At 40.4% G+C, this 144,179-nt stretch overlaps 3 protein-coding genes across 14 annotated transcripts; 2 read left to right on the top strand and 1 right to left on the bottom strand.

The window, feature by feature from the left end:
• The first annotated feature begins 25,674 nt into the window (after nt 1–25,674).
• Nucleotides 25,675–51,399, top strand: LOC118578263 (zinc finger protein 420). Of its 4 annotated transcripts, XM_036179319.1 has the most exons (4): nt 25,675–25,732; nt 27,439–27,636; nt 48,088–49,772; nt 51,063–51,399. In XM_036179319.1, the coding sequence occupies exons 3-4, from the start codon at nt 48,272–48,274 to the stop codon at nt 51,068–51,070; spliced, it is 1,509 nt and encodes a 502-aa protein (XP_036035212.1). In that variant the 5' UTR covers nt 25,675–25,732; nt 27,439–27,636; nt 48,088–48,271; the 3' UTR covers nt 51,071–51,399. The 4 variants fall into 4 exon arrangements, with proteins under 4 accessions (XP_036035212.1, XP_036034973.1, XP_036035054.1 ...); XM_036179080.1 differs by lacking the exon at nt 51,063–51,399 and having other exon boundaries at nt 48,088–51,056; XM_036179249.1 differs by lacking the exon at nt 51,063–51,399 and having other exon boundaries at nt 25,686–25,732; nt 27,439–27,447; nt 48,088–51,056.
• Nucleotides 32,875–101,984, bottom strand: LOC118594884 (zinc finger protein 585A-like). Of its 8 annotated transcripts, XM_036166723.1 has the most exons (5): nt 97,436–97,677; nt 89,562–89,688; nt 88,855–88,941; nt 85,872–87,791; nt 32,875–33,259 (listed from the first exon to the last, which is right to left on the bottom strand). In XM_036166723.1, the coding sequence occupies exons 1-5, from the start codon at nt 97,646–97,648 to the stop codon at nt 33,147–33,149; spliced, it is 2,460 nt and encodes an 819-aa protein (XP_036022616.1). In that variant the 5' UTR covers nt 97,649–97,677; the 3' UTR covers nt 32,875–33,146. The 8 variants fall into 8 exon arrangements, with proteins under 8 accessions (XP_036022616.1, XP_036064279.1, XP_036061352.1 ...); XM_036208386.1 differs by lacking the exons at nt 32,875–33,259; nt 97,436–97,677 and adding an exon at nt 101,907–101,984 and having other exon boundaries at nt 85,097–87,791; XM_036205459.1 differs by lacking the exon at nt 32,875–33,259 and having other exon boundaries at nt 85,097–87,791; nt 97,436–97,675.
• A 403-nt stretch (nt 101,985–102,387) lies between these two features.
• On the top strand, nt 102,388–128,566 carry LOC118580135 (zinc finger protein 383). 2 transcript variants are annotated; one of them, XM_036181933.1, is made up of 5 exons: nt 102,388–102,558; nt 103,798–103,862; nt 120,852–120,978; nt 121,272–121,367; nt 126,371–128,566. In XM_036181933.1, exons 2-5 carry the CDS (start codon nt 103,836–103,838, stop codon nt 127,486–127,488), a joined length of 1,368 nt encoding a protein of 455 aa, XP_036037826.1. In that variant the 5' UTR covers nt 102,388–102,558; nt 103,798–103,835; the 3' UTR covers nt 127,489–128,566. The 2 variants fall into 2 exon arrangements, with proteins under 2 accessions (XP_036037826.1, XP_036037818.1); XM_036181925.1 differs by having other exon boundaries at nt 121,269–121,367.
• Nucleotides 128,567–144,179: the final 15,613 nt, after the last annotated feature.

The following is a 144,179-nucleotide window of genomic DNA, read 5'->3' as shown; positions in this document are numbered from 1 at the left end:
AATGTTCAGGACCTTTCTGGTCATGTCCCACAGAGATGGCTCCTTACCCAAGTCCTGGGATTAAATGCATCCCTGCTCCAAGCTCTTAATCTCCATGTTCTCGCCAACTCCTCAGCCTGAAAGAGCTCTCTGTACGATTAATTTTTTTAAGTTTTTCGAGATACGTTTTCTCTGCGTAACCCTGGCTGTCCTGGAACTCACTCTGTATGCATTTATTTATTTATTTACTCTGTTTTTCATTACTTGTTTGTTTGTTTGTTTTTGTTTTTCAAGACAGACAGGGTTTCTCTGTGTAGTTTTGGTGCCTGTCCTGGATCTCGCTCTAAGAAAGATTTTCTAGACTTGAATGAAAATGAGCCAGACTGGAGAGACGGTTCAGCGGTTAAGAGCACTGGCTGCTCATCCATAGGTCCTGAGTTCAAGTCCCAGCAACACATGGTGGCTCACAACCATCTGTAATGAGATCTGGTGCCCTCTCCTGGCATGCAGGTATACATGAATGCAGAACATTGTATGTGTAATAAATAAATCTTAAAAAAAAGAAAAAAAGAAAAGAAAAGAAAATGAGCCAGTAAGCAGTAGTGGTGCATGCCTATAATCCCAGCACTTGGGAGGCAGAGTTAGGTGGATCTCTGTGAGTTCAAGACCAGGCTTATCTACAGAGCAATTTCCAGGACAGCCAGGGCTACCCAGAGAAACCCTGTCTTGAAAAAATAAATTAAAAAATAAATAAAGAAAGAAAGAAAGAAAGAAAGAAAGAAAAGAAAAGAAAGAAAGAAAATAAATGCACATCATCTCCAAACCTTCGGAACATAATGAAGGCAGGTAAAAGGCAAGTTCCCAGCACTAAGTGCCTGCATTTAAAAAAAGAAAAAAAAAAGAAAAAAAGAAGAGATCTCATACTAGCAACCTAGCAGCACACCTGAAAGTCCTAGAACAAAAAGGTATCACACTCAAAAGGAATAAACTGGAAGAAATAATAAAACTCAGGACAGAAATCAATATAATAGGGGAAAATACAAAGAATTAATGAAACAAAAAAGTTGGTTCTTTGAGAAAATCAATTTGACAAACCCATATAAAAAATAACTAAAAGGCACATAGAGAATATCCAAATGAACAAAATTAGAAATGAAAAGAGGAGTCGGGTGGTGGTAGTCCATGCCCTGAATCCCGGCACTCAGGAGGCAGAGATAGGTGAATCTCTGTGAATTCCAGGACAGCCGGAGATATTCCACAAAGAAACCTTGTCTCAATAAACCAAAACAAAGACAAAGGAAAAGAAAAAGAAAGAAAGAAATTAAAAGAGGGACATAACAACACACACTGAGGAAATCCAGAGAATTAGTGACATACTTAAAACACCTGTACTCTGTCAAATTGGAGAATCTAATGAAATGGATAATCTTCTTGATGCATACCACTTACCAAAGTTAAATTAAGATCAGACAATTAATTTAAACAGACCTACAATTCTCAGTGAAATGGAAGCAGTTATTAAAAGTCTCCCAACAGAAAAAGAATACAGGGTCAGATGGTTTTAGTGCAGAATTCTATTAGACTTTCAAAGAAGAATTAAAGCCAATACTCCTCAAATTATTCCACAAAATAGAAACAGAAGGAACACTGCCCAGATCATTTCACAAGGCCACACTTATCCTGGTACCCAAACCACATAAGACCCACAAAGAAAGAGAATTACATATCAATTTCCCTTATGAACACAAATGCAAAAATTCTCAATAAAATATTTGCAAACCAAATCCAGTAACATATCAAAAAGATCATCCACCATGATCAAACAGGTTTCATCTCAGAGATGCAGTAGTGGTTCAACATATGAAAATCTGCCAATGTAATCTATCATATAAACAAACAGAAAGACAAAAACCACAAGATCATCTCATTAGATACAGAAAAGGCCTTTGACAAAATCCAACATCCCTTCATGATAAAAGTCCTGGAGAGATTAAAGATACAAGGAACATACACCTCAACGTAATGAAGGCAGTTTACAGCAAGCCCATAGCCAACATCAACTTAAATGGAGAGAAACTCAAAGCAATTTCACTAAAATCAAGAACAAGACAAAGTTGTCCATTCTCTCCATACCTATTTAATATAGTACCTGAAGTCTTAGCTAGAGCAAGGAGGAAACTGAAGATTAAGCAGCTACAAACAGGAAAGGAAGAAGTCAAAGTATCTTTATTTGCAGATGATTTGATAGTATACATAAGTTATGTGAAAGGTTGCACCAGGGAACTCCTGCAGCTGATAAACCTTTTCAGCGTAGTGGCTGGATACAAAATTAATCCCCCTCAAAAAAAATCAGTAATCCTCCTATATACAAATGACAAATGGACTGAGAACGAAATCAGGGAAATAATACCTTTCACAATAGCTTCAAATAATATAAAATATCTTGGGGTAACTCTAACCAAGCAAGTAGAAGACTTGGATGATAAAAACTTGAAGTCACTGAAGAAAGAAATTGAAGATGTTAGAAGATAGAAAGATCTCCCATGCTCATGGATTGGTAGGATTAACATAGTAAAAATAGTCATCCTACCAAAAGCAATCTACAGATTCAATGCAATCCCCATCAAAATTCCAATGCAATTCTTCACAGATCTTAAAAGGAAAATTTTCAGCTTCATATGGAAACACAAAAAACTCAGGATAGCTAAAACAATCCTTAATAATAAAAGAACTGCAGGAGGTATCACTATCCCTAATTTCAAGGTGTACTACAGAACTACAGTAATAATAATAATAATAATAATAATAATAATAATAATAAATAATGGCATTGATGAAGGGACTTGAATTGAAGACACGAACATAAATTCACACATCTGTGGACAGCTGATTTTTGATGAAGAAGCCAGAAATACACACTGGGAAAAAGGCAGCATCTTCAACAAAAGGTGATAGTCAAATGCAAACAAATGGCTGCATGTAAACAAATCCAAATACATCAATACTTATTATCCTGCACAAAACTCAACTCCAAATGGATCAAAGACCTAACATGAAACCAGATACACTGAACCTCATACAAAGAGAAAGTGGGGAATAGCCTTGAACACACTGGCACAGAAAAAACCTTTCTGAACAGACACCATTAATGCAGGCACAAAGATTGACAGTTAATAAATGGGGCCTTGTGAAACTGAGAAGCTTCTGCACAGCAAGGGACACTGTCGTTCAAACAAAGTGGCAGCCTACAGAATGGGAAAAGATTTTACTAACTACACTTCCAATAGAGTGCTAATATCCAAAATATATAAAGAACTCAAAAAACTAGATATCAAGAAAACAAACAGCCCAGTTAAAAAATGGAATAAGGATCTAAACAGAGAATTCTCTGCAGGCTTCTCTTGGGCCACCAACCAGCTCCCAAATCATGATATGGAGACTTATTACTAGTTATGAATGCCCAGCCTTGATCTTATGCGTGTCCCACTAGCTCTTGTAACTTAATTTACCCTATTTCTCTTCATCTACATTTTGCCTTGGGCTTTTTACCTTTCTGTCATTCTGTCTGTCCTACTCTGTGTCTGGCTGACTGTCAGTTGCCTGGCTGACAGGCCCTGGGCATCTCCCTCTCTTTCTCCCTTGTTGTTTCTTGCTCCCTAGTTTCTTCCTCCTATTTATTCTCTCTGCCTGCCAGCCCTGCCTATCCCTCTTATGCCTCACTATTGGCCATTCAGCTTTTTATTAGACCAATCAGCTGCCTTAGGCAGGCAAAGCAACACATCTCTACATCATTAAACAAATGCAGCATAAACAAAAGTAACGTATCTTTACATAGTTAAACTAATATTCCACAACAATTCTCAATAGAGGAAACTCAAATGACTGAGAAATACTTCAAGAAATGTTCAACATCCTTGAACATAAAAACCAAAACCAGCTGGGTAGTGGTGGCACATGCCTTTAATCCCAGCACTTGGGAAGCAGAGGCAGGCAGATTTCTGTGAGTTCGAGGCCAGCCAGGTCTACAGAGTGAGTTCTATGACAGCCAAGGCTACACAGAGAAACTATGTCTTGAAAAACCAAAAAAAAAAAAAAAATCAGAACTACTTGAGATTCATCTTACAAATGTCAGAATGGCTAAGATCAATGAAACAAGTGATAACTCATGTGGGAGAAGATGTGGAGTAAGGGGAATACCCATCTATTGCCGGTGGGAGTGCAAACTTATACAGCCAGTATGGAAATCAGTGTGGTGGTTCCTCAGGAAGATGGGCATCAATCTACCCCAAGATCCGATCCAGCTATACCACTCTTGGGCACATACATACACACAAAGGATGCTTCGTCCTATGACAGAGACACTTGGTCAACCATGTTCATTGCTGCTCTATTCATAATAGCCAGAGGACTAGAGGGTCGAAAAGATCTCATTAGGGAAAAGAAATAGAATAAATAGTTAAGGATGATTGGGGAGATTTCTGGCACAGGAGGGAGTAGGGAGAGGGAGGGAAGAGTGCAAGACAGGAAAAATTCAGGCCCATTTGATGGGTAGTTTGGAAACCTTCTGCAGTAAAAACCTCCTAAAACATATACATATATGAAGGCAATCTAAGTGAAATCACCTAATAATAGGGGACACAGTGTCCCAAATGGCCATCTCTGGTCACCAAATGAAGCTGCCAGAATTGGAACTGAATTACATTTAATTGTTGTTGGCCAAAGGGGTACCATGGGAACTCCCAAACAACCCAGGCCATTGCCGAGACTATAGGTTGTTCTCCACAAACTGACAGCAAGACCTCATTGCTACTCAATTCACTGAACATGGAGGGGTCAAGCTGGTGCCTACATAGAGCCTTCACCCCTAGGTTCTAGTATCTTTAGTACAGAAAGGTACTCTGTATGCTACCAAAAGATAAACATGAACACTAATCCGGCCACAAACCCTTTGATCTATAGTGGTGACCTGCTTGCCAGAAATGCTATGACAATGGTGGCACATAGCTTGAGGGAGTAAGTAATCAATCAATATCTGATTTGACTTAACACCAACTCCACAATATGGAACCAATACTCTACACGACTCGGGCAACCAAAAACCAGAGATTAGATAACCCAGGAACCTAGGGTAAAACCAAATACTACTGTTCTTAAATGTCTCCAGCTAACTGTTTATCTTATTGAAGACCTCCTGCAGCTGCTGAGACAGATGCCAGGATGTGGTTTCTACCTTCAAAAACCCTGTGCTCTGGACACTCAGTGCTACACTTAGGTCTGAAATACCTGAGTATAGTCCTAGCTAGCTGGAATAAAGTCTTCAAATTGGCAAAAATAAAATGAAATAAAATTAATTGTCATAATTTCTTAGAGATACACTCAACTTAATACTTGATACTAAATACCCTCCAATCAGCACATGTTCCATTAACAAGTCACATTTCACCATCCCCGAAATATCTTTTCTTGGCAAAAGACCTAGGACAGAGATATGACATGTAGAGCAGAGCAAAGCCTTATGTGGATAAGCTTCCTTTACACCCCAGATGTCAGTCTTTATGTACTCTTTGTTTGTTGTGCCTGTTAGAGAGGTAAATGCGACATCCTGGTTTTTGTGAGCTGAATAGTCCATAAATTCTACCACAGGCATCACAGAGTGAAACACCCTATTCTATGAATCAAATAAAAACTTCCTTATGCTGTATTCCCCTTTAACCACACAATTCCACCTTGTGAAGCTACGGTTTGGAAATGAAAATCTCTAGCACTCCTTTATAGAAATGAACGTCTCCTCTGATGCTTTGTCAGAAGACTAGAACACAAATCCATTGACTGCCATGTCTGATAGCTATGGAACTCTTGGTTGGAGAAAAGGGAGGCATTTAGACAAAGCACTAGACTGCTACACAACTATCGCTTACCAGCATGAAAAGATTCAGGTAAGCACTTTAAGAACAAGTTATAACAGATATTCATATTCTATCATATAAATGATTATATTTTGGAAGACCATTCCAACTTACTTGGGCCATGGCTTAAAATTTCAAGAGTTGACCAGTTCTCTTCTGGATTCTTCTGTCAACAAAGTAGAATCTTGAGAAAGAAGGGCTAGAGGGACAGAATCGTGAGAGGTTAGGTTTTCTCTGAAGCATGGCTTAGTTACTGTTGTACTGTTGTGAATAGACACCATGATCAAGACAGACCAAGGCAACTCTTAAAAGGAAACATATAATCGGGGCCTTGCTACAGTTGTAGAGGGTTAGTCCACGATCATCATGGCAGGAAACAAAGGTACTGGGGCAGCATCCTAATCTGAAGGCAGCAGGCAGAGAGAGAGACAGAGAAACAGTGGCAGACAGACACTGGGCTTGGCATGGGCTTTTGAAATCTCAAAGCTTACCCCACCCCCACCCCTGCGGCCATGACACGCCCCTTCCAATAAGGCCACAGCTTCTAATCCACGTGCAAACGTGAATGTGGGGGCCATTCTCATTCCAACACCACAGAGCTTTCAAGTGGAAAAATGGGAAGGCCTGTGTCCTTCCTTGGAGGAAGGACATGGGGACTCTGAGGAAATTGTACCCCTTTGCAAAACCAGTTACTCAACTAAAGACAGACGATTTGAATTCAATTAGTTATACTCAAACCATGACAAAGGCCAGACTATAGAATAGGACCACTCTGTCTTTCCCTAAATGTCCCCTATAACTACTGATATGAATTCACAACACACCCCCACGGTTGGGCATGGTTGTGCATGCCTGGCAGACCTAGTCACTGCTGCCAGGTCATTTCTGGGTCAAAATGTCTAGCATGACCAGGACCCCGTGGCTTTGTGTGGTTGCGTAAAGCACGCAGCACAACCATGTGATCTACACGCATGTGTGGAGTAGCCACATGGGCCCGTGTGCACAGGCACAGCCCAGCCTTTATAAGCCTGTGCCATGTTTCCAACTCCATCTTTACTCACATGTCCTTTCCACAGGCCTGTGCACATCTGTCTTTCTCCCTTATCTTAATAAAACTCCTGTTAGTGGATTCTGTTGTGTTTCGTGACATTTCCTTGCAGCGTAAGAACGCTGCAAATAACCAACAACTACCCCATTCCTGAAATAGATACCTAACGGTCACCTCAAGGCTAGTGGAAAGCACTCACATGGAAGCCCATTCCATCTGTGCCGGACTCTCCTGCATACGTCTACAACCAATGCCTCTATCCTCTCCATGTCTATGATATCTGAGTCATTTTCATTCAGACGATATGACAAAAGCCACACCACAAAACTAAAGACAAGTTTGAAGCCTAAATAAAGCCTGAAGAGACTCATCAGACATCCTTGAGATGACTGAGGTGATAAATAAGAATGGCCCCCCCCAGACTCATGTATTTGAATGCTTGGTCCCTGGTTGCTGAACTGTTTGAGGAAGGATTAGGAGGCGTGGCCTTATTGGAGGAATATACTAGAGGTGTGCTCCTCTCCAGCCCGTCTCTCCCTGAAACTAAGCAAGCCTCCAGGTAAATACTTTCTTCTATAGGTTGCACTGGTCTTGGTGTCTCTTCACAAGCAGTAGGAAAGCAACTAGGACAACAGACATACGTCATGTGTAGTTTCCACGAGAGGACAAAGAGAACTGTGCACACACACAGTCATTTCCAGTAGTATCCAAGCACCATCATTCTCTCTCTCCCCTTCCTTGTATCATCATCCCTGTACTGTGTTCACTCAGTGTAAATTCTTAGAGAAAGCAAGAATACAGTTCTGACTGTCCATTCCCACTACAGGATGAAAGCAATAAAAATACTAAGCAAAATTATGTTTGTGTACTTGGTGTAGATGCATACGTGTGTCTTCTACTGAAAAAATATGGACAGATTTGAGACTATCTAAAAGTAGACACAATAGCATTACAATTCTGTGTTCTTTTCCCTAAGAATCATCAATGATGTTTTTATCTGTATTAATCCATATCTGTAACTTTCTGTGAAAGGCAGTAATTATCCTAATTTAAAAGACCAGAAAAGGTCACTGCTTGTCTTAGTTACTTTTCTTTTTTCTATTTTTTTTTTTTTTTTTTTTTTTTGAGCTGAGGATCAAACCCAGGGCCTTGCGCTTGCCTAGGCAAGCGCTCTACCACTGAGCTAAATCCCCAACCCCTTAGTTACTTTTCTAATGACTACTTCTTAAAACAAAATGCTGGAACAATCTATGAAAACTTCGTTTACGTGGCAATTGAAAATGCTCATGTAAAATCCAACCCTGAATCTTTAAACAATAGATGGAAACTGAAATTTAATAAAGCAAACCATGGGGCTGGAAAGGTGACTTAGGGCTAAGAGCACTGGCTGCTCTTCCAGAGGACCCAGGTTCTATTCCCTGCACCAACATGTTTCTACTGCCAGTTCTGGGAAAGCCAATGCCTATGACTTTATTGGACCCTGAATGCATATGGTATACATACATAAGTGCAGGCAAAATACCCATACACATAAAATAATCAAATGAAAATAAGTTTTAAAAAATGAAAATGAAACCTCAATGTGAAGTAGTGAAAGTTTTGAAAGGCTGTATCTATAAAGAATTGAATTCATATGTAAACTATGTAAATGAAAAAGAGAGGGCCTTTTGGACATGCTAAAAGAAAAAAAAAAAGCAAAACAAGGCACTGATAGAAACAGAATTAGAATTACAACTAAAAATTCTCATTAACGCCTAACATGGTGGTGCACGCCTTTGTTCCCAGCACTCAGGAGGCAGGGGCAGGTGGATCTCTGTGAGCTCAAGGCCAGCCTGGGCTACAAAGAGTTCCAGGACAGGTAGGGATACACAGAGAAACCCTGCCTCAAAAAAACAAAACAAAACAAAATCTAAACTAAGGAGCTACCAGTAGCAACACATCCAGCACCCGGATATACACTAAGTGGGTCCCTCCTCTTCCCCATTCTTAAGGTCACACATTCCTTCCTAGAAAGGTGAAACCCTCCCGCTTCCACTTCCAACCCCCTGCCTGCAGCCTTTGGGATCAAGACAGACTAAGGTGTGTACTATGACCTGCTATGAACCATCTGCCCAAAACCTCCTCTCTCTTCAGAGGCCCCGCCATGCTATTTTCCTGGCGTTGGGATCTCGTATCTACCTGGAAATGAGATTTAGAGGCTTCGAATTTCCCACAGCCTCTGCCACCCAAGTGATCCACATCCAGGGGATGATACACATCATCACCACTTGCGTAGATCAAAACACACGCTACAGTGTTACCCTCCTGCTTCATTAAGCTACCCAGAACCTAGGTGTCTCCCCGCCATTCCATCCATCTAACCCGCACAAAGTTTCTCTGAATCCACGTGCCTTCCAGACCGCCAGTCTCACCACAGTATCGATCACTCACAGGTACAGGCTGGGCCGGCGGCTTCCTCTCACCAGACTCCCCAGGCTGGTCTCACATTTGTTTTCGCTCTTGGGTTAGGAAGTGCGGTCCTAAAGTGGTCTGCCTCCACAGCTCCCTGCGCCCGCAGCAAAACAAAACAAACCCAAACACATAAACACACACACACACACACACACACACACACACACACACACACACACACACACACACACACACACACACACACACAACAAACAAAACAAACAAAAACCAGCAGCCAGCTTCAGAGCGGCTTCTCAGGGTCTGCTCGGTAATCCTAGCCTAGCCTCCACCTCCTGACCTGATGAAACAGTTCCCTCGTACCTGAACTACAGTTCCCAGGAGGACGTGCGACCCCGTACGTCACCAGCTGAGTGGCAGTAGCCAAGGAGCCATGAAGGCACCTAGACTGGGTTGTGTGAAGGAAAACTTGTCAGTAGGCAGTAGCCCCCACAAAACGTTCAGATTCAATGCACTCTCTATCAAATGTTCAATGGTCTTTGGAGAAATAAAGCCAACATTCACATGTGTAGGTAACTGCAGTGGGTTCCACAGAGCCAAAACAAAACCAAAGCAGGAGGGCTCATACCTTTCAACTTTAAACTTCTTTAACCTTTTGTTTTGTTTTGTTTTGTTTTGTTTGTTTGTTTTCGAGACAGGGTTTCTCTGTGTAGCCCTGGCTGTCCTGGAACTTGGTCTGTAGACCAGGCTGGCCTCGAACTCACAGAGATCTGCTTGTCTCTGCCTCCAGAGTGCTGGGGTTAAAGGCGTGTGTTGCTACTGCCTGGCCCAGTATTAAAATCTTACGATACTGGCATAATGATAAATATATGGACCAGTGGAATAAGAAAAGCAAGAATCTAAAAACAAACCCTAAAATCTATGGGTGATTGATGTTCTTTCTTTCTGGTGTCAAAATTAGATTTTTCTGTCTTTTGTCATCTAAAATTAACCTCCTGGACGACTTTATTATAAAATGCCATAAATGGGGCAGGAGAGATGGCTCAGCAGTTAAGAGCGGTGATTGCTACTCCAGAGGACCTGGGTTCAATTCCCAGCACCCACATGGAAGCTCAAAACTGTAACTCCAGTTCCAAGGGATCTGGCACCTTCTCACAGACATACATACAGGCAAAACACTAATGCACACAAAATAAAAATAAAGAAATCTTTCTTCTCTGTTGTTCATTGCTTGTTCATTCAACATTTTGACCTTTCATCTTGAGCACACAGCAGCTGGGTTGCTCTTTTTCCTACTTCCTTCAGTTCAAGTGCAACTTTTATTATTTGGCCTGACTTTTCCTACAAGTATCTGTTTAACTACAAAGCAATCCTGAGAATAGGTATGATTAGTTTTACTCATATTTGTATATGACCCTAGATTCATCCTATGAAATATTAAGGTGAGGTTAGTACGTTTACTACCTTCTCAAGCCTACTGGTGATTTTTAAAAATCCATCAAACCACTGTTTAGAACAACTGACACAATCTGTCTTTCTAAACATCTCCCTGTACCTCCAATGCAGTCCTTCCTTCTCTTTTTCTTCAACTGCCTACTCATATTTGAGCACTGAATAAGTTATCACTGTTTATGAAAATTAGTATGAGTTAAGCTTGTCATGTCTATTATAAAAAATAAGTTCCATTTTCCTGGAACCCCAAATTGTGAGTGCTTGCCTTTATATTTTCTTTCAGGTTGAATCAGGGTTGAGACCAAGAAATTATTTCTGAGAAAGGATATTTATGGACTAGAGTCATCCTGATGAGAGATCATAAAAAGGTTTACAGAACACAGCATTAAGAGTTCAAGTTTCAGAGGTGACTAGGAATGTAAAAGCCAGTTTGAGAGAAAATAGGGATCTTAGGTAGGATTTTTCAGTTGAATGATGTTTACTCCTGAAGACATGCTCATGTTTAGATCCCATAACCAACTACTTCACACCAAGAAACTCCTTGAATGTGGAATGTGGAAAGGATTTTAGTTTTGTACCAGAGAAACTATACGACTGTAGAAAAGTGTGGCAAGGCCTTTGGGGATGGTTCAAACTGCAGCAGGCTTTCTGTGGGCCACCAACCAGCTCCCAAACCATGACACAGAGACTTAATATTAGTTATGTAGGCTCAGCCTTATCTTATGCCTGTCCCACTAGCTCTTATATCTTAATTTAACCTGTTCCTCTTCATCTGTGTTTTGCCTCGGGGCTTTTTCCCTTCCTTGCATTCTGTGTGTCCTACTCTATGTCTTGCCGGCTTGAAGCTGCCTGCTTGGCTAGATCCAATCATTTCCATCTTTTTCTGTCGAGTTCTCTTCTCCCTCTCAAGCCCAGATTCCTCCTCCTACGTATTCTCTCTACCCACCAGCCTGCCTATCTATCCCTCTTCTGACTAGCTATTGACTATTCAGTTTTTAATTAGACCAATCAGGTGCCTTAGGCAGGCAAAGCAGCACATCTTTTTACATCATTAAACAAATGCAGCATGAACAAATGTACAACATCTTTACCTAGTTAAAGTAATATTCCACAACAACAAACCTTGTGTACTACCAAAGTATTCACACTGGTGAGAAAAGTTATGAATGAAAGGAATGTAAGAAAGTCTTCTATAGTGGCTCAAACTGTACTCACCATCAAAGAATTCATAGTGGTGAGAAACCATATGAATGTAAAGACTGTTGGGAAGCTATTAGTTTTAGATGAGGACTTATTGGCACCAGATAATTCACAGTGGTGAAAAGCCTTATGAGTGTAAAGATGTGAAAAGTCTTTTGGTTTTGAGTCAGCTTTTGTTCAGCATCACAGAATTCACACAGGTGAAAACTTTATGAAGACACAGATTGTGGGAAAGCCTTTGACAGTAATTCAAACCTTACTCAACATCAAAGAATGCACACTGGTGAGAAACCTTCTGAGCATAAAGCATGTGGTATTGTGGGTATTTGTACACTGTGTGAAGATATATTGCTGTGATTGGTTTAATAAAGAGCTGAATGGCTGGCTACAAGCTAGGCAGGAGGTATTGGCAGGACTTCCAGGCAGAGAGAGGAAGTAGGAGGAGATAATCAAGGTGTAGAAGAGATGCCAATGAGACCTGGAGGGAGTCAGACATACAGAATAAAATAAAGGTAAAAAGCCACATGGTAAAACATAAGTTAATAAAAGCAGGCTCATTTACATTATAAGAGCTAGTGGGACAAGCCTAAGCTAGGGCCAAGCTTTCATAATTAATAATACACCTCTGTGTCATTATCTGTGAGCTGGTGGCCCAAAGGAAAGTCTGACTACAATGTGGAATGGCGTTTAATAGTGGTTCAGTCCTTACTCGGCACCAGAGAATTCATACAAATGAAAACACACACACACACACACACACACACACACTGAATATGCAAAGGCATTTAGTTTTGGATCTGCCCTTACTTGATATCAGATCTCCACACTGGTCAGAAACCTTATATATGTAAGGAATTCAAGAAGCCTTTTAGTGGTAGCTCAGATATCACTCAACATCTGAGATTCATGCAGATGAGAAAACAAATGAGTGTAAAGAATTCAAGAAAGCCTTTAGAAGTGGTTCAAAACTTATTCAACATGAAAGAATGCTCACTAGGGAGAAGCTCTGTGAATGTATGGCCTGTGAAAGGCTTGTATTAGTGGTACAGAAATTATTCAATATCAGCAAATTCATAATGGGGAGATATCATATGAATGTAAAGAGTGTTAGAAGTCCTTTGGGAAAAAGTTAAATATATTTTAGAGATTTATTTATTTATTGTGTATACAGTGTTCTGTCTGCATGTATGACTGCAGGCCAGAAAGGGCACCAAATCTCATTACAGATGTTTGTGAGCCACCATGTAGTTGCTGGGAATTGAACTCAGGACCTTTGGAAGAGCAACCAGCGCTCTTAACCTCTGAACCATCTCTCCAGCCGCAAAGGTTAAAACTTAATCAACACCAGCTAATTCATACAGGTAAAAGGGCCTTTGAGTGTAAGTAATTTAGAAAATACATTAGTAGGAACTCAATTCTTCATTGGCACAGGACAATACACACTCACTGGAAACATAAAAAAAATGTAAGGAACATGGAACATCTTTGAAGAAGGTGTAGGGCCAAAGAAACCCACCCTGGCCCTGAAACCAGAGCCAGTGAAAGAAACACACTTTGGCCCTGAAACCAGAGCCAAATCTGCCACTGACCAACTGAACATAAAACCAACCAATCCCTGAACAGGAAAACCAATCAGTCTCTGAGCATGAAATCTAGCTCAAGGTGATCAAAATCTAACCAATTTCTACCCTGAAATCTTCTCCCTGGAAAACATCTGCCCCTAAGAAGACCTATATAAGCCCCTCTGTCTATTCTGTAGGCCGCTGTCCTCCACCCTGGCAGAGGCAGCCACCCTCCTGGATTCCTCCTTCCCAAATAAATCTCTTGAAAGAGTTTTGGGTGAAGATCTTCTTTTACCCTGGCAGAGCAGGATCTCTGCTGGGAAGCTCCCTTACAGGAGCAGAGCAGAAGAATCAGTTGACACCTCTGCTGGGAAGCTCCCTTAGGGAGTGGTGGAGCAGAGCTCAGCTATAAGGACTCTCTCTCAGAGAGGAGCAGGACTGCCACATTGTGCAGGGAGACCAACCCCCTCACCAGACCTCAGCTTCAGGTATAGCCTGACTTCCTGACAAATTGGATACCTTTCCCTCCAGAGCTGTAGGTATCCAGGACACCTTCCCTTCACAGTTTCAGCTATAGCCTGACTTCTCAACCTTTCCCTCCAGAGCTGTAACACTTGCAGACAGATTCAGAGTTTCAGCAACCTGAGAGAAAGCATAATAAAAATTACATGAATTAGAAATTCTGTGTATTGAAATCAAGTGATAAATAAAAGACTGTGAACACTTGACATAAGAATGTTCAAACTAGTGAAAATCTCGACAAATGTAATTAAGGAACAGATGCCTTCACTGGTTTGTCAGCCTAAGGAAAATTCATATGGGGGGTGGGAGTGGGGGTGGGATGATATAGATATAATATGATGAAAGGGTAGATTAATGAACTTACTTCTAAAGAGCAACAACTTGTTTAAAATGTTTTACATTGGTATAGATTTTAGTCTATTGATACAAACTTAAAGTTAATTTTGTTATACTGTGTGTATATTTCTACTCTTGTTTAAGGTATTATATTTATGCAACTCATTTAAAATTGTAATGGATAATTAAAAATAGATTAATAATTTAGTCATCTATGATAATCATACTCGTAGCCATGTTAGTTAAGTCTTTTAGGTATACATAGATACATTTCAGATAGATAGGTAATCTTCAAATACTTCAAAGACCTACAGAATATGGCATTTAAAATATTTTTTAAAAATTTAGACTTTCTGGACAGTGAGACATGTCTGCTCCTGGCAGCACCAATTTACTTCAAACAGGAAGATGGGCATTGAAGACACTTCATATGGAGTTTATCTTCACCTTGGCAAAAACAGCCATTTGGGCAAGAAACTGTTCTTGCCTGGACTGCTTCATCAACTGGACATGCAGGACCCATAGAAAGGTGACCACTAAACTTTGCTTGACAAAATGGTCCTTCAGGTTCCTGCTTTGCAGAGGAAACTGCCAGACATTCTACAGGACACTGAAAAAATTGACCGAGAGACTCTAGCCCTGTGGGCTGAAGACAAATGCCCCAACTTTACAAAGGAACATTAGGTGACTGTCCAGGCTGCCAGCTGTCTCTGTCTACCCTACAAGACTCCCAAAAGTTGCTTGCATCCTTCTCCCGGTTCTCAGGTAATATTATATCCTTCTGAGGTCTTTGATGTGGTTGAAGACTAGATAGTTATAATTTCCTCAGTTATGATAAAAGATAAGTTAGATATAAAAGCTTAGACTCACAAATATAAGATAGATAGGATATCTTCTTTAATATTGTAACTATAATTCTTGCTTGATAATTGTTTTGTTATCTGTAATTTTACTATGTGAAAGTTAACCTTCCTTTTTTAACAAAAAAGAAAAAGGGAAGTGCTGTGGATATCACTCTGTATAAATAAAATGCTGATTGGCCAGTAGCCAGGCAGGAAGTATAGGCGGGACAAACAGAGAAGAGAATTGTGGGAAGCAGAAGGCTGGAGTGAGACGCTGCCAGCCGCCACCATGAGAAGCAACATGTAAAGACACGGGTAAGCCACAAGCCACGTGGCAAAGTATAGATTAATAGAAATGGGTTAATTTAAGATAAAAGAAGTAGATAACAAGAAGCCTGCCACAGCCATACAGTTTATAAGCAATATAAGTTTCTGTGTGTTTACTTGGTTGGTTCTGAGCATCTATGGGCCTGGAGGGTGAGAGAGATTTGTCCTGACTGTGGGCCAGGCAGGAAAACTCTAACTAAAAGTGGGAGTCAACAAATAAAACAAATATTTAAAGATTTTTATCTACATTCATTATTTATTACTTTTATAAAGAAGTTTTAATATTCAAATGAGTGAATATTAAAGTTCTAATACTACCTTTTGCCTTTGTTTGAGACAATGAAAATTTCATTCTTGGGTTAATTCTATACTTTTATTTTTTAAATGGTCACTCTCTGTTTACTATATTGTCCAGGCTAGTCTTATGTCACTTGGACACAAGCTAGAGTCATCAGGAAGGAAGGACCTCAATTAAGAGAATACTTCCATGATATATGGTTGTGGGCAAGCCTGTAAGGTATTTTTCTTAATTTGTGATTGATGTAGGAGGGCCCAGTCCATGGAGGGTGGGGCCGCCCCTGTACTGGTGGTCCTAGGTTCTTTAAGAAAGCAGGCCAAGCAAGCCTCAGGGAGTAAGCCTACCCTGCTTTGAGCTCCTGCCTTGACTTCTTTGATATGACCTGGGATGTATAAACATTAGTTGAATAATACCTTTCCTCCCCAAGTTGCTTTGGTCATGATGTTTCATCACAGCACTATTAACCCTAGTAAGACGTATACATATTTACAGACTATCTCAAAATTATCTTGTTTATTGAAAGTCTAAATGCATCCTTTCCTCTCTCTCCTGATCTTCAATACTATTTATTTAATAACTCTATCCTCAAATTGTTCTTGACTATTGTACAGTAAGTTATATTTAATTCATATAAAACTTAGATACTAGCATTGGAGCGATAGCTCAGCAGTTAAGAGCACTGATTGCTCTTCTAGAGGACTTGGAGACAATTCCTAGCACCCACATGGCAGCTTACAACTGCCTGTAACTCTTGAGATCTGACACCCTTACACAGACATACATGCAGGCAAAACATCAATACACGTAAAATATAAATAAATAAATAAATAAATGAATGAATAAATAAATAAATAAATAAAAACTTGGATACTAGGTCAGCATTTACGTACACACATATTTATGTCTCTCACCTCTTTATGTTAGATAACTAAATATCACTTAATGTCTAACCAATTTGTACCTTTGGTTTTAGAAGACAATTTTAATTTTTGTTTTATAAAGTTTATTATCATTATTTTGCAAAACAACTTTCCCTTCATACAATGCAATTAATAGGTTGTGATATCTATTCTTGGTCATCAACTTGACTACATCTGGGATTAACTAAAATTGTAGCTGGAAGTTTTCCTGTGTCCTGCCAGTCCCACAGCCACTCAGTCCCAAGTAAATACACAGAGATTTATATTAATTACAATACATATGGCCTATGACTCAGGCTTCTTACTAACTAGCTCTTTTATCTTAAAATTAACCCATTTCTATTAATCTATATGTTGCCACGTGGCTGTGGCATTATTAGTCTGCTGGCATCTTGTTGCTCCTTGGATGGCAGGCTGGTATCTCTCCCATCCCAACTTTCTCTTTCATGTATCTCTGCTTGGATTCCCCACCTACCTCTAAGCTGCCTTGTCATAGGCCAAAGAAGCTTATTTATTAACCAATGGGAACAACATATATATACAGTGTACAAAAAGACATCCCACAGCACTAAAATCCAAAAGCAGAGGACATGTCTTTGAGGGATTTCTGCTTAATTTGAAGTGGGAAGATCTACTTCTAATCTGGATCTTTGAGGCAGGAAGATACCATGTGATATTTTGTTTGCATTCTGATAAATAAAATTTGCTTGGAGTCAGAGGGCGGAGCTAGCCACTAGTTAACCATAGAGGTCTGGAGGTCTGTACAGAGAGGAAACAGGAAGTGATAAGGCAGGGCAGAGACAGGATCTTGGCCCTTTTGGACTGGGGAACAGAAGAGATAAGAAGTCACTGGTGGCTGCTCCCCTGCTTCTCTAATCTTTCAGGTTAACCCCAATATCTGACTCCTGGCTTTTATTGATAAGACTAATTAGGTTTATGCATCATCTGGCACCCAACATGGGCTCAAGCCTACAACCCTGAGATTAAAAGTCTCTATTACTGAGATAGTCAGGAGTCACCAGCCAGATGCAAAGGAGCAGGAGATGAATGTGCCTTGTTAATAAAGGTACCACCATGTGGCAAAGCATAAATAAGGAATATGGGTTAACTTAAAATGTAAGAGCTAGTTAGTAATAAGCCTGAGCTATTGGTTGAGCATTTATAATTCATATATTCCTCTGTGTGTTTATTTGGGACTGGGCATTCAGATCAGGAAATTTCTGACTACAGGAAGACACACCTTCAATCCATATCTATAATCTAGATGTAATCTGGGCCATGCTTTCTGCTGGAAGCCTGTATAAGGATGTGGAAGAAAGAAACTTTTGCTCTTTGACTGCTTGCTCTTACTTTCAATAGCAAATCTACTTACATTAAAGCCTACTTCTTCAGGATTCCAGTGTATACTGAAGACTAGCTGAGACATTCATCCTTGTGGACTGAGAAACTTCTGGTTTCTTGAACTTTCCATTCACAACCAGCCAATGTTGGACTAGCTGAACCACACACAGCCTGTAAGTCATTCTAACAACCTCCCTGTATATACATATATAGATAGATTCATTCTAAAGTTCTGTTACTCTAGAGAACCCTGTGTAATACAGATTTTGGTACTAGAATTGGTTCCAAAGCAATAAAAGTGTAAGGGTGAATTTTAGGCTTTCCAATTTGCCAACACCTAGTTACCAAAGCTTCTTCTGTTACTGAAGCCATTCCTGGGAGTCTGGAGAGATGGAGGTTATGCATAGGCTCAACAACATGGACTTCCACTCACACCAAGGTTGATCTGGATACAGCCACTGCTGAGGGTCAGATCTGCCAAAAGTAGAGACCAGTAGTGAGCCCCAGATATGGCACTTATTGTTCTGGAATATTCCTTTACACTGTGTGAAGATATGTCACTGTGAATGGTTTAATAAAAAGCTAAATGGCCAATAGCTAGGCAGGATTTTGGGGGCAGAGAGAATGCTGGGATAAAGAAGTTGGATCTGCCAGCCATACACAGAGAAGAAGCATGACATGTAGGAGATGAGGTAACAAGCCATGAGCCACATGGCAGAACATAAATTAATAGAAATGGGTTATTTTAAGTTATAAGAGGAAACAGGAAATACAGAATGGTTAGTTATAATTGGTTGTGTAGTGGATAGGCATCCCAGCATTGGCCTGGAAGTTCCAACCCCCACTGAGGCTTCGGTAATGGTCACACCCACAAGGCGGGGCAGAGGAGGAAGCAGAAGACGAAGGGCGTCCCGGAACCAAGAGAGTGAGTTCTTCCCGATCCTTCGTCTTCTGCTTCCTCCTCTGCCCCGCCTTGTGGGTGTGACCATTACCGAAGCCTCAGTGGGGGTTGGAACTTCCAGGCCAATGCTGGGATGCCTATCCACTACATGGTTGTTTTTCCTCTTTACTCTTTGGTGGTCCCCCACAGAGCTCCCAAATAAATACACCAAGTCTTATTCTTTCTTATGAATGCCTGGCCTTAGTTTGGCTTATTTCTTGCCAGCTTTTCTTAACTTAAATTACCCCATCTACCCTTTGCCTCTGGGCTTGTACTTTTCTATTTCTGTAAATCTTTTCTTTCCTTCTTATTATGTGTCTAGCTGTGTGGCTGTGTGGCTGGCCCTTTCTTTTCTCGCTCCTTCATCCTTTTTTCCCCAATTTTTTCTTCCTATTTATTCTCTCTGCCTGCCTGCTACCTATCCTTTCTCCTGCCTCACTATTGCCCACCCATTCAGCTCTTTATTAAACCAATCACGTGTTTTAGAGAAGCAAAGTAGCAACAGCTTCACAGAGTTAAACAAATGAAACATAAAAGAATGCAACACATTAAAGAAATGTTCCACAGCATAAACAAATGTAAAACATCTTCAACTCATATTCCACACCAGGTAGTAGAGGAAGGTAGTTATATATATACCAACTAAAGTCACATGACCAGTTGCAAAAAAAAGATTCTAATTGATGTGTTTCTGTTGTATTTTGTTAAAAATGTGTTTGTATGGATATTTGTGTTTTCTTTCCTCAATGTTTTTATCACATAATGTAATGTCAATTAAGAGAATATCAATGGTTATCATATTTAAGTTTGAGATACTAAAAGAATGTCCCTCAAGGAAAATTGCTACCTATTTTAAATTTATAATGCATTTGCAGTTGTATAAGGAATAGTTATATCATGTTAGATATAATTATGAGCTGGTTAAATATGTATGTGGGATAGTTATATCATGTTATGAACTGGTTTTCATTTTCACTTGGAAATTAAGCATGACATAAGGAAATGTGATTATGTGTCAAGTTGACAAGGGTGGACTTGTGATGGCTCTTCTTGGCTGTCAACTTGAGTGTATCTGGAATTAACTAAAATCCAAGCAGCTGGGTGCACCTGTAAAGGGTTTTTTTTAATTAAATAATTTGAAGTGTGAATACCTACTTCAAATCCAGATCTTTTGAAGTGGAAGATCCACCTTTAATCTGGACCACACTTTCTGCTGGCAGCCTATATAAAGATATGGGAGATGGAAGCCTCTCTGTTTGCATGCTTGCTCTTGCCCTTGCTATCAAGGCCATTTCTTCATTGGCATTGAGCCTGCTTCATCCAGATTTTTACATATACTGAAGATGAGCTGAGATATCCAGCCTTGTGGACTGAACAACTACTTGATTTTGAGAGTTTCCATTGCTAGGCAACCATTGTTGGACTAGCTGGACCACAGCATGTAAGCTACTCTAATCCAGTCCTTTTCTATACGTCTAGAGATTAATTCTATCAGTTCTGCTACTTTGAGATCCCTGACTAATAGAGAAGGGAGGAAAGATGGCTCAGTGATTAAGAACATTTGCTGATCTTGCAGAGGACCTGGGTTCACTTCCAAGTACCTTCATGACAGCTCACAACAATCTGCAACTCCAGTTCTGGAGGACCTAATGCCTTGTTCCAGCCTCAGTGGGTATCAGGCACACACAAATTGCATATATGGGGGGGGGTGGCACTTTCTGTAGGTGTCAAGGCAGGCCATGATCCTCAAAGGGGTGAGAATGAAAACTCAGTTCAGATTGACTTCATCTACCCAGATTAAACTTGAGGTTATCTGATACCAAGTATTTTATTGTCAGCATATTTAAACATGACATAATTTGGGGAAAGTTTCCTGGTGTAAACACAATTTCTGCTGCAAAAGGAGACAATAATTACATCATTTCTTCCATTAAGATGGGTTCCAGAGATAGGGTACCTGTACTAACTTAAGAACCCAAGAAAGGATCTGGCCTAGTCTTAGTCATATAGATAGTGTAGAGGTCATTTGGGCTATTCACCACCTCTGGCCCTGGTTGTGGGAGCTTGGGGGAGCCCCTGGCTGTGCTGGTAATTAAGTGTCATTTAGATTACTAGCCACCTCCAATCTTGGTTGTAGGAGCTTGATATGGCCTGGCTGAACAGATAACACAGATAAACAGACTATTAATCACTTCCAATTTTCAGCCTTCTGGGAAAACAGCTATATGTCTTTCCCTTTGAAAGGAAAATAAATCCCTGGTTTCCCTAGAGATCTGTGAGTACAAGGACCTTTGTGCTCCAAACACATATTACATGCCAGACAAACACTCATACACATAAAATAAAAACAAATCTTTCTTAAAAAAAACAAAAAAACAAAAAACCAAGAAGGCTAAGTAAAGGCACATACCTTTACTCACAGCATTTGGAAGGCAGAGGCAGATGGATCTCTGTGGGTTTGAGCCCAGCATGATCTACATAGTAAGCTCAAAGACAGCCAGAGCTACAAAGTGAGACCCTGTGTAAAAAAAAATACTTTAAAAAAGTATATAATTATCTGTAATATCACTAATCATAGTTGCTGGCAAAACTTGGAGAATTCTTTTTAGGATTATATGTGTGCCAGGGCTATTCAGAGAAACTCTGTCTTGAAAAGTGAAAAAGAAAACAAGGAGGAAGGGCAAATTATAAGTCTTTAAAGGCTTTTTTGGCTTTTGTTTTCTTGAACAATGTGCTTACATATTGTTACTGTTTTATTAGTTTTGTAAGTATCTGTGGAAGCTACTTTAGTTGTCAGTCAACTTGACTATATCTGGAATTAAATAAAACCCCAAAATGGCTAGGCACACCTGTGAGGGATTTTGCTTAATTAAATCATTTGAAACGGGATGATCCATTTCTAATCTGGTTCTTTGAGGTGGGAAGACACACCTTTAATCCAGATCTTCTGAGGTGAGAAGATCCACGTCTAATCTGGACCACACTTTCTGCTGGCAGCCTATACAAAAGGCACGGAAGAAGGAAGTCTCTCTCCTTGCCTGCTTGCTCTTGACCTCATAGCAAATCCGTTCTTTCACTGGCACCCCCCTTTAATCCCAGCACTTGGGAGGCAAAGGCAGGCAGATCTCTGTGAGTTCGAGGCCAACCTGGTCTACAGAGTGAGATCCAGGACAGTCAAGACTGTTACACAGCAAAACCCTCTCGAAAAAACAAAAAACAACAACAAAACAAAACAAAAAGTTACCTTATTGCCCCCTCTCTTGAATGTGTCTGTGAGAGAGCAAGTTAAACTCCATTTTAAAGAAAACTCCATTTCAAACAGCACTTTGCCAGAAGCTGAACTTAGTTCCAGTAAAAACCTCAAACAGTTCCCAGAAAAACCACAAACAGCCAGGCTCCGATCATGGCGACCCACCAGGGTGGGCTGGCCAGGGAGGAATTTTGGTAAACATCATCTGCAGACTCCAAATGTCCTTGTGGCCTTCTGATAACCATTGTTGTTGTTGTTGTTGAAAATCCCTCTGGATCCCAACCAGTGAATCCAAAGGTTACACACCCTCACCCAATCCTGTGACCCCAAAGCTTGCACCACCCTGCTTGCAGTTTTTCCCTTAAAAACCCCTCATTCTGAGAGCTCAGGGCCGTCCTCCTCCACCTGCTTCCTCAGAGTGCTGGATTATGGACCAAGCCCAGGCTTGTAATCAATAATCCCCTGTGTGTTTGCATCAGATATCAGCTCTGTGGTGGTCCTGCTCGGGAGGGTCTCTCAATGTGGGCACATCATCTGCATTATTTATTTTTCATTTCCAAGACAATGTGTGGATCTCTTATGCTTGTAAAGGGCTCACATTATAGATAAAGCTGTGCTTTTCTTTGGCCATAATCCCTGGTATCAGTTCCTTCCCAGTGGGAGGCAAGGTATTTGTTTTAGTTACTTTCCTATTGAAGAGACACCTTGACCAAGGCAACTTATAGGGGGAAATTACTTTATTTATTGATTTATTTTTGAGACAGGGTCTCTCTGTATAGCCCTGGTTGGCCTGGAACTCATGCTATAGAACTGGCTGGCCTCAAACTCAGAGATCTGTCTGCCTCTGCTTCCTGTAGGGGAAAAAAAAACACCTTTAATTGGGGGCCAGCTTACAGTTTCAGAGGGTGAATCCATGAACTTCATGGTGGAGAGTACGGCATCCAGTAGGCAAGCATGTCTCTAGAGCAGTAGCTGAGAGCTCACATCTGACCCATAAATTCGAGAGCCTGGCTTGAGCTTTTCAAACCTCAAAGACCACCATAGTGACACACCTCCTAACCTTTCCTAAACAGTTTACCAAGTGGGAACCAACATCCAAATATATGGGCTTGTGGGGGCCATTCTCTTTCGGACCAACGTATTATTCTTCCAAGTTTTTTAAAAGAATGTGTGTATATATGTGTATATATTTATGGCAAACACATGGTTATATGGGAATGATTTAAAATGTTTGTAATGTGTATTTTAAAACTGTGCCTAATAAATGGTTGGTTAACATTAGACATCATAATTATTACCTTCCCAAGTTTTGTTCTTATCTTTTTTTTTTTTTTCTTTTTTTCTTTTTTTTCCGAGACAGGGTTTCTTTGTGTAGCTTTGTGCCTTTCCTAGAACTCAGAGATCTGCCTGCCTCTGCTTCCGGAGTGCTGGGATTAAAGGAGTGTGCCACCACCGCCCAGCCTGTTCTTACCTTGTAAAAGGTTCAAAATAATTTTTCAGAACAAATAAAGACTATACATTTTTCATTTTTCCCATAGTCTAACTATAATAGAAAATATCATATCTAAATTACTTTCCAGATAAAGCTTACGTTTTCCCGATCACCCAATTAGCATTCAAGAAAGAAATAACTTGACCATCTTTTTTTTCCACAGTCAACACGCTCACATAGCTAATGGAACCCCTGCAGTCACTATGAAATACAAGCAGAAGAACAAATCATCGCGGCCAACTAGTCAACTATATCAGATGTAGACCCTTCACAAGCGAATCGCTATGTCTGAAGTCTCTGTCGAGCAACCCCACAGAGGTATAAAATACGTCACAGGTATTTAAAGAGAGAGAATTAGGGGTGGGGAAGCATACTTTGCTGAGACCTTCCTGACGCTGGACTACATTTCCCAGAGTTCCCGGTGAGGAACACCGCTTTTGCTCCGTTTCCTCGCGAGAGTTACTTGGCTTCGCGAGAGGGCTGTGTCTGTGGGCCGTTCGTTAGGCAGGGCAACCGAGAAGCAGGTTTTCCAGAAGTCAGGCGTCAGCCGGGCGCTGGAGGCTGCCCCGGAGGTGCGCTCCCGTGGAGGTGGGAGTGGCACTAGGTGGCCGTGTCTCCTCTGTGTGTGCTGCAAGCCTGCCTGCTTTTGGAGCCCTTTGCGACCCTGGTTTGTGGTTGGTGTGATGTGTGGATCTGAGTTGTGACTCCGAGGGTGTGTGATGGCGTGCTTACCTGGCTGGAGAGGTTTCTGTGACTGCGGAGTGTGGGCACCAGTGTATAGCGGAGGGAGGGTTCCGTTGTCCATGGTTTTGGATGTGTGTATCACTCTGAGGTTGTTATCTGGTATCCCGCACACCTCTGGCTTGGCTGGTTGACAGTGTCGCTGAGATTGTGATTGCTTGTTTCCGTGGCCTGTCTGTGACTTGTGGTTTTTCCATCTAGGTGAGTGGGGGGGGGGGGGGCACACTGACAGACTGACTGAGGGATTGTATGTGCTCTTTACATGAACGTAAATGAAGTAGAAGTGCACCCTTATGAAAGAATAACGCTGGCAGTACTTATCCCGACAGGATGTTTGTTTCTTGTGCGTGCTTGGATCCTGTTTGAGTGAGTGCTCAAACAATGTAGCTCTAACCATGAAATTGTGACTCCAGCTGTGGAAATTTTACTGCATGTGGCTTTGTGTGGCCGTTAGTATATTTTGCACCTGTGATCTTATCCTACTTTGGTAGGGTACAACAGTAAAATTTTGTTCAGAATTCATTATGTGGCTGAATCTATCAAAGGGTCATGAATTTCTTGTGACTTTGCGTCTCTCCCCAAATTCTCCCAGAATTTAAGGACTTAACCTCTGTTTTGACCACAGTGGCTACTCATCCATTCATACATGGTCAGGATCAGTTCAGTTTTGCCCACCCCTCCTCTTTTCACTTCGGAAGTAGAGCTTTGTTGCTGGTTCCCAATGTCCCCTGATCTCATAGCCAAGGAAATCGGCAAGAAGGAAGCCAGATAGTTAAGACGCTGAGTGAAGCTATAACCTAGAATTTAGATGACACTTTGAGATTCCATAGCACCTTTACAACAGGACGCTAGGAAATATAATGGATTTCAGGAATGGGAAATACAGAAGTACTATGGAGGCTAGAACCCATGACAGTGCCCTCTAGTGGGCAGCTTTAAGTCCACAAATAAATTCAAGCCTAAAACTGCTTGACTTTGTTTCCAATACTAGTCTCTGGACTTTGCTTTATAGTAGATGAGGGATGGATTGTGGGGATGGAGGAAGAAAGAGTGTGTAATTTAGAGTATATGACAATAACGGCATGGCATCTCGGTTCACTCTTTTTCCCAGGGTACAACACAGAAGAGAAAAAAATGGCCATTTTACATTCAGAAGGGAAGTTTGAGGTAAGTAGATATTTGTTTCTTCAACTGCCTTTATTGTGTCAAGACATAATCTTTGTTTTTCTTCATTGCTGTTTTTGTAAATATCTCCAACCTAAGTCTTCTCTTATAATGGAGGAACAAGGCAATTTATTTATTCTTATTAATTATTTTTGAGGCAGGGGCTCACTGCCTGGTTTGAACCTCTTTGTGTAGACCAGGCTGGCCTTGAAATCATAGAGACCCATCTTCCTCTTCCTCCCAAGTTCTGAGATTAAAGACATGCACTAACCCAGTGGCAATTGATTTTTATAGTTTGAGAGTTACAAAAATGTATAATAGTGATAGTTGTTTTTCTAATAGTGGTTACATTTATAAAGAATGGGTTTGATGCTATGGAATTAAAAGTAAGAGCATTCTTGAATTGTTTATTTTATTTATTTATTTATTTATTTATTTATTTATTTATTTTTTGTTTTTCGAGACAGGGTTTCTCTGTGTAGCTTTGTGCCTTTCCTGGAACTTACTTGGTAGCCTAGGCTGGCCTGGAACTCACAGAGATCCGCCTGGCTCTGCCTCCCAAATTTATACTTTTATCAACACAATCTTGTATAGTTCAGACTAGGTCAAACTTTTGCCTCAACCTTCATGAATGTGCTGCATATCTTTATTTTCTGTTTTGTTTGCTTTCTGTCTATTTATCTAGTAAATAAAGTTTTGTATTTATGTACTTGAATGAATATTTCCATGTGTATGCAAGTGCCCAGGGAATCCAAGAATAGGGTGCTAGAGCTGTAGTTACAGGCAGGCTCGAGCTTCCTGATATGGGTGCTTGGAACAAAACTGGGATCCTCTGTAAGAGCAGTTTTTGTTTTTTATTTTTATGTGGGGTCTTGTGTAGCCCAGGTGAGAATCACCTTGGACCCTTGGTCCTCTTGACTCTACCTCCTAAGAGCTGAGAGAGTACAGGCCTGTGCCACTACCCCTAGCTTCATTTTTTAGCTTTTGATTGGAATTTTAAAATGAGAAAATGTGTAATAAACCATTATATGGACAGCTCAAAAGTTATTACACACTGATCATTTTTTTCTGCCTTCAGTTTATAATCCTTTCCAACTTGCCTTTTTCTTTAACCCATGAGGTAATATTCTTTTGTATTTCAAGTATTTCAACAGATCCAATATATCTTATTTCTTTGTGTGACTTGGATCCTTTTATTTTTTTCATCTTATTTTATTTTATTTATTTTATTTTATTATTTTATTTTTTGGAGCTGAGGATCGAACCCCAGGCCTTACACTTGCTAGGCAAGCACTCTACCACTGAGCTAAATCCCCAACCCTGGATCCTTTTAAATTTACTAAAATTTGTTTTTTGTTTTTTTGTTTTTTAAGATTTATTTATTTATTATGTATACAGAAGAGGGCACCAGATCTCATTACAGATGGTTGTGAGCCACCATGTGGGTGCTGGGAATTGAACTTAGGACCTCTGGAAGAGCAGTCAGTGCTCTTAACCTCTGAGCCATCTCTCTAGCCCAAGATTTGTTTTCTGACCTACAATTTGGTGCATCTTAGTAAATGTTCCCTGTGCAATTGAAAAGACTGTGTTCTGCTGGTATTGAGTAGAATAAATGTCTCTGGATTAGGTAGATTGATTGTGTTGTTTAAATCTTCTAGTCCTTTACTGATTTTCTTTTATTTATTTTATTTGTCTCTTTTTCTTCAAAGGTGATCCTGGTAAGCCACTTAGGGGAAAGCTGTCCTCACCATCCCAGATTTAGTACACATGGAATGCTTTGCAGTCTTCAAAGGGAGTTGAAGCCCTCCGCACAATCATGTCTCATGCACATCTGCATTTCTAGCCCAGGCACCACTCTTAGGAGGGCTCTTTATTAGACATTTCTGCCATGACGTCCTTATTAAAGGGTAAAAGCTTGAAGATCTTTTATCCCTCCTCTAAAGCAGTTCTCTTGCCTTCTCCATCTTCCTCTCCTTTGTGCTCAGTTCATAAAATGGCAGGAAACTCATCCAGTGTTCTCTTGGCATTGATATGATTTCCCCCAGCAGTATTGATTTTCTTTCCCAGTGCTGTTCCATGGAGGAAATTGAACAGTGGGGGAGTTGGCACTTTATCTGAATTAGCTCTTTGCTGACACTGAATGGTTAATAAATGGTTAAATGTTTAACTGTGACTACCATGTTGGCTTATTGCCTTAAACCTGGTAGCTCTGTCCCCTCAGGTCCACCCAGCTCTTGCCAATTGGGTGTAGATACTCTGTGTGTGTATCCGTTATGTCAAACACTTGATGTAATATTATATAAATCCTCTATGTTGGTACTAATTTTTTTTTTTGTCAACTGATGCTTTTAGTTACTGATGAAAGATGTTACAGTTCCCTTTTAAAAAGTATCTGTGTGGGTGTGATGGGTGGGGTAGATGCGTGTGTGTGTGTGTGTGTGTGTGTGTGTGTGTGTGTGTCATGGAGTGCATGTGCAAGTCAGAGGACAGCTTTCAGGACTTCATTCTTGCTTTCCTCTGTGTGGGTTCTGAGGATCCAAATCAAGTTGTTGGACTTTGAAGTACCTTTAGCTGATGGGCCATCTTGCTGGCTCACAATTTCTAACTGTAGATATGTCTCTTCCTTTAGTTCTGATTTTTATTTCATATATTTGAAACACATTTAGGGTTGCTGTATAATAAGTTGATTCTAGTTTTGTTATTTATTTATTGGTGACCTATGAGTTTCATTGGGGTTACTTACAGGAACAGGACCATAGCAGTGGCTATGCCACTGAAGAAATTGTCTTTCCTTCCCACAGCAACCATTAACTGCTTGTAGATCCTCAGGGGAGGTTGGGGAATTAATCTTCTTCATTTCTAGCATCGTTCTTATTTTTGTTTTATAATTAGTTTATTTCCTCTAAAGAACATATAGTTGGAACTTGCTTTTTAATTTTATCATTCCCCTTTTGTTGGAACGTTTAGACTATTGCTAGTATAATTTATTTTAAGCACTTCAGGTATAGGAGCATTGGTGCGTGTGTGTGCATTTGTGCATACATTTGTGTGCATGCTTGTGTGTGTAGTGAGACAAAACCTTTCCTGGGGAGATGCATCACATATGTGTACTCGCCTCAGGTAGGGAGCCCACGACAAAAGTATGGATACTACCAAAAACCAACTTGATGAATCAATGAGTTTTATTGGGGTCACTTACAGGAACAGGAATGACTCAAAGACAGCTGTATCACCAAAATCGACCCAGCATGGAGGACACCTCCCAAAAAGCTGGGAACTGGGAGTATTTGCACAGCCTGCAAGCAGTTAAACAGGGTGGAGAGTGGCTTTTCCTAGTGACTCTGTTCTTAAACCTCTTCCAGACATCTTGGCTGGTTTCTGCTTCAAGGCAGCTGCTCTGGTCTCAGAGTCTTCTTTTCAGCTCAGTTTGTCTGTTAGCTTCTTGGCTTGTCTCTCCAGTGGCTTTCCAAATCTGCAAAACACTCAGAGGCTAGCATTACATCATCTATATAACAAAACCTCCTCCAGAGAATGGGCAGAGCAAAGCAGCATCCCGAACCACCATCCTATAACAAAGATAACCTTGGTGATGCATGCTGAAAGTCTTTGGTCATCTGTTCTCAGCAGTGTCAGGTAATCCCACAAGTTCACAACTAAGAAGATATTAAGGTCAAACATAAGCAAGGTCTAGTACAGCATGAAAGGTTTCATTCACTTGTATCAGTTGTTTCCTCTACAGATCAAGGATGGATACAAAGCATGGATAGGAGATGTTAACTTAATTAGCTCTCTGTAATCTTTAGTCATTCTCTCTAAGCCATTATGTTTCCATATCTGGGAGCCTCCCTACATTTCTCCACACCTGATAAACTCAGTGAGCCTGACTTAATATGTTCAGACCTACTCAAGGCCAAAGGTGAATGTGGCCCTGCACTCCCCTGCTGTATCTGCTGGCTCCCTAGGTCAAGAGTGATCCTGGGTTGGCATGATGCCTGTTGCCTCCTCAATCACCATACCTGCTATTGGGGGAGTTTAGGGCTAGGCAAATAATCTCCACCCCTAGCATAACTTCTTGCTGGAAATGAACCCTCCTTAGTGTGGGGGGATAATTACCCACCTCTAGGACAGGCTTAATCATCTTCACCTGTACTGTTCTATCACAGATAGAACTTCTGTGAACTGCTCCTCTGGTTAGAGCCTTTCAGAAGTTCTTCAACACACAGTTTGGCTTCTATCAATGTTTTCTTAGGAACTCCAGCTCAAGATAAATTATGCTACACTTGTCTTTGAGGAACCCAGACAGAACTCTTTCTTGGCTTTACCTTTTTACTATCTCTCTTCTACGTTGCTCTCCCACTTTATGGACACTCTTTACATGCTGGTCTACTTAAAAAAGATCTGCCAAAGCTTTTCCTAGTTAATAAAGATCTTGCCCAACCAAGAGGTCCAGCAACACTGCTAAAAGCTCCACACCAGCCTTGGGTCCCTGATGGATCAACCTTTTGTTTAACTCCTCTAGGAATATAGTTCTGTGTGGCCCAGTGAACAGGGAGGGGTTCAAACACAGAATCTCTTACTTTTAATTCCTTCAATAGCACCGGTACATCTATGGTCCTGCTATTTGTGGGGACCTCAACACAACAACAATGAAGATAACCAAGTGTTCCTAATAGCTCTGATAAGCCAGTTCATCAGGGACTGACTTCCCTCACACTGTCTCAGTTTATGCACCCTTTGTTATGGAGGTATGGAGTGTTGCATTACTCAGTATTCCTGACTCCACAGCTGCCAGACTATCGAGGACTATGGGGCCCAGCCCCTGGATAGTCCCCTCCCAGGGTTTGGGAAGAATCTACAACCACCTGATAATTAATCTTTGATGAAAAATGAATCTATGTACATGAAACTCCTTAGTTCATACACTTTATTATTCTGTGTCAGTTCTCTCTCTACACAGCTTCTGTTCTGCTCTCATGTCTAGCTCCTTTCTTGCCTGATTTCTCTCTATATTTATCTACTGTCCCCTCTAGGTTCTATCTTAATTCCTTCATCTAGTTCTGTCCATTGTAGGTTCTCATCTATCTAGTTCTTTCCCCTATCAGTTCCTCTCCCATCTCCTTCTCTCTCATCTGGCTCTTCCTCATCTTGTTCTTCCCCATCTGGCTCTTCCTCATCTCCCATCTCATTCCTCTAGTACTCTCTTCTAGCCCTTCAGTCTAGTTCTTGCCCATCTCAGTCTGTTCCTCTCAAGTTCTTACCCATCTAGTTCTTCCATTCTCTTTTCTCTCCTCTGTCTACAGAAAACACCTGCCTTTTCTTTCCTTGGGCACTTGGTTCCCTGCCTCCTCAGGAATGTTGTTTTATCTCTCACCTTGATATGTAAAAGCCTTTTTTTTTCTCAGTCAAGGTGCTCTGGAGAACCACTAGGCCTCCTTAAGCCCAGGGGATGGTCTGAGCTTCATTAGCACAGGAAACAATGCTAGGTGTCTTCAGTCAGCTTGTCTCCTAAGCTCAGCAGGGCAGTTAGTAACTTAGGTTCAGCAGGTCAGGGTAGCTGAACTGTTCACCAATTGATGTGGGCATGCAAGGATTTCATAGCAGAAGACAGCTGAAATAGTAAAGGCTGGGTAACACCAAATATTCATAATAAATGGCTTGCCTTTTGACAGACCCTTGGCCTGTCAAAGTTCAGCTTTAATATACAGCTGAATCTCTATGATAGATTCTTGCGGCCCACAAGACCAGACTGATGCCATCTGCTCCCATGTCCTACAGCTTCACAAACTTGGCTGTGACCGGCTGTTTCATTCCTTAAGTCTTCCCCAGTTTCAGCAGTTCAAGTGCTGAATATTTCCTGATCATCCTAGTTTCTTGTATGGGATCATTGTCAAGGCCCCCATCTGCAGGCTGGGTTGTAGATTTCCCCTCTTTTTCTATTAAAGGTTGGACCTGAGGGGTATCTTCAACTGCTTTTACCACCAATCTCTGTCATCCTCTCATTTATCTAATTGCCAAGTCAGGCTAACATGGGGGATGCTGGCTGCATCTCCCTTTCTTGTTGCAATTGCTCCTTTATATAAACAAGTTCCTACTTGGCTGCCAGCTCAGCTTGAAATGCATTTTTACTATGGAGAACAGTGGCCAGAAAGCCTCTGCTGCTTCTTACCAACAATCTTGACCATTGTGTGCTAATTTCAAAGACTGTAAAACTCCCTCTAAACCTTGAACTATTTTCAGGTCATCTCCATATTCCTGTGGTGGGCTCCACTCACCAAACAGGCATGCCACCCGTACCACCTAGATGAAGACTGCCATCTTGAGATTCCTCCCATAGATACTCCTAAGCCTGCAACAACTGTTGAAGGGACCTGCACATAGTTGGAGGGGATGCTCCCTCCCAACACCTGGATTAGTCACAGAGCACACTGAAACACCTGTTTTCACAGAGAGATTCTTTATTAAGTGGATAAGAAAAGCAAAGTGGCTGATTTCTGACTCAGGGAGAAAACAGCAGCAAATTACTTGTAGGTGTAATTTTTTTAAGAGGAAAAAGAGGGATGTCTGTTAGACTGGGCTATGGTGCTGTGGTATCTTTTGATTGGGCATGTTAATTGGAATAGTCAAAAGGGGGCTTTTGATTATAGGACTTCAATACTTAATAGCTGGACCTTGGTGACAGCCTTAGGAATGAGTTCTGGCATGAGAAAGTGTCCAAATAAGGGAATAGACCTTGGTGGCTAGCTTTGGGGATGTAATCTATCAGTTTACAAGGGAAGGGGAAAGGGCAAGGCCTGCCAGCATCATGTTTGCCATGCTTGGACCTGCTAGAGCCCTTCAGCTGTCATAACACAAAAGGTACATCAATACGCCCCATACAAGGAAGGAAAACTTTATCTGATTTCCTCTGTGGATGCTTCCCCCTCAAGCTGCTCAACCTCAGTTACATACCTTGCTACCCATAGATAGGACCATGCATTCATTCCTTCCCAACTCATTTGTTTCTGTCATGTTGCTGTTTGGGTGCCAATTAGGTTATGTGACAAAATTCCCAGGAAGACTACACACACATACACACACACACACACACACACACACACACACACACACACACACAGAGGCATGTTCACACACATGCATGTAGGCATGGGCACACTCACATTCATTCACCCCAGATATGGAGCCCAGGACAGACCAAAGTTTGTATACCAGTAAAGTTCAATTTTGTGAACCAATGTGTTTTATAGGCTTATTACAGGAATGTGGATGAGGGGTTACAGGAGCAGAAATGACTCAAAGACAATTGAATCAGCAAAGCCCACCCTAGCACAAGTGACACCTCACCAAGCTGGGAACCTGAAGCACACTGCACAGCCTGCAGGCAGCTGAACAAGTTGGAGAGTATTCCTTCACTCTGGTCTTAGCCTCTTCCAGGTATCTTGTCTAGTTTCTGCTTCTCCCAGGCAGCTGGTCTGACACCAGAGTCTTTATAGGTTGGCTCATCTGAGAATCTTCTTTGTAGCTTCCTCCTATCTGAGGGGGAACCAACGAGTTTTATTGGGGTTAATTGGTTAGTTTGTGGGATTTTTTATGCATTTTTCGTTACTTCATTCATTAGGCAGGTTTGTTAACAGTGCTTATTCCTGGAACCTCCTTCCTAACTGAGCCCTCTCAAGAATATGCTGCCCATTTTGTCTCATTCTTATAATGGTAATTGTATCTTTCTAATCTAGCCTATATTTAAGTGTTTATTCAACAATACATTTGGCAACTTTTAAAAAATTAAGGATTTTAATTTTAGGTGTATGAATGTTTTGCCTGCATGTATGTAAGTGTACTATATGAGTGCAGATTCTCACAGAGGCCAGAAGAGGGCATCAGATACTCTGTAACTGAAGTTACATGGATGTCATTATGTAGTTGCTAAGAAACAAACCCAGGTCCTCTGAAAGAGTAGCAAGTTCTTGAATTTTTTTAAATATTTATTTTTTATGTATGAGTATTTTGCCTGCATGTATGTTTGTATGCAGAAAATACTGGAAATCTGGAAGTAGAGTTGGGATGGTTGTGAGCCACCATGTAGGTGCTGGGAACTGAACTCTAGTTCTCTTCAAGAACAGCAAGTGCTCTTAACCACTGAGTCATATCTTTAGCCCCCCACACAGCACAATATCTTTGGCTAAGAATACTGATCTAACAAAAGATTTTTATAAGATAGAGATTCCTCTGATTTTATAAGGTAAGGATGTTATATGACAAAAAGAAATCTTTGAATTTCTCAGTATGTGGCTTTGTTTGTTTGAGAAAGGATCTTTCTGTGGAGCCCATGCTGGTCTTGAACTTACTTATTTAGCCTACATTGGCTCCCAGACTCACTATGTATCCCAGGCTGGCCTCAAACTCATAGTCATCCTTCATCAGCCTCTCATGCTGGGGTTACAGAAAGAGCTCATGCTTTATAAACCTTAAGATTAGAAAATGTCTAGGGACTAGATACAGAGAGATCAGGAATGTGGACCTGATCAGTACTGATAATTGGATCATTTTGAAACTCAGTATTAAGTTGTGAGGTTGAATGTGTATACTTGGGATAGATATATTTCCATTTTTCTATAGTTTAGATGGGAAAAGGAGATATTAAGATTAAATTACTGGTGACATAGAAAGTGCTCATGATGTAATCCTCTGTGTGATAGCTATTCTTGGTTGTCAGTGTGACTATATCCTGGAATTAACTAAAACAAAAAAAATACAAGACACTGTTCGTTAAAGTGGCACCACCTGTGGTGGCCATGCCAATGGAAGAGTGTGCTGGTTGGTAGAAGAATCACTAGCCATGGTTAACTTTCTAGAGCTTTATTGGGAGAGAGGGAGAGAGAGAGAGAGAGAGAGAGAGAGAGAGAGAGAGAGAGAGACTGCACGGAGGGAAGAGAGCAGAAAGAGAAAAGGAACGCACAGAGGGCCCACCCGCTTTTTCACCTGGGCTGTCCCAGGCTAATGATGTAATTAAGGAAAGAACCCTTACATCCCAGACTTTCACTTATTATAAAAAAGCAGGTAGATGGGAATAGGGGCGTCATTCCTTTCAAAAACTGCTTCCAGCTGATTTTTGGACATCGGTTGGCTCTCGGGAATGGAGAAGGGGAGTCTTCCAAGGTAGACAGGCATTGTGGAATGCTGTCTGTCATCCGTTTGTTCTGGAGATATGTATCCCTCTTGGCTGTAGCTGGGAACCTTCTGTCTGACAAGATGCTGGCAACATAGAAAAAAATTGATGATCTTTGGACTCAGGCTCTGTGGTGGTCCTGTATCATTGTCTGAACAGTGACATAGAGCAGGGAACTGGGAAGAGAAAAGCTTGTGGTGCATGAGAATTTATTTTTTTGGAATTAGGCACAAGGCAAAGCTCATGGCCCTGTCTGTATGCACATGAGAAACACAGGCGGTAACTTTAAAGTGAGACAATGAGCTCTTATCTTTGTTGGAAATCTTTTCTCATTAAGTAACTCTGAAAGTACAATTAAATCTGCTGAGGTAAGTAACACTGACCTCTGTACCCAACAATAGAAAGGAGAAGTGACATCCTAAAACTCCCAGGACTGAGTCAGTGGCTCTGGTGTCCAGAAGGAAAGAAACGGATTGCTTCCCTGCTGAGTTCTGGGTTCCCTTCCCTGTCTGTAGCCAAACCTAGGTCTGCTGGAGGTCTTAGCTTGGTGTACCCATGCGTCTTGGCACCTGGGGGGCAGTCAGCTGACTGGTTGTCTTTCTAGGCGGCACCTTTAACAAGGCTGTTGATGGCCTGGCAGGGCATTCCCTAGCCCATGGCCTTTTTTCACTTAAAACAGGAACCCAACAGCTTTCATGAGTCAGCGAGTGCCAGCACTTGGCAATTTTGTTTTTGGGCTTTTATCTCTTCCCTGGCACACCTTCAATAACACAGATGACTCTTTTGCCCATGAGGTCAGGAGCCTTGCTCTCCAGATGCTTAAGTTTTAGTAGGGGAGGTCTGGGCAACAAGAGACGGATTTTACTCTGTGTCCTGGAATTTTTTTTTTTTTTTAAATGATTTGGTGGCTTAAGGACAGCTTTTGGAAGATCTGCCAGTAGGCAGACTATAAACCAATCCTTTTGGAAGACTTGTCTGAGGCTATAAGCTGATTTTTTTGGCTTAGGAGCCATCCTGACTACTGTAAACTTAATTGTATGGATCTTAGCCGCTTTCAGACCTGTCTCTGTGTGTGGTTGTTGTTGTTGTTGTTGTTGTTTGTTTGTTTTTGATTTTTCAAGACAGGGTTTCCCTGTGTAGCTTTGTGCCTCTCCTGGAACTTACTTAGTAGCCCAGGCTGGCCTCGAACTCACAGCGATCCGCCTGGCTCTGCCTCCCAAGTGCTGGGATTAAAGGCGTGTGCCACCACCTGTCTGTGTTTCTTAAGGCAATTGAAAATGAGTAGGTGCAGTTAAGGTGAGTTAGGGTGAGAGTCTTAGAAGCCGCCCAAGCCCACCCACTGCTGTCAGAAGTCAGACAGAAAAGGTTGCACGTGGCAGATGCAGAAGTGGGTGGGGGGAAGGGCTTAGAGCTTTAGCAGAAAGCTTGGGGATAAAGTAACTTTTTATTTCCCCTTTCACTGGCAGAAGTTCCCGCGACTCTGTTATGCGGCCAGATTTACCGGTACCCGCCCCTTTGTTCTATGGCTTTTGCCCATTTTCTGGCAGAAGTTCCCACGATGCTGTTAAGTGGCCAGATTTATCAGTACCCGCCCCAACCACCAATGTAAGTGGGTGGTATTTGCCCCTTTGTCTCATGGCTACAGCCGAGAGAAAAATAAAAAATTAAAATAACAAACTGGGATCAAACTTCAATCTTGGGCCTCCCCAAGAGTGGAGAGAGATTTAAGAATCAGTTCACCATCCTCTTTGTCAAGGGATGTGAAGGGCTGCGGTTGCACTGCAATTGGTCTACCTGGTAGACCCGAGACAACATTTTTCTCCTAGTCAGGAGCGAAAATGTGCCTGTTGTTGCCAGCACAGCCCTAGGACAACCCCCAGGGTGTCAGTCACAAAGAATATAGCTCAGACTACAGCCACGTGAACGCAGACTCATTGTGAAGAATCATGGTGGTAGCAGAGTAGTTGTATATAGGGGTACAGTGGAGGCAAGGGACACGTGCATGCTCACAGTCTTGCTGTGGGGGGAGGCGGCAAGCGGCAGGAGTCAACAGGTCCTCGGTGTATCAGAGTCTGAACGGCACCAAATGTTAGTTAAATCGGCGCTGCTGGAGTCACGAGCCATATGTTGGTTAAGGCTGCGGCACTGGTGGCTGGCCAGCGGTCATGGCTGGCCACTGGCAGAGAGTGCTAGACAGAAGAGTCAGTGCAACATGACTTTCTAAAACAACCTTTTAGAGCTTTATTGGGAGAGAAAGGGAGAGAGAGAGAAAGACAGAGAGACCGTGCAGAGGAAAGAGAGCAGAAAGAGAAAAGGAACACACAGAGGGCCTGCCTGATTTTTAGGCTGGGCCGTCCCAGGCTGATGATGTAATTAAGGACAGAACCCTTACAGGCACACCTATGAGGAATTTCTGCTTAATCTGAAGTAGGAAGACATACTTCCTATCTGGATCTTGAGGTAGGAAGACACTTTAAATCCAGATCTTTAATCTAGATCTTATCTAGGCGATACTTGTTGGAGGCTTGTATAAGGACCTGGGAGAAGGAAGTTTTTGTTCTTTGCCTGCTTGTTCTTGCCTTGCTAGCAAGTCCATTCCTTCACTAGCATTAGGGCTTACTTCTTTGGGATTCCAGCATATACTGAAGACCATCTTAGACATCCAGCCTCAGAGTGGACAACTACTGGATTCTTGGACTTTCTGTTTATAGCCAGCCATTGTTGTTTTACCTGGACCATAGCCTGGAAGTCATTCTAATAAATCTCCATATATATATATATATATATATATATATATATATATATATATTCATTCTATAAGTTCTGCTACTCTAGAGAACACAGACTAATATAATCCAATATAATAATGTCTCGAATATTATTAATGGACCAGCCTTAATAATATTCTTCCCAGAGGCCCAGAAGAGATGCTACCAATAGCAGAGGAATGAATCTAGATACAGGAAGCTCTTTGTCCATTTACTTTATTCCTCTATGACAAAATTCTATCTATACAGCTTCAGCTCTGTCCTCACATTCAGTTCCTCTGTATGCTTATTTTTCCTGTCCTCATAGGTTTAGTAAGCTCCTGTGCTTTTGACTTCATCTTCATCTTCTGTTCTTCATCTTTCATCTCTCCTTCCTAGCTCCTTATTCCTGGCTCTCAGAAAATTCTACAAGAGATCTGCCTTACCCTCTACAGAATCTCTGTCTTCCTCTCTTCTCTCTGGCCATGCTGGCTGTTCTGTCTCAGGAATCCTGTTCCACCTTTCACTTCACCTGGATATGCAAAAACTTCTTTTGTTCTCAGTCAATTGCTATGGAATGCCACTAGATCTGAAGGCAAGGGATGGTCTCTGCTATTTTGTTTCCTGCTATTCCTTCAATGCTTTGTTTGGGGCTGGCCCTAGCTAAAGGGGAAATTTGCAAAAGGCAGATACTCAATTCAAATGCTAAAAAGGGAGCAGGGTGCTGGGCAGTGGTGGTGCAGGCCTTTAATGCCAGCACTCAGGAGGCAGGGCCAGGCAGATCTCTGTGAGTTCAAGGCCAGCCTGGACTACAGAGTGAGATCCAGGACAGGCACCAAAACTACACAGAGAACCCTGTCTCCAAAAAAAGGGAGCGAGTGGGTGGAGCAGGGACCTCAGAGGCAGAAGGCCCTGCCTTCATGACCTTTTCCAAGTACTGGCTTGAGCAGAATGATCACACATACACGTTCTATGGGAATTATGAGCACAAGAAATTCGTAACAAGGAACAGCTGAATATTAAAGCTGAATAACACCAAATATTCTGTGATAAATGGCTTCCCACTTGAAGGACCTTTGGTTGGTCCAGTTATACCATATTATATACACCTGGACTCCCTATATCATATTCTTGTGGATTGCCACAATGATGACTATGAGGATTCAAAATTCTTTAGTATTGTACAAACCTGACTGTCCTGGAACTTGCTTTGTAGACCAGGTTAGCCTTGAACTTCCAGAGATTCACCTGCCTCTGCCTCTCAAGTGCTGGGATTAAAGGTCTGCGCCACCACCAACCAGCTGTATTGTACAAATCTTATTTTTTAAGATTGAACCAGCTATGTATTTCCACAGTTTGAAAATCTCAGGTCATGAAACAAGATTCTGAATCTGGAATGTGAATTTCCAGCAAGGGAGCCTAGGGACCCAAAGAACATGCAAGATGTTCTGAGAACCCAGAGTGCCTCTTGCCCTGAACTTTTATTAGAAGTCACTTCTTGAAAAGATACAATATAATCATTAAACCACGTAGATAAGGAATAGTGCTTTGCTTAATGGATCACCAGGGATAACAAAGACAGTGAAATATGGAGAGAAACCATATATGTGAACATAACAAGCCTGTATGTCTTAAGAAATAGCCTATTTCAGCTTCTTTGAGGGGAACATCTCTTGTACAGATTATTTCCAATGTCCTTATTGTGCCATGGGTCAGAGTGCTTTAGATATAGACTATGTTTCTTTCTCAGTTGAGGCTGTTGGAACCTGGGTATGATAGCACATGCCTGTGATCCCAACACTATGGAAAGGGAGGCACAAGGATGAGGAGTTCAAGCCAAGGTCATCCTTGGCTATATAATAAGGTTGAGGCCAACCTGGCACCTATGAGAAACTGTTGAAGTCAAGAAATAACAGCAAAAAGATTTTACAGGGGGAAAAATCCAATTTTTCTTACTCCTAAACAGGGAAGAGAAACAGCATTTGTTGAATGTGTGATGTTCAACTTAAATATTTTTAAAGGGTATTTGTATATGCTGTTTCATGAAAGAAACTGTGACATTGTATGGACTATATTAACTCAAATATAATGAGGTGCTTTATATGTAGAAGATACCTACAGGAGAAAATTGAGACATGCGCACACCTCATCACTTTAATTTTTGTTATCTCTCTGTGTCAGAAGTCTCATTCTGTTTACTTGGCAGTGTCCTTTATAGAATACTCCTTTTCATCTCCCCCTCTGTTAAGGAATTGTATCCTTTATTTCTACAGCTGGTAATTGTTTGTTTTTTCAGAAATCAGTGATGTTTAGTCATGTTACTTTGACTTCTCTCAGGAAGAATGGAAATGCTTGGATCCTATTCAAAGGGATTTGCACAGAGAAGTGATATTGGGAAAACTATAGTAACTTGGAGTCAGTAGGTTTCTATCCCTTGTATCTCATGACCTAATTAAAAAATATTTATTTATGTGTATGAGTGTTTTACATACACACATGTGTGTGTACATTAATGTAGTGCCTGTGGAGGCCAGAAGAGGGTGTCAGCACCCCTGGAACTGGAGTTACATATGGTTGTGAATCATCAGGTTGGTGTTGAGAATTGAACCTAGGTCCTCTGGAAGAGCAGCCAGTGCTCTTAACCTCTTAGCCATCTCTTTAAATCTCTGAATTTTAAGTTATTTAATAGTGTTAGGTGGCCTAAGTGTCTGTCTTATTCCTGTTATTTCAGTACTCAGAAGTTGAGATGGAAAGACTGTAAACTTCAGGCCAGCCTGGACTATATAATATGATGAGAAAAGGAAAACAGAGGGACAGCCTGGCTCATGTTTTAGACCCCTGCACTGACCAATCTCTTGTTCCTACACCATAGCACTCAGAATCCCAACCCAAACACCCAGCAATATGAAAGAGTTGAAAACACTGCTTTATTTTTTCACTTTTCATATGGCTTTTTCAGAATCTTAAGACTTGTGTAGAACAGAAGACTTTTTTTGCTCTCTGAGTTGTCAGTTGTAGGTTTTTGTGTTTGTTTTTAGCTTTTAGCCTACCAATTCTTTCAGTGTTCTTGCCTTCATTTTTTATATTTTTATATTTTACACAACTTATGCTAAATTAACATAATTGAATTCTTAATATTTTTATTTTTTATTTTGGGATAGGGTCTTACTATATAGCTCTGACAGACCTGGAACTTTTAAGGTTGATCAGTTTTACCTCAGACTCAGGAATCCATCTGCCTCTGACTTGAGTGCTGGGATCAAAGGGATATGCCACTATGCACCACCATGTCTGGCTAAGATTCTCTCTTTTTTTTTTTAATTAAGGTTTTTAAAATTTTCCTCTTGCTGGGTGTGGTGCCACATGCCTTTAATCCCAGCGTTCTGAAGGCAGAGGCAGACAAATCTCTGTGAGTTCAAGGCTAGCCTGGTCTACAAAGCAAGTTCCAGGACTGCTTAGGCTGTTACATGGAGAACCTGGTGTAAAAACAAAAAACCAAAAAAGTTACAAGTGTATGAGTGTTTTGTCTACATGTATGTCTTTGGACCAAATGCATTCATTGTCTATAGAGGCTAGAAGAGGGCATCAGATCCCCTGGAACTGTAATAACATACAATTGTTAGCTCCTATGCAGGTGCTGGGAATTGAATCTAGGCCCTGTGGAAGAGCAGTATTGAGTGTCTCTCTACCCCTCTATCCTAAGTAGGACTCTTACTGTTTAGGAACACTATTACTGTTTAGGAACAATAATTAAGTTGATACCTGAATATAAGAGCTAGTTAATATAGAATTTTCTGCAGAGAGGTCTAATGAGATGGAATAGGCTATATAGTTAATTATAAACTGGGAAAGGCCTTATGAAACATTAATCTAATTAATCTTTATTAATAAAAATTCAGGAGCCAAATATTGGGTTAAGAACCTGAAAGATCAGAGAACAGGGAGCAGCTGCCAGTTGCTTGATACCTCTTCAGTTCCTCAGTCCAAAGAAGATGAGATCCTCACCCAGCCCTGCCTTATTACTTCCTCTGTGATATTTGTCCTCAGTCCTCTAGACCTCTTTGGTCAGCTAGTGGCTAGTTACACCCTCTGACTCCAAGAAAGCTTTATTTGTCAGAAAACAATCAAAATATCACACAACATTTGCGCCTTTTTGTCTAAATAAAAAGCAAAGGTTTTAGCTAACATAGTAAAACTATATACAACAAGTATAATAACTGCATACAAATATATACAGGGAAAAAGATGCAATAACAATGTCCAGTCCATTTGTATTTGACAAATTCAGAGAAAATACTCCATCATCTATCCTATCTTGGTGAGTTCAAAGTGTTGTAACTAATTCATTTTCTATCCTAACTTGTATTACCACTCCAAAATTATCTTTTTATGTCTCTCAACCTTATACACTTTACACCTCTTTTTTGACTTTCATTTCTGAATTTGGTAACAAGGAAAACGATAAATATCTAGTCTTCAGTTCTATCAGAGATCTAAGAAGGATATAATATCATCTGAGTAAACAGGAAGTATAGAGCAAACAACTTACAAAATTAAGAAATGACAGAAATAGCTGGCTGCCTGAACAGTCTCCCATGGTTCCTCTGTAATGTTGGGGCATACATCTTTGGCCTACAGGCCTAGAATATCTGACAGACTTATCCATGAAGTAGGATTTTTGAAGGACTTCCCCGCCTTGTCTTGGCAAAGTTTGGTAGTCACTTTATTTTGTGTTCTGCTTGCCCAATTTGGACAGCATACTGCCAGCAGTTGAGGTAAGGGCAGTTTCTTGCCCAGTGACTAACTTGTCACAAAGAAATCAAACTCCATACAGAGTTTCTTTCATGCCCACCATCTTTTCTGAAGTAGATTGGTGCTGCCAGGAGCAGACATGTCTCATTGTCATTTAAAAAAAAAAAAGAACTTTATGTTATTTAGACATCTTAAATGCCATGTTCTGTAGATTTAAAGACCACCTCTCTGCCTAAAATATATGTATTTGACCTTGAAAACATACCTGATTACAAGTTTGATTGTAATAGGTGACTAACTATTGACCTGCATTTCTTTATTATCCTAAATAGTTTGAAATAATGATTTTCACGGACTATAAATTTACATTGTTAAATGAGCTGTATAGGTATAATACTTTGAACAAGAGTAGAAACGCATTTTTGTATTCTAACAAAAATAACCTCAAATTTGTATCAATATTAAAAAATCTAAACCAATTGTAACATATATAAAACTAGTAGTTGATTTTTGGTTTAAAAGTAGATTCAATAATCTACCCTTTGATCCTATCACCTCTATATCCCCTCTTTTTCTTTCCAGAACAAGGTCCCTGAAATCTAATCTCTTTTATTCAGCTTTTTCCCTGACCATTGCCAATAATAACTTGTAATCAACCCCACAAATGATGACAAATATCCATAATCTACTGAACAACCAAAAACCACCCACCCCACCTCTTGGGAATGTGGGCATCGAGTTCTTAAAATTATTTCCTGTTGTCTGGAGATGACAGCATCTTTAGGGACCCTGAAAAATTTGGGTTAATTGTCAATTCTTGGGACAGATAGCTGTATCATTTGTTGTCCAGTCTCTGTGTAATGGGAAAATGCAAATCTTGCCTCAAGTAGTCTGTGAGGTTGGGCCATCTCAGCTAGCCCCCTTCAAAATGTTCTGAGCAGTTTGTAGTCCAAAGCTGATCTCTGTCATCTTAGTGGCATTACCACAATCCAGGTGGAATCATTGTTGTGGAGCCCCATCCTCCTTTCGGAGACTTCAAAGGTCACTGTTAGGCATAGTCATGGTTCACTGCAGAAAACTTAAACATTTTAAATGTCATATGCAACAGATCTTGAAGAGGTTAAGGATCAATATTTGTTATATATATCCACAGTACAAAAACTTAATTCCTAGTTGCCTGATAAAGACTCAGACCCAAAATAATGTACAGAAATCTAGAATTTAGTACTCTATATGATCATTAATATCATGACAAAAAGTTTAAAATATATATGTATATTTATTAACCTTATACATTTTGAGATAATATTTATACCTTAAGAAAAGTTTTAAAGAATCAAGATAAAACCAAAGAATTATGAGATTAGTGGCAATAGAATAGTCCCTTAATTTTGGTTTTTCTTCTGTCCCATATCAGGTGGCTCTTCTGACATGAGACAGATTTTGGATTTTCCTTTAACAAGCATGCTTGGGCTTAGAGAAGGAAAGAGCCACACTCCAACTCCAAAGGCAGCTTTAATTTCTAATTCAACTGGGACTACAAAAAGATCATTTGCATTATATGTCTGTAGAGAACAACAGAAACATTTGAGAAGATTTATGAAATTTTATCCTGTTGGAAATGTGATACACCAATAGGCCAATTTACTCTTTTTCTTGAGACATTATCTCTGGATGACTCATTTTTTGTCTTCAGATGTCTTATTTGTCCAGTGGTCTTCAGATTTTTTAGCTGGATGCCTTCATTCTCCTGAAAAGACAAAAACAAAACCCTGCCCCAACCCTAACTTTGTGGAGTTTCCCTTTTGGCAAGTTATATCTGATGAAATGAAAAGCATTTGTTAGTCTTATAAGTTAGTTTAGATCGGATGGTCACATTGTTTCATATAAGAGAACTATTGTCTCTTCTAATCAAGAGGTCTCTCTTATTCTAATCTAATCTTTATAATTTTTGCTTTATGGTTTCTCCTGAAATTTTTGTTTAATCTTCTAAAGGTGGTCTATCATCCAGAACAGTATGGTTTTTTTATAATAGGTATTAGATCCTTTAATTGCTCTGGGGAAGAGTTTCCCCCATGGTGACAGGGAATGATTGAACCAAATTTGACAGGAGGACCTGCTAGAGACCCCCCACAAGGCATTTCCTGATGGCAAAGGTTACCTTGTCTGTCCCTTGTTGATTTATTGGTCCAATGTCAGCCTTTGCTGCACCTTTTGCATACTCTAGAAGGCAGGGGCCTTCTGTTTGGATTATTCCTAGAAAAGACATTGTTTCTAGGAATGCCCTGCCTACAATTCCTTTTTAGGTGGTTTTTATTTTTTTATTTTTTTTAAATTTTTGCCACAATTAAAACAACTAACATTTTGATTTTTCTTCAAGACTCTCTCTCTCCTATCCAAGCATCATCGTGGTTATGACATTCAATATTGACTGTATCTCAGATCCATTCCTCTACATATGCTTATTTTGCCTTTAAAGACCTAATTACCCCTTTGCATTGTGAATTGGCATTTTCAAAAGCCAAAGATTCAATTATTATTTGTCTAGCTTCTGGGTTTGGTATTTTTTTTTAATATAGCTGAAGTTAGTTGTGAAAAATCAGTGAAGGTTTATTTTGGATCCTGTGTAACTTTAGAAAATGACTCAGTTCTCTTTTTGACTTCTTTAACTCTGTCTCAAGCATTCAAAGCTGCTGCATGGCATACAGCCAACATGTGTCCATCATATATAGACTGTCTTTGTACATCAGCATAATCACCCTCTCCAAGAAGTTGGTCTTGGGAAATTTCCATACTTCGTTGTTCAATGATCTTAGCATTATCTTTCCACCAAGTCCTCCACTGTAATTGAGGACTAGATTCCAATACTGCTGTAACCAGTCTTTCCAGTCTTGTGGGACAATTTTGTTACTAGTTGAACATAAATGTAACATCTGCCTGACAAAAGGTGAATGCATACCATAGGAGACTATCACTTCCTTAAATCTCCTCAAATCTAACATTTCCACAGGAATCCAGTCAGCTCTTACATAGCCTTCGGGATACCTGTCATTTGGCAGTTGTTCTCATAAGGTGACTGGATAAATTCAGGTTGGTTTTTCAATATCCTTAGGCTGTTCTTTTCTAATTTTATAATGGTGAGGTTGGTTCTCCTTTAAATTCCTCTGTCTTTGTCTGAATATCTCCATTATCTGTTATAGTAAGTTTTTCTAAGGCTTGTAACTTATCAATGAAAATTGCATTATTTTCTTTAGTAAACTTTTCTAAGGTCTATATCTTTCGACTCATATCAACCAACTTTTTTAGGGATAAAACAAGAATTACCAAACAAATGATGTTTATAATTGACATTATGTAAATCCCAAATTTAATTATCCCCTCATTTAATTGTTCCATTTTTAAACCATCCAATGTAGAATCATACAGAGACCTAATAGTGTAATGGTGCTTCCCATTTTTTAATGTGGGAGAAAATTCTCTGTCTCTTTTTTAAAACTAATTTTCCCCTTTAAGAATTTCAAGTTTTATCACCAAATCTGCTGATGTTGCAGTAAAGTGTACCCAGCTTGGCTGAGGACAGCTGCCATTGACCACATATCAGCAGTGAGGAGGGGGTCCAGGGAAATCCCACAACCCATGGGGGAAAGGAGCCAAATAGCCGCCTGTCTTAACAGTGCACACGGGGTGGGGTGGGGGAATACATGAAAGAAGCATGAGTGACCAACAGAAAGTGAAAGCACAGAGCTGCCTGAAGGCAGAGCTGGCTGGTTATAAGGGGCAAACTCCAGCAGCATTTGGAGCTCAGGTACCTATGGAGTTTTGGGCTTGTGGAGATACTTATAGAGAACTGCAACAGGAAAATGCCAGACTTGGTCATAGGACTTGTAGGGGAGGGGAAAGGAAAAGCCAGCTATATGGTGACTGACAGGTGCAGCTGTGGTGGGTGCCAGTGGCTGCAAAGCAGCTGTTTTGTGAATTTGTGCCCCAAAAGTTGGATGGCAGATGAAGCATTAATCTAATTAACCTTTATCAATAAAATTTTGGGGGAAAAAAAGCTGCTATGGGGTTGGGGATTTAGCTCAGTGGTAGAGTGCTTGCCTAGCAAGCACAAGGCCCTGGGTTCAGCCCTCAGCTCTGGAGATAAATAAATAAATAAATAGATAAATAAATAAATAAATAAATAAAATTTTGGGAGTCAAATATTGGGGTAAGAACCTGAAAGATCAGAGAACAGGGAGCAGCTGCCAGTTGCTTGATACCTCTTCAGTTCCTCAGTCCAAAGAAGTCAAGCTCTTCTCTCAGTCCCACCTTACTACTTCCTGTATGCTATCTGTCCTCAGTCCTAAAAACCTCTATGGTCAGCAAATGGCTAGCTCCACCCTCTGACTCCAGGCCAGCTTTATTTGTCAGAATACAATCAAAATATCACACAACAGCCTTGGACTGTGGAGAACTTTGTCAATATGATAGAACTATGAGTTTGGACTTTACTCTAATTTAAAAGACACCAAAAATTTAAGGGAAAGCAAATCATGATCTAAATCTGAATCAGTTAACTAGAAACTATTGAAACTGTGGTCTCCATTATGTTGTTTTTTTTTTTTTAATTTACTAGATTCAGATTCAGTTAATCTAGTGTATATTTGGACATCTTAACACCTATTTAATATGATTTTTATCCCCATCAAAGTTTGACAACTATTGATTTAAAAAACTCAGAGTTAGAATTTATTAGGAACAGATTTAAGCATGGGAATTAACAGAGATGCTCAGAAAGTGGACCATTCACATCCAAGGGTTGGCATGCATTTCTCAGGAGAACATCAAGAATCATTAATTTTAAAAAGTTTTTTTCTTTTGGTTTTATGAGATAGGGTTTCTCTGTGTAGTCTTAGCTGTCTTAGAACTAACTCTGAAAACCAGGCTGGCCTCAAACTCACAGAGATCTACCTGCCTTTCCTCCCTAATGCTGGGATTAAAGTTATGCGCCACCACTGCCTGGTTTAAAACTTTTCTTAATGTCATCCTTTTTCACTCCCAGGTGAGTTTTCATTATTCTCTGATCTCAGGTACCCATTATATATCTTAATATAAGAAGTCATTCTAAGATAATGTGTGTATATACATACATACATATTATATTTTTGTTATTATTATTATTATTATTATTATTATTATTATTATTATTATTACGACTACTACGACTACTACTACTACTACTACTACAGCAAATATCACCATGTCGGGTACCTAAACTTATTTTTTGGTTTCTTGAGATAAGGTTTCTCTGTGTAGGCCTGGCTATCCTGGAACTCGCTCTGTATACCAGCCTGGTCTCGAACTCACAGATCTACCTGCCTCTGCCTCCCAAGTGCTGGGATTAAAGGCATGTTCCACCACAGCCCAGCAAAGCTAATTTTTTATTCTGGATAATAGCATTAAAATCACTAGTTATTTTTTTGTTACTATTGAGGTGTTATATAGAATAACATAGGATGAAAAACAGTATTACTTCAATGAAACTATATATGTTGAAAATTTTGCTGAGAAAGGTAGGTATTAATGTGAGTGGGATGTAGTAAGCAATATTTGGAAAATACTAATATATACTTCTTACTTCTTATAGTTATTATTTTCCTGTTGTGTTTTCTGGTATATTAGTTCTATTTCTCTGAAATTATTCTCTTATCTTTCAGACTTGCCTTCTAGGTGTTTGAATAAGGACTTATCTTCAAAATAGCACACTAAGAAATCAGAATTACCTCAGTGGGAAATGAGTGACAGGTTCAAATACTGTGCACCTAAGACTAATTCTTAGAAGATATTTGGAATTTGAAGTTAGGTTAGAGAAGGAACAAGAAGGAATATTACAGGAAAGAGATGATAACATATGACAAAATGTCTATTTTCAGCCCACATACTTATTTATCTCAGCATCCAAGAAGTTATTCTACAGAGAAACCTTATAAATGTGAGGAATGTGGAAAAGCCTTCAGAAGAGCCTCACACCTAACTCAGCATCAGAGTATTCATACTGGTGAGAAACCCTATGAATGTAAGCAGTGTGGGAAAGCCTTTAGTCGTGATTCTCAGCTAAGTCTACATCAAAGACTTCATACAGGTGAGAAACCCTATGCCTGCAAGGAATGTGGAAAGGCTTTTACTCAAAGCTCACAACTTATTTTACACCATAGGATTCATACTGGTGAAAAACCATATAGGTGTGAAGAATGTGGGAAAGCCTTTATTCGAAGCTCACAACTCAGCCGACATCAAAAAGTCCATACTGGTGAGAAACCTTTTGAATGTAAAGAATGTGGTAAGGCTTTCACTCAGAATTCGCAGCTTACTCTGCACCAGAGACTCCATACTGGTGAGAAGCTTTATGACTGTAAAGAATGTAGAAAGGTCTTTACTCAGCTTTCACAGCTTATTCTCCATAGAAGAATTCACACTGGTGAGAAACCTTATGAATGTAAAGAATGTGGAAAGGCTTTTATTTGTGGTTCACAGCTTTCACAACATCAGAAAATTCATAATGGAGAAAAGCCATATGAGTGTAAGGAATGTGGAAAGGCTTTTATTCGAGGCTCACTACTTATGCAACATCAAAGAATCCATACTGGTGAAAAACCCTATAAATGTGATGAATGTGGAAAGGCTTTTATCCGTGGTTCCCAACTGACTCAACATCAAAGGATTCATACTAATGAAAAGCCTTATGAATGTAAAGAATGTGGAAAGACCTTTAGTCATGGCTCACAACTTACTCAACATCAGAGAATTCATACTGGTGAGAAACCCTATCAATGTAAGGAGTGTGGGAAAGCCTTTAATCGTGGATCACTCCTTACTCGACATCAGAGGATTCACACTGGTGAAAAACCCTATGACTGTAAAGAGTGTGGAAAAAATTTTAGTCGGGGCTCAGAACTTACTCAGCATGAGAGAATCCACACTGGTGAAAAGCCCTATGAGTGTAAGGAATGTGGAAAATCTTTTATCCGTGGCTCACAGCTTACTCAACATCAAAGAATCCATACTGGTGAAAAACCTTATGAATGTAAAGAATGCAGAATGGCCTTTACTCAGAGTTCACACCTTTCTCAACATCAGAGACTTCATACTGGTGAGAAACCCTATGTCTGCAGTGAATGTGGCAAAGCCTTTGCTCGTGGATTACTACTTATACAACATCAGAGAATTCATACTGGTGAAAAGCCATATCAGTGTACTGATTGTGGGAAGGCCTTTATTCGTGGTTCACAGCTTACTCAACATCAGCGAACTCACACTGGAGAAAAACCTTATGAATGCAAGGAATGTGGGAAGGCTTTTGGTCATGGCTCTCAACTTACTCTACATCAGAGAATCCATACAGGTGAGAAGCCCTATGAATGTAAAGAATGTAGAAAAGCCTTTACTCAGAGCTCACATCTTTCTCGGCACCAACGAATTCATACCGGTGAGAAACCATATCAATGTAAAGAATGTGAGAAGGCCTTTACTCATGGGTCACAATTAATGCAACATCAGAGAATTCATAGCAATGACAAATCTTTTGACTGTAAAGAATGTGGAATAGACTTTAGTCATCATTCACAAATTTTTATTTGAGTTAACTTATTCTCTTCAATTATCATAGCTTTCCCTGGTCATTCATTATCAGTAAAGAATTCTAAATGTGACTATAAGATTCATAAAGTTCAGCATTTGAAAATTTATATGGGGGAATAGAAATGCTCATATAATCCACATATGAAAGCCCTTTGTTTATAACTGTATTACATTTTAGCAAATTAAAATAGAAAGTGATTCTGTTACTGTGGTATAGAAAGATCTTTAGCATAGAAAATATCTGTGTCAACCTTATTATGGTCCTATCAGTTCATTTCCTTTGTGGCATTTGTTATAAATAACCTTGCTTTGGTTTAATCATTTGTAAGGTAAATCTAAGACCAATTTTTTCATATCATGTTTTAACATGTAAAAGCACTTAGAACAGTGCCTTGAACATTGCATATCATAAACATTAGGAGCTATTTTCATTATTGTGATTTTAGAGGATTTGCATGAAAGGAATTTATCAGTGTAGATAACATTAAGAAATATTTCATTATTATTTATCCTAGACAAATTATTACACACTGTCATCAATGTGAGAAAGCATTCATGCAAATCTCATATATTTATTGTAAAAGGAAATTTATAGTATAAGAAACCCTGTGATATTAATGGATTATTGAGCACCACTGTTACAGAATTTAGGAGAGGTATGATTGATTTGTCAAAAAGTCCCAAAACTTAAATGTTTCACAATATTTGATGTCAACTCAATATTATTTATAAATGATTAATTAAATACTCAAGATAAATCTAGGAAATAAGAAAAACTTGAATATGTAGTTTGTTAACTGAAAGTATAAAGTTATATCCATAGACTACATTTCACTTACAATGAAAAAAATACTGATGTGTTTGTATCAAAGACTGCTATTCTACTCAATTTTCATTTTCCTTTCCATCACAACCCTAGGCAAAAAAACAAAAAAACCTATCTCAGTCTCATTGCAGGTCAACAAGGTGAAAATGGCATTTGTATGAGTAGAATATTTAAGAACTCCTTCCTCTCTGTTTTTTTTTTTTTTCTTTCCCCTTCTTAACACTATAGGCATCTGAGGTGGAGCCCAGATAGCCTCATGAGGATTTTGGAAGTGTATCTGGGTGTTATGGATGGTGGAGTCTACAACCCTGCTGATTTTGTGAACAGTCATTCCAACTCTACTCTGCCTATGTAGTTCTATATTTAAAATTAAAGTAACCCTCATACTTGTTGATGCCCTTCTAGTTCTTCTAGTTCTCCGAACAATAAAACCTCTCTCTCTCTCTCTCTCTCTCTCTCTCTCTCTCTCTCTCTCTCTTGAGATGGTTTCTCTTTATAGTCCTGGATGTCCCGTTACTCTGTAAACCAGGCTGACCTCAAACTCACAGAGACCCACCTGCTTCTGCCTCCTGAGTACTGGGGTTAAAGTGTGTGTGCTACCATGCCTGGCAACAAAATTTCTCTTAAGGGCATAAAAAAATATTTCACTTGGAAATAGTCTGCTGTGAATAAATGAAATATCAATATTAATATAAGGCCATAGAGATTGAGGGCATACTCAGAGTGAGCTACAAAACAGAATATTCCACCCCCCCCCCAGGACATTTGATCAGCCTGCATCCTACTGTCTTGTAAGGGAGACCAGGTACCATTCTAGGCTGCAATGTTAGAAGAAATGACAGAAATGATACAGAACATGCATGTTCAGTCTTTTTTGCTGTTTAAAAATGTCTTCTAAGGAGACATCAGTTCAGAGTAGATGTAGCCAGGCCAGTAAGGATATTATATTGCTTTTACTAGGAGGCACAATCAGAAATGGTAGCACATGCCTTTAACCCCAGTACTCAGGAGGCAGAAGCAGGTGAATCTCTGTGAGTTTGAGGTCTACACAGTGAATTCCAGGACAGCCAGGGCTACATAGTGAGATCCTATCTCAGAGACAGAGATGCTATTTCTGACTACAAATGTTCAGTCTTCTTAACTAAAACCTATGGACTGACTTAAAGAAAGAACTTGGACAAAATCTGAGACAAGAGTTCATGCCTACAAAGGTAAGTAGGTATGCAAAAACCTTGAATTTTTATATCCTTTCCTCACCCAAGATTTTTCTAAATGTAGTCTCATTCGAGTGCTTGTTAGAGTCCAACCATTATTCTTGTTGTTGGGGTATATCTATAAGCAATCTTAGCAGGAGATGGCAAAATAAATATAGACTATGTTAAATATAATTGTATTAGGCATTGCTGCATACCAGTAATCCCAGCTCTTGCTGGTGAAGCTACAGAGCTGAGACAGGATGATTTAAGATTCTAGGTCATATAGGACTAAATAGTAAATTCTGGACAACACTAGACTATATAAAGAGACCCTGACTCCAAAAAAAAAAAAAAAATGGTAATAGAGTGAAAAGATCATTAAAAAAGAGATGGAGTCCATTAAGAAGAATCTGGGTCAAGATTAAAAAGTCTAAAGTTAATGAAAAGAACACTCCAGGAAGGTTTTCCTTTGTGGATTATATTAACATTTCTATTTTCTCATCTAAATTCTCAAATGCTGAATTTTATCAAATATGTCACATATTCACATAACAGGACATTGGTATATGAGAAACACCAGAGGGTCTTAGAACTCTATGCAAGGGGATGATAGGATAGAAGGTCAGAGAGGTAACTGAGGGCTGTGTCTTACAATACCTTGTAAGCATTTTTTAACTTTATTCTGAATGAAATGGACAGCCATTGGAGGGTTTTGAGCAAAAGGTGTGATATGATGTGTAGCTGCCTTTTATAAAATATGCCAGTGGCCTAAAGCAATAGTTCTCAATCTTCCTAATGCTGTGACTCTTTAATATAGTTCCTGCTTTTATAGTGACCCCTAACCATCAAATTATTTCATTGCTACTTCATAACTATACTATTGCGAATCATAATGTAAATATTTGATATGCAGGATATCTGATATGTGACCCCTGTGTGGGTCACAATCTACAGGTTGAGAACCACTGGCCTAGACTGTTATTGTTACTATTGGTATAGTAAGAAGTTGTTTTCTCCTTGTTAGGTAAATACAAAGCAAGTTTTGTTTAATGGTCAGGGGTTAGGTGTGAGAAAGAAAAGTCCTAGGTGAATTTAACTCAAGTTTTGGTTATCATCAATTAGAAAGGTAGTATCCCTTCAAATATGATAGAGGAAGCCAGCCAGGTGGTGGTGCATACCTTTAATACCCACACTCAGGAAGCAGAGAGAGGAGTTTGAGGAGAACCTGGTCTACAAAATGAGTTCCAGTACAGCCAGAACTGTTATACAGAGAAACCCTGTCTTGAAAAACAAAACAAAACAAATGAAAAGATAGGGTAACCTGTAGTTCTAACATAGAGTTCTAACATGTTAATTATTTAAATTGTTAAAAAAATATATTATTCATATGCCTATGTCTTTGTATCTTCCATGTGTGGAAGTATTCCTGAAGAAGCAAGAAAGGATGTTAGATCCACTGGAGCTGTACTGGTGGTTGTGAGCCATCTGATGTATGTACTGGGAACTGAACTTGGATACTTAGCCTCATCATTCTCTGCAGCTCCAAGAGGATGTTAATATTGAGATGGCTTTTAGACACCAAATGAAAATACTGACTATGCAGTTGGAAGTATAGTAGCTTGGATTACCCTAGACTGAATATTAATTTTATAGTTATTAGTTATGAATATTTCAAACACTGAAGTAGAATTGGATCATTAGAGACTTGATGTGTTAGGGACCAAGATTTCAGGAACCAAACATGAACCATGGAAAGTACTAGCTAAGCCAGAGAACAAGTCATAAACCCACTTCCCTCCCTTAGAGCAGTAACAACTGTTTGCTAACTGGAGGCTCCCAAAGATAAGAACATTCCACAGCCAGGTGCCATGGCAACCAAATGTAAAGAGCATTCCATGGTCAGGTAGCCTAGCAACAGAACAAATGGCCCCTGACCAGTCACCTTAGCAGACTTCCTGCAGTTGCACGGCATGCACGTCTCCCACATACTGCACGCCTTCCATGTCCCTTCCCCTTCCTTCCTTCCTGCCCCTTCCCCTCTTATGCTATATAAGCCATTTGGAGGAAAATAAAGTTTGGCGGCTTGATCAGAATACTGTCTTGCTGTCCATCTTTTCGTGTCGCCCTTCCCTTTCATTTGCTCCCACAGGTGGGTCGCCCTGTTGAAACCCCGCTGGCCGGGGCATTGATGTAAAGAACAAGGAATTATGTATTATCCGACACTGAGATCAAGAAAGGACAGCAAAGGAGCTAAAATGGGGGATCAAAGAAATAAGGAAACCAAAAGATTAGAAGTCCAGAAGTGAAATTGAGGTGATAGGACAATCAATGATAACAGACTACTGGCAGGTTAAATAACGAGACTTGAAAACTGGTGCTTGGACTCAGCAAAATTGACATTGTTACATAACTTAGAGAAAACTAGAGATTTGTTTTTTATTGTTTTGAGGTGATCATAAAAGGCTGAAAACAGGCCAGGTGGTGGCGGCACATGCCTTTAATCCCAGCACTCATGAGACAGAGGCAGGCAGATTTCTGTGAGTTTGAGGCCAGCCTGGGCTACAGAGTGAGATCCAGGACAGGCTCCAAAGCTACACAGAGAAACCCTGTCTCGAATTTATAAAAAAAAAAAAAAAATACTGAAGACAGAATATAATCTGATACAATGAATACATATACATCACTTTGGGAACAACCAGCATAAAGTATGGAAGTATGATTCAGGGTAGTATTTGGCTGTGCAAAGACTGATAGTGATACTAAAGCATGCTCCCACAATCCTGGAATTCACCAACCAAGCCTTAAGGAAACTGAAAGCTGTATTTGGGACCACAGGGGAGCTATTTAAAAGCCAAGCCAAGTTCTTTAAATGTTACAAAGACCAAAGGACAGAGATTGCAAAGTATTCAGGCAATGATGGTATACATAGTTAAAGGCTGGAGATAAGGCAGGAAATCACTTCCACCTGCCAGGTGGGTCCTGAATATGAGTGTGAAACTGGTAAGTTGGCTGAAAGGGTTACTACTTGTTTATTTAAAGGGTTTATTTGTGCATGGGGCAACATATGGGTGCACCTAAAGATTCATGCCAAGAACAGTGGGTACTCTATTACTCTTTAGCTGTTCATTTGAAGCACTCTCTAATATGCATGATGCTCACTGGACTACTTATGCCTTCTCTTCTACCTACTTGGCTCTTCTCAACTTCTCTGAACCCAAGACCATCCACCCAGATCAATTATCCCATCCCTGCATTGTTCATAAGGGGCTATTGGTTCTGCAAAGGCTCATAAAATACCCCTAAGCAACCACGATGGTCAATTTGATACAGATTCCAGGCATGTGCAATTCTGACAGTTATGCTGTAAACCAGCACCAGCTAGGAGAGTAACTGGCAAAGATTAGATAATAAGCTCTCAGGATTTTCCTTAACATCTAAACAACTCTATCTGGGTCATTTCTGCCAACTTAATAGTATGGGGTGGGCACAGTGGGGTTTTGTGGACCTCACCCTGGTTTCAGAAGGAGAAAGGGATCACATTATAGCCAGATGAATTAGGTAAGGTAGGAATGATGCTTCTGAGGGATATGAAGATGCCTGGTGGTGTTAACTGGAAACTCATCCAATGCCTCCTTTCAGGCTTGGCCTAAAACAGACACTGAGCTGAGACTCAAACCTCAGAGGGCCACAGGTGTTAAAAACTTTCAAGTAAATGTTAATATTACTATCATCAGAATACAGGGTACAGAACTGAGCCACCCTACAGGCCATAAGTCCCAAGGTGTATCCCATGCCTCTTCCCCTCCCATCTCAGCCCCAGCAAGGCCACTGGGTGCTGCTCCCAACTCTTGTGGAACTGCATTGCTCTAGTTCAGACCCCAGCAGCTGTCCAGCAGGTAAAAGAAACAGTTCAAGACTAGAAAGTTGAAATAGAGGCAATAAAGAAAACACAAACCAAGGGAATTCTGGAAATGGAATATCTGGGTATGTGAACAGGAACTAGAGATATAAGCATCTCTAGCAGAATACAAGAAATGGAAGAGAGACTCAGGCATTGAAGATACAATAGATCCATCGGTCAAAGAAAATGTTAAATCCAAAAAAATAAAAATCTTAACACAAAACATACAAGAAAGAAATCTGGGACATGAAAAGACCAAACCTAATAATAATAAAGATAGAAGAAGGAGGAGAATTCCAGCTCAAAGGCACAGAAAATATATTCAACAAAATCATAGAAGAAAACTTTCCCAACCTAAAGAAGGACATGCCTATGAAAAAAGAAGCTTACAGAACACCAAATAGACTGGACCATAAAAAAAGGTTCCCTCACCACATAAAAATCAAACACTAAACATGCAGAATAAAAAGAATATTAAGAGCTGCAAAGGAAAAGGGCCAGTAACATAAAGGCAGACCTATCAGAGTTACACCCAATTTCTCAATGGAGACTTCAAAAGCCAGAAGGTCCTTGACAGACATTTTGCAGACACTAAGAGACCACAGATGTCAGCCAGACTACTATACCCAGAAAAACTTTCAGTCATCATAGATGGATAAAATAAGATATTCCATGACAAAACTAGATTAAACAATACCTATCCACAAATCCAGCCCTACAGAAAGTACTAGAAGGAAAACTCCAACCCAAGCAAGTTTGCTGCACCAACAAAAACACAGGCAATAAATCTCACACCAGCAAAGCCCAAAGAAGAGAAACACAACACTAAAAAAAAATTTAAAAAAAAAACCAGGAATTAACAATCATTGGCTTAATAACCTTTAGTATCAATGGACTCAATTCACCTATAAAACGGCACAGGCTAACTGAATGGATATAAAAACAGGAGCACGCACACCTTTAATCCCAGCACTCAGGAGGCAGAGGCAGGCAAATCTCTGTGAGTTTGAGGCCTTCTGGGCTACCAAAGTGAGTTCCAGAAAAGGCACAAAGCTACACAGAGAAACCCCATCTCGAAAAAACAAACAAAAACAAAACAAAACACTCCTCAACTTCAAAACAGGCATTACCTCAGAAATAAAGGGTTGGGAAAAGATTTTCCAATCAAATGGACCTGAGAAACAAGCTGGTGTAATAATATCCAACAAAACAGACTTCTAACTCAATCAAAAGAGGGATATTTCATATTCATTGAAGAAAAAATCCAAAAGATGAAGTGTCAATTCTGAACATTTATGCTCCAAATACAAGGGCAACCACATTTGTAAAAGAAACATTACTAAAGCTTAAATCACTCATCAAACCACACACACTAATAGTGGGAGACTTTAACACCCCACTCTCACCAATGGACAGGTCTGCCAGACAGAAACTTAACAGAGAAATAAGGGAACTAACAGACGTTATAACTCAAATGGACATAACAGACATCTACAGAACATCTCACTCAAACACAAAAGAATATACCTTCTCAGCACCTCATGGGACCTTCTCTAAAATTGACCATATACTTGGTCACAAAGCAAATCTCAAAAGATACAAAAAATTGGAATAAGCCCCTGTATCTTATCAGATCACCATGGGTTAAAGTTAGAATTCAACAACACAAACTACAGAAAGCGTACAAACTCATGGAAACTGAACAATTCTCAACTGAATTACCATTGGGTCAAGGAAGAAATGAAGAAAGAAATATTTCTTAGATTTCAATGAAAATGAGTGCACAACATACCCAAACTTATGGGACACGATGAAAGCAATGGTAAGAGGAAAGTTCATAGCACTAAATGCCTACATAAAGAATTTGGAGAAATCTCACACTGGTGACTTAATGCTATACCTGAAAACTCTAGAACAAAAACAGCAAACTCACCCAGGAGTAGTAAATGACAGGAAATAGTAGAATTGAGGTCTGAAATCAATAAAAATAGTAACAAAAAGAACAATGCAAAGAATCAATGAAACAAAGAGTTGGTTCTTTGCAAAAATCAACAAGATAGAGAAACCCATATCCAAACTAACCAAAAGGCAGAGAGAGTACCCAAATTAACAAAATTAGAAATGAAAAGACAACAACAGACACTGAGGAAATACAAAGAATCATTAGTAATGTACTCCACAAAATTGGAAAATCTAAAAGAAATGGACAATCTTCTGGATGGGTACCACATACCAAAATTAAATTAAGACCAGATAAACAATTTAAATAGACCTATAACCCCTAAGGAAATAGAAGCAGTCACCAAAAGTCTCCCATCCAAAAAAAGCCCAAGTCCAGATGGTTTCAACACAGAATTCTACCAGAATTTCAAAGAAGAGCTAATACCAATGCTCCTGAAATTGTTCTGAACAATACAAACAGAAGGAACATTGCCAAACTCTTTTTATGATGCTACAGTTACCCTGATATGCAAACCACATAAAGACACAACTAGGAAAGAGAATTACAGACCAGTCTCTCTCATGAACATTGATGCAAAAATTCTCAATAAAATACTAGCAAACTGAATCCAAGAACACATCAAAAAATCATCCACCATGATCAAGTAGGCTTCATCCCAGAGATTCAGGGATGATTCAACATACAAAAATCTGTCAATGTAATCTACCATATAAACAAACTGAAAGAAAAAAACCACATGATCATCTCATTAGATGCTGAAAAAGCCTTCGACAAAATCCAAATTCCTTCATGATAAAGATCTTAGAGAGATCAGGGATACAAGGAACATACCTAAACATAATAGAGGCAATGTATAGCAAGCCAATAGCCAACATCAAACTAAATGGGGAGAAACTCAAAGCAATAATACTAAAATCAGAAACAAGATAACAGTCTCCTATCTCCATACCTATTCAACATGGTACTTGAAGTTCTAGCTAGAGCAATAAGACAACAAAAGGAGATTGAGGTGATACAAATTGGAAAGAAAGAAGTCAAACATTCACTATTTTCAGATGATAAAATGGTATACATAAGTGACCCCAAAAATTCTACTAAGGAACTTCTACAGCTGTTAAACACCTTCAATAATGTGGCAGGATACAAGATTAACTCAAAAAGATCAGTAGCCCTCCTATATTCAAATGATAAATGGACTGAGAAAGAAATCAGAGAAACATCACCCTTTACAATACCCTCAATAACATAAAATATCTTGGGGTAACTCTAACCAAATAAGTGAAAGATCTGTATGACAAGAACTTTAAACCTTTGAAGAAAGAAATTGAAGAAGATAGCGGAAAATGGAAATATCTCTCATATTCTTGGATAGGTAGGATCAACATAGTAAAAATGGCAATCTTACCAAAAGCAATCTACAGATTCAATGTAATCCCCATCAAAATACCAATCCAATTCTTCACAGACATTGAAAGAACAATGCTCAAATTCATATAGAAAAACAAAAAACCCAGGATAGCCAAAGCAATCCATACAATAAAGGAACTTCCAGAGGCATCACCATCCCTGTCTTCACGCTCTACTATAGAGCTATAATAATAAAAACAGCTTGGTATTGGCATAAAAACACACATCTTGAACAATGGAATCAAGTCAAAGACCCTGACATTAGTCAACACACATACGAATACCTGATTTTTTACAAAGAAGCCAAAATTATACAGTGGAAAAAAGAAAGCATCTTCAACAAATGGTGCTGGCATAACTGGATATCTACATGTAGAAGAATTCAAATACATCCATATCTATCACCATGCACAAAACTCAAGTCCAAGTGGATCAAAGACCTAAACATAAATCCAGTTACTCTGAACCTGATAGAAGTGAAAGTAGGAAGTAGCCTTGAATGCATTGGCACAGGAGATCACTTCCTAAATATAACACCAGTAGCACAGACCCAGACACTGAGAGCAACAAATAATAAATGGGACCTCCTGAAACAGAAGTTTTCACTATCAATAAGAGAAAAAGGCAGCCTATTGTGGTGATATTTTACTTGTGCTGATATGTGATTTTATTTGTATGTTAATAAAGTTGCCTGGGGATCAGAGATAAGAGTAAGCCATTTAGCAGAAGTCCAGCAATGGTGGCACATGCCCTTAATCTGATCACATGGCAGGCAGAATCTCTGTGTGTTCAAGGATACAGCCAAGTGGTGACCCAAACCTTTAATCTCAGTACGAACCATAGAGACCTGGAGGTCTGTATAGACAGGCAATGATGAGGAAGTCATGTTGTTGGGTTTAGAACCAAATGACAAGGCAGAACAGACAGGACACAGGAGGAAGGTCTCTCAGGGGAAAGACAGCAGCGAGTGGTAAGATAAGGTGGTCTTAGCTCTTGGCTACTGCTCTGTTCTCTGGGCTTTTAACTCTTTATTTGGCTCTCTGTTTCTTATTTAATAAGACCGTCTAGAATTACATCTACATTTGGCGCCCATGTGGCAAGAATTCATTAAAAAACAATTGGTGATTATGCCCTGGCTGGGCCTCAGCTCGGCCCAGGTTCAGCCCTGGCTCAGCCAGAGCTACTGGTCCAGCTGCTTGCAGTCAGAACTGTACTCGACCACAGCTGCAGCAGCTAGCTGCTTGTGGCTGAATCGCCAACTCACATGATTGGAGTTTAAGGAAGGTGGAGCTCAGGCCAAATTGACTCAAGTGGGAGCAAGTGGCTGGATTTCAGCTTTTAGCCAGAATGCATGACTATGCTTTCTCTCTCTCTCTGTCTCTCTCTGTCTCTCTGTCTCTCTGTCTCTGTCTCTGTCTCTCTCTGTCTCTCTCTCTCTCTCTCTCTGTGTGTGTGTGTGTGTGTGCAACCAGAGCTGTTTTGAAATTCTCTCAGATTTCTACTGTTCTACACAGACTTGGTAAGTCAATTAAGATATTATATATTTTAAAGGGAAAAATTACTTAAAAGAAAATTTTTTCCACATAAAAATGGGTATTATTTGTACAATAGACGTAAATTGGTCTTTGATAAAACTTTAGGCAGTCTAAAAATGGAACAATTGTATGAGAAGATTAATGTTGATGGGATGTACATTACACCAATTATGCATATTATTACTTTACTTATTCTTATTTTACAATTTAAAAAGATAGTCAATTTAAGTGCCAGCATAAAAGCTTTAGAAAACCCAGTTAAAATGAATTAAAAGAAATTCAGTCTCAGAAGAATTTAAAGGTGAAATCATTTCAGGATTGGATTATAAGGTTACAGAAAGAAAGCCTGTTTTCAAACAATCAAACTTAATTTATCTGGTAACTGTATAGCAGCTACCAGGTCAAGTGAATGTACAAAATAATTGGATTCCAATTGAAATGTTAGATTTAAGGTTTAAGGGGGCAATAGTATTTTATGGCATTGTAAAGCAAATGTTAAACTCCTGGTCAACTTATAATAGGATTATTCCTCAGGACTGGAAAGAGCTGGTAAATGCTGTCCTGGAACCTGGAGCACAGCTACAGTGGCATGTGTATTACTGTGATGAGGCTAAAATCATAGAAAGTCAGTGGAGGGCTAGAGGTGTGGAAATCTCCCAGGATCAGCTTCTTGGAGAAGGCCAATATGCTCAAATGCAAAGACAATGTTTATATGATAACCAAACCCTAATTCTATGTCAAATGGGAGCCATAAATGCATGGGACAGAACTGAGGAAGCAGGAAAGAAAACTGAGTCATTCACAAAAGTTATATAGGGCCCAAAAGAATCCTTCACTGATTTCTTACAAAGGCTGTCTTCAGCAGTAAATAGAATGGTCCCAAATTCAGAAGCTAGCCAGATAATAATCCAATCTTTGGCTTTTGAGAACGTGAATGCAGCATGCAAGAGAATAATCAGGCTGTTAAAAGCAAGATATGCACCCTTGGAGAATTGGATTAAAGACACAATAAATGTTGAGTCTCATGGCCATGATGATATGTGGATAATAGAAACAATTTCAAGAGGTTTGAGGAATGTCAGATGTTTTGGATGTGGAAAGCAAGGACATTTGAAAAGGGACTGTAAACAAGGCATTCTTAGAAACAATGTTTCTTCAAGGAACAACATCAACAGAATGCCCTTTCCTTCTGGAGTATGCAGAAGGTGTGGTAAGGGAAAACACTGGACCAACAAATGTAGATCAACAAGGGACAGACAAGGTAATCCTTTGCCTCAGTTGGGAAACTCCCAGAGGGGCCTTAGGCAGGCCCCCACAGCAAATCCAGTTCAGATATTTCCTGCCATCGTAGAAGCAACCCCTACTCAGGGAAATTAAATAACCAAATCCTATTGGAATAAACCAGGCTTCTTGGGGTGATGGAACAGCTGAGACAGAACAGAAATTCAGGAGAAACCATAAAGAAAAATTTTTGGCAAACTTGTATAAATTAACAAAGACCAAAATTAACAATAAGAATAAATGATGTTTTGTTGTCTGATCTGATAGACAAGGGTGCTGATGTGACCCTAATTGCATCAGAATTTTGGCATCCAACTTGGCCTCTTCAGGAAGTAAATGTTCAGCTTTTAGGGATTGGAACATTATCTCAAGTGAAACAGAGTGCAAGATGGCTCAAATGTATAGGTCCAGAAGAACAGATAGGAAAATTAAAGCCATATGTGGCTAACATAGCTATGAACTTATGGGATCAAGATCTGTTACAGCAATGGAATACTCAGATTAACATCCCTCCAACCTCAGAAACAAATCATAAACTAGCACATGTTTCTGAGAGAAATATTAGAAAGTATTTTTCTAATGAGTGATCACCAGCCATTCAGATTGTACAAGAACAGGACACAACTGATGATCTTCCAAAGACACCAACAGCTCTACCTTTAAAATGGTTAACAGACAAGCCTGTATGGGTTCATCAATGGCCTTTAACAACAGAGAAACTCCAGGCTTTAGAAGAGCTGGTAGAAGAGCAGTTAATTGCTCAGCATATTGAAGATGCAACCAGCCCTTGGAATTCTCCTGTATTTGTTTAATTAAAAACACCATGTCAATATTAAAGGTTTAAAAAAAATTTCCATAACCTGGCAACAAGTCAAAGAAATTGTAAGGAAATGTCCTACTTGTTCCTTTTACAATCAGACGCCATAACCAGCAGGAAGTAACCCAAAGGGTACTCAAAGGAATGAAATCTGGCAGATAGATGTGTTTCACTTTGCGGAATTTAGAAAATTGAAATATGTACACCATACCATTGATACTTACTCAGGATTTCAATGGGCAACTGATTTAAGTACTGAAAAAGCTGATTCTGTAATCACTCATTTGCTAGAAGTTATGGCCATCATGGGTATACCTGCAAAAATTAAAACTGACAATGCTCCAGCATATGTCTTTGTTAAAATGAAACAGTTTTTTGCTTATTACAATATAAAGCATATTCCAGGGATACCACATAATCGTACAGGCCAGGCAGGTATAGAAAGACAAACAGAACTCTAAAGGATATGCTAAATAAGCAGAAAGGGGTAATAAAACCCCCAGAAATAGACTGCATAATACTCTATTAACTTTGAATTTTTTCAGTGCTAATGAGAAAGGAACAACAGCTGCAGAGAGACATTGGCTAATAGAAAAAACTACAGAATTAAATCAGCCTTTAAGATTTAAATCACATACTTTAAGGATGTGCTGACCTCATAATGGAAACCAGGATATGTGTTACATTGGGGACAAGGTTTTGCTTTTGTTTCTACAGGAGAAGATAAGCTGTGGATAACATCAAAATTGATAAAGTTTCGGTTTGAACAAGACAGACCTCTTAATTAGAAGAGGTGATAGTTCATCAACCAGCATGACCATCCAATTTAAACTAACTTATACCATTAACACGTGCCTTTTCAATTAACTTGCCAAAAGGACACCTCCCCAAAGTTAGTCTTGAAGAAAGGTTTTTGTTTTTGTCTTTTAGGAGAATGAAAGCTAAGGAATCTGAAGAATACTGGACAAATGAGACATATGAAGAAAAGGAACAAATCATCTAGAAGAAAATGTCCCAAAAAAAAGAGTAAATGGCCTATTGGTATATCATCTATAAAATTTCATAAGTCTTCCTAAATGTTTGTTTCTGCTCTTCTCTAAAGACATTTAACACTATTGGTATTCTTGTAGTCCCAGTTCAATTAAATTATAAAGCTGGCTTTGGCATTGGAGAATGGCTCTCTCCTTCTTTAAACCCAAGTATGTTGTTAAAAGGAAAATGCAAACTCCCTGTATCATGCCAGAAGAAAGAGCCATGTTCTGATATGGAACAGAAAAAAATTTTTAAGGGACTATTCTATTACTACTAATCTCAATACTTTGATTCTATTCTACTCTATTCTATTCTATTCCTTTAAATTTTTCTTAAAGTATGAATTTTATATCAAAATTTACAAGATTAATATATATGTGTATGACTCCTGGGCATATATCTAAAAGATGCTCAACTACACCACAAGGACATTTGTCCAACTATGTTCATAGCATTATTTGTAATACCAGAACCTAGAAACAACCTAGATGCCCTTCAACCAAAGAATGGATAAAGAAAATGTGGTACATTTACACAATGGAGTATTACACAGCAGTAAAAAAACATTGTCATCATGAAATTTGTAGGCAAATGGAAGAAATAGAAAAAAAATTATCCTCAGTGAGGAAACCCAGACCCAGAAAGACAAACATGGTATATACTCATGCATAAGTGGATATTAGATGCAAAGCAAAGGATAATTAGGATACAATCCACAACCTCAGAGAAGGTAGGTAAAGAGGATGACACCAAGAAGGACACACATGGAATCCCCCAGGAAGGGGAACAGGTTAAGATCTCCTGGATAAACTGGGAGTGGGGAATAGAGGGGAGAGGATGGGAGGTGGAAACATGGGGGCTCAAGATGGCTGAGTTGGGGGAGAGACAAGGTGGGAGAGCAGTGAAAAAGATATCCTGACAGAAAGTACTATTAAGGGGATGGGGAGAAATCTGCAGCTAGGGAAAATCCCAGGAACCCACAAGATTGTCTATAGACAAATTTCTAGGTAGTCTTATTAAATAAAGAACATGGAGCCAAATATAGGGGTGAAAGCTTTAGATATCAGGGAAATAATAAGAGCCACCAACCATTTTACCTTACCAGCTCTTTAGCTTCCAAAAAATGAACTACTTCCTGTCTACCTGCGCCTTTATTGTCTTGCTGTTCTGCCCTCTCATTGGCTCTTAGCCCAGCTAGCTCACTTCTCTGTCACTGCCTGTCTGTACAGACCTCCAGGTCTCTATGGTTGTTACTGGGATTAAAAGCATGTGTCACCATGCTTGGCTCTGTTCCCTAGTATGACCTTGAATACACAGAGACCCTGCCTGCCAAGTAATCAGATTAAGGGCATGTGCTACCCCTGCCTTACTTTTGTGTTAATGGCTTGCTATTTCCTCTGATCTCCAAGCAAACTTTATTAACATACAAATAAAATATCACCACATTTTCCCTTTTTGGTCTAATAAATTTTTTTAAAAAGTTATAACAAATATAAGAAAAACTATACCCCAAGTTCTGGCCATTAGGCAGGCCCCAGCGAGAAGGTTCCTCTTCTCCAAGACTCCCAGCAGACCCTGCAATCTACATGCCCTGCCCCCACACCCACCCACCAGAGACCCCTCCACTTCCTGAGACTTAGAGACCAGCCCCCAGCTCCCATCCAGCCCAAAACTCCCATCTGGACCAGAGGTGAGTGCCTGGGGTCATACCTAGGGAGGCCTGCCCCTAGGTCCCATCCCTGGGCACCAGCCATTCCTAGAGAAGACCCGCCCAACTTGGCCCCAGTTTCTGGCCCATGGGAAGGCTCCCCTTCTCCAAGACCCTCTGGCAGACCCTCAATATAAACACCCTGCCCCCACATCCATCTGCCCGAGACCCCCCCCCACTTCCTGAGAATTGGAGACCAGCCCCCAACTCCCATCCAGCCCAGAACTCCCATCCAGACCAGAGGTGAGTGTCTGGGGTCATACCCAGGGAGGCCTGCCCCTAGATCCCATCCCAGGGCACCAGCCATTCCTGGGGAATGGCTAACTTGGCCCCATTTTCTGACCATTAGGCAGGAGCCCTGCAGAAAGGTTCTGTTGGTTAAGACAGTGGAGCTGGTGGCTGGCTTGCACTAATGGCTGGCTGCTGGCCGAGGAGAGTTCTGGATGGAAGAGTCAGTGCACCATAGTTACCTTTTAGAGCTTTACTGGAAGAGAGGGAGATGAGGAGAGAGGGAGAGAGCAAGAAAAAGGACCACTCCGAGGGAGAGATTGTAGAAAAGGGAAAGGGGGCACACAGGGGCCCGCCCACTTTTTAGGCTGTGCCGCCATTGCATGTTGATGAGGTAATTAAGGACAGAATCCTTACAGGTTCCCATTCTCCAAGACCCCCACCCCACTGCAGACCCTGCAATCCAAGAGCCCTGCCCCCACACCCATCTGCCTGAGACACCCTCCCTCCCCCACTTCCTGAGACTTAGTGACCAACTCCCAGCTGCCATCTGGCCCAGAGCTCCCATTTGGCCCAGAGAGCTCTCATCTAGCCCAGAGAGCTCCCACCCGACCCAGAGAAAGAGAGCTCTCATTGGACAAAGAGCCGTCATTGGACCAAGAGTAAACTCAGGAGACAGGGAATCTCCCAGCCCTGAGTAGACCATGAATGGCTTTCTGAGAAAGAGAATCTGCCACCTCTCATTGGACCAAGAGAGGCTTCCTGAAATGTCGAATCTGTCAGCTCTGACTGGACCAAGAGCTCTGATAAGACCAAAAACAAAACCACGAGGAGATAGGCAGATGTGAAGGCAGAGTACATATAACAAAATAAAGAGCAATACAGCATCACCAGAACCTAGCCCTCCTCCAACAGCAAGACCTGAACATCACAAATTGGAAGAAGCAGATGAAAGCAACCTTAAGAATAACATCATGAAGATGCTAGAGACTTTTAAAGAAGAAATAAAAAAATGAAATTAAGGAAAAGACAAAAAAAAAAAAAAAAAAAAAGGAAGAACACTATTTAAAAAAAAAAAAAACTACAGGAAAAGACAAAGCAGAAGAAAACAATAAGTCCCTGAAAGAAAACCATGAAAAAGCAATGAAACAGATGAGGGAAACAGTCTAAGACCTGAAAGGGAAATAGAAAAAATGAAGAAAACACAAACAGAGGGAATGCTGGAAATAGAAAATCAGAGTAAATGAACAGGAACTACAGATGCAAGTATAATCAACAGAATGCAAGAGATGGAAGAGCAGATCTCTGGCGTTGAAGATATGGTAAAAGAAATAGATTCATCAGTCAAAGAACACACTAAAGTCAACAAAGTCATGACCCAAAATGTCCAGGGAAATTTGGGACACCATGAAAAGACCAAACCTATGAATAATAGGGATAGAGGAAGGAGAAGAATCCCAACTCAAAGGCACAGAAAATATATTCAACAAGATCATAGAAGAAAACTTTCCCAACTTAAAGAAGGAAATGCCTATGAAAATACAAGAAGCCTATAGAACACCAAACAGACTAGACCCCCCAAAAAAGTCCCCTTTTCACATAATAAATAACAACTAAATGTACAGAATAAAGAAAGAATATTAAGAGCAACAAAGGAAAAGGCCAAGTAACTTATAAAGGCAAACCCATCAGAATAACACCTGATTTCTCAATGGATTGACTTTGAAAGCCAGAGGACCTGGACAGATGTAATGCAAACACTAAGAGACCATGGATGCCAGCCTAGACTAATATACCCAGCAAAACTTTCAATCATCAAGACATAGATGGAGTGAACAAGACATTCCAAGACAAAGCCAGATTTAAACAATACTTATCCACAAACCTAGCCCTACAGAAAGCACTAGAAGGAAAATTCCAACCTAAGGAAGTCAGATACACCCTCAAAAAAACAGGCAACAGATAACACCACAGCAGTAAACCCCAAAGAAGAGAAGTACACATACACTACCACCAAAAAAACCAAAAAACAAAAAAACAGGAATGAACAATCACTGGCCATTAATATCCCTTAATATAATGGACTTAATTCACCTATGAAGAGATACAAACTAACAGAATGGATACAAAAGCAGGACCCATCCTACTGCTGCAGAAACACACCTCAAATTCAAAGATAGACACCTCCTAAGAATAAAAGGCTGGGAAAAGACTTTCCAATCAAATGTTCTTAAGAAGCAAGCTGGTGTAGCCATCCTAATATCCAGCAAAATAGACTTCAAACTAAAATTAATCAAAAGATATCAAGAAGGGCATTACATACTCATCACAGAAAAGATCCACCAAGATGAAGTTTCAATTTTGAACATTTATGCCCCAAACACAAGGGCACCCACGTATGTAAAAGAAACATTACTAAAGCATAAATCACATATAATACCCCACACATTAATAGTTAGAGACTTCAACACCCCACTCTTACCACTGGATAGATCTGCCAGATTGAAACTTAACAGAGAAATAAGAGACCTAACAATGCTATGACTCAAATAGACTTAATCGATACCTACAGAACATTCCACCCTAACACAAAATAATATACCTTCTTCTCAGCACCCCATGGAACCGTTTCTAAAATCGACCACATACTTGGCCACAAAGCAAATCTCAACAGATACAAAACAATTGGAATAACCTCCTGTGTTCTATCGGACCACCAGGGTTTAAAGTTAGATTTCAACAACAACATAAAACTACAAAAAACCTACAATCTCATGGAAACTGAATAATGCTCAACTGAATCACCAATGTGTTAAGGAAGAAAATAAAGAAATTAAAGACTTCCTAGAGATCAATGAAAATGAATACACCACATACCCAAACTTATGGGACACTATGAAAGCAGTGCTAAGGGTGAAATTCATAGCACTGAATGCCCACATAAAGAAGTTGGAGAAATCTCACGCTAGTGACTTGACAGCACACCTGAAAGCCCTTGAACAGGAAGAAGCAAACTTACCCAGAAGGAACAGATGCCAGGAAATTATCAAATTGAGAGCTGAAATCAACAAAATAGAAACAGAGAACAATACAAAAAAATTAATGAAACAAAGAGTTGGTTCTTTGTGAAAATCAACAAGATAGACAAGCCCTTATCCAAACTAACCAAAAGACAGAAAGCATCCAAATAAACAAAATCAGAAATGAAAAGGGGGACATAACAACAGACAATGAGGAAATCCAGAGAATCATCAGATCATACTTTAAAACCTCTACTCTACAAAACTGGAAAATCTTAAAGAAATGGATAATTTTATGGATAGGTACCACATACCTAAGTTAAATCAACACCAGATAAACTATTTAAATAGTCCAATAACCACTAAGGAAATAGAAACAGTCATTAAAAGTCTCCTAACAAAAAAAGCCCAGGACCAGATGGTTTCAGCAGAGAATTCTGCCAGATCTTCAAAGAAGAGTTAATACCAATACTCTTTAAATTGTTCCACACAATAGAAGCAGAAGGAATATTACCAAACTCCTATGAGGCTACAATTACCCTGATTCCTAAACCAAACAAAGATGCAACAAAGAAAGAGAACTACTGACTGACCTCCCTCATGAACACTGAGGCAAAAATACTCAATAAAATACTGGTAAACAGACTCCAAGAACACATCAAAACAATTATCCACCATGATCAAGTAGGTTTCATCCCAGGGATGCAAGGGTGGTTCAGCTTATGAAAGTCCATCAATGTAATACACCATATAAACAAACTCAAAGGAAAAAAAAAAAAACACATGATCATCTCACTAGTTGCTGAAAAGGCCTTTGACAAAATCCAACCCCCCCTTCATGATAAAAGTCTTGGAGAGATCAGGAATACAGGGAACATACCTAAACATAATAAAGGCAATCTACAGCAAGCCAACAGCCAACATCAAATTAAATGGAGAGAAACACAAAGCAATTCCACTAAAATCAGGGACAAGGCAAGGCTGTCTGCTCTCCCCATATTTATTCAATATAGTACTTGAAGTTCTAGCCAGAGCAATAAGACAACATAAGGAGATTAAGGGGATACAAATTGGAAAGGAAGAAGTCAAGCTTTCACTATTTGCAGATGACATGATAGTATACAAGAGTGACCCCAAAAATTTGACCGAAGAACTGATATAGTTTATAAACACCTTTAGCAACATAGCAAGATACAAGATCAACTCAAAAAAATCAGTAGCCCTCCTATGTACAATTGACAAACAGGCTGAGGAGGAAATCAGAGATACATCACCCTTTACAATAGCCACAAATGATATAAAATACTTTGGGGTAAATCTAACTAAGCATGTGAAGGACCTATATGACAAGAACTTTAAGTCCCTGAAAAAAGAATTTGAAGAAGATGTCAGAAAATGGAAAGATCTCCCATGCTCATGGATAGGCAGGATTAACATAGTAAAAATGGCCATCTTACCAAAAGCAATCTACAGATTCAATGCAATCCCCATCAAATTACCAACACAATTCTTTACAGACCTGGAAAGAACAATGCTCAAATTCATATGTGTTAGTATATAAGTGGCGCTAGGAACACGTCCCGAACACAACAAGACCACAGAAGAGTTTTATTAAAGAGGATAGAGGTGACAGGCCTGTGTGAAACACACGTGGGTGAGGAGATAAGGGGGCACCGGCTTTTTAAAGGTTGGGCCGTGCATGCGTCCAGGAACTACTGTGGGTACTCCACGCATGTGCGTAGATTACATGGTTGCACGAGCTTTATGCAACCACACAAAGCCACAGAGTTCCGGTCCCAGAAGATGTCTGACCCCGAGATGGCTATTCTGAACCAGAAATAGTTAGGCGGTCCGCCAGGCAAGCCCAACCTTGTGGACATGTAATTCCCCATCAATATGGAAAAACAAAAATCCCAGGATAGCCAAAAGAATCCTGTACAATAAAACAACCTCTGGAGGCATCACAATCCCTGACCTCAAGCTCAACTATAGAGCTACCATAATAAAAACAGCTTGGTACTGGCATAAAAACCGACATGTGGACCAATGGAATTGAATTGAAGATGCTGACATTAACCCACACACCTATGAACATATAATTTTTCACAAAGAAGCCAAAACTGTACAATGAAAAAGAGAAAGCATCTTCAACAAATGGTGTTGGCATAACTGGATGTCAATGTGTAGAAGGCTATCAGGGACTAGGGGGATCCAGCCTAGTCTACAACCAGCTGATAATTAATCTTTGATAAAAAGAAATGAATCTTTGTACATGAAATTCTTTAGTCCATATACTTTATTATTCTGTGTCAGTTACAAGCTTATTCTCTGCTCTCATGTCTAGCTCCTGTCTTGCCTGATTTCTCTCTATATTTATCTACTGTCCCCTCCAGGTTCTATCTTAATTCCTTCATCTAGTTCATCCCCTTCTAGGTTCTCATCCATCTAGTTCTTTCCCCTATCAGCTCCTCTCCCATCTCCTTCTCTCTCTCTTGTTCTTCCTCATCTTGTTCTTCCCCATCTGGCTCTTCCTCATCTTCCATCTCATTCTTCTAGTACTCTCTTCTAGCCCTTCACTCTAGTTCTTCCCCATCTCAGTTTGTTCCTCTCAAGTTCTTACCCATCTAGTTCTTCCACTCTCTTTCCTCTTCTCCATGCTGTTCTCTTCCTGTCTACCAAAAATACCTGCCTTTTCTTTCCTTGGGCACTTGGTTCCCTGCCTCCTCAGAAATGTTGTTTTATCTCCCTCCTGATATGTAAAAACCTCCTTTGTTCTCAGTTAAAGTGCTCTGGAGAACCACTAGGCCTCCCCAAGGCGAGGGAATGGTCTGAGCTTCATTAGCACAGGAAACAAAGAGTGACCTCCCACCAGCTTATCTCCTAAGCTCAGCAGGGCAGCTAGTAACTTAGTAGGTTCAGCAGGTCAGGGTAGCTGAGCTGTTTACCAATTGGTCTGGGCATGCAAAGATTTCATAGCAGAAGACAGCTGAAATATTAAAGGCTGGGTAACACCAAATATTCATAATAAATGGCTTGCCTTTTGACAGACCCTTGGCCAGTCAAAATTCAGCTTTAATACATAGCTGAATCTCTATGATATATTCTTGCAAGAGAAGGCTGCAAATAGATCCATATCTGTCATCATGCACAAAACTTAAGTCCAAGTGGATCAAAGACCTCAAAATAAATCCAGTTACTCTGAACCTGATAGTAGAGAAAGTAGGAAGTAGTCTTTATCACATTGGCATAGGAGATCACTTCCTAAATATAACACCAATAGCGCAGACACTGAGAGAAACAATCAATCGATGGGACTTCTTGAAACTGAGAAGCTTTTGTAGAGCAAAGGACATAGTCAACAAGACAAAGCGACAGCCTACAGAATTGGAAAAGATCTTCACCAACCCCACATCTGACAGAGGGCTGATACCCAGAATATATAAAGAACTCAAGAAATTAGACATCAAAATGCCCAACAGTCTAATTAAGAAATGGGCTACAGAGCTAAACAGAGAATTCTCAACAGAGGAAGCACAAATGGCTGGAAGACATTAAAGGAATTGCTCAATATCCCTAATCATCAGGGAAATACAAATCAAAACAACTCTGAGATACTACCTTGCACCCATCAGAATGGCTAAGATCAAAAACACTGAAGACAGCTTATATTGGAGAGGATGTGGAGCAAGGGGAGCTCTCCTCCACTGTTGGTGGAAATGCAAGCTTGTACAGCCACTTTGGAAATCAATATGGTGCTTTCTTAGAAAATTGGAATCAATCTCCCCTAAGACCTAGCTATACCACTCTTGGGCATATACCCAAGGAATGCTCAATCATACCACAAGGGCACATGCTCACTATGTTCATAGCAGCATTGTTTGTAATAGCCAGAACCTGGAAACAGCCTAGATGCCCTTCAACTGAAGAATGGATAAAGAAAATATGGGACATATACACAATGGAGTACTACTCAGCAAAGAAAAACAATGACATCATGAGGTTTGCAGGCAAATGGATGGATCTAGAAAAAATCATTCTGAGTGAGGTAACCCAGACTCAGAAAGACAAACATGGTATGTACTCACTCATAGGAGGATACTAGATGTAAAACAAAGGATGACTAGACTGCTACTCACAACTCCATGGAGGCTACCTAGAAAACAGGACCCTAAGAAAGACACAGGGATCCCCTAACAACAGAGAAATGGATCAGACCTTCATGAACAAACTGGACATGAAGCGGGGTAATGAAGGGCAAGGTTCAAAGGAAAGAGAGCTTAGGGGAGCGGGAGATACCAGCTGGATCAAGAACAGAGAGGGAGAACAAGGAAAAAGAGACCATGATAAATGAAGACCCCCATGGGAATAGGAAGAAGCAACGTGCTAGAGAGGTTTTAGAAATCCACAAAGATACCTCCCCAATAGACTACTGAATGGTCGAGAGGAAGCCCAAACTTACCTACTCTGGTGATCTGGATAGCCAAACTCCATAACTGTTGTGCTAGAACTCTCATTCAATGACTGATGGAAGCAGATGCAGAGATCCATGGCCAGGTCCCAGGTGGAGCTCTGGGAGTCCAATTGGTGAGAAAGAGGAGGGATTGTATGAGTGAGAATTGTTGAGACCAAGATTGGAAAAAGCACAGGGACAAATAGCCAAACAAGTGGAAACACATGAACCAATAGCTGAGGAGCCCCCAACTGGATCAGGCCCTCTGGATAAGTGAGACAGTTTATTAGCTTGAACTATTTGGGAGGCACCCAGGCAGTGGGACCAGGACCTGTCTTTAGTGCATGAGCTGTCTGTTTGGAACCTGGGGCCTATGCAGGGACACTTTGCCTGAGAGGAGGGGACTAGACCTGCCTCAACTGAATCTACCAGGTTGAACTGAATCCCCAGGGGATTCCTTGCCCTGGAGGAGGTGGGAATGGGGGGGTGGGCTGAAGAGAGGGTAGGGGGGTGGGAGGAGGGAGGACAGGGGAATCTGTGGCTTATATGTAAAATTAAATTAAATTATAAAATTTTAAAAAACTACATACAATATATAAAAGCAATAAATACATCAACAATGTCTAGTCCATTTGCATTTGACAAATTCAGAGAAAATATTCTATTGTCTATTCTATTTTGATAAATCCAAAATGTACCTAATTCACTTTCTATCCTAATTTGTATTACCAACAGAAAACTATCTTATGATGTCTTTCAAACTCATACATTTTATACCTCCTTAGTGAGTTTCTTTTTTGAGTTTCTTAACAAGGAAAACTATATCTAATCTTCAATTCCCTCAGAAATCTGAGAAAGAAATAATATTACCTAGCAAAACAGGAAGTGGAAGGAAGCAACTTAAAAAAAAATGTGAGTTGACAGAAACAGCCAGCTGCCTGGACAGTCACCCAAGGTTTCTCTGCACATTTGGGGCATCATCTTCTGCCTACAGGCTTAGTATATCTTCAGACTCATTTGTGAAGTAGGATGTACACAAGGCCTACAGCTCAGCCTCACATTTGGTTCGAGTATTCCATGTACCAGATAAACCTGAATTCCACCAGTGTCCTGTAATGACTCAAGATTTTAAATTCTGGAAATTGCTGGTGTTTATGGAATTTGGCTGCCTATTCTTCTCAGCTTGTGGATGGCTTCATCTCAGTGTCCCATTCTTCTCCAAGGACTAAAATGTTTCTTTCACTGGCTTGGGTCTCTGGGCCAAGGTGGGTTTCTTTCATGAGCTCTGGTTTCAGAGCCAGGGTGGGTTTCTTTAACAGACCCCTTTCCCCTACAGTCCAAGTTCTTTTTTTTTTTTTTTTAAGATTTATTTATTATGTATACAGCATATATGACTGCAGGCCAGAAGAGGGCACCAGATCTCATTACAGATGGTGGTCAGCCACCACGTGGTTGCTGGGAATTGAACCCAAGACTTTTGAAAGAGCAATCAGTGCTCTTCGCTTCTGAGACATCTCTCAAGCCCAGTTCAAGTTGTTTAATTTTTAAATAAGCAAGCCTGCCTGTACCTTAGACTACCACCCCATACCCACCTATCCATGTCCAACAAAGGCCCATTTTCTCAATGAAAACTGTGAAAGCCATTCTGGGTATATGGTGGATGCCTTTAATGCCAGCATTAGAGACACAGAGGATCTCTGAGTTTGAGACCAGTCTGGTCAGTATAGCAAATTCTAGGCCAGCTAAAGTTATACAGTGAGACTTTAGCTCAAAAACAAAAACAAAAACAAAAAACAACTAACAACAACAAAACAAAGCAACAAGCAATAAAATGTGGAAGCCACTAACCTAAACTCTGTAAGGCAGTCATAAACAGCAAAGTGGGAACTAAATGGCAAGAGTAAAAAAGAATGTTCAGATGAAATTAAAAATGATGTTTGTTCCTATGTAAAGGCTGTTCAAGGGTGTATAAATACTCCATGTGAACCATCCAGCCCTATAACCAACCGATTGATCACTGAAACTGGAGCTACTTGTATAAACGTAGAATGGAAGCTCAAGTCTACGACCCTTTCTTCATTAAGAAATATTAAGAATCCTCGGAATGGTGAAACACCTTATGTTTGTAAGAGCGACACAGAAGGGAAGTTCTATAAAGGACTTGAGAGGCAAAGGGAGACGGGAGACACAGTAAAGGCTAGAGGTACTTGGGAGAACTCACTCCCTGCTGTTAGGTGGACACAATCTAGTGGGAAAATGGGTCAACTGGCTTGTTTTTAATCATAACAGCGTGTTCAAGTCATATTTTTCTTCTTCATCACTGCATTCTGGTTAGATGTTACCATTAGAAGAACTGGGGAACAATGTTATAAATACCTTCTTCAGCTAGTGTTTGTTCCTAATCTTGGGTCTAAACTAAATTCCCCATGATATTTCTGTTGTTGGGAGTGGTATTGTTGGCTTCTTTTGAGAAAGATTTCCTCATGGATAAGGAGTGGCTTTCTACTTTTGCTGGCCAAAAGAAACTACTCAGTGTTATGCCAGGATCGTGGGGACCCCCAAAAGACCACCACAGAGAATGAATCCCATATGTAAAAGCAAAGAGCCTTTATTTTCAAGCTTGGAGCATTGACTCTCTTTCCAAAGCAGTAGTGAGAGCAGAGAGCCTTGAGCTCAGGCAGGGTAGAGTGTCACGACCCCCTCGACCAGCAAGGAAGACGCAACACTGCTGTGGATATCGCTCTGTACAAATAAAATGCTGTTTGGCCAGTGGCTAGGCAGGAAGTATAGGCGGGACAAGAGAGAAGAGGATTCTGGGAAGTAGAAGGCTGGAGAGAGACACCTCCAGCTGCTGCCATGAGAAGCAACATGTAAAGACACTGGTAAGCCACAAGCCATGTGGCAAAGTATAGATTAACAGAAATGGGTTAATTTAAGATAAAAGAAGTAGATAACAAGCAGCCTGCCATGGCCATACAGTTTATAAGCAATATAAGTTTCTGTGTGCTTTCTTGGTTGGGTCTGAGTGACTGTGGGACTGGCGGGTAAGAGAGATTTGTCCTGACTGTGGGCCAGGCAGGAAAACTCTAACTACACAACACCGAGCTCTTCTTTCAGCAGTTTACTCAGGAACCTTGAACAATCTTTTGATCCTGGGGAAAGCCCGCCCACGACCTAAATAGTCCCTGGGTGGCCAACCCCAGCCTGCTACGTGGGCACTGCGGATAGGTCCAGGTTCACGGAAGCAAGCCAGATCCTAGGACTAAGCCAAATATGGAGTTGTTTATTCCTGAGAGCACTCACCATCAGGAAGGTGGGGGCGGAAGCCGGCGCCATCTTATGGGTGCGGCTGTGTGCAGCTCTCTACAGTAGAGTTTCTTTTTTATCATAACAGAGGTTAGGGTGAGGGGGTTTCCAGGGTTTAGGACCTTGATTGGCTGACATTTGTCTAGGGGTAAAATAGAAATAGGTATGTTCTAGACTCAGGAACATCAGGAATGGCTGGAATGTTTGTGATGTCAGGTATTTCCCCTTAGATGTAGGCCCTCCCTGGGTGGGATCAGCTTATGGCTTTTCCTAGTTCTGGATGTTGCTTGGTAGTTAACCTATCACAAAAGCTATGTTTGGGCCTCTAAGCCTGTTATGGCAGCTGTGTGGTCAAGCTGTTTTGGGGCGCCCTCAACCACAAAGGCCAAACATTCAGGGTCAGGGTACCAGGAGCAATGCAACCCTGAGGAAGACCCCTATTCCAATTGACAAGCTCCTATGCTCCACATACATAGACAGTCCCTCAGGGTTGTGGATTTTTCTTCCAACTCTGATGCCCTCCTTACAGAAGAATTGTTGCAGAATATTTGATTATACTGTGAACCCTGAGTTTGCATTAATTTAATAAAACTTTGGGTGATGAGTTGGAGTCAGCAACTAGTTGACAGGAAGTAGCCATACAGAGTTTTAGGGAGTCCACAAAACAGAGAAATGCACAGGAAGTAGTGGGGAGGGACTTTGAGTGTGGCAGTGTTTTTTTGTTTCTTTTGGGACTAGTAAAGAAGCATCTCTTGCTGGGTCTCTGGCCAAAAAGCAAGGTCAGCTGGTTGCTTCTTGGCTTCTCTGATCTAGCAGGTTTTCACCCCACATCTGACTTTCAAGTCTTTGTTGGTAAATAGAATAATAGAATTTTAAATTATGCATTGTGGCCATGGCAGTGTCCAAGCTGTAGGACCAGCTATGGCCTGAGTGGCTGGTAGGGTACTGACTGGGAGGCTGGGGGGCAACACATGATAATTAAAATATCAGTAGATTCATGTGCAGCCACTAACCCAACAGAAAAACATCAAAGAACAATCAACCATAAACACATAGGCAGCACCCTCCTCTGGACTCCAGAGGAGTCTTCCTTGCATGGAGATTTATAAGCAAGGAGCATGATATATGCTAGGTAAGAAATGCCACCACTGTAGCATGTTGATCCTTGTTATAGTTTAAATCTGGAATGTTCCCTCAAAGGGATTGTAGCCTAGCATGATGGCTCAATCCTTTAATCCGCACAGTTGAGAGATGGAACAGGAAGACTTGAAGTTCAAGGCCATCCACAACTACATAGCAGGTCTGAGGCTATCCTGGTTGGCTACATTACCCTCTTCCAGAAACAAGACAAAACAAAAAACACAAGGAATTGTTGATCATTCAATCTTCTTCTTAAAGATAGTTTTGACTATTCAGGAGGGTTTCTTGACATTTATATGAATGTTAGGATGAAATTTTTTATTTTTGTAAAAAAAAAATCAGTCTTTGATAGTGTGGTAGTTTGAATGTAATTGGCACCCATAACCTCATAAGGGGTGGCACTATTGGGAGGTGTGGGCTTTTTGAAGTAGATGTGGCCTTGTTGAAGGAAGTGTGTCACTGTGGGGGCAGGCTTTGAGATCTTTTGCTTAAGCTTCACTCAGTGTCACAGACTACTTCCTGTTGCCTTCTGATCAAGATGTATCCAGCACCATGTGTGCCTGTGTGTTGCCATGTTCTCCACCATGATGATAATGGACTGAACCTCTGAAACTGTGACTGAGCCATTCCAACTAAATATTTTCCTTATAAGAGTTGCTGTGGTCCTGGTGTCTCTTCACAGCAATAGAAACCCTAACTAAGGCAAATAGGGATTGCATTCAATGTATAAGCTGTTTTGAGTGCTAGTGACTCCCACAATGCATCTGTTGGCCACTTGATAATATGTATTTTAGGTTGTGTTAATTTTGCTTAATCTTTTTATTTTTTGAGATAGAGTCTATATAGCCTTTGTTGTCCTAGTCCTGGAACTCACTATGTAGGCCAGGCTGGCTTTGACCTCATTGAAATTAATCTGCCTCTGCCTCCCAAATGCTAGAGTTAAAGTAATGTGCCACCACTCCTGGAATTTTATTTAATCTTTCTTTTGATCAAACTTGATCTTTCAATTTTTTATCAAGTTTGTAGATTCATTCTGTTGCATAAACTCTCTCTCTCTCTCTCTCTCTCTCTCTCTCTCTCTTTCTCTCTTTCAAGACACAGTTTTATGTAGCCCATGCTGCTCTCAAATGTGTTATCTAGTAGAGGCCAACTCTGAACTACTAAGACTCCTAACTCCACCCACCTGAGATCACAAGTGTGCAATTTAGGTGATGCTGGGGATTCAACCCAGGGTTTTGTAGATGTTAGACAAGTATACTATCAACTGAGCTACATATTCAGGCCCACAAATGGGCTTTTAAATTCCTCTAATGAAACCCAAAACATTACAGGCTATTGCCTATTCTTTTGGTTACTCTCTAGAACTTGATGGTAAGACCTTATTGTGGAAAACTCAGCATACATGGGTCATAGAACATAGAGAAATCAATCTGGTACTCATTGGAAGCTTCATCCCTACTAGCTGGCTTTCATAGTGCTGAAAGGGGTTATGTATTGCTGGAGGAGAAATGTAGTCATCAGGTCTCACCTGATTATGAACACTGTGAGCCATAATAATAACTGGCCAGGAAAGACATGGCTACTGATGTAATACTGGCAAAAATACCATGAGAGTAACCAACCACTTTCTGATTGGATTTAAGATCAGATCCACAAGATGAAACTGGCACCATTACAAGCAAGAACTTATGGCTGGACAAGTCATAGACCCTAAGGCATAACCTACTACTACTGCTCCTAACTTATAGTTATACCCATAGATTAACACATCTCTTAACTCTCATTAAAAGCTTCAATTTGCAGTAGATGGTGATTAATACAAACACTCACAACTGGCCAAGGTGCAGAGCATAAAAGACAGAAAAGGGCCAAAATTTTCATCCCTAAATGGAACATATGTATGACATCCTGTCCTCTCAAGTCTCAGGGATTATTGTGGAAGAGGGGACATAAAAAGCGTAAGAGTCAGAGCTGGTGGGTGACGAGTGACTAAAAGAAACTATGTTTTCTGAACACAGCAGGAGAGTGAACTCACAGTGATTGTGACGCCACAGCAAAAACTGCAGTATGGCAGAGGAGAGTTGGGCATGAAGATCCACCTCTAACTGAGTGTCAGCATTGAATGCTTGGGACAGAATTGAAGAAGTAGTAAAGAAAAATTGAGCCATTTACAAAAGTTTTACAGAGCACAAAAGAAACCTTCACAAGACTGACTTTAGCAGTGAATAGAATGATACCAAATTCAGAAGTTAGACAGATAATAGTTGAATCTCTGGCTTTTGCAAATGCTGATGCACAATGCAAAAGGGTAATTAGGCTATTAAAGGCAAGATCAGCACCCTTGGAGGAATGGATCTGAGATACAATAAATATTGGATCTCATGACTATGATGATGCTTGGATAGGAGAAGTGACTTCCAGAGGTTTAAAGAAAAATATTAATGTCAAATGTTTTAATTGCATTAAACAAGGTCACCTAAAAAGGGACTGTAAACAGGGCATTCCTAGAAATAATGTTTCCTCAAGGAATAATCCCAACAGAATGCCCCTCCCTTCTGGACTGTGCAGAAGGTGTGGCAAAGGCAGATATTGACTAATGAACGTAGATCAACAAGGGACAGACAAGGCAATCCTTTGCCTTTGCCATAGGGTAACGCCCTGAGGGGTCTCTCACAGGCCCCCATGTCAAGTTCAGTTCAGTCCTTTCCTTTCATGGGAGAAACTCCTTCCCAGAGCAATTAAAGAACCTAATGCCTATTGTAAGAAACCATACTGCTCTGGGTGATAGGACAGCTTTAGAAAATAAAACAAAAATTTAAGGAGAAGTTATAAATCAAAACTGATAAAGATTAGACTTGGAAACTACCCAATGTTAGGGCTGGGGAAGAGTTTTGGTTTTGTCTTTCAGGAAAATGAAGGCAAACAGCTAAGGAATCTGAAGACCACTTGACAAATGAGACACTTGAAGAAAAAGTACAAAGTATCCAGAAAACTTGTCCCAAGACAAAGATTTTCTGCAGTAAACCATGACCATGCCTAATATCAACCTTTGAAGACTTTGAACAGATGATGTGATCCAACAATGACGATCCCACATGGAAATGATAATGCCATTAAGCTGACAAACACCACCCAAAGATCAGCTTTGGACTACAAACTGCTCAGGACAATTTCGAGATGGCTAGCTGAGATGATACATCCTCACAGGCTACTCCTATCAGGACTTGACCATAATCCTAAATTTTCTTTGTGTCCCCATAAGACTACCAGCACCCCCAATCAGCAGGAAATAGCCTAGAAAACTATGCCCACATTCCCCCAAAATGGATTATGGATGTTTGTCTTTGTCTAGAGGTTGGTTAAAAATTGTTATTGATCATAGTCAATCTCTTTCTAAAAGAAGAAAATGGGATATGAAATAGAAATGTATTATATAAAAATGATAGGATAAAAAGGTAGCTTATTGAATCTAAATAGAAAAAAGGGACAATACGGATATGATAAGATAAATAGTTAGATTATTGAATGTACTCTGAAAAATAGATACAGATATGATAGAATAAAAGGATAGATTATTGAACCTCCTCTGAAAATTAAAAACAGGAATATAAATACAAGAAAAAGGTAGATTATTGAATCTACTTTTAAAAAGCAACTACTAGTTTTAAATATTTACATTGGATTGGATTTTTATATATTGTATACAAACTGTGTATATTGATACAAATTTGAGATTAATTTTATTAGAAAATACTGTACATATATTTTTATTCTTGTTCAAGGTATTGTACCTATACAGCTCTGCTGTGGATGATTGATTGATAAATAAAACACTGATTGGCCAGCAGCCAGGCAGGAAGTACAGGCGGGACTAGCAGAGAAGAGAATTCTGGGAAGTGGAAGGCTGAGGCAGAGAGACACTGCCAGCCACCGCCATTCAAGCAAGATGAAAGGTACCGGTAAGCCACAAGCCACACGGCAAGGTATAGACTAAAATAAATGAGTTAATTTAAGATAGAAGAACTAGATAACAAGAAGCCTGCCATGGCCATACAGTTTGTAAGCAATATAAGTTTCTGTGTGTTTACTTGGTTGGGTCTGAGCAGCTGTGGGACTGGCTGGTAAGAGATTTGTCCTGACTGTGGGCCAGGCAGGAAACTCTAACTACCAAGAGAAAACTCTAGCTACAAATAGTGCCCAACATGGGGCATGAGTTTCCACCTTAAACCTGAAAATATTTAATAAGAAATTCTAAATGGAACCAAAACCAGGTTCCTACTTCATGTCTCATAAGGGCAGCTAGATGCCACAACATGCTGGTTTGAGCTACTATGGCGGGTTCCTGGCATGTGTGCTTGACCTACAGTATGGCGGGAATGAGGTGCCTGCAAGCGGCACATTATGCTGCGTGGTGGACTTAGCCTTTGCTAGTCCAAAAAACAAAACAAAACAAAACAAACAAAAAACAAAACAAAAAAAAGGTTTCTGGGCTATGCACTACTTTGATAAAACTGCTTCTGATAGTTGATGGTACACATGGCTCCAGACCTAGAGCTGGCAGTAAACGTACCACCGCCATGTTGGGAAGCTGAGGTGGGCAGAGTCACCAGCCAAAGCTGCTATTTTAGCTCTAGTAATGCTACAGTTTAAAACAATAGATTCACAATAAACAGATTGAGATGGAAGAAGACATTAAATGCTTTACAATGTGTGTAAAAATGTTCGTAGGATTGGAAAAAAGGAGCAAAAAGGAGCATATACAGTTATATAAAGAAATATGTAGTTTTTAAAAATAAAATCTTTAAAGAGAAAGTAAAAGTAATATAAAAAATAAGCCACATAAAGATGGCTATCACACAGAGAATCTGGATTATGTTGTCTTTGATATTTGTAACCAAAGAAAGACATTTGATTGTAAAAGCTGTTGAGTTAAGCCAATAGGTATATTTTAAAGGTACCTTGACTTCAAATTTGGATATAAGGATATGTTGCTTTGGAAAGGAGGCTCTGCTTTTATTTCCACAGAAAGCCAGAGGCTATGGATTTGTTCCAGTTTAAGACACATCAGGTTTGACCAGCCAAGATCCCCTGAAAGGTCTCTGATGACACCATGGCCCAGATGATCCAACATTCAGAATGGTTTCAAGGCAACTGGCTCATACAATATAGCCTCTCATACTACCCCATAAGCCTAAAATTTTCTTTGTGTCCCCATAAGACACAGGGCCCCCATCCAGCAGGAAGTAGTAAGAAAAGCTACGCCCAAATTCCCAAATATACCAAGCTGGCTTCGGAGATGGAATTGGGTCACTCCTTCACTAAACCCAGACATATTGTTAAAAGAAAAGATTAAGAGATTCTTGTGTCCCAAATCAGAAAAGCCCTCTGGTGTGGGACAGAGAAAAACCAATATTTTTATTTAAAACAGGTTGATTATAAATACAATCTAAAGAAAAAAAGGGTTATAATATAGATATGATAAGATGAAAGGGTAGACTATTGAACTTACTTTTAAAGAGCAACTTGTTTTAAAATGTTTTACATTGCTATGGATTTTTGTTTATTGATACAAATTTAAAGTTAATTTTGTTATACTTATGTGTATTTTTACTCTTGTTTAAGGTATTATGTTTATACAACTCATTTAAATTGTAATGAAATAATTAGTCTTCTACAATAGTCAAACTTATAGTCATGTTAAGTTTTCTAGGTATACATAGATATATTTCAGATAGATAGGTAATCTTCAAATACTTCAAAGACATACAGAATATGACATTTAAAATGTTTTTTAAAATGTAGACATAGCCGGGCAGTGATGGTGCACGCCTGTAATCCCAGCACTCAGGAGACAGAGGCAAGTGGGTCTCTGTGAGTTCGAGGCCAGCCTGGTCTACAGAGTGAGTTCCAGGACAGCCTCCAAAGCTACAGAGAAACCCTGTCTCAAAACAAACAAACAAACAAACAAAAAGTAGACTTTCTGGACAGTGAGACATGTCTGCTCCTGGTAGCACCAATTTACTTAAGAGAGGAGGATGGGCATCATAGACACTCTATGTGGAGTTTATATTCTTCTTGTCAAAAACAGCCATGTGGGCAAGAAACTGTTCTTGCCTGGACTGCTTGATCAACTGGACATACAGGACCCATAGAAAGGTGACCACTAAATTTTGCTTGGTGAAATGGTCCTTCAGGTTCCTGCTTCGCAGAGGAAACTGCCAGACATTCTACAGGACACAGAGAGAAATGATTGAGAGACTCTAGACTTTTGGGCTGAAGACAGATGCCCCAACTTTACAAAGGAACATTCAGTGACTGTACAGGCTGCCAGCTGTCTCTGTCTACCCTGCAAGACTCCCGAAAGTTGCTTGCATCCTTCTCCCATTTCTCAGGTAATCATATATCCTTCTGAGGTCTTTGATGTAGATAAAGACTAAAGTTATGATTTCCTCAGTTATGATAAAAGATAAGTCAGATATAAAACCTTATACTCACAAATAAAGATAGATAGATAGGATATCTTCTTTAATATTGTAACTGTAATTCTTGCTTGATAATTGTTTTGTTATATGTAATTTTACTATGTTAAAGTTAAAACCTTCCTTTCTGGAAATAAAGAAAAAGGGGAAGTGCTGTGGATGACTGTTTGATAAATAAAACACTGATTGGCCAGTAGCCAGGCAGGAAGTATAGCCTGGCTTCTCCAGGAAACCTTTCTCTTCAAAGTTGTAACACAAGTATAGCCCGGCTTCCAACAGCCAAGAAACCTCTCTCTTCAGAGTTGTAATACTTACAGGTATAGCCTGGCTTCTGATGGCCAGGATACCTTTCTTTTCAGAGATGTACCACTTACAGGTATAGCCTGGCTTCTCAAGGCCAGGATGCCTTTCTCTTCAGAGCTGTAGGTATAGTCTGGCTTTTGATGGCCAGGATACCTTTCCCCCCAGAGCTGTAACACTTACAATGGGTACCTTATAAAGTGTGCTACAGGTTCTGGTGTAAATGACAATGGGAAGTCCACTTACACTCTGAAGGTTGCATCCATATATGTTTTTAGTGTGGTCTTTTTCTATCATTTGGTGACCCTACTGCCTCAGTTCTTCCCAAAGGCTGGAATTATAGGCATGAAATGCCATACCCATTCCTGCACTATATCTCTCTCAACAGAAGCACTGGATATGCACAAATATCTTACATTCAACCAAGAATGCAAACACACCCACAGGTCTGTTAATACATGCAACAAACAACTGACAGAAAGGAAGGCTATCACTGTCATGTATATTATATGGTTTTACTATTCAATTAGTTGGCACTATACCAATTCCACCAATAGGATTCTCATCATCAGGAGTTAACATAGTCTTCCTTGTGAAGAACTTGGTAACAGTGTTCCATTGTATTTTTCTCATGAGAAAGTTTCTGTTGTATCAAATTGATGCAGCTTCCTTCTCAGTATGTAGAAATGTCTCCATAATCCCGTTCAGCACCTTCTCTGGGGTCCTTTTCTGAGCATTAATGTGTGGCACTGCTACACGGGCATTTTTATTTACAATAATATACACAGCATTCTGTTTCACAGACAGTAATTATAATAAGACATTTCCTCAAAGAGTTTCTCCTCATACCATTTAAGTGTGAATACTCTGATGCACACTGAGCACTGACTTCTGAACAAAGCCTTTGCCACAGACTAAACACTTATAAGGTTTATCTCCAGTGTGTGTTGTTTGGTGCTTATTCAAATTGGACCTATCAGTAAAGGCCTTCCCACACTCAGCACACACATAAGGCTTCTCTCCTGTGTGAATTCGCTGATGCACTTGGAGCTGGGATTTCTTAGTGAAAGATTTCCCACAGTCACTACATTCATAAGGCTTCTCTCCAGTATGAATTCTATGATGTGTTATCAACTCTGACTTCTGTCTGAAGGTCTTTCCGCATTCAGAACAGACATACGGTTTCTCCCCGGTATGAGTTTTTTGGTGCTTACTGAGATTTGACCTACCACTAAAGGCTTTCCCACATTCTGCACACACATAAGGTTTCTCACCTGTGTGGATTGGCTGGTGCACCAAGAGCTGAGACTTGGAGGTGAAGGATTTCCCACAGTCACTGCATTCATAAGGTTTCTCTCCAGTATGAATTCTTTGATGGGTGATGAAGTTTGACTTTCGGATGAAAGCTCTACCACATTCAGTACATGCATAGGGTTTCTCCCCGGTGTGAATTTTCTGATGAACAATGAGTATTGATTTCTGATTGAAGGCTTTCCCACATTCATGGCATTCATACTGTCTCTCTCCAGTATGAATTTTCTGGTGTATATTGAGGTGTGATTTCTGGGTAAAGGCTTTCCCACAGGTACTGCATCCATATGGTTTCTCTCCGGTATGAATTCTCTGGTGTGTAATCAGGTCTGACCTCTGAGTGAAGGCCTTCCCACATTTTGAACATACATAGGATTTTTCTCCCATATGAGTTCTCTGATGTGTTATGAGATTTGACCTGTTGGTGAATGCCTTCCCACATTTATGGCACATATAAGGTTTTTCTCCTGTGTGAATTCGTTTGTGTACATGGAGTTGTGACTTGGAAGTAAAGAGTTTCCCACAGTGACCACATTTATAAGGTTTTTCTCCAGTATGAATTATCTGGTGTGCAATCAAGTGTGCCTTTTGGATGAAAGCTAGCCCACATTCCATGCACACATATGATTTTTCTCCTGTATGGATTCTTTGGTGCACTGTGAGAGCTGACTTCTGGGTAAAGGCCTTTCCACAATCACTACACTGATAAGGTTTCTCTCCAGTGTGAATTCTCTGATGAATGATTAATTCTGACTTATAGGTAAAGGCCTTCCCACATTCAGTGCAGATGGAAGATTTCTCTCTAATTTGAATTTCTTTATGTGTAATGAGGTTGGAACTACCGCTGAAGATTTTCCCATATTCAGCAGATACACAGGGCCTCACTCTTGTGTGAGTTCGTTGATGGACCTGCAGTTGTGACTTGGAAATGAAGGATTTCCCACAGTTATTGCATCCATATGGCTTTTCTCCAGTGTGAATTCTTCGGTGTGCAACCAAATGTGTCTTCTGGATAAAAGCCTGGCCACATTCAATACATATATAGGACCTCTCTCCTGTATGGATTTTCTGGTGCATCTTGAGTGTGGACTTCTGTGTGAATGCTTTGCCACAGTCAGTGCATTCATGATGTCTCTCTCCTGTATGAACTTTCTGATGTATGCTGAGGTCTGAGTTATATGAGAAGCCTTTCCCACACTCACTGCATTCATAGAGCTTTTCTCCAGTGTGAATCCTCTCATGTCTGAAGAGAGAAGATACTTGGAAAAAGGATTTTCCACAGTCATTGCATTTATAGGGCTTCTCTCTAGTATGGGTTTTCTGATGTATAATAAATTCTGGCTTCTGTGAAAATGCCTTCCCACATTCAACACATACATAGAGTTTTTCTCCTGTTTGAGATTTCATATGTACTTTGAACTGTGACTTCTGGGTGAAGATCTTTCCAAATTCAGCACATTCATATGATTTCTCTCCAATATAAATTTTTGGATATTGACAAGGTACTTGTTCATAATTGATGACTTTTCCACACTGATTATGGTCCCATAATTTCTCTCCTGTTACAGTATGTTCAGCATCGGTATAAGATGAAATTTTACCATATTCAGGAATCTTTTTAACTCTCTTTGGCCCATTATTTTCATTATGATTCTGTAAATATAAATTATGCTTCAGATCATTCCCAAATGAGTCACACTGGTGGGGTCTTTTAGGAGGAAGAACAATGTATGGGTTCACATGAATTATTTTTCTAATGGTCTTATATCCATAATGACTCTTTGTATCCAGTGTCTTCTTGATGAAAATAACATCACTTGCTGATTTGCTATTTGCTATTTGCTGATAGGTCTCTTTCTGGTCACCAATCTGCTGCAATTCTTCTAGAATGAAATATGAGAAAATATCATTTGTAAAACTACCATCTTGGGGTTGGGGATTTAGCTCAGTGGTAGAGTGCTTGCCTAGCAAGCTCAAGGCCCTGGGTTCGGTCCTCAGCCCTGGAAGAAAAAAAACAAAAACAAAACCTACCTTCTTGCTCAATGTTCAAAGAGGTTTTTTCGGAACTCCCCGCTGTAAAGCTAACTTCCTTTCTAAAGGTGAAACATGTTATTTTAGTTTGCAGTACAGCTAGAAGAGGCTGCATGGCAGGGAACAAATATCTTATCCAGGATGAACACAGAGAAAGGAAGGGTAGTCATTTGATAAAGAAGGCTGTGATGGACAAGAACTGTCCAGGTACACAGTACATCAGTTAGAGGAACAGCCAGGCAGCTGTATTACATACAAGCAGATGAGAACAAACTAAAGCGAAGAACAAGGTGCACAGAGCAAAGTGACATTTCTATAAACTGTTATATAGCTCAAATTTATTTTAGACTTCGTAACATGATGATTTTTAAATGTTGCCATCACAGGGAGGGAGGAGAATGTGAGCCAAAGAGATAAAAGGGAATTACCAACCCCATATCATAAGTCTGCAACAGAAGATTATAGTGAAATGCCGGCCTCATCAGTAACATACAGTGATAAAACAACAACAAGAGAAAAATCACCTCAGCAGAAGGAAAGACCCTGTCAGATGGGACTCACAAAAAAAAAAAAAAGGATGAGGTAGCTAGAATCTGTAAATCTAAGAAGACAGATATAACAAAGGTCATCCAGGTAGAAGATATTCAGTACTTGAGAAGTCAATGTTAAGAGTCCTCAAGCCATACAAAAAGATTTAGAAGTTTCCCTAGAGGTCTTTTTTTTTTTTTTTTTTTTTTTTTTTTTTAGCTGAGGATCAAACTCAGGGCCCTCTACCAATGAGCTAAATCCTCAACCCTCTAGAGGTCATCTTAACAGCATTTCTAAGGTGCCAATCCTGCTCAAAACAGCCGAGATTTTCTCTCTTGCTTTGCTGAGGATCCTTGCCTCCCACCTAAATGGGTCACACTCACTCACCTACACAGAATGGGTTCTCATTCTGCAATGCCCACGTTTCCTTTCCTTGCTCCAGCATGAAAACCTCTGTCTTGGGAACTTGATATCCTGTTCACAGAAAATGATAAAGGACTAGGTCCAACTACTCATGTTTCAGAGCCCAATCCATAGAGTCTTCTTGTTTAATGAGAATTTGTTCTTAAATAATCACAGATCTCTATGAACAGAATAATCTTTAGAGTACATAAAGGAGATTAAAAAACAAAACTCTGGTTACAGGGCTAGAGAGATGCTCAGCAGTTATGAGTACTTGTTCTTAACTTGAAGGCTTGGTTCACAGTATCCACATTGGGCACTCACAACTGCCTATAAATCCTGTTTCAGTGAATTGGATGCCCTCTTCTGGCCTCCACAGGTACTGCACTTTCATGGTACACACACACACACACACACACACACACACACACACACACACTAAAGAAATAAATCTTTAAAAAAATCCTAGTTAAACATATACAAAAACCATGATATGGGGGTGGGAATTTAGCTCAGTGGTAGAGCACCTGCCTAGCAAGTGCAAGGCCCTGGGTTCGGTCCTCAGCTCTGGCAAAAAAAAAGAAAAAAAAGAAAAAAAAGACATATTTAAGATACCTCATAGCAGACATCCAAATTAGAAAAGAATATGCTCAGTGACACTTCCTTTCAGATAACACGGGGACTCTGCTTACCTACTGAGCGCAGGTGACTGTAGGTCTCCTGCATCACATCCTGGTAGAGACTTCTTTGATCAGGGTGTAGGTGCTGCCATTCTTCTCTGCTGAAATCTATAGTCACATCCATGAAGGACACTGATCTCTGTAAGAGCAAATTCCTGTTCAGTGTAAACAGATTTGCAGGGTGTGGACAAACATAGTTAGAAGTAAGGATTTTGTTTTTGTCTTCCAATCATTTGTAAAATGCCCTGGAGAGTGATGTCAGCAAGATGACCAAGTAGAAACACTAACACTCATCTCACTGCCAAAATAACAAACAGAAACAACTAAAGAAGACCCTGGGGACATCAGAAGAGTCACAGAAACCTCAAATGACCACATGAGAAAACAAAAAGCAATGCCTTGTCACTGCTCTCCTGGCCCCTAGTAGCAGTCAGCTCAGAATGAGGAGGGTAAGAGGATCCCAGCAACCATCATTACCTTGGGCACCGTAATGGTTAATTTTGTCAACTTGACACAATTTAGAATCACAGGAAGAAGTATCAGTGAGGGACTGTCTGGATCACGTTGGCCTATGGAAGACTGTCTTGATTATGTTATTTGAGATGGAAAGCCCACTGTGGTCTGCACCATTTCCTAGATAGGGGATCCTAAACTGCCTAAGCCCGGGGCAGGGCTGAGGGGGCTGAGCATAGGTAAGCATGCATGCATGCATTCTCTATGCTCTTGACTGCAGTGTGACTAGCTGTTTCAAGTTTCTGCCACTGTGACATCTCCACATAGTGACTGTAACTGAAATTGTGAGCCAAATAAACCCTTTCTCTATTATGTTGTTTTTGTGAGGGTTTGGTTTGGTTTTGTTTTTTAATTGCAGAAATAGGAAATGAAACCAGAGCAGAACTCTGCATCTTCAACCCTAGTGTTTCCTGCAGCCTCCCAGATGCTAAGCACAGCTGAGGGAGTTGGCTATAGACTACACAGTTATGCTCTCTCCAAACAAGGAGCTGACACTGTGCCTTGTCCCCTGGGGCTCATGTAGAGGTTGTATTACATCACCTTGCTGGGTATAGCTTGTTCCAGGGGCCTGGGCACCACTTCAGCTCAGCCTTTGAAGGACAGGGTATAGCATGCAACTTGTAGGGGCAGACTGAAAGGCTTTACAAAAGTTCGGTGCCATAGGTAGTATTAGGTTAAAAACCTCCAGCTCATTCCTGCTTGATTTGGAGGGCCCCATTTCTCTCTCTCCAAACCCCAACCTCTCAGAGAATCTCCAGTGGAGGAGAACCACCAAAAAGCCCACTTCTGCATTCTTAGTGGCTATGGCAGCTCTTCCCCTCAAGCTGACAGTGGCCCAAGTCCCCATCCAAAGCATTGTAACTGGGCGCAAACCCAGCTTGTGGTGGACATGTCATCTCCCCTCCCCACAGGGCACATGAGCATCCTGCTCTAGTCCAGCCATGTGACTTCTCCTATCTTAATCTCGGGGGCTGAAGAACTCACCTGGGGGTTGCTTTGCTCAAAATAAACCTGTTCTTTTACTTTTTCAGTTCCGCTTGATCTGGAGTGCAGAAAGCCTATTAGGTAGAATATAACAGAAACTATCTAGGAGACAGTGGGCCACCGGACAGATGGGTCAGAGGTGATCTCTGTTCATTTTTCCTTAAAGATATGTTAATAAATATTGTAATTCTTTGTATATTATTCTTATTATCAGTAAGATTCATTCATCATCATTTTAGGTGGTTTTCATCTTAAATTCCTATTACTAAATATGCAGCGGTAAGCTTGTTCCTTCCTTCCTTCCTTCCTTCCTTCCTCCCTTCCTTCCTTCTTTTTCTTTCCTTCTTTCTCAAGACAAGGTTTCTCTGTGTAGCCCTGGCTGTCCTGGATCTCGCTCTGTAGACCAAGCTGGCTTCAAACTCACAGAGATCCACCTGCCTCTGCCTCCGGAGTGCTGGGATTAAAGGCAGGCGCCGCCGCCGCCACCACCGCCACCACCACCACCACCACCACCACCACCTGGCTTGTATGTTTCTTTTGATTCTGAGTCAATACTTTTACCTGCTCCTTTATTTTTAAATAAGAAAAGCAGCTGCTGACAGCTGGGTCTGGTACTATCATGTGGGCTTCAGTGTTGCTAGGAGCTGGATTGATGGGATTACCTAGATTATGGTACTCTCCATGGTGTCACACACACACACACACACACACACACACACACACACACACACACACACGACTTCACAGGCAGTCAACATTAAAGAAGACTCACTGTCTGGCCACTGCAGCAGAAGACAAAAATCAAGACCTGTTGTGGGATATTTTGATCGCACCCTGACACTCTTGAGACTGCCAATAAAGTTTATTTGAATCAGAGGCAGATCTAGTTAACAGCAAACCAAAACTAGCCACAGTGGTTTTGGAGGACTGACAACATATAGAGAGACACGGGAAGTGGTAGGGAGGGGATAAGAGAAAGGCTCATCCCTTTTGGATCAAAGAAGGAGAGAAAGTGGAAGTCACTGACTGCTTCTCTGCCATTTCTCTGATCAATCAGGTTCTTAGCCCAATATCTGACTCCCGAGTTTTTTATTGATAAAGAGTAATTAGAAAATGTTTCAAAGACCACTCTGTAATCATATCTAAGCACAGACAGAAGTCAGCACTATTCAACTGTAAAGGTCGTAAACACCCTCTTATTCCCACCAATACAAATGACTATTAGTGCTTTCTTTTTCTTTTTTCTTTTTTGGTTTTTCGAGACAGGGTTTCCCTGTGTAGCTTTGCGCCTTTCCTGGAACTCACAGAGATCCGCCTGGCTCTGCCTCCCCAGTGCTGGGATTAAAGGCATGAGCCACCACTGCCCAGCGCAGCCAGTATTCCTAACCACCAAGTCATCCTGCAGCCCAAGGGCTAAAAAAGAAAAAATTTACTATTTCTATTTATGCGTGTGAGTGTTTTGTTTACATGTATGTATGTGCACTACATGTGTACGGTACCCTAGGAGGTCAGAAAGGAGCACTGGATCACCTGGAACAGGAGGGCCAGAAGACTTCATGAAACTGGTGGGCACCTCTCTAGCCCCAGACTAAAGGGCCTGTGTGTGCTTGTACATGCCATGATGGGTATATGGAGCACAGAAGACAACGTTGTGGAGTGTGTTCTCTCTTTCCACTTTTATGTGGGTTGCAGGAATTGAATTTGGGTCTCCAAGCTTACAGGGCAAGCAAACGTACCTAGTGAACCATCTCAACAACTCCAAACTAAAAATTTTTTAATTAAAACTTGGAATGAAATGTCAATAGTGGTAATCGGTAGCTCAACAGAGGGGTAAGAGACAAAGTTAACATCATTTCCCAGAAAGGAAAGCAGCAACAAGGAACAAAACAGTGGAGGAAAATAGAAATTGGAGACACTGAGAAGTGGGAATTTCAAAAACTGAATAAAGAGAATGTTTGTGTTCTGTGTGGCAATTTGAGAAGAAACAGAGCCATTTCTTCAAAAACCCTAACAAGAATAGTATCCACAGAAAAAAGATAGGGACAGTAGGATGACAAACAGCCCTTCACCATGGCCCTTCACCATGGCCCTTCACCATGGCCCTTCACTGTGGTCATGGTGGTCCTTCACCATGGCCCTTCACCATGGCCCTTCACTGTGGTCATGGTGGTCCTTCACCATGGCCCTTCACCATGGCCCTTCACTGTGGTCATGGTGGTCCTTCATCATGGTCCTTCACCATGGTTCTTCATTGTGGTCCACCCTCCTTGCCGCTGAAGCTGGAGACATTTGCCCAGGTGTTTCTTAGGTTTTTGATTTAAAAAAAAAAATCAGTATTTGCTCCCTGTGGACCAGGTTTAAGAGTCTGGTTGCCTCTGCTTTTCCTCTGAGACTCTAGTGACAAATCAGAGGTATGGTGATATTTTATTTGTATTGAAATGTGATTTTATTTGTATGTTAATAAAGTTACCTTGGAGTCAGAACAAGCCAGAGCAGAAGCTGGGCGGTGGTGGTGCATGCCTTTAATCCCAGCACTTGAGAGGCAGAGCTAGGTAGACCTCTGTGTGTTCAAGGACACAGCCAGCATGGCAGACACACGCCTTTAATCTCAATACCAACCATAGACGACCTGGAGGTCTGACAGACAGGCAGTGACAAGGAGGTCATGTGGCTGGGATTACAACCAATGAGAAAACAGAACAGAAAGTCTATAAAAAAGACAGGACACAGGAAGTAGGTCTCTTGCAGAGAGGAAAGACAGCAGAAGCAGTGAAGGGTAAGGCTCTCAGCTATTGCTCTGACCTCTTGGTTTTTAACTCTGCAATTGGCTCTGTGTTTCTTATTTAACAAGACGGTTACATCTACACAGAGGCATCTATTTCTTGGAGGAAGTCCCACCCCTAGGATTCCTCGTGCTGACCTCACAGGAACTTCCAGGATCCTCTAGTGTCAATGGTGTAGTTTCCTGGATTGAAGTGCAGTTGGTTGGCAAGGTCACTTTGGGTCTCCACCCTGTTCTCTCAGTAACCAGAAGCTGAATGGTTCTCTATGAATTCAGTCAGAGATGTAGAGAAGAGGTGATATGGAATCTGGTGGAAGATCTTGCAAGGAGCCTGGAAAGATTAAGTCCTTAATACTTAGACATTTACCACTGGAATACATCTTGGGCATCTACAAGTTCCCAAGAGCACTACAGAGCAATAGTTCAAAACATGTGGGTCATAACCCCCTGTGGCTGAATAACTCTTTCACAGGGGTCACCTAAGACCACTGGGAAACACAGATATTTACATTATATTCCTGAACCATATGAAATTGCAGTTATGAAGTAGCAACAAAATAACTTTTGTTTGGGGGTCACCACAGCATGAGGAACTGTATTAAAGGGCCACAGCATTAGGAAGGCTGAGAACCACTGCTCCAGAGGAATTATCAAAATCAATTAAAAATTCTCAGCCTAATTTCTGCTCCTGCAGGTCTAAGGACTTAAGAATTTATGCTTCTAACTAGTACCCAGAATGATGCTGAAATGTTATACCAGGAACTACACTCAATAAACAGTGCTGGAAGAGTAGAAAATTTAAGAAAATCTGGGTCTGGGGAGACATCTTTGAGGATAAAAAGCACCTACTACCAAATCCGACAACCTGAGTCCAATCCCCAAGACTCACATGGCGAAAGGAGAAAATTGGACTGTGCAGACTGTCCTCTCCCCTCCACATATACACCATGGCATGTGCTCATGCACACACACACACACACACACACACACACACACACACACCATGGCATGTGCTCAAGCACACTAATACACATATACACACTACATAAATGTAAAAAATTTTAAATAAATATCAAAATGTAAAGACAACATAATCAAAATAAGTAAGACAATATACCCAAGTGTACCAAAGACATTCCTTTTCTAATTGATGCTGCTATAACTGGCTACCACATGGAAAAACAGCAAACTAGATCAACCATCACATGCTGCTCAGTATACAAACTCAAGCAGGATGGAAAACTTAACTTTTAGACACCCCAAAACTATTCAAAATGTTTTGGAGTCTGTATTTGTGTAGCAGTGTGCAAGGGGTTGTGAATGGTGCTATTTCACTGGGGGAAATGTGAGCTACAGTCTAATCACCCCACAATAGAGCAACAACAGACAAAAAAAGAATTTCACCTAAGTCCAAACTGGTGAGGCCAATGAGTTTATGGGGCTGGCTTACAGAGTGCAGGGGAGGGGTGACCAACGGAGCATGGGTGACTTCCAAACAGCTACATCATATCAAAAGTCTCACCCCCTCAGGGAAGACAACCTCATGAAGCTGCATCATGAAGTCCTGCCTTTAATAGTTCGCTTCTTACACAGTGTAGCATCTCTCAAGACCACGAGCAGCTGGAAGAGCTATTCCCAGGGAATAGCAATAGCTGCACAACACTACCACAGACCTATCACTATCAGTTCTGCTCTAGTTGTCAGAATTTGGAGCAAAGTCCAAGAGGGTATCTAGTTATGCCCACACATGGCACAGAAGAGGAAAACTAAAGCTAGAAAAGACAGAACACACATTTCTGAGCAGATCACCTTATATGATAAAATATGACATGGGTGGGGGCAGGAAGTAGCAACGTGACTCGGGTGATAAAGGCACTTGCCACCAATCCTGATGACCCAACTTTGCTCTCAGGGACCCACATGGTGGGAAAGAGAGAACCAACTCCCATGGGTTACTCTCTGACTTTCACACTTGTGAAACAGCAAGTTTGTGCTGCCCCCATACACAAACAGCTTTAATATACACACACATACACACACTATATATCTATAACGTATAATATATAAATGTGTGTGTGTGTGAGAGGGGGGGAGGGAACTGCTTGGAAGCTATAGCTCAGAGGCAGAGCATTTGCTTGAGGTCCTGGGTCCAATCCCCAGTAAAAAAAGAAAAAAAAAAGTGCCACAAAATTGAAATAAAGATATATATATTATTTTCATCATGAGACCAATAGGTTCTTTCTAATTAAAATAAAAACTAGCAATTGCTTTTAAAAAGCCAAGGGCTAAAAACTGGACAAAAGATAGAAAACATGCAAAAAGGAAAGGCGTTTGGGGAAATGAGCTCTTTTACAAACTGCTGGTGGACACTTGAGTTGCCGTAATGTCCCTTGAGCTATTCAATTAGACCTATTATTAAAAATAGGGTTGGCTGGGCATAGTGGCGCATGCCTTCGATCTCAGCACTCAGGAGGCAGAGACAGGCGGATCTCTGGGAGTTCGAGGCCAGCCTGGTCTACAGAGTGAGTTCCAGGACAGCCAGGGCTGCACAGAGAAACCCTGTCTTGAAACACGCCCCCCTCCAGTACTTGTAAGTGGAGGGAGGTAGTAAGGATGGGTAAGATCAAAATACATTGTATACATTTAGAGAATTTTCAAAGAATAGGTAAATGTATTATATGAAAACATACACAAGTGCTGCTAACAATATACTTCAAACATATGAGCAATATACCTTCCCCCACAACTACGACAAAAAAAATCTATAAGGTCATATGATATATTAAAATATATGCTTATTATAGCACAATACAATTAATTAAAGAACGAATTGTTTTTATGTATTAGATGTGACATTTATGAAAAGTGATTACAGCATAGACCATACAGCATTTTCAACTCGAACACTAACCAGAGACATTGTTTGAAACAGGAAATGCACTTAAAAATGATGCCTGGATCAAAGAAAACAAATTTAAAAAGAAAGCCATTTATATTTGAATAATAATAAAGAAAACTAATACTAAAGATTGAAAATCTTTTACATTAATGGTGGCTAAAAATTAATGAGCTGAACTTCCAGGTTAGAAAGCAAACTGATGACAGCCACCACCATCTCACGGCTGGTACAGACCCTCAGTCACTCATGACAGTTCTCAATGTCACTCACACCCCGCCACCCGCCCAACCTCTAATCTCCAAAATTCCGCGTCCCGTTCTCGACGAAGAAATCCCCGCCACTGACAACCATCAACACAGCACCGCATCACTAACTCCTGACGTCCACACACACGGCTGACTCCACAGAATTCTAGTTGAAACCAACCGGAATCATCCCCGAAGACTTCTTGTTGTTAATTGAATTAATAACAGAAATACTCAATAGCAGCAGCGGGCAAGAAACCACCTTCCAGGACCACTGTCACTTCCGGTCTTCAAAAAAAAAAAAGTCCTCTTGGGCTATTAGTATTGCGCATGTCCAGCGTTACCTGTGAAGCCAGAGAAAGCCAACAGTCGACAAGGCGCGAGTACACGCACACACTCTCATGCATATGCACACGCACACACCCACACACATAAACACATAGCTTCAAGAGCATTTGCATACAATTCCTTGAGAGGCCCGGAGAACATGGCCGCTCCCAATGATGCCTATTCGTGTAGGCCGCCATCGTTGAGGCTTATCCATTCCGTACAGTAGAGAAATCAATATCCAGCCGGATTTCACAGAATGAAATACAAAATTGTCACGCAGATCAGAGTGCTGTGGCCCTTGTCTGTGCATCATCCGAGCGGAGGAAGGTACTCGACCTGGGCTCATGAGTTCTATTATACTTAGAAATCTAGTTGTCACTCTGAATACAGCGCCATCTGCTGGAAGAAACCGTAGGCTACAGGGGATCCAGAGAAGAGAAAAATCTGTGGAGGGCTCCTGGGAGGAACCACTGGGGAATGAGGGGGGAAACCACGGTGGTACAATCCGCTTTATAGAAAAATCATTCATGGACAAGATAGACAGTTCAGAATGGAAATCTGCTCCGAAGAGAAACCCCCAGCAACTCCAGGTGGCGTCAGAATCAGTATCACAAACAACTGGAAGAGCGTTAAAATCTTTAATGGGACAAACCAACCACACTGGGAGACAGGATAGAAGCTGGGGTCAATCCCATGAGGATACCACAAGGTAGGGGAGTAGTCAGGTGTCCTTCTGAAGGATGGACTAGAGTGCAGGCGTGAAGCCCATTCTTTTCCATTAGTCTCCATCTAAATAGGCAGCATTCATAAAAATAATAATTGAAAGGAAAAGTATCTGCCCAGGACCCCCACAGCCAGGTTCTCAGCACAAAGGAGATTTATTTGCCCCAGAGAGCAGAGAATAAGAGACAAACACAAGATAGAGGACAAGGGAGAGGTGGAAGGGAACAACAGAGAAGGGGCAGGGGCATTTGTCCCAGAGGGAGGAAGGACTACCTCTGGACAGAGAGGAGACAGATGTGGCAGCGGTGTGTAAAGGTAAAGGAGGAAACCCCTGTGTTACTGTGAAGTGTTTCATTTTTATTGGGCATGTTAATTAGGTGAGCCAAAGGAGGCTTCTGATTGCTGGACCTTGGTGGTCAGCCTCAGGAGGAGGAAGTGGCCAAATAAGGGAACAGACCTTGGCAGCTAGCTTTAGGAATGTAATCTAACAGTTTTTAGCAAGGCAGAGGGAATGGGGGAGAAGGGCAAGGCCTATCAGAGCCATGTTTGCTAAGCCTGGGCAGGCTAGAGCCCTTCAATAGTTTAATGCCAGGCATGATGACTCACACTTGAAGTCTCAGGACTCTGGAGGATGAGGCAGGAGGCCAGGCTGGGGTATGTGTAGAAGGAGGTAGGGAGATGGGGGAGGGAGGAAAGAAAGAATTTAATATGGCCAAGATGTGACTAAAAGCACCTAAAAATAAAATATAATTTGAAGATGGCAATGCCCTTTCTGCATAAATGAAGCCTTAAGTGGATACCCTGGCTCACTCTCTAAGAATCTAATTAAACTCAAAAGACTAAAAAGAGAAGCCAAGGTGGTGGCTGAAGCCTTAACTACTTACACTGCTTCTGCAAAAGACCAGAGTTCTGTTCCCACAACAGACAGCTCACAAAGCTTTCTGTAAATTCTAAGTGATCCAGCACCCCCTACTGGCCTGTGCAGGCACTGCACTAATGTATGAATTTACACACACACACACACACACACACACACACACGAGAGAGAGAGAGAGAGAGAGAGAGAGAGAGAGAGAGAGAGAGAGAGAGAAAATCTTTTTTTTTTTTTTAAGATTTATTTATTTATTATGTATACAGTGAGTGTTCAGCCTGAAGGGGGCACCAGATCTCATTACAGATGGTTGTGAGCCACCATGTGGTTGCTGGGAATTGAACTCAGGACCTCTGGAAGAGTAGTCAGTGCTCTTAACCTCTGAGCCATCTCTCCAGCCCTGAACAAACAAATCTTTTTTTAAAAAGGACCAACAATAGTGGGACATGGAACAAACCAAAGTTTCCTGCATTGCTGGTGAAATTAAATAGTATGATCACTTTGTAAAACAGTCTGGCAGTTACTTAAAAAATTAAATATTTGCTTATAAGATTCACCAGTGCCACTACCACATATTTTCTAAAATAAATGAAAGAACATGTTTATCTGTCATCTTTATTCAAATCAACTAATCTAGAGATAACAGAAATATCCACAAACATGTGACTGGACATACAAACTCAGACATAGAATTCATAAAAGAGAATACTATGCAACAATGAAAGGAAATACTTACATAGAAAAGAGTACATTTGAATCCCATAAACATCTTGCCAAAACCAAAGTAAAAAAAGTGTACCTAGTATGTAATTTCATTCCTTTATTTGAGACAGGATCTCCCTATATAGCTCTGGCTATCCTGGAACTCCATATTCACTGTGTAGACCAGGCTGGCCTGGAACTCACACAGATCTGCCTGCCTCTGCCTCCCAAGTGCTGGAATCAAAGGTGTGCACCACCACTCCCAGCAATTTGTGATTTCATTTATAAGAAACTCTACATGAAGAATGCCTCACTTAATGAATGCCTGCTGTGGGATAATGCTCTTGTACACTATAAAGATTTGTCATGCAAATTGGTTTAATAAAATGCTGACTGGCCAGGAGCCAGGCAGGAAGTATAGGCAAGGTCACCAGACTAGGAGAATTTTGGGAAGAGAAAGGTAGAGTAAGGAATCGCCAGCCAGACATAGAGGAAGCAAGAAGAGAATGTCGTACTGAGAAAAGGTACTAGCCACGTGGCTAAACATAGATACGAATGATGGGTTAATTTAAATGTAAGAGCTAGTTAGTAATAAGCCTGAGCTACCAGCCGAGCATTTATAAGTAATATTAAGCCTCCAAGCCAATTATTTGGAATGCAGATGCTGTGTATTTGGGAACAGGAAGGGCGGGAGAGAAACTTCCACCTACAGATGCCCAAGGAATATTAGAGTGGGGCTTGATGTTTAAAAATAGTCTAAGCAGAACCAGGTAACGGTAGTGCATGCACTCAGGAGGTAGAAGCAGGTGGATCTCTGTGAGTTCGAGGTCAGCCTGGTCTATGAAGTGAGTTCCAAGACAGCCAGGACTACACAGAGAAACCCTGTCTCGAAACACAGAAATCAAACGGAAAAGTCTAGGTCATAAATGTGACAGCAGTGACATATACAAATAGCTCATTTTAAAATCAGTGCATTCTTGGGCTGGAGAGATAGCTCAGTGATTAAGAGTACTTTCTATTCTCACAAAGGACCTAAATCCAGTTCCGAAGATCTGATGTCCTTGTCTGGCCTCCACAGGCCACCGACTGCAGGTAGTGCACATATATACACAGAAGCAAAGCACATGAAATAAGCGTTTAAAGGTGTATTTTAAAATAAACAGATGCAATTAGTGTATTTTATTGTATCTAAATTGTACCTCAGTGGATCTGATTTTCTTTTAAAAATCCAACATAACTATAACTAATAAGACATAAAAAGACTCAGACCACATGCAGGGTTCAATTCCCTGTATAAGCTCTTGCTGCAAACAATTTAATTGTTTTTAGTGTATTCACAGAGTTGTGTACACTGTTAACATTCTGAACCCGCCCTCCTTGGGACCCACCTAGTGTCCTGACATAATCTTTTGTGACAGCCCCTTCAAGAAAAAAAAACAAAAACAAAAAAAACCCTCCTCCTTTGCTCTCCCCCACTCCCCTAGGCAGCCCGCACCTTTCTCTCTCTCTCTGTCTCTCCCTCTCTCTTTCTTTCTAGCTTTCTCTCTCCTCTCTCTTTTCCCCTCCTCCCAAAATAAACTTGCCACAGGGACGCTGTGTCTTGTGAGTACCTTCCCACTGTCTGCCATGCCCGCAAGGCATGCCTCACCCGCTGGGGCACCTTGGTCCAAAACCTACCAAGGCCTCTAGCGCACCGTATCATTACACATACATCACTATTTCCTAATTTAAGAATATTTTCGCCAAGCAGTGCTGGCACATGCCTTTAATCTCAGAGCTTGGGAGGCAAAGGCAGGTGGAACTCTGTGAGTTTGAGGCCAGCCTGGTCTACAGAGCGAGATCCAGAACAGCCAGGGCTGTTACAGAGAGGAACCCTGTCTCGAAAAAAAAACAAAAACAAAAACAAAAAAAGAATATTTACACTACAGGGTGCGGTGAAGTTCACTCTTAGTCAAGCATTTGTGAGACAGGAAAAGATGGATCTCTGTGAGTTCAATGCAAATCCGGTCTACATAGTGAGTTTCAGGTTGGCCTAGAGTGAAACCCAGACTCAAAATAAATAAATAAATAAATAAAATTAATAGTTTTTTTCTTCTTTCTTCCTTTCTTTCTTTTTCTTTTTCTTTTTTTTTTTTCTTTCTTCTTTTTAACTAAGCTGTAAAAGAACGCCCTACCTATTCAGGAGCAATCACTCGTTCACAGTTCTTATATTTTTGGTTGTGAGCCTAGCCTTTAACGGCTGAGCCATCTCTCCAGCCCTCGTTCACAGTTCTTAAATGGGTCAAATAAACCCTACACTGTGGCTTACCAACAGAGGATGGCAAAACGGGCGACCTATCGTCATCTGGAACATTCCTACAGTGATTTCCAACGCCCACAAGCGTCCAGACACTGGGTGTGGTCTTTCAGAAATCATTTAAGCAACTTTGTTCCAGGAGACCAGAGCCACGCAGTTTCCGTCTCTAGACTACATTTCCCAGAAACACACGCGACGCCACACAACTTCCGGCGCCAACCTGGCCCTTACTGTCCTACACAGAGAACAGTGATTCCCTGATGTTGCCCCGTATCATGGATGGGGCTTGTTTCCACGATGTTAGCCCTTTGTGTTGTGAGAGTTTCTGTCCGAGGTTGTGCTTGTTTTGTCTAGGAAACTCGCTCACGCAATTTCATGTGCGGAGCGAGCCCCTCGGCCTGCCCCAAGCAGTGCCCTGGCAGGAGTCCAAGAATGGACTCCATTTTCCTCGCCAGGTCCCATCGCGGACTACATTTCCCAGAAACGTCCGCGAACTCAAAGCAGCCCCTTCTTTTGCCTGCGGGACCCTCGTTGTCCGGGGCAGGAAAAGTGCGCGGGGAGCGGCCTAGGCCCTTGTTAGGCGCTACAGGTGCTGCCCTGGGGTCTGAAGAGAGGTAGCAGTCGGGATCCGGGCTGTCAGGCCTGTGGGAGTTGGTCTAGCTGGGTGAGCAGTAGCGAGCTCTTGGCTGTGTGTGAGTGTGACCTTAAGTGACCCTAGGGCGCCACGAGTGCGCGGTCTGATTTTTAGGTTTCTCTGTGAACTTACTCAGAGCTACTGGGCAAGTATACACATTTTCGTTATTAGTGTGTGTGATTGATAACTGTGCGGCAGTGTGTGTAGGTGTGATTGCGTCCCCGTGTGTTTGGACAGAATGTGTAACGGCTTAACTTGTGTGTTTATGAGGGATGTATCAGAGAATTAGTAATTATGCCTGCATGACGTTGGCTTGAGGGGGCTGAGTGTATGTATGTATATACTATGTGTACTGGGCGCTTGTGCCTGAAGATGTTTGAGTGTGATGATGTAACTTTATGTTAACTTTATGGTTGGAAGATGAGTATAATATTGTCAGGCTGACAGTGTATCTGAGAGGCTGTTGTGTTCTGTTGGATGTGTGATTTTGTATAATTTTCATGGGGGGAACCGGAGGGAAATTTAACTATTGTGTGGCTCCGTAGTGAGTGTGTTATTGTGACCATTTGTAGCGCTGTGTGGTTTTATGTGGTGTATTCACGTAAACGTGTGGATGTGGTTGTATCCTCAGGGTAGATGTGTTACTACTGTCTCTATTCGGCCATATGTTGTGCTATTGTTTGGGTACAACGCACAGCACAGGCGGTCAGCCACTATCATCTTGCCTTGCGTCAAGGAGCAGGCAGATGCATTTGCTATCTCAGTGCCCCGCTGGCTGGCATCAGCAGCCTGCGTCTAGGTAGATAGTGTGTTTCTTCTTGTGGGCTAATCAGGACTTTCTCACAGCCCTTCAAGGAGACTCTATGGGCTAGTGAGGACTTTCTCACAGCCCTGGAGCAAGCAAGTCTGAACTCTATCGGTGCAGAATAGACTTCAGATTCAAACTGGGAAACAAGAGTCAGTTGTGGGCTCCCACAGTATGGTGTGGGTGTGAGGAAATATGGGATCCCTGTGGTGGGTGAGTGACTGGAGTCATGGATTTGTAGGTGTAGGATGCCTCTGCCTGACCAAGTGACTCCAATTTTCTGTCCTAAGAGACCCAGTAGGATGAGATCTGATTCTAGTCTTGGACAGTATTGGCTTCATTCCTTCTCTGACTCCAGAAATGCCCATGACAACCTAGACTTCTTCTCCCTGGTGACAGGCATGAATCCAGGGTGACCTTTCATTAAATGGCTTAGTACCTTACGATCCTTCTTTCTTCCGCAGCTCAGCCCCTCCAGAGGTGCCCAGGGGAGAAACGAGGAATGGCTGTGGACCGAGCAAAACATAAGGTGCACGGGGTTCCTTTGCTGTTCTCTGGGATGGACTTGTGTAACACAGACTCATAAACTGACCTGGGTCTTCAAATTTCCCTTCATGAAAATGGTGTAAAACTCGGGCATGGACACATTCTGTCTTCATTCTGTATAATGGTCACGTGTTAATTTAGGAAATAGATATTTCTAAAGGTTTTTTCTTTCAACACACATCTAAAACATGGTTATTTTCAAAGAATTTCAGAATCAGGATTGAGTTAAATTTTCACTACACAAAAATAAACCATTTGATCAATTTCCTTCTCACATTATTTTCAAGGGTGGGATCTTTTACAGCATTAACTATTTCATATATTTCCACTAAAAATTATGCATGTCAGTTGTGTAGTTTGGTTGTTGTTTGCTTTGTTTCTTTTTTTGAGACAGGGTGGTCTCAAACTCCCTATGTAGCTGAGGATGACCTTATTTTTCTGATTCTCCTGCCTCCACTTCCCTGAGTGCTGGAATTATATGTGTGAGTCACCATACTTTAAAAAACAAGGTTCATATATTTTCATTTTTGTGTATGATTGTTTTGTCTATATATATGTATTATGTTTAACACCTCATATGTGCAGTGCTTGTGGAGGCCAGAAGAGGGCATTGGATCCTCTGGGACTGGAATTATAGAAGGTAGTGAGCTATCATATGAGAGCTGGGGACAAAACCTAGGTCTTCTGAGGAGCAGGAAGCATTCTTAACCACTGAGCCATCGCTCAGCCCCCAGTTTTGAGTCTTTTGAGTCATTGGTTGTGTTTAGTTCTGAGACAGGGTCTCACTGTGAAGCCAGGCTGACTTCAAACTTCAGATTCTCTTGTTTTAGCCTCCTAATTACTAGGTTCCAGGAATAAGCTACCATGCCAAGTTCTATATAATGATTTGAGTCTTGCCTTTTTTGAAAAATTCCATATTTCCTAGATGAGAGGCAGGTCAGTTTCTGTAAGCTTGAGGCTAGCCCCTGTTCTATTAATTGAGAACTGTGCAGTGAGACCCTTTTTCTTAAAAAAAAGTTAGAGTAACCTTATTACAGATAACTGTATGTAGAAGGATGTTTCTGCCCTGCCAGCCAGCTCCCAAATAACCACATGGGGACTTACTATTAATTATTATTATTAATTAATTAATTAACTAATTAATTAATTAATTTTGGTTTTTCGAGACAGGGTTTCTCTGTGTAGTTTTGAGCCTTTCCTGGAACTCGCTTTGTAGACCAGGCTGGCCTCAAACTCACAGAGGTCCACCTGGCTCTGCCTCCCGAGTGCTGGGATTCATTATTAACTCAGCTGATAGCTTAGGCATTTTTCTAACTAGCTCTTATAGGTTAACACATTTCTATTAATTTACTTTCTGGCTTGTGGCTTTATTATCTTTTCTCTGAACTGCCTATGTTACTTTCCTGCTTTATCTGTGCCTGGCTCACAACTCTCTGCATCTCTGCTCTTCATCCCAGCATCCTCTCTGCCCCCCAAATCCTGCCTAGCTGTTGGCCACTCATCTTTTATTAAACTAATCCAAGTGAAAACTCTTCATAGTATACAAAAAGATTATTCCACAATAGCTATAGATTTGACATTGTTTTCAGTTTTTAAGTTTTATCAAAAGGTTACTGTAGGCAGAGTTCTTCTGTCCTGCAGCTGCTCTCAAATAATCACTAAGAGACTTAATATGAATTATAAATGCTCGGCCAATAACTCAGGCTTATTACTAGCTCATTCTTACATTTAAATTAAGCCATATTTCTTATCTATGCTTTGTCACATGGCTCATGGCTTGTTACCTTCTTTTCTTTTCTTTTTTTGTTTGTTTTTTGCTTTTTGAAACAGGGTTTCTCTGTGCAGTACTGGCTGTCCTGGAACTCACTTTGTAGATCAGGCTGGCCTTGAACTCACAGAAATCTGCCTTCCTCTGCCTCCTGAGTGCTGGTATTAAATGTGTGCACCACCACCACCTGGCTTGTTACCTCATTTTCTACACATCCTCTTCCTCGGCAGCTGGCAGACTGGTGTCTCCCCTGACTCTGCCCTTTTTCATCCCAGTTTCCTCAGTTTGATTGTCCCACCTAACTTTATCCTGCCTTTCTATAGATCAGTCAGCTTCTTTATTAACCAATGAGAATAATGCATATTCTAGTGTACAGAAGGATTATTCCACAGCATTTCTCCCTTTTGTCTAATTAAAAAAGGTTTTGGCCAGGCAGTGGTGGCACATGCTATTAATCCCAGCACTTGAGAGGCAAAGCCAGGCAGATCTCTGTGAGTTCAAGGCCAGCCTGGTCTACAGATCCGGGACAGGCACCAAACCCTGTCTCAAAAAACGGGGGGGGGGGGGGGGGGGGGGGGGAGTTAACCTTAACAAAGTAAAACTATATATAACAACACCAATTACAGTATCTGGTATATTTGTATTTCACAAAATTAAATACTCTATCATTCATCTTATCTTTCTGAGTCCAAAGTTTTGTATCTAATTTATCTTTTATCATAACTAAGGAAAACTATAACTATCTAGTCTTCAACTCCATCAAAGACCCCAGAAGGGTGAAATGTTACCTAATAACAGGGACATCTCACTACCTGACAGTTACCCAAAGTTCCTCTCTAACGTTGGGGCATCCAGCTGTGGCCCATAGGCCTGGCATATCTGACAGTTCCCTGTAGAGCAGGGAATTCTGAAGGACTGTCCTACCTTGTCTTGATAAAATTTGGCAGTCACCTAGAAAGGTGCAAGAATGCACTGTGCTGGTCCAGTTTGGACAGTAACTGTCAGCAATTGAGGCAAGGGCAGTTTCTTTGCTCACATGGCCAGCTTGTGCCATAAAGAAAACAAATTCCATATGGAGTTTCTTCAGTGTCCATCATCTTGTCTGAAGTAGATTGGTGTTGCCAGGAGCAGATGTGTCTCACTGTCATGAAAAGCCTTAGGTTATTAAACTTTAAATGCCTTATTCTCTATGTCTTTGTTGAAGTGTTTTAAGACCATCTATATAAATATATCTGTGTATGACCTTGAAAACATGACTATAAGTTTGAGTATTATAGATGACTATTAATCTGTATTTTTAATTGTACATTACATTTTTAAATGAGCTGCATAAGCACAATACCCCAAGCAAAAGAAGACATATATATATATAATAAAATTAACTCTAAATTCGTATCAATAAACCAAAATCTATACCAATGTAAAATATTTAAGATTAATAATTATTTTTTGGATTAAAGTAGATTCAATAATCTACTCTTTCAGCTTCCTCCCTCAGCCCCACCTTGTGGGCGTGACCATTACTGAAGCCTCAATGGGGTTTGGAACTTCCAAGCCAAGGCTGGGATGGCTACCCACTACATCTCCCCCTTCTGTCTAAATAAGAAGGTTCTAACCTAATACAAGACTATATGCAAAGAAGTGGTCATCAAATATTGTCCAGGAGTAATGACGGATAATGACCTAGATAAGTTGGAATTACAATAAATGCAAACAATATCAAGCAAAAAACACATACTAAAATCCAGGGAAGTCTAGAGCGTGGCTAGGTGGCATGTTACAAAGATCATTCCAAAAGGTGTCCTATCCTAAAGAACCTGAGTCTAATAGTATATTCTATCTAAGATATTATATATGTATATATACTAAGTTGTAACTATAACTGCTAGTCTTCAACCTCATCAAAGACCTGAGAAGGAAGATAATAATAATACCTGAGAAATGGGAGAAGGACGCAAGCAACTTTCGCGAGTCTTGCAAGAGTAGACAGAGACAGCTGGCAGCCTGGACAGTCACCTAATGTTTCTCAGTATCGTTGGTGCATTCAAATTGGCTACAGGCCTACAGTATCTGACAGATCATTTTCAGAAGCAGGAATTCTGAAAGACCATCTTACCCTGTCTTGGCAAAGTACAGTGGTCGCTTTCCTTGTGTCCCGCTTGTCCAGAAAGGACAGCATTTGTACTGTCAGCAGTTGAGGCAAGGGCAGTTCTTTGCCCTGTAAGCCATTTTGTTCCAAGAAGACAAACTTCCAAATGGAAATGTCTTAGAAGCCCAACATTCTCTCAGGATCAAATTGGTGCTGGCAGGAGCAATTGTGTCTCATGTCAACAGAATTTTAAGTTATTTAAATGCCATATTCTCTAGGTCCATGAAGTGTTTGAAGATTACCTGTCTATCTGACCTATGTATTTATAAATCTGGATAACCTAACTAACATAATTATAGAGATGACAAGCATAGGTGACAATAAATCTATGTCTTATCTACCTAAACAACCTAAGGACTAAGGCTTCCTATAAATAAGGCAAACAGTCTGTAAGCAAATGTACAGTAAAAGGACAATGACTTTAAATTGTGACAATACACAAAATATCTTTAACAGAGGTAGGAATGTATAATGCAATATGCAATATGATAATAATACTAAATATATATCAGTATACAGAATATCTTAAACAGAAGTAGAACATATATATAGTATGACAGATATAAATTTACATTTGTATCAATATACAAATATTTCAAATAAGAGTAAAAATATGAGTACGTTATAACAAACATAGTTCTGTATTTGTATCAATATACAAATTATCTTAAATAGGAATATAAAAAGTTTATATTTGTATCAACATATAAGAATTCATAACAGTGCAAATTACAGTGCAAATTATCTAAGGCTGCTATTTTACTAAATTTGTTTACTAATGTATATGATAGTCTACCATAATATCTTACACCTATCCATTCCATTTCTTCTTTTCCCTTTTTTTTTTTTTTTTGAGACATGTTTTCTTTCCTTAAGGAGAATACTGAGTTTAATATTTTCTTCCACCCCCAACCCTAGAACCATCATCCATAACCCTGAGAAACATGAAACCTTAGGGAGAAGTCATTTTCTTAGGATTGCTTCCTGCTGTTTAGGGGGCGATGGTATCTCTGTTGGGTATTATGAGAAAGCTCAGATAGTTAAATCCCAGTTAGACTAACAGTAGATTCTGCAGCAACTCTCAGAGTAATGGATAAGATTGTCTGAAATTCTGGCAAGAAGTATAGTATGATGATGATTACCATGGCATCATTCTGGATTGTGTAGAGTTGTTGTTGTTGGGGCCCCATCTTCCTTCTGGAGACTTCAGAGATTGCTATTGGAAAAACTTATTTTTTATCAGAATGGAAGGTTTGGATTTAAAGATGACATGACATGTAAGAAAGGATTCCAAGAAATCAAGAGTAAGCATGGTGAGAATTAGAATCTTGAAGACAGTGTTCCCTTATAATTGGTTTCCTTCTGTCTCACACCAGAGGGCTCTTCTGATATGGGACTGAAGAATCTCTCAATCTTTTTTTTAAATCAATATGCTTGGGTTTAGAGAAGGAGTGAGCCAATTCCATCTCCAAAGCCAGCTTGGTTTATCATTGAATTGGAACCACAACTATTCTAGATTGATAGAGATATAGATGTTAGACAGTGATATCTTACCCTGTGTAGATTGGTACCAATAGATTCTTTCTTTCTGCTGTAAACATCTGGATATCCAAGGCCTTATGATTTCAGGAAGATGGGTATTTCCATTATCCTGGAAAGACAAAAACAGAACCCTACCCCAACCTTTGATTGTTAAATTTTTCTTAAAACCTGAAGAGATGTCACATTGGTGGATGATCTTTTACTTCTCCTCATCAAGGGGTTTCTCCTGTTCAAATCGAATTTTTATTAATTTTGTTGGTATCCATAGCTTTTCTTCTCCTGCGGAAACAAAAGCAAAACCCCTTCCCCAACGTAGGACATATCCAGGTTTCCATTCTGAGGTCAACACATCTTTGAAATAAACTGGTTGGTTTAGCTCAGGAGTTTTGTCTGTCATCCAATGTCTCTCCGCAGCTGTTGTTCCTTTCTCATCAGCATTGAGAAAATTCAAGGTTAATAAAGCACTATGCAATCTATTTCTAGGAGTCATTGTTACCTGTTTCTGTTTATTTAGCATATCCTTTAAAGTTTGATTGGATCTTTCTATGACTGCTTGGCCTGTGGGATTGTGTGGTATACCTGTAACATGCTTTATATTGTAAAAAGCAAAGAACTATCTCATTTTATTGGAGACATATGCTGGGGCATTATCTGTCTTAATTTGTACAGGTATTCCCATGATGGCCACAACTTCTAATAGGTGTGTAATCACAGAATCAGCCTTTTCAGAACTCATAGGAGTTGCCCACTGAAATCCTGAATAGGTGTCAATGCTATGGTGTACATACTTTAATCTTCCAAATTCTGCAAAATGAAACACATCCATCTGCCAAATTTCATTTCTTTGTATACCTTTTGGGTTGCTTCCTGCAGGTAATGCAGTTTGGTTATAGAAGGAACAAGTAGGACATTTTTTTACAATATCCTTAGCTTGTGGCCAAGTAATGGAGAAATCCTTCTTCACACCTTTGCTATTTACATGGTGTTTCTTATGAAATTCTGAGGCTTCTAGCACATTACCTATTAGTAACTGATCAATCTCATCATTACATTGTGCTAGAGGTCCTGGCAGACCTGTATGGGATCTGATATGTGTTATATATATATATATATATATATATATATATATATATATATATATATATATATATATATGATGTTCCCTTTTTCTGATGATTTCCTGGAATTGTATGAGTAATGAAGTTAATTCTGTATTATCAGGAATAAATTCAGCAGTTTCAATATGTAAAACAACTCTCTCTGCATATTGAGAGTCAGTGACTATATTGAGAGGTTCTGTGAAGTCCATCAGTACCATAAGAACGGCATACAGTTCTGTCTTTTGTACAGAGCTGTATGGACTTTGTACCACTTTACTTAAGTCTCCTGATTTGTATCCTGCTTCCCCTGATTTATTTGCATCAGTATAGAATGTGAGGACTCCGGAAATTGGCTTGTTTCCGTACAATGTGAGGAAGGACCCATTCAGTCTTCTTTATGAATTCTGTCCTCTTGCTTTTAGGATAATGGTTGTTAATCTCTCCTAAAAAGTTACTACTGTAGGCTCTCTGCCAGTGTTCATTATCTTTCCATAGTGATGAAATTTCCTCATTAGTTAAAGGTACTACAATTTCTGCTGGGTCCATTCCTGTCAACTGGCGAAGTCTTAATTTACCTTTTTGAATCAAATCAGAGATCTTTTCTATATAAGTCTTTAATTTCTTGTTTGGTTTACGTGGTAGGAATATCCATTCTAATATAATATCTTCCCTCTGCATCAAAATACCTGTGGGGGAATGTCTGGAGGGGAATATGACAAGAATGCATTTAAGTTCTGGATCCACTCGATCCACATGTGCTTCTCGAATTGTCTTTTCTACTAGAGCCAATTCCTTCTCAGCTTCGGCTGATAATTCTCTTGGACTACTTAATTCTTTGTCCCCTTCTAAAGTATTAGCCAAATTTTGTAGTCCATCTTTGGGTATTCCCATGATACCCAATAAGTTGGAAATGCTTCCTAACAACTTTTGAAAACCATTAAGGGTTTTTAATCGATCTGTCTCCAGTTGTACCTTTTGGGGTCTAATTTTTTGTAACTCTATCTTATATCCTAAGTAATTAATAGAATCTCCTCTTTGTATTTTTTCAGGAGCAATTTGCAGTTCCCATCGAGGCAAAACTTTTTTTACTTCTTCAAACATGTTTTCTCGTGTGTTTAACTTTGGATCAGCTAATAGGATATCATCCATATAGTGATAAATTATGGATTGTGGAAACTTTACACGAATTATCTCCAATGGTTTTTGCACAAAGTATTGGCATAAGGTAGGGCTGTTTAACATACCCTGTGGGAGGACCTTCCATTGATATCTCTTGACTGGCTGAGAATTGTTATAATTAGGAACTGTGAAGGCAAATTTTTCTCTATCATTTTTTTGTAAGGGTATGGTAAAGAAACAGTCTTTTAAGTCAATAACTATTATAGGCCATTCTTTGAGTAGCAGAGAGGGCAAGGGCATCCCAGTCTGTAGAGAGCCCATTGGCTGAATTACTTTATTAATAGCTCTCAGATCTGTCAGCATTCTCCAATTACCAGACTTTTTTTTTAATAACAAATACAGGAGAATTCCAAGGGCTGGTAGATTCTTCAATGTGTTGAGCATTTAACTGCTCTTGAACCAGCTGTTCTAAAGGTTGTAGCTTCTCTTTTGTCAAAGGCCACTGTCCAACCCAGACAGGTTTATTAGTTAACCATTTTAAAGGTAAGGCAGTTGGTACTTCTGAGAGTTCAACAGCAGTTGTGCTCTGTTTGTGTACAGCCTGAATGGTTGGTGACTTTTTTATAGCATGTTATGATATTACTCCTAGAAACATGCATTGGCCTATATTCCTTTTTTGAGAGTGTAGGAATTTTAAACTGGGTATTCCACTGTTGTAACAGATCTCGGCCCCATAGATTTACTGCTACATTTGCTACATATGGCTTCAGCCTTCCTCTCTGTCCTTCTGGACCTATGCATTCAACCCATCTCGAACTCTGAGATAGGGTGCCAATTCCTAAAAGTTGGACATCTACCTCTTGAAGAGGCCAATTTGGATGCCATGATTTTGGTGTAATTATAGTCACATCCACAGGCCCTTGTGTCTACCAGGCCCTCCAGAACCAAGACATTAATTCGAATTCTAAGCTTTGGTCTTTGTTCATTTATGGAAGTCTGCCAAAATATTTGTTTTATTGTGTTCTTTGTAAACTGTGATTCATCTATCAGAGCTGTTTTATCATCCATTGCAGTATTGGTTTTTACAATAGGCATTGGTTTATTCAGTTGTCCTGGAGAGGAATGTCTTCCACAGTGGCTGGGAATGTTCTTACCACATTTGATTTGGGGGCCTGCAAGAGGCCCCCTGAGGCGTTTCCCACCAGTAAAGGGTTGCCTCGTATATCTATTTTTGATCTGCACTCACTGGTCTAATGTTGGCCTTTGCCACATCTTCTACATAATCCAGGAGGTGGTTGGGGTCTCCTGTTTAGGCTATTCCTAGAAGGAGTATTACTTCTAGGATTACCCCATGTACAATTTTTACTTATATGACCTGGTGTACCACATTTAAAACATTTGGTACCACGGGGCCCTCTTTCACCTCTGGGATCTGTCTCTCCTATCCAAGCCTCATTACTGTAGTTAATAGACTCAACACCATTAGTATACTGAATCCATTCTTCCAAAGGAGCTGATCTGATCTTTAACGGTGTAAATATTCTTTTGCATTCTGCATTAGCATTGTCAAATGCCAAGGACTCAGTTAATACTTTTCTTAATTCTTTATCTAACACAGCTTTTGTTATAGCTGTGTTCAGCCTTTGTTAAAAAATCAGTGAAGTGTTCATGAGGTCCCTGAAATATCTTTGTGTATACCTCAGTTGCTTTTCCAGTTTCTGGAATTTTTTTTCCCAAGCATTTAGAGCTGCTGTACGGCATAGAGATATTGTATGCTCTTCATAAATGGCTTGTACATTCCTGTCAGCAAAACATCCCTCACCAAGTATTTGATCTTGGGAGATCTCAAAACCTCTGAGTTTACCTTGTTGTTCTAAATTTCTTGCCTCTTTTCTCAACCAGCTTTTCCACTGTAACTGCTGGCTGTATTCTAGAACAGCTGAAATTGACTGATGCCAGTCATCTGGAATGATTCTATGTGAGGTAGACCACGAATTTAACATCTGTTTTACATATGTGGAGTGTATCCCATATGTAACTACTGCTTCCTTTATATTTTTAAAGTCCTTTGTTGAAATTGGTTGTAAGGTATATGTCGTATATGGCTCGTGGTATGTGTCATCTGCTGGCTTCTCGTGGATGATAACAGGATAAGCCATTGTGTGAGAGCCATTTGGAGATGTTACAACCTGTATGGCCTTGCCCTTCTGCTTATTAGGTCCCTTGTCATGTTTATTAAGAGTTTCCTCCAGGGCTTGTAAACAAGCACCTAGGGTCTGTTTCAGGGAGTAAACCTCCTCTCTTGTAAGGGATTCCAGATTTTTCATGGAATCATGGAAGTTTTTATGTTCTTCTGAAACACATGATTCCATGGACCTTATCTTATCAAGTAATGATAATTTTTTTTCCTTATATAGTGTCTGAGTAGCTACAACTTCACTCTGGAGAGTTAGTGTTCTATCCATTAAATACTCATATTTATTATCAATAAAAGCAATTTTGGGTACAAGCTTGTTTTGTAAATTCTGGTTAACAGATTCCAGAGAGAGAATCTTTTTCTGTAAGTCTTCATTGCTATCTTTTAAAGCCTGTATCAGTCCCAATAATGACTCATCTTTGTTCTTATTATTAAACCAGTGTTTGAACACTGTGTGAATTATTACAATGAATGCCAAAATGGTACAGGCCAGATATGCCTTAGGGAGGTCATATATTTCCAGGAAAATCATACAGGCAAAAAGGTTTTTAAGTTCTTGTAGGTAATGTTGTCAGCCATATTACAAAAATTACTCAAAATTTGTTAGTCAGTTTTAAGGTGTAAAATTATCAAGTACTTTCACTTGAAAGTTTACCTTTCCGTGGTTTTGGGGGGTGCAGTAGCACTTTTCAGCCAGCAGGAGGCATTGGTATAGCTCCAAAGCAGGGCCTGCTGGTGACCTTGGCTGGCGGCAGCTGAAGGCAGGAGCCAAGATGGCAGGGAGCCGTCACTCAGGGAGGAGTGGGAAGGCCTCACTCAGCGGTTTCGCTGGTCTGGGGGCTAAGCTAGGGAACTGAGACTGGACTAGCTGCTCCCTTTTTTGGGAATGGAACCGTGTAGGCATTCCCAGGTTAATGGAACTTTGCAGGCCGGTTTAGGTACCTGCCAGCCGGGAAGGAGGCTGAGGGAGGGAGCAGCCTAGGCCTTTGGAATTTGCCCCACGTGAGATATTGGTGAAATTAGTAAGGCCACCCCACGTAGTTAAAAGGGAGGTTTATTTTGTGGGGTAACTTACAAATGAAGGGATAGGTTGCAGGGTCTGGGAAAGGTATGGCGCAGTCCGGCGGTGTTCTCTGGAGAACTCTGCTTGGTCTACCTCCAGTGTCCAGTGTCCCAGAACCAAGAGAAACCTCTCCTCTCTATCCTGGGTCTTCAGCTTCCTCCTCAGCCCCGCCTTGTGGGCGTGACCATTACCGAGCCTCAATGGGGGTTGGAACTTCCAGGCCAAGGCTGGGATGGCTACCCACTACATACTCTTGTATCCTATCATTTCTGTATTCCTCTCTTTTATTTTTAGAATGAGATCCCTGAATCTAACTCCTTTGTTCAGCTTTTTTCCTGGCTATTACCAATAACAACTTGTAACCAATGCCCTTTAAATGATAATAAATATCCATAACCCATTTTGGAGGGAATGTGGGCTCAGTTTTTCTAGACTTCTTTCTGCAGATTGGAGGAGCTGATAATGTTTGAGGGGACCTTGAGAAAATCAGGATAATTTGCTGTAGTCTTCTGTGAGGCTGGATCATCTCAGTCAGCAGCCTGGAAGCTGTTCTGGATGCTGGATCCCCTGGGTCATCTTTTTTTTCTTTTTTTTTTTTTTCTTTTTTTTTTTTTTTTTTTTTAATTTTTACGTACCAACCACAGATCCCCCTCTCATCCCTCCTCCTGCTCCCCACCCCCGCACTGGCCTTTCCCCCACCAACCCCTCCTCCAAAAGGGTAAGTTCTCCCATAAGGGGACAGCAAAGCCTAGTACATTCAGTTGAGGCAGGATCAAGCCCTTCCCTGCTGCATTAAGAGTGAGCAAGCAGTCCGACCACAGGTAATGGGCCCCAGAAAGCCAGCTCATGTACCAGGGATAGATCCTGATCACATGCCAGGGTCCCCTCAAACACACCCAGCTACACAGCTTTCTCCTGTATGCAGAGGGTCTAGTGCAGTTCCATAACTAGTTTGTGAGTTCCTATGAGCTTGGTTCAGTTGTCTATGTAGACTTCCCCATCATGCTCTTGACCCCCCTTGCTCATATAGTTCCTCTTCCCTCTCTTTGACTGGACTCCCAAAGCTTGGCCTGGTGCTTGGCTGTGGGCCTCTGCATCTGCCTCCATCAGTTACTGGATGAAGGCTCTGTGATGACACCAATTACAAGGGTAGGGCACTTCAGGCCCCTTCTCTACTACTGCTACTAGTCTAATCTAGGGTCGTCCTTGTGGATTCCTGGGAATTTCCCTAGCACCAGGTTTCTCCCCTACCCCATAATGTATCCCTCTCTCTCTTTCATTGCCTTCCCACTCCATCACTCCCCCAGCTCAACCATCCTGTTTCCTCATGTTCTTCTCATTCCCCATCCCCTCCCCTCTATTGCCCACCCCCATCCCCAGTTTACTCATGGAGATCTCATATGTTTTCCATTCCCAAGGCAATCCATGCATCCCTCTTTGGGTCCTCCTTGTTTCCTAGCTTCTTTGGAGCTTCTCTGGAGTCTGATTATCCTTTGCTTTACATCTAGTGTCCACTTATGAGTGAGTACATACCATGTTTGTCTTTCTGAGTCTGGGTTACCTCACTCAGGATGAGATTTTCTACTTCCATCCATTTGCTGGGCCATCATTTTCATTGCTGTCTATCCCCTTTTTGTGAAAATATGTAAACTTTTAAAGGTAACATACATATCTGTATTAGTACAACTATAGATTATCCATGTACACAAGTCAGTTAAAGATGATTCTTTGTTATGTGTTGTTTGAGCAAGTAAAATATTTATCATGTGTCTTGTAGTTCTTTTAGGTGTTTGTTTGTTTGTTTGTTTGTTTTATGTTTGTAGCCAGGATGTTTGTGTTCAGGGGTCTTTGTCAATCAAACATGATTTTCCTTAACCCATAAGGTTAAGCCTCTCATTTCCTGTGGAAACAAAAGCATAACCTCTACCCCAAAGTAACATATCTTTTGACTTAAATTTTGAAGTCAAGATGTTTTTAAAATATATAGGTTGGTTTAATCAGGCAGTTTCCATAATTCAAGGTCTCAAAAAATTAATGACACCACAATAATATACAGCATCCAGACTCTCTGTGTATTTCCTATTTTTATGTGGTTAATAATTATATTTCTTATTACTCTATTCCTTTTTTTTTTTTTTTTTTTTTTTTGAGCTGTGGACCGAACCCAGGGCCTTGTGCTTGCTAGGCAAGTGCTCTACCACTGAGCTAAATCCCCAACCCCCATTACTCTATTCCTTTTTAAGGGCTTTTTCTACCCTTTTTCTTTTCTCTTCCAAGCCTACATATATTTTTAAACACACTGTAACCTCTTTAGAGGTTGTTTCTGTCTGAATCTGTCTTTACTATATATCTGTAACCTTTTCTGTCTATATGAGCAAAAACCCTAAACCTGCCATGCAATAAGCTGGCAGAGTTCTCAAGCTGCCAGGCAGTGGCTAGGAGAAGCCTCTCTATGTTGCAGGTCATGTGAGAGACTGTTGGACCACCACACTCATGGTGGCTGGAGGCCAGCTCCATCTCACAGGCAGCTGTTTTGGAAATGTGTCTCTGCATTGCAGGTGGCATGAGACTGAGATTAAGAAGCTGCATCTGGCTCTGTTTCTGTGTGTTGAAACCTTTTTAAGACCTTTTGTGGATATACGCCAGATGGTGGGCACTAGGTTGCTTTTAAAATATGTTTAAAGGTATCCTGATATACATATAAATAGTTTCCTAAGGAGTCAGGGAAGGACTATATGGTATATATGTAACAATGTATAATATGGTTTTGCCAATTAAATTTTTCAACAGTTATTGATAAATATCTTCATTCTGGCTGCTAACTTGCGACCCTTTGGTATTGCAATATTGGACAAATCTAATGATAAAATGATAAAAGATGATTTAAGAATAATCACATACAGGGCTAGGGATGCAGTTTAATTGGTAGAGTGCTTGACACAGCACTGACTGGGTTCAGTTCTCCAAGACCACATTAAGCAGCTATAGAGGGATGCAATCCTCTAATTCCAACACTTGGGAGTTAGAGGCAGGAAGACTAGATGTTCAAGGTCATCCTTGGCTACATAGTGAGCTCAAGGCCAGCACAGACATATGAGATCCAGTCTCAGGGTTAAGGGGAATGTCTGACAAGATGGCTCTGCAAATAGTGTACCTGCAGCACAAATCCTAATAGGTCTTAATAAAAACCTGGAGCCAGGTATTGGGGTAAATGCTGAAAGATCAGAGAGACAAAGGAACAAGCCACAGCCACTTCTCACCTCACCAGTTCCTCAGCCTAAAGGACTGAGCTCCTGTTTGCTCCTGCTTTATTTTCCTTTTCTCTGCCCAGCCATACCACTTCCTGTCTCAACCTCCCTAGTGCTGGGATTAAAGGCGCGTGTGCCTCCCAAGTACTGGGGGCAAAGGCATGAGATCCCAAGTGCTGGGATTAAAGGTGTGTGCCACCACTGCCTGGCCTCTATGGCTAACTAGTGGCTGGCTTTGCCCTCTGATCTTCAGGCGAGTTTTATTTGTTAGAGCATACACAAAATATTACCACATGTGCCTGCTACCAAGTCTGATGATCTAGGTTCAGTCCATGTGACCTACATGTTGGAATGAGAGAACTGGGATTCCCACAGGTTATTCTCCAACCCCCACTCATGAACAAAATAAAAATGTAATTTAAGAAGTATAACATACATTTTGAAAGTATAGAAAAGCAAGTTGTCATGGGATAGTTTTTTTAAATGCACACATTTGTTTAAGCAGAGTTCTCATCTGATTAGGAAGTAGAACATCACCAACACTGTGGAAGCCCTGTTCTTCTCTACTTGCTATCTACTTCTCCCAAAGATAACCTTTATTTTTCTTCTGTATCTGTCGATTAATTTTACTTATACTCTATTTTACATAAGCAGAATCACAGAATATCTATTCTTTTTGTTGGTTCCTTTTGCTCGGCATTGTTCAGTACTATTGTAATGTCCTTTAAAATTTCATTGTACAAAGTCAGATAAGGTGGGACCTATAATCTCAGTACTCAAAAGGCTGAGACAACAGGAGCATGAATTTCAGGCTACATAGTGGATCCAAGCCAGCTTGTGCTGCATACAATACCCAACCTCAAAAAACAATTCTTCTTTCATTGTGGACTATAGCACAGCCTATTCCATTATTGGCATTTGAATTGTTTTCAAAGTAAGATTATTATGAACAGGGCATTTTGTGTCTTTCAGTACACATATGTTATGTGCTTCTTTTAGGTATATCCCCAGTAGTAAAATTGCTGGCCCATAGGTTATCATGCTTTCCACTAGAATTGATGTTGACTTTCCAAGGTGGTTGTATCAGTCCCTATTTCCAGTTGCAGTGTGTGAAAGTACACATCAAGACATGAAGTTCCCCTAGAGAAAAAGAATAGTTCATAATAAAAATAGCTGGGAGAGATGGTACAAGCCTTTAATCCTAGTACTTGGGATGCAGAGGCAGACAGATCTCTGTGAGTTTAAGGCTTGCCGGGTCTACATAACAAGTTCCAGGCCAACAAAGGCTACCTAGTAAGACCCTGTCTCAAGTAAAATAAATAAAATGCAATGTCATATAAAGTATAGTGTAGTCAGATTTTTCTTTGGGCTGCCAGCTCACAAATAACGATACAGAGACTTATTATTATGAAAGCTTGGCCTTAGCTTAGGCTTATTCTCAACTAGCTCTTATAACTTAAATTAACCCATTTATATTAATCTATGTTCTGTCGTATCATGTTACCCATGTTCCATCCTGCACCCCCTGTTTCCTCTTTGTGTCTTGCTGGCAAATCCTCATGCCTAGACTCCTCCTTCCAGTCTCTCTGTCCAGGAGGCCCACCAATTCTCTCCTGCCTGGCTATTGGCCATTTAGCTCTTTATTAAATCAATCAGAAGGCATCTTAGACAAAGACACATCTTTACAGTGTAAATAAATATCCTGCAACAGTGTAGATAGTATTTGTTCCATATTCTCACTAAGAATTCTAATAAAGAAAGTAGAGATAGTTATTATCTGACTGCTTTAAGCATTTATTATAAGACTGGTGTAGTTTCTAGGGTATTTCTTTCCTTACCCAGTCTTATTTTCTCAGAGCCTCTCCTGTGTAGCAAGTCTTTCTCTATATCATCAGCTCCCAAATAATGACACAAAGAGTTATTTTGAGAGCTTGGCCTTAGCTTAGGCTTGTTTCTAACTAGCTCTTATAACTTAAATTAATTAACTTCTATTAATCTGTGATTTGATGAGGTGGCAATATGAGTCACTTAGTGGGCAAGACCCATGGAGAAGCCAAAATCATGTCTGCAAACTAGTGTTTCCAGTGAGAGAATGGAGAATGGGGTGATCGTTCCAAATGTTGAAAGATTTTTTAGCTGTGAAATGAGGCTGTGGAATCATAATTAGTGGATATTACAGACCTCAGGGACTCTTACAGCATTTATAAAACATGTTTAAGTTGAAGTCCAACAGGAAATGTGGGTCATATTGACTTTGTATATGAATCATTAGTTTTATTTATCTCAGAAATAAGGACAGTATGATAATGGATGGTTCCAACTAGTGTATATAAGCTGTTCAGATTGTACAATTAGAAGTCAAAACATTTAGCCACCAGAAAAATAATTTGTATTAATAAGAAACTTTATTTATTTGTTTGTTTGTTTTGGTGCTGAGGATTGAGAGCAGGGCTCTACCAGTGAGCTACCTCTAGTCCTATTGTTTTGAGACTTGACCTCACTATGTAGCTAAGACTGGCCTTGAATTCAATATATAACCCAGGCTGAGAGCTCAAACTCCGAATCAGTCCTCTTGCCCCAGCAGCCCCGGTGCTAGGGTTATAGTCATGTATCAGCATGCTTGGCTTTCTGTCATCTGTTTCTGAATGAACAGAGAATGCAGAGGTACTGGTTGGTTCTTGGTGACATCAGTATAATGGCCCATTTGCTAAACCCCTCAACACAAGAGCAAAGTTTTGGAAGTATATTTTGTATTATACAGCTAGAGTGTGTGTTTGTTATTTCAGAAATCGATGGTGTTCAGTGACGTGTCTCTGGACTTCTCTCAGGAGGAATGGGAGTGCCTAGGCCCTGCTCAGAAGGACTTGTACAGAGATGTGATGTTGGAGAACTACAGTAACCTGCTTTCAGTGGGTAAGAACACCTGTACCAACAACTCAGCGTTCTCTGGAGTGTCTGCTTCTTCCTCAGTGACTTTCTCAGCTGCTTTTCAACTTTGCCACCTGAATTCCTGCTCCTTCTTTGCAAATTAATGGTTTCAGCTGGGCTAAAAAAAGAAGCCTGGGAAACAGGCAGCTCCAGTGGGCTGTGGCTGAAGCTGTTTCTTCAATTTTGACTATTCCTGTTATGGCATCTCTTGCTTGATGATCGAGGATGGATTTGTTTCCCACAGCATAACCGTGTTCCATATCTTTTCTTGTAAGCAGGACTTCACATTCCCAAGCCTCAGGTGATCTCTTTATTGGAACAAGGCAAAGAGCCCTGGATGATTGGCAAAGAGCTTACAAGAGGCCTGTGCTCAGGTAAGTGAGAAACACTCAGCAGAGCAGTGCCTGCAGGGATAACTCACTGCTGATGGAAGAAACAGCACCTTTGAGATGTTATTTTGGAAGTTTCTGCCAAGAACCTGGGTCTAGTGAGAAACCAAGTTCTTCCAAAAACATTTTTTTAGTTGCATGTATTTATTTATTATATGGGGTGAATGTGTAAAGGTCAAAGGACAACTTGCTGGAGTTGGTTCTGTCTCCTTCACATAGGTCCTGGGAGCAGACTCAGGTCATCCAGCTTGTTTTTACATAGGTACAATTACATAACTGGCATCTCAGTCTTTCCTTCATCCAGAGGTCAGATAGGTAAAATCCCAACCTTCTAAGGAACTGAGTAAGTGTGGTGTATGTCAAAAGAGTACATGAGCCAGGCGGTGGTGGCGCACGCCTTTAATCCCAGCACTCAGGAGGCAGAGGCAGGCGGATCTCTGTGAGTTTGAGGCCAGCCTGGGCTACAAGTGAGTTCCAGGAAAGGCGCAAAGCTACACAGAGAAACCCTGTCTCAAAACAAAAAAAAAAAAGATTACATGAATCCTCTGGAAAAACAGTCACAGGTAGTTGTGAGCTGCCTTATGGATGCTGGGAAATGAACCTGGGTCCTCTGCAAGAGCATCATATAGGCTTAACTACCAGACCATCTTTCCAGAACAAATCCTGAGGCTCTCTAAGTCCTATCTTGAACTGCCTCAGTAGCAGTACAAAGATACTGCTGTCATTCAGAGTCCCAAGGGCTTTTGAAGTTCTGTGGCAGAAAACGGGACAAAGAACAAGGTGGTACTATATGTTTATCTTCCTAGCTGTAGGCAGATTTTTCTGTCCTGCATGCCAGCTCCCAAGTAACCACACAAGACTTATTATTAATTATGAAAGCTTGGCTGATAGCTTAGGCTTGTTTCTAACTAGCTCTTATAACTTAAATTAACCCATTTCTACTAATCTACTTCTTTTACATGGCTCAGTTATCTTTACTTTGTAATGCCCATGCTGCTTGCTCTGTGTCCCTGGTGTCTCTGCCCTTCTTCCTAGCATTCTCTCTGCCCCAAAAATCCTGCCTAGCCATTGGCTGTTCAGCTTTTCTTAAACCTATCAGAGTGATATCTTCACAGTGTATAAAGAGATTATTCCACCAGGCGGTGGTGGTGCACACCTGTAATCCCAGCACTCGGGAGGCAGAGCCAGGCGTATCTCTGTGAGTTCAAGGCCAGCCTGGGCTACCAAGTGAGTTCCAGGAAAGGCACAAAACTACACAGAGAAACCCTGTCTTGGAAAAAAAAAAAAAAAAAATATTATTCCACATTTCCCCATTTTTGTCTAAATAAAAAGGGAAGGTTTTAACTCTAATATAATAAAACTATATACAGTAAAAATGATTATCAGGTAAGAATTACATTCACAATGTACAGTCTATTTGTAGTTGGCATACTTAGAGATATTACTCTATTATCAATATTGATAAACTTAAAGTTTTATACCTAAACAATTTTTTATTACAACTTGTATTACCATCTTAAAACAATCTTTCTAGACATCAAAACAGTTTCTTAGATAAATAATTTAAGCTTTTATGTCTCTCAGCCTTATAAACTTTGCATCTCTTATGTAAGTTTCTTTTCTGAATTTCATAGTAAGGAAAAGTGTAACACTAATTATCTAGTCTTCTGTCTCCATCAGCGACCTGAGAAGGATATATTGTTAGGAAAACTGTAACACTAATTATCTAGTCTTCTATCTCCATCAGCGACCTGAGAAGGATATATTGTTACTTGAGTAAACAGGAAGTGCTGAGGAAGCAACTTCCAAAACCACTAAGAAATGACAGAGACATCTGGCTGCCTGGACAGTCACCCTAGGTTCCTCTCTAACATTGGGGCACCCATCTTCAACCTACAGACCTAGACTATCTAACAGATTTTTCTGTGAAGCAGCAAATTTTTGAAGGACTGTCCTACCCTGTCTTGGCAAAGTTTGTCAGTCTTTTTTGTGTCCTACTTGTCCAGTTTGGACAGCCTACTGTTAGCAGTAGATAAAGGCAGTTTTGTGCCTAAATGCCTAGCTTTTGCTTCAAAGAAAGTAAACTACAATTGGAGGTCCTTCAATGCCCCTCAGCCTTTTTTAAAGTAGATTGGTGCTGCCAGGAGCACTTGTATCTCACTGTCATGAAAAGCCTTTTGTTATTAAAACATTGAATGCCATATTCTGTAGGTCTCTGAAGTGCTTGTAGACCACTGTCTATTTAGAATATGTCTCTGATTGACCTTGAAAATATATCTAGCATGGCTATAAGTTCGATTGCTATAGATGACTAACTACTAACCAGTATTTCTTTATTATCCTAAATAGCGTTCAAGGACTAAAACTTTACATTACATGTTTAAATGAACTGCATAGGTGCAATACCTTAAACAAGAAATAGAAACATATGATACAGTATAACAAAAATAACCTTTAATTTGTATCAATATACAAAAATATCTTAAACAAGAGTAGAAACATATACACACTATAAAAAAATAACCTTAAATTTGTATTAATATACCAAAATCCACACCAGTGTAAAATATTTGAAACTAATGGTTGTTCAAAAGTAGACTCAACAATCTACCTTTTTATCACATCATTTTATATTATATCCCCCTTTTTCTCTCCAGAAAGAAATCCCTGAATCTGAACTCCTTTGTTTAGCTTTCTCCCTGATCATGACCAGTAACAATTTGTCACCAACCCCTCTAAATGATAACAAACATCCATAACTCACCCAATGACTAAAACCACATACCCAGTCTCTGGGGACTGTGGGTGTCATGTTCTCTATACTGTTTACTATTGGTAGGGGTATTGTATCTTCAGGGGACCCTGAGAAAATTGGGATAATGTTCAGGTCCTGGGAAAGCTTAGCTGTTGTCTAGTCTTGGTGTGATGGGAAAATGTAGTAATTATCTGAAGTCTGGCTGGAGTAGTCTGTGAGGCTGGACCGTCTCAGCCAGCAGCCTTGAAGCTGTTTTGGATATAGAACTCTGAGGAAACTGCAACAGAGGTACTCTGAGAGGCTGGATCACCTGGGCCACGCATTTTCATTGGTGTCTGGTCCCCTTGCTCTGAAAACATAAACGAATCTACATATCTGCATTAACACAAGTATGAAGTGTGCATTGTACACAAGCCAGCCAAAGACATTTTTTGTTTTATGTTTGAGCAGGTAAACACATCACCTGTCTTGTAGTTTTGCTGGGTTTATGTCTTTATGTCTGTAGCCAGGATTTTCAGGGTATCTCCCCACATCAAATCTGAGCTCTAACAACCTTGAATGAATCCACAACCTTTTGTCTTCTATGGAAACAAAAGCATAACCTCTTCCCCAGCATAACAATATTTGACTTCCATTTTGAAATTGACATTTTTAAGATATATAGATTGCTGTAATTTAGTAGCTTTTATCATCCAGTGTCTCTCAGCACTAGTGTTTGCTCATCAGCAATCAAAAGATTTAAAGTCAGTACAACACCATGCAAGGTCCAGACTCCCTATGTATTTCCCATGTCCATTTGGCTTTTCATTTTTATATTTATTTTTTCTTTGAAGATCTTATTCATAAATTATTTTTTCTATGACTGTATCCATTTTCTTTTCTTAAGCTAATTTTTTTTCCCACGTGAACCTGCTTTACTACATATCTGTAATCTTTTCTGTCTTCATTAATGAAACTTAAACCTCAAAGCTTATTAGCTTATGGCAGCATGCTGGCGGCTCAAGCAGCCAGGAGACATGTCTCTGTACCACAGCTCGAATGAGAAACTGTAGGACTAGGAAGCCGTGTTTGGCTCTGTTTTTGTGTTTAGTACCTTTTTTTAAGCTTTCTCTGGTCTTATGTGGAAATACGTGCCCCTACATTGGACACCATTTGTGGCAAGTCTGCTGTCCCACCAGGCACTTTCAAATAACCACACAGACTTATTATTAATTATGGAAGCTTGACTAATAGCTTAGGCTTGTTTCTAACTAGCTCTTATAACTTAAAATAAAAATAACCCATTTCTGTTATTCTACTTCTTTTATGTAGCTCGCTTTCCTTTACTTTGTAATTAATGTCCATGCTGCTTTGCTCTGCATCCTTGGCATCTCCACATTTCTTCTTCCCAGTGTCCTCTCTGCCCCCAAAATCCTGCCTAGCTATTGGCCACCCAGCTTTTTATTAAACCAGTCATAGTGACACATCTTTACAGTGTACAAAAAAGATTATTCCACAACATTTCCCCTTTTTGTCTAAATAGAGAGACTGAGACAAGATAATCCCAAAGTTCAAACCAGGCAGAGTTATGTAGTCACATCTCAGGGGACCTCTGAGTTCAAGGCCAGCCAGGGACAGGTAATGAGACCTTATCTCATTACCTAGACCCAAAACAAATGAAAAGCCAAACTTATTATTTGTTATGCCACAAAATATCCAATAATTGCCATATATACGTGAATTTTCATGACTTGTACCCAATGCATTGTTTTTTACTAACTTCTCCAGACTATTCCATATTAAAAATAATGGTTGGTAACTTATCTCCACCATGCTCTCCCTATGCTTCCACATTATATCTTGTTAATTTCCCTGTGCTCTTTGTCCATTTTTCACATTAGACCAGTGATTCTCAACCTGTGGATTGCAACCCCTGTGAAAAACCTCTCTGTCTCCAAAAAGATTTACATTATGATTCATAACAGTAGCAAAATTATAGTTATGAAGTAGCAATGAAAAGAATTTTATGGTTGAGGGTCTCCACAACAGAAGGAGTTATATTAAAGAGTTGCAGGATTAGGAAGGTTGAGAACTGCTGTATTAGACAGATCTCATTTAGTGCCTAAAAAAAATGATGTTTACCTACTAGATAGTATATTCACTTTAGCTTTAGTTTTTCCATTTCCAATATGAAAGTTTTAAGTTTTTCCAAATAAGAGGGGAAAAGAACATTTGCTACTTTCTTTCCTTTCAGCTCTGGAGTCAATGTGTGAAAGCAAGTTATTATCTCTAAAGAAGGAAGTATATGAAATAGAATCATGCCAGAGGGAGTTAATGGGACTTAAAAAGCATGGCCTTGAGTACTCCAGTTTTAGAGATGTTCTGGAATGTGGAAGCCAATTTACAAGACAATTGGGATATCAAAATGGTCATTTAAGTGAAGAAATGCTCAGTCCTGAATACATGCCCACATTTGTTCAACAGACTTTCTTTACCCTACATCAAATTATTAATAATGATGAGAAACCCTACGAATGTAAGAAATGTAGAAAGGTCTTTACTCAGAACTCACAATTTATTCAACATCAAAGAATTCATATTGGTGAAAAGTCTTATGAATGTAAGGAGTGTGGGAAATTCTTTAGTTGTGGTTCACATGTTACTCGACATCTGAAAATTCACACTGGTGAAAAACCCTTTGAATGTAAAGACTGTGGGAAAGCCTTTAGTTGTAGCTCATACCTTTCTCAGCACCAGAGAATACACACTGGTAAGAAACCTTATGAGTGTAAGGAATGTGGAAAAGCCTTTAGCTATTGTTCAAATCTTATTGACCATCAGCGAATTCACACTGGTGAAAAACCCTATGCGTGCAAAGTGTGTGGGAAAGCTTTTACAAAGAGCTCACAACTTTTTCAACACGTGCGAGTTCATACAGGTGAGAAACCTTATGAATGTAAGGAATGTGGCAAAGCCTTTACTCAGAGCTCAAAGCTTGTTCAGCATCAGAGAACCCACACTGGGGAGAAACCCTATGAATGTAAGGACTGTGGGAAAGCCTTTAGTAGTGGCTCAGCACTTACAAATCATCAGCGGATCCACACTGGGGAGAAGCCCTATGAATGCAAGGACTGTGGGAAAGCCTTCACTCAGAGCTCACAACTTCGGCAACATCAAAGAATTCATGCTGGTGAGAAACCATTTGAATGTCTTGAATGTGGAAAGTCCTTTACTCAGAACTCACAGCTTTTTCAACATCAGAGAGTCCACTCAGATGAAAAACCATATGAATGTAATAAATGTGGAAAGGCCTTTAATAAATGCTCAAACCTTACCCGTCATCTGAGAATTCATAGTGATGACAAGCCTTAAGAAATGTGGGAAGACAGTTAGTAATGATTCAGACCTTATTCACCATCAGGGAATTCATGCTCATGAGTAATAAAAATGTATATTTAGTGTTACTTTCTTTGACATGGCCTGATTAGGTATTTATATTTCAATCCAAATGGTTTTAACTGTAGATTATGAATTCTAAGTCTACATTTACTTTCTTCCCGCACACCAATGCTAGTTGCTTAATAGTTCTGTATTTCTCCATTGCTTGGGCATTTGTCATACTGTTATTCATATTTTCTTATTTTTTTTAGGACTGTCTTTTATTTTATAAACTGTGTTTTGTGCTTGCGCTAATATCACTGTGTTTTAATTGTGTAACCTTTAATGACGTTAAGTTCTTTGTGGAATTCCAATGTTGTATTTGAGGCAGTCTTTTTGCTATGTTTCATGAGCTTATTTTTATTTTTTTATTGTAAGTGAAAAAAAATGAGAAAACTAGATAATCCAAAGCTCAAACATCAAAATGAACTGCTATATTGATTGTAGATGACAATTATCAAATTGGTAGAACTAATTCTGCTGGACTTTGCTTTCTAAAGACATGTAGTCATGGTATTGTGTTCTGCTTTTATCATGCTAAAAAATTATCATAATTGCTTTTCTAGCAATACAAAGTTTAATGGCTTACTATCTTTTTTAAATGACTATTATTCGTGTTGTGGTTGCTTCTAAATTTTTGCATTTATAAAAGCTGTCTCCATTAATATGACCCCGTCTATGTTTAGATGTTTAATATTTTGTTCCTTTTAAAACCAAAAACATTTCTTTTAATGCTGAATTTATTCACCTTTTCTCCTTGTATGCTATTTTGTTCCTTTCCATTAACCCTAATCCTACTGTCATGCCCAAAAGGTAATTACAGTTAGCAAAGTGTTATTTTTCCAGATTTTTCTTATATATGTTATTAGTAGTTGTTCCTTATTTTATATATGCAGTCATGTGTATGCATTGGTTTGCTGTGAGAACCCAATGAATTCATAAATATAAAGAACTTAGATCTATTCCTAGAATACAGTATAGGTTTAATAAAAGGTTTCTCTTGTCATTAGCATACTGTTTCATAGTTTTCTTTATGATTTGTGGAAAGGGTGTGTGTGTGTGTCTGTGTCTGTGTGTGTGTGTGTGTGTGTGTGTGTGTGTGTGTGTGTGTATGGTGCTGGAGATAGAGACCAGGGCTTTATATGTGCTAGACAAGCATTCTATCACTGAGCTATGGTCCAGCCCCTCACTGGTGAATTCTTATTAAGTGTTTTATTGTTAACTCACTTCTCTTAGCTTCTGGGACATACTTCTAACTGCCATTTACCTTTACCAAAATTTAAGGATTCATGATAGAAAAAGAAGTAGTTATATGTAATAAAGCCTTTTCTCTACCATCTATTGAATTACAAGTGGGAAAAGTGTATGTGTGGGTAGTGTCTATCAGACTTAATTTTTCTCTCTCTCTGTAAGCGAGTGTTGCAACTCTGGGGGAAAGGTATTCTGGCTGCTCCGGGGAGTCAGGTGATACCTGGAGTTGGGGTGTGGTGGGGAATGTTCTCCGCTGCAGGATATAGCAGTCCTGCTCCTCTCCTGGAGAGCTGCTACAGCTGAGTTTTGCTAAGCCCCCACTTAGGGGGCTTCCCAGCAGAGCTCTGCTTCTCCGCAGAAGATGTTGCTTCTTTTGTTTCACTCTGCTAAAGGGGAAACCCTGCAGAAATGTAGCAATCTTCTCCTGAGAAAGGTTCTTACTTTTTCTGCTCCACCTTGCTCAGTCCCCTAAGGGACATCTCAGCAAGGTTCTTCTCTGCACCGGGGAATGAAGATCTTCATACCCAAGACTCTTTTGAGAAAGAGATTTATTTGGGAAGTATTGAAAGCTATTAGGGTCCAGCCCCTCGATAGCCTTCACCCAGATGCTACCAGCAGTGGATTAGTCTGAGGAATTCACTAATAAATCTACACACATTTAGTCCATTCACTTTATTCTTCTGAGTCAGTTCTCTCTGCACAGCTTCTTTTCTGCTCTCATGTCTTGCTCCTCTCTTGCTGGATTTCTCTCTACATTTTCTGCTGTCCCCTCTAAGTGCTGTCTTAATTCCTTCTTCTAGTTCTGCCCCATCTCAGCTTCTCTCCCATCTCATCTCTCATCCTGTTCTTCCCCACCTGGCTCTTCCTCATCTTCCATCTTCTTTTAATTCTCTCTTCTGGTCCTCCAATCTAGTTCTTTCCATGTCAGTTCATTCTTCTCCAGTTCTTACCCATCTGGTCTTCCATTCTCTTTTTTCTTCTCCATCCTATCTGTGAAAATAAAACTGCTTTTTATCCCTTTGGCCTTTATCTCTCCAAGCTCTCTCTGCTCCCACCGTTTCTGGCAAGTATGCTCAGTCACTAGACAACTTCTGTCCTAGCTAGATGTATCTGTAAATAGGAACCCTTTGGTTCTGAGTTAATTGTTAAGGGTGGATCTAAAACCAGAGATAAGACTTTGGAAAGGAGAAAGTTAAGCTTAATTAGCACATCCACCAGGCCTTCTCAGATAGTCTGGAGGCTTAACTCTGTTCTTAGAGAGTCTGGGAGGTGTCTCAGATAAGATACTTTCCTCCACCCAGGGATGGTCCTGGCCGGATGCTGCTAATGACGATAATTACAGAAGGGCCTGAAATTAGGGATTTTTGACTGTGTCTGGTGTAGCACAGTTGGAGAAAGTTATACAAATACTTTCATTGTATAGGGGAGATTGTGCCCAATGGATGATGGGAAAGCTGCAATAGCACACGAGAAATCATAGCAGGAAACCACTAATAATCCAAAGCCAGTATCACCAAGACTCCTTGAGCCTTAGTTCTGAACTCCTCCAGGTCTGGTTTTGTCATGATCAGCTGAATTCCTGCTTCATGTTCTTGCAGCTTGCAGCAGGGAAGGAGGAGTCCAGGAGAGGGGCTGCCTCTGCCAGGGTGGGGAAGGACCGCCCACAACTGAACAAGCAGTAGGTTTATATAGGATATGTTAGGGGTGGAGTTTCTCCAGGGGGAAGATTTTCTGTCCAGGGATTGGTTAGTTTTTTCTGCTCAGGGATTGGTTAGTTTTGAGGGTTAGGGCAGAGATGGTCCTGATTTCAGAGCCAAACTGTGTTTCTTTCACTGGCCTTACTTAGCTTATTGGTTCTAATTCCAAGGCCAGGGCTTATTTCTTTCACTGGCTCTGATTCCAGGGACAAAGTATGTTTCTTTAGTTCTGGGTTCAGAGATAAAGTGTTTCTTTCACTGGCTCAGGTCTCAGATCCAGGCTGTTTCTCTGGTTCTGGGCTCCAGGGTCAGGGTGCTTGATTTCCTGCTCTGTGCTTGGTTGGTTTCACTGGTCAGTTGGTCAGAAGCAGAGATGGCCCAGATTTCAGAGCCAAACTGTTTCTTTCACTGGCCTTTTTAGCATTTTGGCTCTAATTCTAAGGCCAAGGCCTATTTCTTTCACTGGCTCTGATTCTAGGGACAAAGTGAGTTTCTTTGTCACTGGTTTCAGAGTCAAGAGCATGTTTCTTCAGTTCTGGGTTCAGGGATAAAGTGTTTCTTTCTCTGGCTCAGGTACCAGATCTAGGCTGTGTTTCTTTCACTGGTTCTAGGCTCCAGGGTCAGGGTGGGTTTCTTTAGCTGGCCCCTTCTTCCCTGACCTCCCCTCCCCTCCCTCCTTTCTGCATGTCTTTTTGTCTCTTTGAGACAATGTTTTACTTTGTAGCTCTGGCTGGACTGAAACTCACTATGTAGACCAGGCTATCCTGGAAAACAGTGATCTGCCTGCTTCCGCCTTCTATGTGCTGGGATTAAAAATGTGGGCCACTACATCCCACTTAAGACTTAATTTTTAATGTTGCTCAAATAATATAGGTCTGAAAATCTGGAAGGTTTTGGTAGATAGTTGAGGTCACAGCTGTCAGAACATCAGGAAGAGATAAGAATATTTTTCTTTATTCCCCAAGAGCAGAAAACATGCAGGCATTATGTGACAGTATTCCTGGTGAAGGTATGAGCAAGTATCTATTTACTTCTGATGGGGAACCAATGACAGACCAAAATAAGGATATTATCAAAGTTCAACTGGTGAACCAATGAGTTTTATTGGAGTTATATGCAGGAGTACAGGTGTGGGATTACTTCCAAGAGTAGAAATGACTCAAAGAGAGCTGCATCACAGGAAGCCCATCCCAGAATGGGTGACGGCTCACAATAGGTGAAAACATGGAACTCACTGTACAGCTTCAAGCAACTGAACCAGTTAGAGATTACCTCTTCCAGGCTGCTCAGTAAGGTCAGTCTTTACTGCTTGTATAACTTTGGAAAAAAAGGAACCAGGGGATCTAATCAGTTTCAGGGACCACCTAATGCTTTTGAGTTATGTACTTGCTGATTTGTAAGGAGCATTCCTGTACAGTGGGATATTTTGACTCCCTTTAGAACATACTCCAGGATGGAATGTTTTATCTCAAAAGATATTGCTATACAACAGGTCATATTCTTTGACAAGAATGGAAAGGGCATGGAGACAGTAACAATAGGATTAAATATGTGAGTATTAAAACAACTTTACTTTGGACACAAGTTAAAGAAATAAATCCCTAATCTGCATCTTATTTCATAATAAAGGGAATTGGAGGAGGAAGATATTGTTAGTTATATAAACTGTGAATAGTTGGGTAGAGTGGCTCATACCTCTAGTGCCTAGAGATGCTGATGCGGGATGATTGAGAGCGTGATGCTATGTTGTGTTGTGTACCAAGACCCTGTCTTCAATAGCATGATTTTTAAGAAATCTTATAAAGTACTTGATAAGAAACAAAAGATACTCAGTGTTTCTAGTGGTAAAATAGCTGAATGACACTGAGAATGTGAAGTGAATATTTAAACTTTAAAAGGACTTGTCTTTAGGAACAATGGAACTGTAGAATTAAAGATGTAGGTTGCACAACTTTGTAAATACCCTAACTTTAAAGGGGTGATCAGGATAGCATGCCATTTTTATCAAATCAAAACTTAAACATTGCCGTGTGGTGGTGGCACATGCCTTTAATCCCAGCACTCAGGAGGCAGAGGCAGGCAGATCTCTCATTCTGAGGTCAGCCTGGTCTATATAGTGAGTTCCAGGCCAATCAGCGCTACACAGTGACATGTGTAAATAAATCAAAACAAAAAAACGTTTCAAAAAATTAGGATTTTTTATAAAATATATGAAAATGCCAAACAAAATGATATTTTTATAGAGAAGCTGAATGGATAGCAAAATCAGATGGAAGAGAGGTGTAACTCTTACAGACTCACAAAAGCTTCTTTTGTTTGTTGGTTTTTAATTTGAGACAGGACCTCATTATGTATGTAGTCCTGGCTGGCCTGGAAGTTTATATGTAGACCAGGCTAGTCTCAAACCCACAGAGATCTCCTGCCTCTGCCTCCCAAGTGCTAAAGAAATGGCATGTGCTACCACCCTCCACTTTTCATTTACTTTTGATGTTTATAAATATTTTTAAAAGGCAACATAGCTGGGTGGTGGTGGCGCACGCCTTTAATCCCAGCATTCGGGAAGCAGAGCTTCCCGATCTCTGTGAGTTCGAGGCCAGCCTGGTCTACAGAGTGAGTTCCAGGAAAGGCGCAAAGCTACACAGAGAAACCCTGTCTCAAAAAACCAAAAAAATAAAATAAAATAAAAAGGCAACATAAAAGCAATGGGATGTTTTGACACTGCATTTGATAACCTGATGCTATCAATATCTGGTTTGAGGGAAGTAGTTACAATTCTCAGTGTTCATCAAATATCTTGGTTCTACTTTTGGTGTACTTCATTCTTGAAAATAGTGGCTCACAAATGTAGGTGCTGCCCAAAAGCTATGATATTATTAAAGGCATGATGAGACATTTGTCTCTGGGAAGTAGGACATAGTCTTCAGCCCAAGCAATACTCAACCACAGCTGAAATAGGCATTGGAAGTCTAGAGCAAAGAAAACTTGCTCTTCTAGAGGACCCATGCCAGGCAGCTCACAACTGCCTATAACTCCAGCTTCATGGAATCTGACACCCTCTTCTGACCTCCTCAGGTACCTGAATACACCTGGCATATGCACACACACACACACACACACACACACACACACACTCACACACACACACAATCTATCTGTGTGTGTGTGTGTGTGTGTGTGAGATGAAGTGGTAAACAATCTTATTAAAAAAAAAAAAAAAACAGGAGCCAAATATTGGGGTTAAAACCAAGAGATCAGAAAAGCAGAAAGAAGCCAGCCACATTCTCACCACTTGGGGATCCTCAGCCAAAGAGACTACTTCCTGTCTACCCATGTCTATATGCCTTTCTGTTCTGCCATCTCATTTCCTCTCCCTGCCCAGTTACATAACTTCCTCTTCCTGCCCAGCTCTGTCACTTCAATCTGTCTGTACAGACCTCCAGACCTTTATGGTTAGTGCTGGGATTAAAGGTATCTACCACCATGCCTGGCTCTGTTCCCAGTGTGGCCTTGAACTCACAGAGATCCACTTGGATCCAAGTGATAGGATTAAAGGCGTGTGCTACCATTGCCTGACCTTTATGTCTAATCTAGTGGCTGGCTTTGTCCTCTGATCCTCAGATAAACTTTATTGGGGTACACAGATAAGTATCACTATATATATACACATACATACATATATCACAACACGCTCTGTGATGGGGCCGTGATGTCACCGCATGCGAGCAGGAGGGCTGAGGCCCACAGTGCTCTCAACTAGCTGCTGAATCCCACCGAAGAACTACCAGCCCCAGAGTGCTTTGCAGCGCAACCTTTCCACTTTTGCACAGGGAACTGTAAGCCACCCCAGGCGAATCCCGGCTGCGGGTTGGTCTGTGTGAGGCAGTAAGGCTCTGCAAGGGTGTGGCAGTGGTTGAATGCCTGCGTGTGTGGTTTGTGCATTACTATTGTTGCACACCATTGCTGGTGCGCACCAACGGGGGTTGGCTTCTGTCAACTTACTGAGGTTCTGAATTTGAAATTACATCCTCTGACAACTTTTGAGTGTGTCACACCAGACTTGGAGTCACTGCGGGTGTGTAGAGTGACTGTCTTACCTTGTTGTTCCTTCTTTGTTTAAGGTCTTTGGATTTTGGAGACAGGGTTTCTCTGTGTAGCCCTGACTATTCTGGAGCTCACTCTGTAGACCAGGCTGGCCTGGAACTCAGAGACCGGCCAGCCTCTGCCTCCCGAGTGCTGGGATTAAAGGCCGCCTGACTATTTTATTTGCAGAGTGACCATTTCTGTCTGTGTTACTGTTTGCGGTCTTTTGTTTCAGTGCTTTGCATGTAGGGGTTTGTGAGTGTGGTGTTTCAATTGCTGTGTCTTCAAAGTTGTGGGGTTTTTGTTTGTTTTTGTTTTGTTTTAAGTAAGGCCTTTATTTATGTGTATGAGTGTTTTGCCCACGTGTATGTATATGTAACACATGTGTGCCTGGTTCCCTAAGAGGCCAGAAGAAAGCATTTAGGTTACCTGGTACTGAAGTTATAAGACAGTTGTGAACTGCTGTATGGGTGCTGGGAACCAAACTTAAGTTCCCTGGAAGAGTAGCAAGTGCTTTTAACTGCTGAGCAATCTTTCTGGTCCCTTAAATGAACTTTAAAAGAAGTAACTACCTATATTATAGAAAGCAAAAACAAGCCAAGAATAGAGTCATCTCCAGTCACAAGCAGTTCACTTTGAGGTGTCCTACTAGGTCCTGTATGTGTGCACACCCATTCCATTTTAATAGGATCAATTGAATTCACAAATTCAAAAATCCTAAAGCTGGTAAGACATGGTGGCACACACCTTTAATCCCAGCACTTGGGAGGCAAAGATGGGGCATTTCTGTGAGTTTGAGGCCTGATTTACATGTTAGCCAGGCTAGCCAGAACTAAATAATGGGACCCTGTCTTGAAACAAAACAAACCCTCCAAAAGCCACATGAGTGTTTTGATAACCAATGTTACCAGCTTCTGATCCCTAGTGTTGGGATTAAAGATGTGTGACACCATATTCTGCCTGGCCCACTGCTTAAAAAATATATACTTTGGGTTGGGGATTTATCTCAGTGGTAGAGCGCTTGCCTAGCAAGCACAAGGCCCTGGGGTTCGATCCTCAGCTCAAAATATATATATACTTTGTCATGCAGTGGTGGCATACACCTTTGATTCCCAGCACTTGGGAGGTACAGGCAGGTGGTCTTTGTGAGTTTTAGGCCAGCCTGGTCTACAGAGTGAGTTCCAGGACAGCCAAGGCTACATAGAAAAACCCTGTCTCAACCCCCCATTCATATATATATATATACATACACATACATACATATGTGGCCCTGGGAAGTGAGTTAGGCTGGGCAGGAGCAGGAGGTGAGGGGCCGGCTGGAGATGGAGTGTGGTGAATCATGAGGGGACCCAGTGGACACCGTGAGGCGTTGTGTGTGTGTGTGAGGGAATGTGTCAGTGTGTTGTTGTGCATAACTATGTGACAGGCTCCAGCTGTGACAGTGTGTCATCTTGTGTCGCTGTGGGTGTTCATGCCTGTGTTCATTTCTTGTGTGTGACTGACAGGAAAACCAAATGCTTGTGGTGGTTTATGATGTGCTATTGTGTGTTTACGTTTTCCAGAAAGCGAACTGTGACATTATGTGTGCCTGTTTCTGTGTGTTTACATGAACTGTGTGCAGTTCTGCGTGTGACTGGGTGAGAAATTGAGTGTGGTGGGATCATGGACCTGATGGGCTGGGATCTACTTTGTGGTTATGAGGTGCAGGGAAATTAAAATTACTTGCCCAACTTCCCACGGGTAATGAGTGGCAGAACCACTACTCAAACACGAGCAGTTGGCTCTAGGCTTCTTGCTTTAAAAAACAAAACAAAACAAAAAACACTGGTTAAACTTTTTCTTTTATGTGTTTGAGTATTTTACCTGAATGTTTGTCTGTCTACCATTTGAATGTCTAGTGCCCTGGGAGGCCAGAGGAGGGTGTTAGATTCCCCTGGAACTGGAATTATAGATGGTTCTAAGCCACCATGTGGATGCTGGGAATAGAACCCTGGTTCTCTGGAAGAGCAGCCTGTGCTCTATCTGTTGAGCCATCTCTCAGCCACCTACTTCGTGCTTCTAATTAATCAATTGTTTTGGTTCCTTCTCCCCAACACACATATTTTGAGGGTTAAAAAACAGGAGGATGTTGGAGAGAATTATCTCTGGAACTAAGGAATTTTAGGTCATGGAGGTTTGATATGGACATTTCCCTTCAGTCTGAATTACGGGATAAAGTCAAAGACATTGTAGTGAGAACATACTGAAACTGGTTTCTTTCAGGGAAGGAAAGTCCATCTTCTTCCTTGTAAGGCCACTGAATTGGAAATCTTAGTTTGTCCATGTCAAAAATTATGTCATTTTTGGTACTGAGACTTAGTCTATAATTCTTTTAATGGTGTACCAAGTAAGCTAAGTTTTTGGTTTTGACTTTTGCATTTAATAAAGAAAAATGTTTTCATTTCATTTTCAAATGTGAAAATAGAATATAAACAATAAAAGATATGCTTTTGTGTACTAAGTGTGTTGGCTCCTGCAGATTTTGGGGGGTTTTTGTTGTTTTGTCCCCCCCCACTTCTGCAGTTTTAACTATGTGGAAAGAAAACTTTTGAATGATTTGTCTAATGTCATATACCAAAGACAGGAGTTGAAGAACTTCAGTCTAGAAGCTATACAAATTTGTCTTTTCCATTACACATATTTTTTTTGCAAAGACTGATGCTCAATTCAAATTTAGAAACATGTCACCAAAGATATGTTTATCTGATGTTCATCAGATATGTTTATCAGATATGATATCTGATACAGATATCAGAATAGAACAGAAACTTAAAAGCAGTCTTTTAGGCAAATGCCATTTAAGGCTCCTTCCATCTGCCAACAAGAATGCAGTGATTTTCCTCTCCAGTTGGAGAGGATTTTTATAGACTATTTCAAGTTGTATTACATTAAGGAAGTGACATTCCTCAAGACAGCTGGCTATTGCTGTGTATCTGGAATTCTAGGTCAGACTCAACTCTCCCACTTTCAGAAGCCGTGTTGGCTTTCAGAGGTCGGGTGTGCTTCTGGTTACACAGGTTGCTGTGGCAATGTCTCACTCAGGCTGGTTTTCTGTGGCACAATTTGAGATGACAGTTGCCATTTCTGAAAATGCTGCTGTAAGGGACATATCACATCAGTCCTCAGATCTTGTTGACTACTTTCCACTCAGACATTACAGCTTTTTTAAAGAAAAGATTTCTTCCTATGCATATGTATGTGTGCTTGTAGGTACCTGCCTGACAAGCTTGCTGGGAACCAAGCTCTGGTCCTCTGAAAGAACAGCAAGAGTTCTTAACCCACAAGCTGTCTCTCCAGCCTATTTATTTATTATTGTTATTTTTTATTGAAACAGGGTCACATCTTACTATGTAGAACAGGCAAGCCTCAAACTTACAGAGATCTTTCTGTCTCTGCTACCCAAGTACTGGGATTAACAGTGTTTGCCACCTTGTCCAGACATCATTGTGGCTTTTTGAATGACCAACTTTGAAAGAAAATTATTTCATATATGACTGCACTGCATTCCATAATTTCTACTCTTCCTTCTCCCTCTTCAGTCCTCTCAAGCTCCCACTCTTGAATTCCTGACCTCTTATTGTTATTGTTGTTATTCACAATCACACACACACACACACACACACACACACAAACTAGTCAGTCCATTAGTGTTAGAGCTGACCTCTTGGGATTGGATAAACTGTCAAGGGGTCTCATATCTGAGGAAAGCTTATTCTCCCTCTCTCAATGGCCTTTGATAGCCTGCTATAGCTAGAGTTTTCCTGGTCAGGACAAATCTCTCTCACCCTCCAGTCCCACAGCTGCTCAGACCCAACCAAGTAAACACACAAAGACTTATATTGCTTACAAACTGTATGGCCCTGGCAGGCTTCTTGTTATCTACTTCTTCTATCTTAAATTAACCCATTTCTATTAATCTATAAGTTGCCACATGGCTTGTGGCTTACCAGTATCTTTACATGTTGCTTTTCATGGCGGCGGCTGGCAGCGTCTCCCTGTCTCAGCCTTCCACTTTACAGAATTCTTCTCTCTTCTTGTCCCACCTATACTTCTTGCCTGGCTACTGGCCAATCAGCTTTATTTATCAATCAATCATCCACAGCAGCCTGTAGCTCTGCATTTGGGGGAGAAGTCTTGAAGTCTCCCACATCTACACTGTCATGTTAACTGGGATGAGAAAGTCCAGCTTTTAAATCATACTTCATTTGAACCCTTAGAAGGCAGCTGAAGAGACAGCTTAGTGGTTAAGAGTACTTGTTCTTACAGAGGATCCACGCTTGATTCCCACATCACACCTCAAAACCTAAACTCTAGTGCCAGAGCACCCAACAGCCCTCTTCTGCTCTTCTGTGGCACTGCAGGTATGATGCACAAGTACACATGCAGGCAAAACATCCATACACATAAAATATGAAGGAATTTTTAAAATTAGAGTTGGTTGCTCAAACTTCTTGAATATCAATTTTACTGATTAGTAGAATGAGGATAGTAATACCTGCCATTTCAGTTTCTGAAGCTTAAAAGAGGCTAGCATGAGCGACATGCATAACGTCACTATGTATACAACAATTTCTGAGCACCCACAATAGCTCTGGCATTGTCCTACCACTGAAATGCATAAGAGAGCCAAGGAAATCCTAGCTGTCCTAGATCTTGCAATCCTGGGTTGGAAGTCAAAAACATAAAATGTGTGGGATAAATAGTAAGAATAAAAATAAATCAGGATTGAGGCTAGAGTAATGGCTCTTATGAGTGTATGAGCCCTTGCTTCTTTTCCAGAGGACCTGGGTTCAGTTCCCAACATCCATGTCAGGTGGTTTACAAATCTCCTGCAACTCCAGCTTCAGGGGATCTGATGTCCACTTCTGGCCTCTGTTGGCACTCACACACGTGTACCAGGCAAACAGACACATGGGTACATACACATTAATTAAAAAATATATAAACCTTGCAAACTACAACAAATATCATGCTAGGGGAAAAGTAGGGACTAGAAGGAATTCTGTGTCGTCCCTCTGTAGCCACAATAGTATAGGTAGGAATAGAGAGGGGTGAGTCACGCTGATTCCTAGGAGAAGGGAGTTTCAGACAAAAAGAAAAGCAAAAGCAGCAACCACAAAGCGATATCCACAGTGTTTGAGCAGCAGCAGGGAGACCTGTGTCTGGAGCGGGGGAGCAAAAGGGAGAAGAAGGCAGGAGTTAAGAGCAGAAGCATGGCAAGGGCTGTGCCATAACTTGCCTTGTCAGCCTTAAGAAAGGCTTCAGTTTTTGCTGGATTCTGGCAACGTGTCCTTAATATAAGTCAAGACTCCTAGGATTGACCTCAGATATTGGAAAAGGTGAGTTGTCCCATACAAGGGGGATGAGAATGGTAAAGCAAGAGTAGTCCTGTCTTCGTGATCCTCACATGGGAAACAGAGAACTTTGTCCTTACAGGGCTGTGGTGTGAATCCTAATTGGTCTTAATAATAAAAACCCAGAGCCAAAAATCAGGGTAAATGCTGAATGATTAGAGAGACAAAGGAGCAAGTCACAGCCACCTCTTACCTCGCCAACTCCTCAGCCTGAAAGGGGTGAGTTCCTGTCTCCTCCCACCTTATATTCCTCTCTCCACCCAGCGATATCATTTCCTGTCTCCACCTCCCTAGTGCTGGGATTAAAGATGTGCAGCACCACAGCCTGGCTCTATGGTTAACTAGTGGCTAGCTTCACACTCTGATCTCCAGGCAAGCTTTATTTGTTAGAGCACAAACAAAATATCACCACATTTCCCTTTATTTGTCTAAAATTTTAAAAGGTTATAAGAGAAACTATATACAATAAGTACAATAACTATATACAATATATACAAGTAATAAATACATCAACAATGTCCAATTCATTAACAATTGACAAATTCAGAAAGAACACACCATATCTATCTTCTCTTGGTGAGTCCAAAATGTTGTACCTAATTCACTTTCTATTCTAATTTGCATTACCAAAATTATCTTTTAATGTCTCTCAACCTTATATATTTCACACCTCTTTAGTAAATTTCTTTCCTGAATTTGGTAACAAGAAAAACTATAACTATAAAGTCTTCAACTCCATCAGCGACTCGAGAAGGAAATAATATTACCTGAGGAAGCAGGAAGTGCAAGTAAGTGACTTCCAAAATATGTGAGAAATGCCAGAAACAGCTGGCTGCCTGGACAGTCACCCAAGGTTCCTCTGCAACATTGGGGCATCTATCCTCAGCCTACAGGCCTAGAATATCTGACACAATTCTCTTTGAGTAGGATTTTCTGAAGGGCTGTCCTATCTTGTCTTGGCAAAGTTCAATAGTCCTTTCTTTTGTGTCCTGCTTGTCCCATTTGGACAGCACACTGTCAGCAGTTGAAGCAAGGGCATTTTCTTGCCCAGTAGCTAACTTTTGCCACCAAAAAGTAAACTCCATATGGAGTTTCTTTGATGCCTATCATCTTTTCTGAAGTAGATTGGTGCTGCCAGGAGCAGGCATGTCTCATTGTCATAAAAAATAAAAAAAAAAAACCTATGTTATTAAAGTATCTTAAATTCCATATTCTGTAGATCTCTGAAGTGTTTGAAGATGACCTGACTATCTATAATATATCTCTTTTTGATCAAAACATACCTAATAGGGGTTAGGGATTTAGCTCAGTGGTAGAGTGCTTGCCTAGCAAGCGCAAGGCCCTGGGTTTGGTCTTCAGCTCTGGAAAAAAAAAAACATACCTAATAACCTAATATGACTACAAGTTTAATTGTAATAGATGACTAACTACTAACCTAATTTCTTTATTATCCTAAATAGTTTGTAATAACAACTTTCAAGGATTAGAAATTTGCATTACATTATTAAATGAGTTGCATAGGTACAACACCTTGAACAAGAGTAGAAATGTATGTAAGTATGTTCTAACAAAATAATCTCAAATTTGTATCAATATATAAAAATCCATATCAATGTAAAATATTCAAAACTAGTAGTTGCTTTTTTTTGGCTTAAAAGTAGATTCAATAATCTACCTTTTTATCCTACCTCTATATCCCCCCCCCTTTTTCCTTTTTTTTTCTTTTTTTAACCATTGCCAATAACAACTTGTAACCAATCACCCTAAACAATGACAAATATCCATAACCCCATTGAATGGCCAAAAAAACACCCACCCCACCTCTTGGGAATGTGAGCATTGTGTTCTTAAGTTTACATCCTGTTGTCTGGGGGCAACAGCATCTTTAGGGGATTCTGAAAGAAAATTTTGGGTTAATTGTCAAGTCCTGAGAGAGGTAGCTGAATCATTTGTTGTCAAGTCTCTGTATAATGGGAAAGTGCAGATCTTGTATCAAGTCCTGGCTAGAGTAGTCTGTAAGTCTGGATCATCTCAGCTAGCCATCTCAAAATTGTCATGAGCAGTTTGTAATCCAAAGCTGATCTTTAGGTGATGATTGTCAGCTTAGTGGTACTGCCATAGTCCTGATGGAATCATCCTTGTTGGGCCCCATCCTTTTTTTGGAGACTTCAAAGGTCACTGCTAAGCATGGTCACGGTTCATTGCAGAAAAGTTAAACATTTTAAATGTCATATGCAGCAGATCTCAAGAGATTAAAGGATCAATATTTGTTATGTACACCCAGAGTCTGCATGCTTATGTTGATGTTGTGTGTGGGGTTCTGGAGAACAGAAGAAGGTATTAGATTCCCTTCTCCATCACTCTTCACTTATTCCTTTGAGTCAGGGTCCTTCCCTGGAACTGGAGCTCATGTTTTCTCAACTAGGCTGGAAGCCAGCGAGCCCCAGCAATCCTCCTGCCTCTACTCACCTTGGAACAGAAGTGAGTGAATTCTCTGGTGTCTAACAAGATGTGACTTTTGGTTGAAAGCTTTGCCACACTCAATACAGTTATAGGCCCTCTCTCCTGTGTGTTTCCTCATACAAAGAGTAAGAGATGAGATCTGAGTGATTAATAGAAATGGGTTAATTTAAGTTATAAGAGCTAGATAGTAATAAGCCTGAGTTATCAGCCAAGCATTTATAATTAATATTGAGTCTCTGTGTTGGTTATTTGGGAACTAGAGGGTGGGAAAGAAAAGTCTGATTACAAGTGGCATTCCAATATGGGGCTGGAATTTCCACTGTAAGTCTTGAAATGAGATTTGAAAAAGGGTTCTAAACACACAAAAATGAAGTTAATGGGTTGGGGATTTAGCTTAGTTGTAGAGCGCTTGCCTAGCAAGCACAAGGCCCTGGGTTCGGTCCTCAGCTATGAAAAAAAAAATGAAGTTAAATTTGGCTTCTTGGTAACCTCATTTTCTTGGGCATACTTTGCTTGCTAGCAATGAGCAGAGATATGGTTCTTTAAGAGATGGCTTCTAGTATCTGTTTTTTGTTTCTAGCAGCAAAAAAAAACAAAAACAAAAACAAAAAACAGGCACTACTCTTTTAAGAAGCCCTGCTACCAAACACTTAAATGGGTTTATGAACAGCAGGCAGCACACTATTCAGTGGCAGTATGGACCCAAAAATCAGAGTTGGGGTGGTAAATGTAGTTCTCACCAAGAGCCAGTAACTATGCCGTGAAGCTAGTCTCTTGAGGAACAAAGCAGGGAAAAGCCAGCCACCAAAATAGAGGCGGAAGTTCTAGCCACACCACTTAGCAGTTTAAAGGCTCATGTGGTCAGAAAAAAATTACTGATATGCAATAAAGATAGATTCAGATGGAAAAAAAAAAAACCTCTAAACAGGTTATGGTGTATTTAAAACTGTACATAGGCTTGGGAGAAAAAAGAAAAAAACAGGTAAAGACAGTCATAAAAAGAAGTACATAGTTTTAAAATAATAAAAAGTCCTCAAAAAGGGAGTAAAGTAATATAAAAGAAAAAAGCTATGTAAAGAGAGAAGTACACCGAGTCTGGATCCTATATGTTATTGTGTTGTCTTTGAATTTTTGGCTGCTCACAGACACTGGATTATAAAAACTGCTAGATTAAACCAATCTATATATTTTAAAAATATCTTGACTTCAAAATTTAAGTCAAAAGGTGTGTTGCTTTGAGTGGGGGAGCTTTTATTTCCACAGGAAATGAGAAGCTGTAGATTCATTCTGGGTTAAAGAAAATCTGGTTTGATCAGGGAAGACCCCCCCCTGAAATTCTGGCCACAGACATAAAAAATAAACCTAGTTACAAGACACATGATGTATATTTTACCTGCTTAAATATAAAACAAAAAAATCATATTTAACTGGCTTGTGCACACCACATATTCCATGATGTATGTTACCTTTAAAAGTTTGTGTTTTCAGAACAAGGGAACCAAACGCCAATAAAATTGGATGGCCCAGGTGATCCAGCATTTCAAAATGCCTCTGTTACAGTCCCCTCAAAATTCTACATCCAAAGCAACTTCACAGTTGCTGGGCTGAGATGGTCCAACCCCATGGACTACTCCAGCCAGGACTTTATTATTATCTCAATTTTCTCAAGGTTCCCCCAAAGATACTAGCATCCCAGACAACAGGAAGTAGTCTAGAAAACAACACCCATGTTCCCAAAATA

The sequence above is a fragment of the Onychomys torridus genome, chromosome 1 (assembly GCF_903995425.1).
Source record: "Onychomys torridus chromosome 1, mOncTor1.1, whole genome shotgun sequence".
Lineage (NCBI taxonomy): Eukaryota > Metazoa > Chordata > Mammalia > Rodentia > Cricetidae > Onychomys > Onychomys torridus.
The sequence above is the reverse complement of the archived record's forward strand: the minus strand, read 5'-3'. Positions and strand labels throughout refer to the sequence as shown.

Bases quoted from the DNA above. Each gene is read 5' to 3' on its own strand.
- LOC118578263 (XM_036179080.1), top strand. From the start codon at position 48,272: ATGATAACATATGACAAAATGTCTATTTTCAGCCCACATACTTATTTA.
- LOC118594884 (XM_036205459.1), bottom strand. From the start codon at position 97,648: ATGAGCCCAGGTCGAGTACCTTCCTCCGCTCGGATGATGCACAGACAA. The intron at 89,689-97,435 runs GTATGCAAATGC...TTGCTCTTACAG, and splicing joins TCCGGGCCTCTCAAGGAATT to AGATCAGTGTCCTTCATGGA. The intron at 87,792-88,854 runs GTGAGTGAGTGT...ATTTCATTCTAG, and splicing joins TGAGAACCCATTCTGTGTAG to AAGAATTGCAGCAGATTGGT.
- LOC118580135 (XM_036181925.1), top strand. From the start codon at position 103,836: ATGGCTGTGGACCGAGCAAAACATAAG. The intron at 120,979-121,268 runs GTAAGAACACCT...TTTTCTTGTAAG, and splicing joins CAGTAACCTGCTTTCAGTGG to CAGGACTTCACATTCCCAAG. The intron at 121,368-126,370 runs GTAAGTGAGAAA...CTTTCCTTTCAG, and splicing joins TACAAGAGGCCTGTGCTCAG to CTCTGGAGTCAATGTGTGAA.